Source organism: Bufo gargarizans, chromosome 6 (assembly GCF_014858855.1).
Source record: "Bufo gargarizans isolate SCDJY-AF-19 chromosome 6, ASM1485885v1, whole genome shotgun sequence".
Taxonomy (NCBI): Eukaryota; Metazoa; Chordata; class Amphibia; order Anura; family Bufonidae; genus Bufo; species Bufo gargarizans.
In genome coordinates, this window is record NC_058085.1 from 308,099,442 (window position 1) to 308,202,214 (window position 102,773).

Here is a 102,773-nt window from a genome sequence, read left to right on the forward strand (position 1 = left end):
TACACCAGTTTAATAAATTGCCCGAAATGTCCCTATAGTGTCAACAGCAGTTATAATGTCCCCTAGAGTGCCCCCAGTAACACCCTATATTGTGTGCCAGGTAATAATCCCTATATAGTAATTTCCCCCACACTACCCCCATAGTAATCCCCTGATGGTATTTCCCCCCCCCCCCACACTGCTCCTATATAGTAATTTCCCCTACAGAGTAATTTTCCCCACACTGCCCCATATAATAATTTGCCGCCCCCCACACACAGTAATTTTCCCCACACTGGCCCCATATAGTAATTTGTCCCACATAGTAATTTCCCCCACACTGCCCCCATACAGTAGTTTCCCCCACACTGCCCCACACAGTTTCCCCCACACTGCCCCCATACAGTAGTTTCCCCCCCACTGCCCCACACAGTAATTTCCCCCCCCACAGTAATTTCCCCCACACTGCCCCATATAGTAGTTTCCCCCACACTGCCCCACACAGTAATTTCCCCCACACTGCCCCACACAGTAATTTCCCCCACACTGCCCCATACAGTAGTTTCCCCCACACTGCCCCACACAGTAATTTCCCCCACACTGCCCCACACAGTAATTTCCCCCACACTGCCCCACACAGTAATTTCCCCCACACTGCCCCATACAGTAGTTTCCCCCACACTGCCCCACACAGTAATTTCCCCCACACTGCCCACACACAGTAGTTTCCCTCACACTGCCCCCACACAGTATTTTCCTCCACAGTGCCCATATAGTAATTTGCACCACACTGCCCCATACATTACTTTTCCCCCACACTGCCCCATACATTAGTTTTCCCCCACACTGCCCCCATACAGTAGTTTCCCCTACTGCAATCATACAGTAGTTTCTTCCACACTGCCCCATAAATTAGTTTTCCCCACACTGCCACCATACAGTAGTTTCCCCCACATAGTAATTTGCCCCACACAGTAATTTCCCCACATTGCCACACACAGTAGTTTTCCCCACACACAGTAATTTCCCCCACACTGCCCCATACAGTAGTTTCCCCCACATTACCCCATATAGTAATTTGCACCACACAGTAATTTCCCCCCACACTGCCCCCATACAGTAGTTTACCCCACACTGCCCCTACACAGTAATTTCCCTACACTGCCCCATATAGTAATTTGCCCCACACTGCCCCATACATTAGTTTCCCCCACACTGCCACCATACAGTAATTTCCCCTACTCTCATCATACAGTAGATTCCCCCACACTGCCCCATAAATTAGATTCCCCCACACTGCCCTATACAGTAGTTTCCCCCACATAGTAATTTGCCCCACACTGCCCCACACAGTAGTTTTCCCCACACACAGTAATTTCCCCCACAGTGCCCCCATACAGTAGTTTCCCCCACATTACCCCATATAGTAATTGGCCCCATACAGTAATTTCCCACACACTGCCCCTATACAGTAGTTTACCCCCACACTGCCCACACAGTAATTTCCTCCACACAGTAATTTCCACCACACTGCCCCATACAGTAGCTTCCCCCACACTGCCCCACACAGTAATTTCCCCCACACTGCCCCCACACAGTAGTTTCCCTTACACTGCCCCCACACAGTATTTCCCCCCACACTGCCCCATATAGTAATTTGCCCCACTCTGCCCCCATACAGTAATTTCCTCCACACTGGATAATTTCCCTCACATAGTAATTTGCCCCACATAGTAATTTCCCCCACACCATAGTTTCCCCCCCCCCACTGCCCCCCACAGTAATTTCCCCCACACTGCCCCATACAGTAGTTTCCCCCACACAGTAATTTCCCCACACTGCCCGACACAGTAATTTCCCCCACACTGCCCACACACAGTAGTTTCCCTCACACTGCCCCCACACAGTATTTTCCTCCAAAGTGCCCCATATAGTAATTTGCACCACACTGCCCCATACTGTAGTTTCCCCCACACAGTAATTTCCCCCACACTGCCCACACACAGTAGTTTCCCCTCACATTGCAACATACATTAGTTTCCCCTACTGCCATCATACAGTAGATTGCCCCCACACTGCCCCTTAAATTAGATTCCCCCACACTGCCCCTTAAATTAGATTCCCCCACACTGCCCCATGCAGTAGTTTCCCCCACACAGTAATTTCCACACAGTAATTTCCCCCACACTGCCCACACACAGTAGTTTCCCCTCACACTGCCCCATACATTAGTTTCCCTCACACTGCCCCATACAGTAGTTTCCCCTACTGCCATCATACAGTAGATTCCCCCACACTGCCCCTTAAATTAGATTCCCCCACACTGTCCCATACAGTAATTTCCCCCACACAGTAATTTCCCCCACACTGCCCCATAGAGTAGTTCCCCCACATTACCCCATATAGTAATGTCCCCCACACAGTAATTTCCCCCACACTACCCCCACACAGTAATTTCCCCTACACTGACCCATATAGTAATTTGCCCCACACTTCCCCCATACATTAGTTTCCTCCACACTTCCCCATACAGTAGTTTCCCCCACACAGTAATTTCCCCCACACTGCCCACACACAGTAGTTTCCCCTCACATTGCAACATACATTAGTTTCCCCTACTGCCATCATACAGTAGATTCCCCCACACTGCCCCTTAAATTAGATTCCCCCACACTGCCCCTTAAATTAGATTCCCCCACACTGCCCCATGCAGTAGTTTCCCCCACACAGTAATTTCCACACAGTAATTTCCCCCACACTGCCCACACACAGTAGTTTCCCCTCACACTGCCCCATACATTAGTTTCCCTCACACTGCCCCATACAGTAGTTTCCCCTACTGCCATCATACAGTAGATTCCCCCACACTGCCCCTTAAATTAGATTCCCCCACACTGTCCCATACAGTAATTTCCCCCACACAGTAATTTCCCCCACACTGCCCCATAGAGTAGTTCCCCCACATTACCCCATATAGTAATGTCCCCCACACAGTAATTTCCCCCACACTACCCCCACACAGTAATTTCCCCTACACTGACCCATATAGTAATTTGCCCCACACTTCCCCCATACATTAGTTTCCTCCACACTTCCCCATACAGTAGTTTCCCCTACTGCCATCATACAGTAGATTCCCCCACACTATAATCAGAGTATGGTGGCTCACTCTGTATACGGTTGTGGAAATAGGTGCTACTAAGTCTGATATGACTCACCTAGTCATAAATAAGATAGAATATAAGAGTATGTAGGAAGACTGAGCACTCGCCAGCTGGACCAATTAGAGACCAAGAACAGATAATATGTAGCAATATAATTTATTGTTTATATATAACCCTAAATCTATAATGCAGTAAGATCAATAACAATATAATACCTAAAAAACAATTAATGTTCAGATGTAATAAATACACCTATAGTATAATGCAGTGATATAAATATAGCTTAAGCAATACTGGAAGTCCTAAAAAAGAGGGCAGATATTAGCAAAGTATAAAAACACATATGGGTGATTGAGATATTCAGTGAATATTTGGTAAACTACTGATCAGTTCAGTGAATGCGCCAGATATAGTGTCCGATAGTCAGAGTTGGGATATTCAGTGAGTATTCAGTAAACCACTGATCAGTACAATGAGTACGCCAGATATGATGTCCGATAATCAAAGCGGGTAAATGTCCCTGTATTTGAAGGAATCAGTTCACTTGATGTAAAATACTTTGATCAATGTGACCAGATAAACGTACAGTCAGTGGATATGATACACCTGTTATTTGCCGTCTGATGTGAGTATAGCCATGGCGTCCCACGAGGCTCACTGTATCAGACTCGGCAGTACCTGGGTCTAGTCGCTTGCTTGAGGTGGTTCGGATGATGATCCGAGGACATCAGCTGATGCAACACTTACGAGACCCCAACATTCCGACAACTGGACTTTAACTTTGCCGGAATTGCAACTTCTTGCTAATGTGGAGGAAACACCTTGCTAATCATTAACCAGGTCCAGGCTTGCAGCATCGGTGAACATCACCAGGAGATTCCTCATGTTGAGAGCTACATGATCATCCGAACCACCTCAAGCAAGCGACTAGACCCAGGTACTGCCGAGTCTGATACAGTGAGCCTCGTGGGACGCCACGGCTATACTGACATCAGACGGCAAATAACAGGTGTATCATATCTACTGACTGTACCTTTATCTGGTCACATTGATCAAAGTATTTTACATCAAGTGAACTGATTCCTTCAAATACAGGGACATTTACCCGCTTTGATTATCGGACATCATATCTGGCGTACTCATTGTACTGATCAGTGGTTTACCGAATACTCACTGAATATCCCAACTCTGACTATCGGACACTATATCTGGCGCATTCACTGAACTGATCAGTAGTTTACCAAATATTCACTGAATATCTCAATCACCCATATGTGTTTTTATACTTTGCTAATATCTGCCCTCTTTTTTAGGACTTCCAGTATTGCTTAAGCTATATTTATATCACTGCATTATACTATAGGTGTATTTATTACATCTGAACATTAATTGTTTTTTAGGTATTATATTGTTATTGATCTTACTGCATTATAGATTTAGGGTTATATATAAACAATAAATTATATTGCTACATATTATCTGTTCTTGGTCTCTAATTGGTCCAGCTGGCGAGTGCTCAGTCTTCCTACATACTCTTATATTCCCCCACACTGCCCCATAAATTAGATTCCCTCACACTGCCCCATACAGTAGTTTCCCCCAAATAGTAATTTGCCCCACACTGCCACACACAGTAGTTTTCCCCACACACAGTAATTTCCCCCACACTGCCCCATACAGTAGTTTCTCCCACATTACCCCATATAGTAATTTGCCCCACACAGTAATTTCCCCCACACTGCCCCTATACAGTAGTTTCCCCCACACTGCCCCCACAGTAATTTCCCCCACACAGTAATTTCCACCACACTACCCCATACAGTAGTTTTCCCCCCACACAGTAATTTCCCCCACACTGCCCCCACACAGTCGTTTCCCCCACACAGTATTTCCCCCCACACTGCCCCATATAGTAATTTGCACCACATTGCCCCATACATTAGTTTCCCCCACACTGCCCCCATACAGTAGTTTCCCCTACTGCCATCATACAGTAGTTTCTCCCACACTGCCCCATAAATTAGTTTCCCCCACACTGCCCCATAAATTAGTTTCCCCCACACTGCCCCATACAGTAATTCCCCCCACACTGCCCCCACACAGTAGTTTCCCCCCCACACTGCCCCCACACAGTAATTTCCCCCACACTGCCCCCACACAGTCGTTTCCCCCACACTGCCCCCACACAGTATTTCCCCCCCCACACTGCCCCATATAGTAATTTGCACCACATTGCCCCATACATTAGTTTCCCCCACACTGCCCCCATACAGTAGTTTCCCCTACTGCCATCATACAGTAGTTTCTCCCACACTGCCCCATAAATTAGTTTCCCCCACACTGCCCCATAAATTAGTTTCCCCCACACTGCCCCATACAGTAATTCCCCCCACACTGCCCCCACACAGTAGTTTCCCCCCCACACTGCCCCCACACAGTAGTTTCCCCCACATTGCCCCCACACAGTAGTTTCCCCCACATTGCCCCCACACAGTAGTTTCCCCCACATTGCCCCCACACAGTAGTTTTCCTCACATTGCCCCAAATAGTAATTTCCCCCACACTGCCCCCATACATTAGTTTCCCCACACTGCCCCCCCACACAGTAATTTTGCCCACACTGCCCCATACATTAGTTTCCCCCACACTGCCCCCACACAGTTATTTCCCCCACATAGTAATTTGCCCCACACTGCCCCAACACAGTAGTTTGCCCCCATATTGAAATTCCCCCCGATGTACTGTCCTTCTGTGTGTGTCCCGGATGTTCATGTCCCCTGATGTACATGTCCTCCTGTGTGTGTCCCCATGTACCCCCAAGTTGGCACATATAGTAAGAAATAAAAAAATAAAAGCTAAACACTCACCTATGTCCAGGCGCGTGATGGCACATCATGCACGCCTGCACCAGGATTTCACTACCAGACAGGCCTCAGGCCTACTAGGCCTGAAGCCTATGGCGGTGGTTGGCGGCAGGGCAGGGAACTTTGCGCTCCCGTGTCCCACCGCAGTATGTGGGCATCAGCGCTCCAGCAATGAGCGCTTCCATTTGTATTTATGGAAGCGCTCATTGCTTCTGGCACCCCCCTGAGAGCCGACACCCGGGGCGGACCTCACCCCCCCGCCCCCCACCACCAAGGCACGCCACTGCTTGAGACATGACTCGTATATTAAATAAGCTAGCATCTTATCTGCAAACAGCTGTTTTGGGGTGATTGCCCCTCATCTGAGCAGAGCAGAGAGTACTGTCTGAATTGGGTGAGAGGCCAAGTCAGAAGGAGAGATAGTACCCCCCAAAACCTATGCCTCCTGTCACACCTCTGGTGTACTCACTGAAAAAACTGAAAAATATGCGTACTTGAATGCATTGTGACATTTTGTGTTTGCTGACACCAAGCGTAGTTCCTGGGAGCACTGTACTGCTGGGACTTGGGTGTGAGAAAGATCCCCGAACGCTGGTATGTAAACTTCTCATTGTATTCAGATGTTCCGTCCAAAGTATTTTATGTATCAGATTTTGTGTTCTGCATTACTGTAGTATTAGCTTTCCTATACTCTATTCTGAGTTGTTGTGGAATCTGTCATCCTTTTACTGGAGTAAGATTTGTGACAACCTTTGTGACTTTATAAAAAATGTATAAATCTGTGGGTAAAGTGGAGTAAAAATGCAAAATGTCACAAAATATTTGTGCAAACAAGCCCAAATAAGTGGTCAGTAGATTGCGGCCAGGTAAGGAAGTTTGTCATTCAAATTTGTCTATTTGTGTAAAGGTCTGTGAGCCAAGTTTACGAACGCGGCACACAGCGCTTGTTGAATTTAGCACAGGCAAACTATCACATTCTGACTTATTTTCACCTGCCACAGTTACAGCAGATCAGAAGTGCACAGCAGTTGAGACAATTTTTCGAGACATCCCCATGATAAATAAGGCCAAAAAAAGGGGCTCCACAGGAACTCCCACAAACAGCTGGGTCTCTAAAGTTAACAGACCAAGAGCAAAAATAACTTTGTCCTGTCGCAGACTGTTGGTAAATTTAATCCAAATACAAAACCAGTTTGATAAATCAGGGTCTTTTTAGTATATTTTCCCACTATACAGTAAACTCATGTGTCATTAAAATACCTGTAAAATACATGTTTTTTTTTTTATAGCCCAAAAATGTGGAGATGGCTTGCAGTGACCATTATGATATACGGATGTTCCAGCCAAATGCTGTTTGACAATAGTGAAAATCAATGCGTTACATTTCCTCCTGACCCTGAAGCATATATGAATGTGGTAAGTTTCCATACTACTAATTAACATATGTATTAATATAAAGTTACTGGTTATCGTTCCAGATAACAATGGAAGTTAATTCCCACTGTTAATTTGTTTTTTTATGCGTTTCTTTGTAATCAATTTCTTTAGGGACTTGTGATTTATGATGGTACAAAATTAACCGTTTGAATTTTTGACTAGGAAGAATCTGCAAAAGGGACCTTTGGTATAGTTTTTCACCTTTTGGAACTTATTGTTTTAGGTATTTTACGATTGTTGAGTTTTAAGAAATCTTGATTCTATTGCAGAAAATGTCTTTTCATGGCTTCATGCACCTCTTCCTCTGTCTGTATGGCTTTTATTCCTACAAAAATCAGATGGTTTATTTTACAGGCTTCACTGGAAAACCCTTTTTGTCAGCTGCTTTCTCCAAGATTTTATCTGACCATGGGCCAAAAACATATTGGGGGTCATTTATTATACTGAAATACTCCTGTATTAGGCATATTTTAGGCGCAGATGGTGGGGCAACGGTTAGTTGTGCCGCTATCTGCGACTTCTCCATGCACACGCCAGGTGTGTAGAATTGTGGGTGTAGCGTGGGTGGGGATGGGCCCGTAGAAAATGGTCTAAATGTAAGACAGCTCGGAAGCTGTCTTATATTTAGAACTGGTACTGGATGTGCCGAGATTATGGAGAGGCCGGCACCTCTTCATAACTTCCAGCGGAACCACCGCCAGCTATGGAGCTTTATTAAGACCGGCATCTAAAACGCTAGTCTTAATAAATGTGCCCTAGTCTTCTTTAATTGAAATAGAACATCATTTATTTTAGTTAACATTATATCCTTGCCTTAAATCCGACTGATTCTGTAGAAGTGTTAGCCAAAAATCCCATTACCATTCTGAGAATTCGACGAGACTCAAGGATCTGGTCACAAGATATATTCTATTTAAGGCGAGACTAACTGGTTTATCTATCTGTGGGTAATAAGCAGATGGCTCACTCCGAATTGCCACAGTTGGTGCACAGGTTCGAAAAGACACACCCCTAATTCTGTGCTGTAAATAATGTATAAAGTGGAACCGGCACTCAAACAGTCGGAGTACATGTGGGATTGTTTTGAATTTATAAAACTTTTATTAAATAATAACTATTTGTGCACTTCTTAAATAAATATAAAAGCATAGAAATGGTATAAAAATGGTACACACATTCAGTTCGAAACTTTCAATAATCAAAAAGCAATCGCTATTGTGCTGTCCTGATGGTTCGCTGCACCATATATCACTGCATCCGTATCCCACTTGTTTAGTGTGACTGATGAATCGCAGTTTTCTATGGCCAAGCGACTTGTTTGTAGGGCTATTTGTTTAGCTCCTTGTAGATTGACAATTTGAGACCAATGGTTAAATAAAAAATCACTGCAACAGGTGCACAATATGACTTTCAAGCAATAGTTCGTACTAAACAGTGTATCGGTCCTCTGCCATGGTTCCCTTAAGGCTCCAAGTGTGCCACCCAAGCAAGATCAGTAGTCCGATATGATTTTTAAAGTCCCACCTGTGTTGGTATCGTCACAGGGGTATGGCGTAGCTCCACATATATATCTATCGATTGTAAGATTTACTCACTGTGTCCCGTATGGTCTCACTATGTATATCCCGTAATCGGTTGCTGCCATGGCGTCCCACGCTTCCACCTTTCTCCGGTATGTTTGTCTTACTTCCGGCTCTGTCAGGATCTCGCCTTTGGTCTCGCGAGAATCTTGTTTCGGATAGTTGTTTCGTGAGTCCCAATACGTGTGTGTGAGTTGACTAGAGTTCTTCCCGTCTCTGTTAGGATTATCGGTTCTCGATCCTTTAGTACATGGCCATGCACCGTCTCACAGGTAACATCCAGACGCGTTTCGAGATGCTATCTCTTCATCAGTGGGTCGCCTGTGAGTGGTGATGTCTTGGTTCTTATGCTCTCATCTTGATTGCTTGATTAGTCACACTTGTTTTCGCTGTGAAGTCCAGTTCACAATTGGTTTTATTTTTTCTCTGTGATTCTGTTATTTCCTCAGTTTTTCACCATCATTAGGGATTTTGTTATGCATCAGTTGCTTTTAAAATTGTCGTATAGTATCACATTATACGATATGACATACAATATAAAAAATATAGTATAAAATGTAACATCAATTGGATGGTATACCATGTAGCATAAAACAGGAAATATAAAAAGGCAATATCGAAAGTTTTTTTCATAAGTGTATCTCTGTCAGCCAGAAACTATATATCTGTATATAAGACAAACATACCGGAGAAAGGTGGAAGCGTGGGACGCCACGGCAGCAACCGATTACGGGATATACATAGTGAGACCATACGGGACACAGTGAGTAAATCTTACAATCGATAGATATATATGTGGAGCTACGCCATACCCCTGTGACGATACCAACACAAGTGGGACTTTAAAAATCATATCGGACTACTGATCTTGCTTGGGTGGCACACTTGGAGCCTTAAGGGAACCATGGCAGAGGACCGATACACTGTTTAGTACGAACTATTGCTTGAAAGTCATATTGTGCACCTGTTGCAGTGATTTTTTATTTAACCATTGGTCTCAAATTGTCAATCTACAAGGAGCTAAACAAATAGCCCTACAAACAAGTCGCCTGGCCATAGAAAACTGCGATTCATCAGTCACACTAAACAAGTGGGATACGGATGCAGTGATATATGGTGCAGCGAACCATCAGGACAGCACAATAGCGATTGCTTTTTGATTATTGAAAGTTTCGAACTGAATGTGTGTACCATTTTTATACCATTTCTATGCTTTTATATTTATTTAAGAAGTGCACAAATAGTTATTATTTAATAAAAGTTTTATAAATTCAAAACAATCCCACGTGTACTCCGACTGTTTGAGTGCCGGTTCCACTTTATACATGGTTTATCTATCTATCTATCTATCTATCTATCTATCTATCTATCTATCTATCTATCGAAGAGGGAATGGATGTGGCAGCAACATTAATTTTAAGAATCATGGATGCATTTTCCCAAGATTTTCTTAGACTCTCCACCTTCCTGTCCATAGGTCCCTTATTCACACAAAGAGAGAATACTAACCTCACTGATGGAACATACTGAATGCGGGAAAGCAATCCACAAGCTAAGCCTTAGAAGGGGGGGGGGGGGGGCACTGAAAGTAGAAACCCCACTGGATAACCAAACTGCTGGAGCAGGAAGAGAAAGTACCCTGCACAGGCTCAAAAGGTGGAGGCCTTGTTTCACAATGGGTAGGCTACAGGACAGAAGCAGTTGCTAAACACAAGTCTCCATTTCTCTTTCCACTCTGCTTTGATCTCAAAGGACCACAGGGAGCAAGGGGAACAGCAGAGGAATGAATGGAAGAGAGGGCATGGGGATAGAACCGCGATCTGTTTCAATCAATGGGTGTGGAAACACTGTCAACCAACTGGTTTGATTTTAGGTTAGACCTCAGGATATTATCCTGGCAGTCTCCTGGTATTCACCTTTTAACTCCTATACAGGGATCTGGACTTCACGTCAGGGGAGCCACCAGGCTGTTCCCTTCTGAAGTAGTCTCGGTGTGGTTGACAGCTGACCCAGGGAGGGAATAAGCGAAACTCCTGGACAGTAACAGGTGGAGATCAGGGCAAGCACAGTTCATGAAAATCTGTGAAACAAGTCTAAAGGTCGGGACAGTCAGCTCGGGATGAGTATGGTGATCAGGCACAGGTCAGGTGGCAGAGGGTTCAAATCTGGAGACCAGGAAGAAGTCGGTACACAGGCAAGCAAATTATAGCACCTTTGCAGGATCTAACAAGCTAGTGTATCTATTGCTCTGACAGAGAGTGAGACAAATGGCACAGCTTGTACAATGCATTCGGAAAGTCTTCAGGCCCTTTCATTTTTTTTCACATTGTGTTATATTCTCCAAATTGGTGGAGTGCTGCAGTGATGGTTGACCTTCTAGAAGTTTCTCCCACCTGCACACAAGATTTTGGAGCTTAGCCAGGGTGACCATTGGGTTCTTGGTCACCTCTCTTACTAAGTCCTGGTTGTTTCAGAGTCATTCCATTAGAAAATTATGCTTGTCACTGTGCTCTTGCATATTTTTTATGACATGTCCCAGATCTATGCCTCCCCACATTCCTTGCTTTGTCAGTTCTGCAAGTTTCCTCTTCATTTCTTGTTTTTTGCTCTGATATGCATTTCCAGCTGTGAGACCTTATATAGACAGGGAGTCTATTTTCATATAATGTCCGGTCAAATGAATTATATTCCATATACGATAATTCCATAATTGTTCATAATTACATCATTAGTATCCATCGTGAAAGTGACAGGTGCAGAGTCAAAAACATAATTACATAAATGAATAAGATAGGATCAACCAACCAGCATGGAGGAACAATCACAGCGTCTCAATGTGAAAAATGCGCCTGTTCATGACACACCCCGCAACTGCTGCGACTCACTATCAGCTGATCACAGCATATCTGGTATGTGTTGGGAACGCAGGAACATGAAGCACAAGCCAGAGTCAAGGAAGGGAGGCGGGCCACCGGGGATCACGCGACCACATCATGGTCACCTGACCGGAGCACGCCCGTCCCCAACCCCAAAACCGCCAGTCCACGTTGCATACTCCGCGCTCCAGGAAGAGATACAAATCAAGTGAGAGAAAACCACATGACTACATAGGTCAAAGGGCATGGGCAGAGTGTCAAATCTCTATTACCCCCAATGCTGCAAATAACTAAGTTTAGTATGCATAGTGTATCGCATGTATCCCACCATCAAATCTATCAAGTGAAAAGAATTTCTATAAAGTATACATAAAGAAGAGAAAGGCAGAACCCAACATTATAATGAAGATCTATGAAGTACAATATGATTATCTTCACTAAGAAACTTCATGATCAAAGGGATACACATGCAAAGCAACCTGGTAGGTGGACGCTATGCATATCGGTCATCCCCATTAATAAAGTAATACAAACTGAAAAAGAAAGAATACAAATCAGTGCATTAAACCCAACCAGACTGATACACGTCCCGTGTGAAATATACCAGTCCGATCAGTATTATTACAAGTGCATTCGTCCCCGTTCCCACAGAGATACCAATACACTCGTATAACTCACCATTTGAAATAATAAAATAAATAATAAACAATGATGGTCTCGTGGCTCAATCTCCACTGGGTAAAAAATACCATATTTTATATTTAGGGTATAATCAATGGGAGAAAACATACAACACAATATATGTAGCTTGAAATATATGAAGCTTGAAATCTACAGCCTTGGGGAGCTTGTAAAGCTTGTAAAACACAAAAGAGCTTGCAAGAAGAATAAACACATCCACGCTGGCTAGGTCGATCCCCTCGAATTCACCAATACACTGCAAGTAAAACAAGAGAAATAAAAATTTGTCTCAAAATAGCACCAAAAAACAAGATAAAAGACAGACAATATCCTCATGCTAAAGTGATGTGGACTAGGTTAAACCAAAATCCAAGGTTTATAATCCACATTTAGCACTCCTGGTTTCAATGTGTTAAGTTTAGAAATCCAATAGATCTCAAGTTTTTTAAGGGTCAAGACTCTATTACCTCCTGTACGGGAGGCTGGGAAATGATCAATGATCATACACCTGAGTTCACGCTCTTTATGCCATCAGTGAAATGTTTGGACACCAGCAAATCCATGCATTTTTTTCCGAATGGTGTTGATTAAATCTTATCTTAAAATCTAAAGAAGTCTCCCCCACGTATAACATATTACATGGGCACACAGAATATAAACAATGAAAGTTGAGTCGCAAGTTAAGAAGTGTCTAATAGGAAACCTCTTATCAGTAACAGGGTGGATATTGTACAGTATGGCTATGGAAAGCCTGCACACTCTAATAGAATAGACATTATGTATTAAAGAACAACATACGGGTACATATACCTTATGTTTGAATTTGCTTTCATGACTTTCCAAGGATACAGCACTACTTTCTTCCCATTTCTTTTCACAATTGCCTTTTATTTTGCATCCCAATTTTTTTTCCCATGTTCTAATCTTCAAAAATCCTTTTATATTATTTCTTATTTTTGGTAAGCAATTAGATAATAAGGTTACTAGTAATATGAGATATTTTCCATGTTTTAGACACAACTAATCAGCTACCGAGGATATCCTAGTGAGGAATATGAGGTGGTCACTGAAGATGGGTACATCCTAACTGTCAACAGAATACCACATGGCTCTAGGCATCAGTCTGGAGGTACAGTATATTTTGTTTGATAGCTGTACTGATTTTTAAATTTTAACCATCGTTTTAGTTTATTTTTAATAAGCGTTAGTTTTTTTCTCTGAAACAGGGCAAGTCCTTAAAGGGGTTAATATTTTCTCTGAACAATTTTCTTACTGAGCTATGAGTTACTCTCTTGAGGGCTCTTGATGTCAATGACACTTCTGTGCATACCGAGCACTTGAAATTAAATTGATATTAAAACAGTAAGAAATATGTACCTTCACACACAAATAGGAATAGTGCAGTCCTAAACTGCCCGGACCCACTATCTCTACCTACTTGCACAATCACCCTAAGCAGTGACCCACAACTGGACGAGAGTCCCTAAACTACAATATGTGAAACCAAAACAGGCCAAAGAGTCAGAACCAGGAGATCAAATACGATACCAAAGCGCCAGAAGCCAAAACCGTAATCACAAAGTCAAATCCAGAAATCCAAAGCCAGAGGAGTCTTCAATAACACAAGGGACCAATAGGGGGGAGCAAGAAGACAAGAAATGTACTGGCACCTGCACCTACAGGAGCCAGCCTTATGTAGAGAGCTGGGAATAAAAAATAAAATAAAATAATGTGGTCTCATAAGTGTGCACACCCTCTTATAACTGGGGATGTAGCTGTGTTCAGAATTAAGCAATCACATTCAAAATCATGTTAAATAGGAGTCAGCATACACCTGCCATCATTTAAAGTGCCTCTGATTAACCCCAAATAAAGTTCAGCTGCTCTAGTTGGTCTTTCCTGAAATTTTCTTAGTCGCATCCAACAGCAAAAGCCATGATCCACAGAGAGCTTCCAAAGCATCAGAGGGATCTCATTGTTAAAAGGTATCAGTCAGGAGAAGGGTACAAAAGAATTTCCAAGGCATTAGATATACTATGGAACACAGTGAAGTCATTATCAAGTGGAGAAAATATGGCACAACAGTGACGTTACCAAGAACTGGACGTCCCTCCAAAATTTATGAAAAGACGAGAAGGAAACTGGTCTGGAAGGCTACCATAGAAACATAGAATGTGTCGGCAGATAAGAACCATTTGGCCCATCTAGTCTGCCCAATATACTGAATACTATGAATAGCCCCTGGCCCTATCTTATATGAAGGATGGCCTGATGCCTATCCCATACATGCTTAAACTTCTTCACTGTATTTGCAGCTACCACTTCTGCAGGAAGGCTATTCCATGCATCCACTACTCTCTCAGTAAAATAATACTTCCTGATATTACTTTTAAATCTTTGCCCCTCTAATTTAAAACTATGTCCTCTTGTAGCAGTTTTTCTTATTTTAAATATTCTCTCCTCTTTTACCTTGTTGATTCCCTTTATGCTTTTAAAAGTTTCTATCACATCCCCTCTGTCTCGTCTATCTTCCAAGCTATACATGTTAAGGTCCTTTAATCTTTCCTGGTAAGTTTTATCCTGCAATCCATGTACTAGTTTAGTAGCTCTTCTCTGAACTCTCTTCAAAGTATCAATATCTTTCTGGAGATATGGTCTCCAGTACTGCGCACAATACTCCAAATGAGGTATCACTAGTGCTCTGTAGAGCGGCATGAGCACCTCCCTCTTTCTACTGGTAATGCCTCTCCTTATACACCCAAGCATTCTGCTAGCATTTCCTGCTGCTCTATGACATTGTCTGCCTACCTTTAAGTCTTCTGAAATAATGACCCCTAAATCCCTTTCCTCAGAGGTTAGGACTGTATCACTGATTTTATAGTCTGCTCTTGGGTTTTTACGCCCCAGGTGCATTATCTTGCACTTATCAACATTAAATTTCAGTTGCCAGATTTTTGACCATTCCTCTAGTTTTCCTTAATCCTTTTCCATTTGGTGTATCCCTCCAGGAACATCAACCCTGTTACAAATCTTTGTGTCATCAGCAAAAGACACACCTTACCATCGAGGCCTTGTGCAATTTCGCTGATAAAGATATTAAACAATATGGGTCCCAGAACAGATCCCTGAGGTACCCCACTGGTAACAAGACCATGGTCTGAATATACTCCTTTGACTACAACCCTCTGTTGTCTGTCCCTCAGCCACTGCCTAATCCATTCAACAATATGGGAGTCCAAGCCCAAAGACTCTAATTTATTGATAAGCCTTCTATGTGGGGCAGTATCAAAAGCCTTACTAAAGTCTAGATAAGCGATGTCTACTGCACCTCCGCCATCTATTATTTTAGTCACCCAATCAAAAAAATCAATAAGATTAGTTTGATATGATCTCCCTGAAGTAAACCCATGCTGTTTTTCATCTTTCAATCCATGGGATTTTAGATGTTCCACAATCCTCTCCTTGAGTATGGTTTCCATTAATTTCCCTACTATTGATGTCAGGTTTACTGGCCTATAGTTGCTCGATTCCTCCCTACTACCTTTCTTGTGAATGGGCACAACATTTGCTAATTTCCAATCTTCTGGGACGATTCCTGTTACCAGTGATTGGTTAAATAAATCTGTTAATGGTTTTTCTAGTTCACCGCTGAGCTCTTTTAATAGCTTTGGGTGTATCCCATCAGGCCCCTGTGACTTTTATGTATCAATTTTAGACAGCTTACTTAGAACCTCTTCCTCTGTAAAGACACATGCATCAACAGATTCATTAGTTTTCCTTCCTAACTGAGGTCCTTTTCCTTCATTTTCCTTTGTAAAAACTGAACAGAAGTATTCCTTGAGGCAGTCAGCTAGTTCTTTATGTTCTTCCATATACCTTCCTTCTTTTGTTTTTAATTTGGTAATTCCTTGTTTTAGTTTCCTTTTTTCATTTATGTATCTGAAGAATGTCTTATCGCCTTTTTTCACTGACTGAGCTAATTTCTCTTTTGCCTGTGCTTTAGAAGCTCTTATAACTTGTTTGGCCTCTCTCTGCCTAATCTTATAAATTTGCCTGTCATCCTCGTTTTTATTTTATTTTAAATAATTACTAAATGCTATCTTTTTGTTTTTAATGATTTTGGCCACTTCTGCTGAGTACCACAGTGGTCTTTTCCTTTTTTTGCTTTTACTGACAAGCCTAATGCAATTTTCTGTTGCCTTCAATAGTGCCACTTTTAAGTAGTCCCATTTCTCCTGGACTCCATTGAAACTGTTCCAAACTGATAGGGACTAGTATACCACTAATCTGATTTTAGAAAAGTCAATTTTTATAAAATCTAAAACTTTTGTTTTTGTGTGGTGTGAATCAGTCACTGTACTTATAGTAAACCACACTGACTGGTGATCACTAGATCCCAAGCTTTCCCCTACAGTAATATCAGATACCAAATTCCCATTTGTGAATACTAAATCTAAAATGGCCTCCTTCCGGGTTGGCTCCTCAACTACTTGCTGTAGAGATAATCCCAGTAGGGAATTTAGAATATCTATACTTCTGGCAGAACTAGCTATTTTGGTTTTCCAGTTTACATCAGGAAGATTAAAGTCTCCCATAATGATAACTTCCCCCTTCAGTGTCATTTTAGCTATTTCCTCAACTAGTAGATCATCTAATTCTTTGACTTGGCTAGGTAGTCTATATATCACACCTACACGAGTTACCTTATGATTATCAAGCTGCAAGGTAACCCAAACTGTCTCTAAATTTGTCTCGGTAACTTGTACTAAATAAGTTTTTATGCTATCTTTCACATACAGGGCCACCCCTCCCCCCTTCTTGCCTTCTCTGTCTTTCCTATATAGAGAGAACCATGGTATTGTTATATCCCTGTCATTACTTCTATAGAACCACGTCTCAGTAACAGCCACTAAATCTATATTCTTAGATGCCATTATAGCCTCAAGTTCATTGATCTTATTCCCTAAACTGCGAGCATTGGTAGACAAGACTCTGAGCTTGTCATTTCTTAACCTATGTGCTACTGGCATCTTCTGGCATTGTTATGGGGGGCAGTCGGACTGCTGGATTGTCACTCTTTTGCCCCCCTTTCCTAGTTTAAATGCCCCTTAGCAAATACTTTGAATTGTTCACTGAGGACATTCGTTCCCTTGAGAGAAAGATGCAAACCATCTTTCTTGTACAGTTAATTTCCATTCCAATGAGAGCTAACATGAGACACAAAGCCAAACCCTTGGTTCAGACACCATTCACCAAGCCATACATTGAATTCCTTAATGCGCATCTTCCTGTCATGCTGAAGGTTATGCACAGGCAAAACTGCAGAGAATGAAAGAGTTGATGCAACCTCTCGTATTTCATTTCCAAGTGTGTGAAAAGCTTCCTTCACCTTTGAAACCTCATTGCAAGCCAGATCATTTGTCCCAAGATAGACAATGACATCTACCTCCCTTTCCTGCTTTGCTTGCCTAACAATATTAAGGATCCGTCGTCTATACCTGCTAGCGGTAGCCCAGGGAGACATCTCACAACACCATTTTCCTCAAACTTCACACCTCTTATGATGGAATCGCCCACCAACAGCTGCTTACTATCCTCACCTTCTCCTTTTTGTCTTTGACTGCAGTCTTGCATACTTTAGTCATGGGAGATGATTGTTTCTCATCCACTGTGCTTGAGCCCTCCTCCATGTTGCTCTTGCACTCTGAAAGCTCTGCAAATGAATTATGGAGAGCCACAGACTGTGGGACACGTCTTCTATCAACAACTCTCAGTCTACCAGAACCTGCTGTAACCCATCTTCCATTTCTAGGGGGCCTCTGCCATTTTAAAGAGGGAGAAGATTGTATCCACCTCCAGATTACCTCCTGAGTATCTCCAATGCACTTATAAAAAGCAGCACTTGGAAAATCAGTAAGCTATAATTAGGCAAGCTAATACTATGCGGTTATATATACACACACTCCCACAAAAGCTCCTCCCCCAACAACAAATTTAACACCTTAATCACCTATGCTCATTTGCAATCAGACTATAGTGATAACCTAAGAAATTCCTTACCTGTTTTGAAACACAGTGTCTGAATATCCAGCAGAAACACCGCTGAAGTTCTGCTGTTTTGAAACACAGTATCTGAGTATCCACCAGAAACACTGCTGAAGTTCAGTGGAAGATCTCTAAGTTAGTCTAAGTTAGTCTCCTGAATATCTCCAATGCACTTATAAAAGTCAGCACTTAGAAAATCAGCAAGAGGCCTACAGGAACATTAAGCTGCAGGAATATCTGGAAAGTACTGGCTGTGTGGTACATGTGACAACAATCTCCCATATTTTGCATATGTCTGGGCTATGGGGTAGAGTGGCAAGATGAAAGCCTTTTCTTACGAAGAAATCATCCAAGCCAGGCTACATTTTGCAAAAACACATCTGAAGTCTCCCAAAAGCATGTGGGAAAAGGTGTTATGGTCTGATAAAAAACCAAGGTTGAACTTTTTGGCCATAATTCCAAAAGATATATTTGGCGCAAAAACAACACCGCACATCACCAAAAGGACACCATACCCACAGTAAAGCATGGTGGTGGCAGCATCATGCTTTTAGGCTGTTTTTCTTCAGCTGGAACTGGGGCCTTATTTAAGCTAGAGGGAATTATGAACAGGTCCAAATACCAGTCAATATTGGCACAAAACCTTCAGGCTTCTGCTAGAAAGCTGAACATGAAGAGGAGCTTTATATTTCAGCATGACAATGACCCAAAGCATAAATCCAAATCAACAAAGGAATGGCTTCACCAGAAGAAGATTAAAGTTTTGGAATGGCCCAGCCAGAGCCCAGGCCTGAATCTGAGGGGTGATCTGAAGAGGGCTGTGCACAGGAGACGCCCTCGCAATCTGACAGATTTGGAGTGTTTTTGCAAAGAAGAGTGGGCAAATCTTGCCAAGTCAAAATGTGCCATGCTGATAGACTCATACCCAAAAAGACTGAGTGCTGTAATAAAATCAAAAGGTGCTTCAACAAAGTATCAGTTTAAGGGTGTGCACACTTATGCAACCATATTATTTTATTTTTATATTTTTTCTTCCCTCTACCTAAAAGATTTCAGTTTGTTTTTCAATCGAGTGGTACAGTTTATAGGTCACATTAAAGGTGGAAATAGTTCTGAAATTATTAATCTTTGTCAAATTATTTTACATCACAGAAACCTGACATTTTCTTTTAACGTAGACTTTTTATATCCACTGTATGTATGTGTTTATCATGTAGCAGTGCTAGATTAGTTTGCAGTATAGCTGTATTAAAAATGTGTGTGTGTATAGTGGTACCGCGTATGTGCGTGCCATAGCAGTATGTATGTTACATTTTATATGGGGGGGTACATTTTGTTAACTTCTACAGGTGTGTTCACGAGTGTATCTGCGTATATAAATGGGGGGTTGCAAGAGTGAATCTTTTCCTCGGGGTGAAGAAATGCCGAGCTATAGCTCTGCATGTATACTTGTCCTGAGTGATATAGAGAATAAATAGTAATTATGTGTTATTTAACTTATGCACCTTCTATTCTTTTTAATACTTTAGAAACTAAACCAGTGGTATTCCTACAGCATGGCCTGCTTGCGGATGCCAGCAACTGGGTCACAAACTTTGAATACAATAGTCTGGGCTTCATGCTGGCAGATGCAGGTTATGACGTGTGGATGGGAAACAGTCGGGGTAATACCTGGTCTCGGAGGCACAAGACTCTGTCCCCTGCAGAAAGCGAATTCTGGGCTTTTAGGTACAGTATGGCTGTTCTAAAAGATTTATTTTGATTAATCTCTGGTAAATCAGTCTGTACATTGTATCTACCCCCTCTTTATTATTAATGTAATGGCCCCCTCTTTATTATTAATGTAATGACCCCCTCTTTATTATTAATGTAATGACCCCCTCTTTATTATTAATGTAATGGCCCCCTCTTTATTATTAATGTAATGGCCCCCTCTTTATTATTAATATAATGGCCCCCTCTTTATTATTAATATAATGGCCCCCTCTTTAATAACAAAGAGGGAGTCATTATATTAATAATAAAGAGGAAGCCATTACATTAATAATAAAGAGGGGGCTATTATATTAATAATAAAGAGGGGGCTATTATAATAATAATAAAGAGGGGGCCATTACATTAATAATAAAGAGGGGCCATTATATTAATAATAAAGAGGGGGCCATTATATTAATAATAAAGAGGGGGCTATTATATTAATAACAAAGAGGGGGCCATTATATTAATAATAAAGAGGAGGCCATTACATTAATAATAAAGAGGGGGCTATTATATTAATAATAAAGAGGGGGCTATTATATTAATAATAAAGAGGAGGCCATTACATTAATAATAAAGAGGGGCCATTATATTAATAATAAAGAGGGGGCCATTATATTAATAATAAAGAGGGGGCTATTATATTAATAACAAAGAGGGGGCCATTATATTAATAATAAAGAGGAGGCCATTACATTAATAATAAAGAGGGGGCTATTATATTAATAATAAAGAGGGGGCTATTATATTAATAATAAAGAGGGGGCCATTACATTAATAATAAAGAGGGGCCATTATATTAATAATAAAGAGGGGGCCATTATATTAATAATAAAGAGGGGGCTATTATATTAATAATAAAGAGGGGGCCATTATATTAATAATAAAGAGGGGCCATTATATTAATAATAAAGAGGGGGCCATTATATTAATAATACAGAGGGGGCCATTATATTAATAATAAAGAGGGGGACATTATATTAATAATACAGAGGGGGCCATTATAATATACAGGGGAAATAATATTATGAGGAATGGGGGACTATCTGTCTGGCTCTAGCTCAGTATTGGGGGGGCAGCAGGATGAGTTGTTGAGACACCAGGAAGGAGAGGATGAGAGTAAAGTGAGGAACGTAAAAAAAAATTCTGTGAAACTCTGCAGAGACGAGAAGCCCCGGGTGCTGGCAACCCACGCTATGCCACTGCCAGTTCTAAATGTAAGCAGGCTCGGACTGGCCCACAGGGATACAGGGGAATCCCCCGGTGGGCCCCTAGTCTCCCACCCCCTGCACAGATGGCACATAACACATTAGATTTACTGCACTACATACATATATTCAATGTAGAGCACCTGAACCAGCTTATGTTCGTATAAAAAACTTGTTAGATTATTTATTATAATATATAACCGTATGGTGGGCCTCCAAAATAAATTTTACTGGTGGGCCCAGTCTGACACTGAATGTAAGACAGCTTCCTACTGCAGATCCAGGAGTCAGGGTCTGCAGTAAACCAGTGTGCTTCTTCACTGGAGGAATTCAGGTGCAAAGCAATACAAGTGAGGCATAGGACTGGCTTCTCCAGTCTCCTCCCTGGCAGAAGTAGGGTTTGATGCTGAGGAAAGGCCTGAGCTAGCTGTGTCTTCAGAAGGCTGGTACCCTGGCCAAAGGCTGGAGGCCCAGGGTCTGTTGCAGAGTATCCCTGTCTCAGTGTCTTCTTCTGGACACTCCAACCACTGGTCCCTTACTGCAGAACACTAGGGACTCTGACTGCTCTCCATTAAGTAGAGCTGTAATGAAATAACTTTTAGCTGGGTTTTCACAGCATCTAGTTTGGCACCCTCTACAAACTGGTCTTTCAGAGTGTGGTCTGGGTCAAGTAACGCATGTGGACCTATGTTCTGGATGGCACACAGCGCTTCCTGTAGACTTAGAGCAAAATCTCGCAGAGTTTCACCCATCTTTTGTTTACGGCTAAAGAAATGCATTTGGAACTCCGACAAAGTGCGCCTGTCAAACTAGCTGGCAAGTCTGTCTAAAATTTGGTCAACAGTACGCTTCTCAGAACTAGGCCATGACTTAACCTCCCTAAGGGCAGCAACGTATAGTTGCACAATGAGGCATTAACCCAGTCTCCAGCTAGTAATGCAGGATGCAGTCTCACTAGCACAGTCACTTGCTTGCAACAGATCCCACAAAGAGAACAATTACAGTTGCAGATGCTTTCCTGGGGCTGGTACACCTCAGATGCAGACTGGGTAGTCGCCACTGGCTGTCTTGATCCACTGGGGCTGGATCCACGATGACTTGCTCTGCTGGTGATGGATCGGATCCTTTTCGTGACGCCAGATTGCAATGTCCGGGTTTGGGGTTCTTAATGCTACGCTGGGTTCCCCTGACATCGTTGAGCTGTCACCACGTGTTGCTGTTTAAATGATAACTGTCATATTTTTTATTTTTTTGCTAAAGTGTAGGGCAAGTGATAGGTAACAATTTTGCAATAGACTTTATTTAGCCAAAACGTTTATTTTTGGTAGAAAACTGGGGCTGAAATGGCCCTTAGCAGCACTCTTCAAAGGAGCATTGCTAAGGGCCATCCATCTCCTATTAGAAAAGGAGAGACGGGCTGTGCAGACGCTGTGCTTCTGCCTCCCGTGCTTCCCTGGGAGACAGAAGGCTGGGCACAGGAGTCTTAAGAGTTAAAATTACATTTTTATTCACCCTTTCTATGCAATCTAATGCGCCGTTACATTCACTGACCTGCAATCCCAGTGATAATAATTCATGAAGCAGCAGCTTCTCCTAAGACTCCTGTGCCCAGCCTTCTGTCTCCCAGGGAAGTACGTGAGGCAGAAGCACAGCGTCTGCACAGCTCATCTCCGCTTTTCTAATAGGAGACGGATGGCCCTTAGCAATGCTCATTTGAAGAGTGCTGCTAAGGGCCATTTCAGCCTCAGTTTTCTACCAAAAATAAACGTTTTGGCTAAATAAAGTCTATGCAAAATTGTTATCTATCACTTGCCCTACACTTTAGCAAAAAAATAAAAAATATGACAGTTATCCTTTAAGTAAGTAATAAGTCCAGACAGTCAGGGTCAGCAGTAAACAAGTATGCTTTTATACTGGAGGAATTCAGGTGCAAAACAAAACAGGCAAGGCATAGGACTGGCTTCTCCAGTCAACTTCCTGGCAGAAGAAGGCTTTGATGCTGAAAAAAGGCCAGAGCTAGTCATCCCTCTCTCTCTCTGTCTGGTAATCTGGACAAAGTGTGTAGGCCCAGGGTCTGTGGCAGAGCATACTAGTCTCAACATCTTCTTCTGTTCACTCAGTAGTCTGGCAGAGTCTCCCCCTTTAAGCACTATTCCCTAACTGCAGAACACTAGGAGCTCTGACTGCTCTCCTTATATACAATTTCTGGTTGAACTATAACCTTCTAGTGGGAGTGGTGGAGTGAAGAAACTCAGCACAAACAGTTACAATGTCACAACTACCATCTTTCATTGATTTACATTAGAGCTTCAATGATACTCAATAATAATGACACAGCAGTTTTTCCAAACAAAAACAAGTTTCCAGACATAACAACATTGCTATACCAGACATTCAAAAGATCAGACTCTCTGGTTTTGGAGGTAAACAAGTCTGGCTTTTTCCCTCCAAAACATGTTCTTCTTTAAACCCTATGTTAGCTGTGGAAAATTACCAGCTTCTCGTTCAAAGTCCCAAAAGTCTCTCAGTGTTCATTAACACTTTCCACAGTTCCATTCAAACACAGTGCAAATAAACAAAATATATATCAGAACATACATGTAAATGTAGTTACACAGTATTAAACAGTATACGTCAATGAAAGTTAACCCTTTCAAGTGAAATAAAGTAAGAAGTTCATAACATTGGAGTGGAAGCCATATCGAAGACTATGGGTCACTTAGCCCTAAAAGGTCCCCAGTGCTCACAACCGGGGATGGGAGTGGCCATACAGAGGGTTTCTGAGTGGTAGCCCTCCAGGAGTACAGAGGGCCTTTAGTTAAGACATTGAGGCCCTGTGGAGAAGGAACTTGCATTTGTACTAGGAGAGTGAGGGAAAATTGTGCCACTTCCTCTTCTATGGGTACATATAGTTTGGTGTGGGGGCGTTTATGCCAATCAAGGACACAGGACATCTGAACAGCCTCACACAATGACATTGTCTGTTAAACCAATCCCTGCATCCCGTTTGTGCCTGATCAAGGTAGAATAAGAGATTCTGTGATGGGAGAACCTCCAAAAATATGTCAGGAATTGCTTACAGAGGCTAAGGAAAAAAAAATGGCAAGAGGGACTTCAGGATGTCATATGTGACTTCCATAATAGAGGATGGGGGGGGACTGATTCTGGGACCCGTTTCAGTCTCAGATTATTGCACCTGCCCCTGTTGTCTTGGTCTTTGATATAAGATGCAAGACTATTGAAGTGAGACTGACAATGGTGCATGGCCGAGGCAGTAGATTCTCCAAAAGAAACAAGAGAAGCTTGAGTCTCCTCAAGTTGCTCCACCCGGCCTCCAATCTCACAGATGTCTGTCTTTATGTCAAATAGTTCCTGCAGAAAGGAAGTTGAGATGAAGTTGAGTCCTCTTCCCGCACATCCTCTGGACTTGAACTGTCATGTTCATATACCTCAGGGTCAGGGTTCTCTGCAAGTCCAGAAACAGAATGTTGAGGAGGAGCTTTAGGGCTGGGGAGTTTCTTACGGAGGAATTTCCCCATTTCTGACTGCGTTTTCTTGTTAGCCGCTGAACCAGTTCCTTTAGGTTTCCCAACTTTTACCATAATGAGGATATTTTCGGTATTCTAGGGGAGGTAGAGTGTATACTAGGTAACTATGCAGGGAAGGTGATTATCAAGAGTAGTTACATATAAGCGGGTGATAAAAATGTACACTCCTGAAAAATTGGGCCGAAGACCCACAATGCAGTTTTGTGTATATTCATGTGCAGTAAAGAAAAACAGATCAGAGTCCACTCTGTTGATAAGTGGGTAAATGCCTTAGACTGCCAAGTGAGGTAGTCCAGAGAAAAATCACAGCAGGGCTCTTGCCAAGTGCATATGTCACAATCGGAATAATGTGGCACCAACGTGGGGTAACCGCCATAACCAGGCTGGCTATTGTCTCCAGTTGAAAAATGTCAACTGCCAAAATGTCCTGTGCAGTACAGCCTGTATGGAGTAGGTTCACCCTCGGCGCTCAGCGCAGCAATCACAGGGGCCTTCCAGTGGACCAAATTAATTAGGAAAGGCTGAGGATGTCGGCAGCGCACCAAGCAGAGGAGATCCCCCAGTATGGTAGAGGTTTCCAAGCTCAAACCCAGTAAGTTGGGTGCCCTGTGGATCACTTTGTCGGGGAGGAGGAGATGGAGGCCGGGGACTGCGTTAAGACACCGCTCCAGGCTGATTACTCGGTAGGCAGAAGCTCGCACCACACACATCTTGCTCCTTCCAGCGCCATGCCACGCCCCCATGGCTACAAATTTTTGTTTGTATATTGTAGTCTTAAAGTAGCTGATTCTCAGTTCCAAATTGAAATAAGATTTATAGAAATAATTGTTTGAAGTACCAAAGTGCATATAACGCTGCAATTGCAGAGAGAGCAGAGCCTTTAGATGTAACGGCAACACCCTCGTTGCTCCTAGAGGCTCATTTGTATGTACTAAAACTTAATTTTTCTCAAAAATTCTGCCACATATGAACATGAGACCAACACGGATGCGTTCAGCTGCCAAGCGCACATGTAACAAGTCAGCCAGTGTCATAGGTCCAAATCTGCTGATAGATGCCCTTTAAGAAGAGAGTTTAATTTTTTTTTCCTGGAGAACTATTTTAATAAAAATATCCCAATCCATGTATTAATACCCTAGTTTATTTTTCTCTTGTCCTGTGTGTTTTATTATATTTTACTCAATTAATAATTAACATTCACATTTAACCCCATCATTTTTCTGCTTTCCAGTTATGATGAGATGGCAAAGAAAGATCTTCCTGCAGTGATAGATTTTATTTTGCAAAAAACAGGCCAGAAGCAATTGTATTACATTGGTCATTCACAGGGCACTACTATGGGTAAGAATATTTCATACTTATTTTGAAAGACTGAAGACAGATTATCTTGTAAAATAACAATTACAATGTAGGATAATCTTACTTTCATATAAGAGCCCCAGAGCTGCCACACTTTTTAACAGAAATTGTGAGCAAAATCAGAGGCAGATTATAGTGTGGGCGAATACTTAGGGCCTCCGCTACTATAAAGGGGTTATTCCATGATTGCTGTAATAAATGAAAATCAGACATAATATAGTACAGGCCAACATCCAACAAAGCTAGCCTTCTCTCTAACATGGACCCAGAGATCTTCCATCCATTGTTATAATTGCTTTGCTAAATTTATTTCAAGCTGGCAGCTCAGGGTGTGTACCCCTTCTGTAGGGGGCATGTCCTTTCTGTTGCAGCTCTCTCCCTGTAACTGTCACAGCTTCCAACAGTATAAGTGGCTAGTGGCAGTTGAATTATGGAACTGAGCATGTGTGACCACCTCTGCGATGTAGAGAGAGAAATAATTAAAAGAACGAACAGCTGATGGCATTATAAAGATCTCTTTTTTTTTTTTTTTAAATAAGTGGCTATACAACATTTTTAATTACATGCAATTGCAAAAGTATTCTGATTCAGGTGCCGTGGCACAACCCCTTTAACAGAGTGGGCACAGGTAGAAGGAGCGATATGCTATGCGAGCTCCTTCTCTGCTTGTTTTTTTTGCGTTCCGTATACGGAACCATTCATTTCAATGGATCTGCAAAAAAAACTGAAGGTACTCCGTATGCCTTCCGTTTCCGCTTTTCCATTCCGTTCAAAGATAGAACATGTCCTATTATTGTCCACATAACGGACAAGGATAGTACTGTTCTATTAGGGGCCAGCTGTTCCATTCCGTACAAAACGGAATGCACACGTCATCCGTATTTTTTGCGGATCAGTTTTTTGCAGACCACAAAATACTGAAAAAGCCATACGCATACGGTCGTGTGCAAGAGGCCTTACATGAATAGAGCTAAGCTGCAATGCAAAACATGACACATAGGTAAGAGAGGGGCTGTTCCTGGAAGAAGGCATCCATGTTTTTATAATCTTATGCTCTTTTAGGGAACTAATGTTTTTGTCATCATGACAGTCTTTCAGTGCAGATCCTTTGATTCTGTCATTACAGGATTCATTGCATTTTCTACCATTCCAGAACTGGCAAGTAAAATTAAATTATTTTTCGCTCTTGCTCCTGTGGCTACTGTTAAATATCCTATTGGTCCAGTGGCAGCTGCCAGATGCTTACCAACTTTTTTAGTTAAGGTACAGTATGGTGGTTGTGGGTTTTTTCAATTATTTTTATTTTTTTTATTTTTTATTACTGGATTAACATGTAAGACCAACATTTACTGTCATCCCAGTGCAAAAATTAAATATACGTAGCTGAAACAGAACATCATTCAGACTATTAGGCTAGGTCTACACGACGACATTTGTCGCGCAACATTTTGTTGCACCAATGTCGCGCGACAATTTTTATAATGGCAGTCTATGGTGTCGCACTGCAACATGCGACATGCTGCGACTGCGACGCGACAGTCGCAGAAAATCCATTCAAGATGGATTTTTCTGCGACTGTCGCGTCGCAGTCGCAAAATGTCGCATGTTGCAGTGCGACACCATAGACTGCCATTATAAAAATTGTTGCACGACATTAGTGCAACAAAATGTCGCGCGACAACTGTTGCGCCCTATCTGTCGCGCGACTTTTTGTCGCGCGACAAATGTCGTCGTGTAGACCTAGCCTTAAACAAGACATTTCACCTCCTGACTTATCTGTTGTACTTGCATCCCCCAGAAAATAACAATTCTGGCTCATCCATTCTGATGACTCCATGTCGTGCTGTACTTCGGTTACTTCTAGGGATCAGCGAACCCGACGTTTTCAGGTTCAACGTTCAGGCGGTCCATTGGCACGGAATATAACGGAATTCTATGACGGAAGGCAAAACGGAAGCCTTTAGGAGGCATTCCGTTTTGCATTCTGTCATAATAGAAGTCTATGGTCAGTGCTACCAGTGTTATTTTATGCACGGACCCCCTTCACCCCCCCCAACTGGTAACACCCAGATGGGAGTTTATTGCAGACTGCTGGCAATTCATTCCTAATGTCTAGAGGGAATAATAAAGGAACGGCACAACATAGAGTCATAAGAATATGCTTCAGAATTGATATTACATGGGGAATGCAAGTAATCACTAAAACAGATGTGGCAAGAGAGGGGCCACGTAATTATGCCAGGAAACAGCAGTTTCACCTGCAAAACCGTGTTTGTAAAGGTCATGCAGTTTTGTGGGTCAAACAGCTGTGTGTTGACAAAATCATGTGTTTACTTAATTTAATAACTGCAGCGGTCATTTGCTGTCCCAGTTATAAGCCACATTGTTTCCTCAGTGCTACCCCATATGGCTCATAAACTGCATCAAAATCTGGGGGGGGAGGGGGGGTTCCTAAAAAACTAAATTCGCCAATACGGTGTCGGAGTTTATACCAAGGGAGACAGGGTGTTGATCTGAAATCATGAGATAAGACTTAATGAACAGTGTTCTAAGTTCTATGACAGTGCTACATGTCAAGTCACCGGGCACCACGGTATGGCCCATACTACAGTTTGTAGATAGAGATTATATGGCTGTGTGCTTGATTATATACACCTGTGTACAATGGATGCAACTAAAACGTCCAAATTCAGTAATTAGGTGTACCTTACACAAGATGCGGATTACATATGTTTTTTTTCTCCCATGCAAAAATTGACCTGATGTGAAAATTTAGAAATCTGCAGCATGTCATTTGTTGTGTGAGATTTTTGGTGCGTTTTTACCCTTTTCAAATATTTGATGTTTGCGGTAAAACCGCATCAAATGCGCACCTAAGGCTAGGTCTACACAACAACATTTGTCACGCGACATATTGTCGCACGAATCTCATGCAACCATTTTTAAATTCGGTAAGGATTTTTCTGCGACCGTCGCAGTCGCAACATGTCCCATGTCGCAGTTCAACACCATAGACTATCATTATAAAAATTGTGCGACAAAATGTTGTGCAACAAATGTTGCAGTGTAGTTGTGTCCTATGTGTAGTCGCGCGACACATGTCGTCGTGGAGACCTAGCCTAAAACTGCAAGTAACTCATGCGGTTTTTGGTGCCGATCTGGTGTGCAAACACAAATTCGTACAAAAAAACCACAGATTTTCTTTTTTGAAATCTGCACTCTTGTGCAGGTACCCTAGAAGGGGGTCACATACTTTTTGCTATGCATAATGTGAGAAAATATTTTGAGAACTGGGAAGTTACTGTACATGTACAGCATTCTTGAAAATACAATAATTTTTGTTTAATTTCTCTTTTTTTTGGTTATTTAAAAAAAAAAAATTCTCCATTTGTTTTACTCTTTTGAAAGAGCATTGTGCCGTGGTATTTGGAGTCTCATGTATCTGAATGCTGTAAAGACAATCCTGAGATAATTTGTCTTATTTATGTTCCATTTACATGTATTACCACTTGGAATTCATCTATTAATTCGAGCTTTGACAACATTTCTGCCTAAATATACCAATTCCAAATTTTTGCTCATGTTAGGTTTAAGTGAAATAATATTTGTTTGTTTTTCTTTTCCTTTTAGCCATTGTTCGGTGATAAGCTCTTCATTCCACAATCAAAGCTTACTAGGTTCCTTTCCAGAAAATTTTGCAATCATTTTCTATTGGATGAACTATGTGGCAATGTCTTCTTCCTCTTGTGCGGGTTTAATGAACAGAACTTAAACATGGTAAACTTTTTGGGGATTCTGTACAAATTGGCATGCTCCATTGTATGTTGTATTATGGCAGTGCTGCTCAATTATTTTCGGTCATGCCCCCCCTAGGAAGAAGAAAACATTTCGCGCCCCCCGCGCGACTGTAAATAGTATAATTTGTCTATAAAATTGTTATAAGTACAGCCCCCAGTAATAAGAGCCCCTCTGTGTCAGTAATAACAGCCCCCCCCTTTACCAGTAATAACAGCCCCCCCTTTGCCAGTAATGTTATGGGGGGGGGGGATCTGTGGATGACAGACACTGTTATGGGGGGGATCTGTGGATGACGGACACTGTTATGGGGGGATCTGTGGATGACGGACACTTATGGGGGGATCTGTGGATAACGGACACTTATGGGGGGATCTGTGGATGACGGACACTTATGGGGGGATCTGTGGATGACGGACACTTATGGGGGGGATCTGTGGATGACGGACACTTATGGGGGGATCTGTGGATGACGGACACTTATGGGGGGGATCTGTGGCTGGCACTGTTATATATGTGCCATCCACAGACCCCCCCAGCCCATAACAGTGCCATCCACAGTGCCCCCCCAGCCCATAACAGTGCCATCCACAGACCCCCACCCCTTAACTGTGCCATCCACAGATTCCGTGTGCCCGCCGCCGCCGTTTAAAGTTATTAAACATGCCCCCCTCACTCCTAATAGTACCTTATATCTGAATTTCTTCTGTATAATTCCGGCAGGCGGGCCGGGCGGCCGGTGCGTCCCAGAGTAACGTCACTTGTCTGCGCCGCCTGCTTCATTCATAAAGCAGGAGGCGCAGGCACGTGACATCACTGAGGGACGCGCCGGCCGCCCGGCCTGCCTGCCGGCATTATACAGAAGAAATTCGGATATACGGTACTATTAAGAGGGAGCGGTGGGGCGGGGCTATAGTACAGTGACCGCACCGCCCCACCACTATTGCCGGCCCCCAGCTCCTCCTCCCAGTCCCCCCCCCCGGCCCCGCTCCGTACTGCGCCGGCCTCAGATCAGAGGAAGGGAGATGAGCGCTTCCACAATGGAAGCGCTCATCTCCCTGCCGCATATTACACTGCCACACACCCCAAAGGCCGGCCCTGAACGAGCCCCCCTTTACGGAGCCTGGCGCCCCCCCCTGGGGGGCGCACCCCACTATTTGAGAAGCACTGTATTATGGAGACTTTGCTTCTAGGGGAAAATTTCTCTGACTTGTATAAATCTACAGAGGACATTTACCGCCGTACAGATGGGTCTGCTGTGTGCATGAGGTCTTATAGTTGTCCAGTATTAGAATAACATGGCTGTATTACACATCCCGCCATTTGCATTGCTCGTAGATATCTCCTGCCCACACCAGAGCAAAGCAGATGGCGCCTGAAAATGATGTCATGTGAGGCAGGTTTTAAAGCTCTGTAGACTTTAATTATAGGTTTAGTGCTAGTCTGTCTCTCTTGAGCCCAGAGGTTTCCTGATTCCTCGTTGATGCTGAGTTTTGGATTTGCAATTGGCTTGCTGAAGACTTTGTTACTTTTGTTGCTCTTGGATTGCTGACATTCATGGTTCTACAGCTTGGACCCCAGCTTGCTTTGGACTCTTTCATTCCCCTCCTGTTCCTGGTATTTCTGCTTACCTTGTGTTGCCAACCTCTGCCTGTAACTGGACTATGTTTGCTACTGCTACATGGACGGTCAATCCAAGACTATTCCTGGTGAGTATATCCTGAGAATTCAATGTGGGAAAGTCCATCCCTCCTTGGTGGGGGCATAGAGTGAAGCTCCCATTATTCAGTGGACCCTGCTCCTCGGTCTAACCTGCATTAATCAGATTTTGATTTAGAGGATACAACACTGCTCCCTCATTGTTACACAGCAGCATATTATCAGTACCACACATATACTGTGCACAGATACTGCACTGTTTTTTTGGAAGAAAGTGGCCATGATTTTCTTATCCTGGACAACCACTGTATACTGAATCTCTGAATGAAAGAGAGAGGGGAAGATGGAGAGCCACAATAACTTAAATGGGCATTCCGGTTACCATAAATATAACTTATGTTTTAGACTAATTCATCATAACTAATTACCTAATATAATGTAAATTTCACCTATTTACCATCCAGTAGTTATACAAGTAGTTTTCTTCTTCTGCTACCCACTGTGTTTCCTCATAAATTACCATGGCATCGACCTGTAGTTCTGAGCCTTTGTTAGGTCGAGCATGCTCAGTGTGTTGCTATCAATTCTTTAGCTAAATGTCTTGTGAAACAAAGGGAGTGTTAGAGTGCTGGAGATTACTGAGAAGAGGGGGCGTGACTGGACTGTATATCAGGCAGCCAATCAATAAACATCAACACTCACAGCAGGAAAGCTAGGGATTGTGGGGATTGTAGTCTTAGATCAGGTGCCTTAATACTCTCAGTGTGTTGCAAGCTTACATAGGAGGTAGACAAATGGATTGCAAGGTAAATTGAAACTCTGGTTATATGTATAGGTGTGGGTTCTAGTTGGGTCACAGCTTTACTGGAATACCCCATTAAATATTTTACAAAAACAGAACATGCTAATACAGTTCTGTGATCACAGCAGCATCTACACCAATACAAGCAGGCAGGAGTTTTCTAAGAGTAGAAACAATTGACTAAGGGGAAGAAATTATTAAATAACAAAAACAACAGTACTCATAGTAACATAGTATATAAGGCTGAAAAAAGACATCTGTCCTTTCAGTTCAGCCTGTTATCCTGCAAGTTGATCCAGAGGAAGGCAAAAAAAAAAACTATGAGGTAGAAGCCAATTTTTCTCACTTTAGGGGAAAAAATTCCTTTCTGACTCCAATCAGGCAATCAGAATAACTCCCTGGATCAACAACCCATCTCTAGTAGCTATAGCATGTAATATTATTACACTCCATAAATACATCTAGGCCCCTCTTGAACTCTTTTAGTGAACTCACCATCACCACCACCTCAGGCAGAGAGTTCCATAGTCTCACTGCTCTTACCGTAAAGAATCCTATGTTTGTGTACAAACCTTCTTTCCTCCAGACGCAGAGGATGTCCCCTCGTCACAGTCACAGTCCTGGGGTTAAATAGATGATGGGATAGATCTCTGTACTGACCCCTGATATATGTATACATAGTTATCAGATCTCCCCTCAGTCGTCTTTTTTCTAAAGTGAATAACCCTAATTTTGATAATCTTTCAGGGTACTGTAGTCCACCCATTCCAGTTATTACTTCAGTTGACTTCCTCTGAAGCCTCTGCTATGTCTGCCTTGTTTACAGGAGTCCAGAGCTGTACACAGTACTCCATGTGTAGTCTGACTAGTGATTTGTAAAGTGGCAGGACTATGTTCTCATCACGGGCAGCTATGCCCCTTTTGATGCAACCCATTATCTTATTGGCCTTGGCAGCAGTTGCCTGACACTAGTTTCTACAGCTTAGATTGCTGTTCACCAAAATTCCTAGGTCTTTTTCCATGTCAGTGTTACCCAGTGTTTTACCATTTAGTATGTATGGGTGACTTGCATTATTCCTTCCCATGTGCATAACCTTACATTTGTCAGTGTTAAACCTCATCTGCCACTTCTGTGCCCAAGCTTCCAATCTATCCAGATCCCTCTGTAGTAGTATACTGTCCTCTTCCGTGTTAATTACTTTACACAGTTTGGTGTCATCTGCAAAAAAAATATTTTACTGTGCAAGCCTTCTACAAAATCATTAATAAATATATTGAAGAGAATAGGGTCCAATACTGACCTCTGTGGTACCCCACTGACAGTGGCCCAATATGAGTGTGTACTGTTAATAACGACCCTCTGTTTTCTATTACTGAGCCAGTTACTTACCCACATGCAGACATTGTCCCCTAGTCCAAGCATTCTCATTTTCTATACTAACCTTTTATGTGGTACAGTATTAAATGCTTTGGAGAAGTCCAAATATACGACATCCCTTGATTCACCGCGGTCAAGTCTAGAACTTACCTCCTCATAGAAACTGATTAAATTGGCTTGACATGACCAATCCCTCTCATGAAGCCATGCTGATATGGTGTTATTTGCTTATTTTCATTGAGGTACTCCAAGATAGCATCTCTTAGGAAACCTTCAAACAGTTTACCTCCCTAATCTCCCGCTGCCTTTCTTGTGTGGCTTGTGGTACAGGTAGTATTTTGGAAAACACTACCTTTGAGGTCCTTGCCCTAAGCTTGTGACCTAAATCCCTAAAATCATTTTTAATGACTCTCCACCTACCTCTAACTTTGTCATTGGTTCCGATATGGACCATGACTGCTGGATCTTCTCCAGACCCTCCCACTAATCTATCAACATCCGCAAGGTGTCGAACTCGAGTGCTAGGAAGACAACACATCGTTCGACGATCCCGGTCTTTGTGACAGATTGCCCTATCTGTAGCCTCTAATAATTGAGTCTCCCACTACCAGCACCTGTCTGGCCTGCCCTGCTCTCTGGTCCCCTGCTTACTGGAGCTGACATTGCCTTGACTGACAGAGGAAAGGTCTGGCTGCAGCAGTGCTCTCCCTGAACTGACATCCCCCTCATCTGCCAACCTTGCAAACTTGATGGGGTGTGTCAGATGACAGTCACACACTTAATACAAACACACACTGGAAATCAAACATGCGAACGCTCACAAACTCATGTTGTTTGTCTGTTTTGTATAAGTGCAGCTCTCAACCAGTTTCAAACCAGACTACTTTTTTTCCCTCTGGATACTCACCTGACAAATCTCCTATTTTTGATCTTCTGATCGGTTATGTTGGCGTACAGCACATCACCACTCCAGGAAAAACAACAGAGAATGGCAGCGCTGGAGTGGGAAATTATTCTCAGACCAGTGTATGGTGCTCCTAGCAACTCAACTCGATGACTTCTATTTTACTCTTGATGCATCCCACAGTCTATACAGGGGTACCCAGCATGTTATAAGTTGATGGCCAATTTCATATGGTGAGAGAAACACTCTCTTAAAACATTAATTTGCTCTGTCCAGTGTCAGCAACGCAACTTCCCTGTGTCCCTAAATATATATATATATCATTTTATTTACATATTTTTTCTGGAAAATGTTGCATGGAATAGTGCAGACTTCTGTATAATATGCTGATATATAATGGCCAGACAGACAGCAGCCAAAAGGTTACTCTCTTGGCCTCTGTCTGGCTAATATAGCCCTATAAACACATTTACGGAGCTTATATGCCAGGAGCTTTCTTATCATACTTGCTAAATGGACGTCACAAACATGATGTGAACATAGCCTTAGGCAGGCCATGAGACTAAAGTTGGTAAAAACAGACAATCTTGACCATTTTGGCCAACCGTCATTTGAATAACTATTGCGATGGCCAATTGCAGACTTCTGTCTGAAAAAATCTGATCAGCCACGTTGAAAAATTTTGGCCGTTGTCAGTCAAAACTGCATGTGTATGGTAAGAGCAGCCTGTGCCCAAAACCAAGGAATCAGATTATTCTGGCGGTGGAATATGAACACAGTTGTCTCGTCGGCCAGCTTTACCAGCATGCTTACTGTATGGTTCCCTTTTTCCATCTCCTGCTCATCTTTTCTGGCCCCTAGAGCTCCAACTCCCTCTGTCCTGCAGATCATGTTTAATGAAAACCCCCTTTGCAGTGTGAAAAACTGCACGACCCATAAACTCTGCGCACTCCTGTTAATGTCATGTATCTAGCTTTGTGAAAACTGTGGCTTAAGGATTCTAACTGTGCATGCCCACCCTGTGTATCTGTGGTATAACAAAGCCCCAATGCCTGCCCACCCTGTGTATTCTCACCCCCACAAAATACAAGGCTCCTAACCAGTGGCAACCTGAGCAATTCATTGATAGGTCTGGGGGTACTTTGGGCAAAGATATTTTATGAACTTTGTCATTTGGCTAATTGATTAGTCAGTTACATATGTTATTAATTTTTAATCTGCTATTTATTAAGATCTGATCTTTATTGTAGGAATACCCCCTTAACTTCCTGTGATATCCTATGCCAAAGCATAGACCTCTTTAACTCATGCCCACATTAAGGGGTTCACTTTTCTTTACTTCTCTCCTGTAGACTCGTGTCCATGTGTACACTTCCTTTTGTCCTGCTGGAACCTCTGTACAAAATATGAAACACTGGTTACAGGTACAGTTCTACACAGATTTTTTTTTATATGTTAGGAGAATGTGACAAAATGCTTTAAAAATTAAGATTTCTCCATTTCATTTCCGCATTACAATACGTTATTGCCATACTGGCCAACTTTTGAAAATCACAAAGAGGGAGAATAGCATAGTGCAGTGCGTCGCTGCTAATTTGTTAATACTAAGCCACGTCTTATAATCCTGCCCAGTCCCCAAACAGAATTATATTTACATTGTGCCCCTTTCACGGTAGTCATGCCCACATTATGCCCCTTTCACTGTAGATATGCCCGCATTGTGCCCCATATCAGCTATGCCCACAATGTGCCCCTACTGTAGTTTATGCACACATTGTGCCCCCTCTGTAATTATGCACACATTGTGCCCCCACTGTAGATATGCCCACATTGTGTCCCCACTGTAGTTATGCACACATTGTGCCCCCACTGTAGATATGCCCACATTGTGCCCCCACTGTAGTTATACACACATTGTGCCCCCACTGTAGATATGCTCCGGAGGCACCAGTCAGGCAGAAGTTACTACAAACACATGGAAAGCCATGTGATTGCATCTTATATCCTGAGGTACACAAGAACAGATAACGGAAAATAACTCATTATTTTGTGAAATGGTTTAAAATATGTGTAACTAAGATATTTCTACTGGAATAATGACTTGTGCCCTATTGCTTAGGCTATCCACACTGGGAGACTGCAGGCTTTTGATTGGGGCTGTGAGGGAAATCAGAAGCATTATAACCAGGTAATACTCACGTTTGGGAATTTATTCTTAAAAATAAAAAAGTCACATTAGATACTTTGTGACCGACTTCTAAAAACCCTTAGTGACCACCTTTCATAGCTGTGGAAGTTGTGTTCATGTGTTGTGGGGATTCGCTCTGGTAGACAGGATAAGTGGACGCAGTACAGAGGCACCAACCAGTTCTTACATCAAACAGCTCAGTGTTTATTCACACTCTTGGCAAGTTCATAAACAAAAAGTCACATTCAACACAAAAAGTCACCTTTTGGTTTTGGTGTTAGTTTACACCCAGCTGGCAGTTCTGCCTCAAAGAGTCCATGAACAGACTTTAGGCGGCCTGTTTCCCCTCACACTGGTCTCAGACCTTCAAGCTCGGCACAAGCCTCAGATCTCAATACAGAGATCCTTTCTGCTGAACCCAGCTGTCTTTTAAAGGCAGCTAGCTGTTGTGAAAACCCGGACCGGCACAGGAGTCCAGTCCGGTGTTTGACCCCACCTGGCCGCTAATCAGTGCAGCAGCGCACACCTGCCTCCCCATACAACTCCCTTTACTGTGTCACAGTGTACATTGAACCAAATAGGTGTCCTCCTTATGCAGGGCCAAGTTCACTAGGACCGAACCCCCTACTACTTAGCGACACTCTGATTTGGCTTGTAGAGGTGCATTTTAAAGGGGTTCTCCTGGCTATTAATATTGATGACCTATCCTCAGGATTGGTCATCAATATCAGATCGGCGGGGGTCTGACACCCAGCACCCCCGCCGATCAGCTGTATGCATTCGCAGTGTGCATGTGCTGTCTACCATCTCTCTTCCTGCTCACTGCTTCTTTGCCATAGACATAGCAGCAGCAGGAAGAGAGATAATAGACGGATCCCCGCCGATCTGATATTGATGACCTATCCTGAGGATAGGTCATAAATATTAAAAGCCCGGAGAACCCATTTAAGCAGTAAGGGTCCTTATGTAACATCCATATTGCCTAATAAGACAGATGAACAGGATTGTCTTTCTGTTATTATAATTCCCTTTAAAGGGGTTGTCTGACTTATTTCAAAAGGTCCCCAAAGCCCCTAAATGTGTTAAAATAATAAAAGACTATATACTCATAATTTAATCCCCTGCTGTTTCCAGTCTATGAAGCATTGACATAGCCATATACGGTTTCATGCCGTATACTGCTGGGGCCTGTGATAAGCTGCAGTGGTCACACGTGGTATATGACTATGTCTCTGCTACAGCCTATAAATACAGACCAGAGTGGCGGCCCTAGAAATGTTGGGGGATTAAGTAGTGAAAATATGTTGTTGTATTTAACCCATTTAGCGGTTTGGGGTGCTTTTAAAACAAGTCAAAGAGCCCTTTAACCCGTTTGCTCCAGTGCCATACATGTATGGCACTATACATGTATGGCACTGGAGCGAAGTGCAAACATGGCGCCCACTCGCACATCCAGCGGGCGTCATAGCCATCAGGTCTCCGCTGTTTCAAACAGCAGAGACTGACAGCTAATGACCGCAATAATGCTGATCGCAGTCATTAAAGCCTTTAGATGCCATGATCAAGTGAGATCACGGCATCTAAAGGGTGATATACCCTGAAGTGCTTCATACCGCCATCTTCTGCGGCCAATGAGGATGCTGGTAATTAAATTCAATACGCTAGGTCTTTTTGAAGAGATCCAGGGTATTGAGGCTGCAATTCTTATTTTGGCCAGCAGGTGGCAGGCCAACATAAGAAATGAGCAATTCTGTACAAATCTTGGGTCTAAAAGAGATTCTAAATCATAGAAAAAGTAAAAAAATAAATATATACAGTAAACAAATTTAAAAAATATGTTTAAATCATATTCCATAGAATAAATAAATACATAAATAACAAAAAATATAAACATCATGGGCATCACCGTGTCCAAAAACACCTGTACTATTAAAATATTTTCCAATATAGCGAATGGCGTAATGGGAAAAAGTGTCAAAATGGCCCATTTGCCATTTTTTTGTTGCTTCTCTTACCCAAAAAAGTAATAAAATGTGATCAGAAAGTCACCCACACTACAAAATGATGTCAATGAAAACTACAGATTGTCCTGCAAAAAATAAGCCCTGACACAGCTCAGTAGATATAACTATAAAAAAGTTATGGGGGTCAGAGTATGGTGATGAAAAAGTTTTAATTTATTTTTACACTATTTAGACATAAAAAAAAATACATATGTGATATCTTCGTAATCATACTGACCCAGAGAATGAAGGGCACAGGTCAGTTTTGCTGCAAATGGAACAAAACTCATAAAACGGTGGAGGAAATGTGTTTTGTTTCCAATTACACCCCACTTAGAATTTTTTTCCCGCTTCCCACTACAATTTTTTTTTGCCATACTAAATGGTGGCATTAGAAAGTACAACTTGTCCTGCTAAAAATAGGCCCTCATACAGCTATGTGAACAGAAAAATAAAAAAGTTATGGCTCAAGGAAGATAGGGAAGAAAAATGAAAATAAATTCCGATATCCTAAGGGTTAAATTCCAGTCAGATAGTGGAATTAACCCCTCTTATTGCAGCTTTAAAAACTGCGTAATTTGGTCTAATTTAGCCTTTTACCCTGCAGGGTCCCTATATCTACTAGTCGGGGGACCATGTACAGAGTAATATTTACTGCTAAGGTGGTAATTGTCAGCCTTGTGGTCTTATTGCGTTTGGATCCTGAGCAGGTTCATGTCACCCATGGAAAGTAAGGTGAAATAATGATTTACAATGTCCATGGCAAAGGTAGACACTGCTAATCAGAAATGGGCCTCCCTGCCTTCGCCAGATAGCAGTGTTGATGTGTGGCTATTTGGCTGTGACCAGAGGATCAGGCAGCTCTTTATAATGACTAACGGGCTAGAGGGCGGGCGGGGAAAATGTACACATGGATATGCCTTCACTTTATTTTTGCCATTGAATGTGTTCTCTGTGTTTTATTTTTATTTTTTTCAGAGCACTCCTCCTTTATATGATGTGACAAACATGACTGTCCCCACGGCTCTCTGGAGCGGAGAAAATGACTGGCTTGCTGACCCGCTGGATGTAAATTTATTGATCCCTAAAATCAGGAACTTGGTCTATCAGGAAGAGATACCAAAATGGGAACATCTAGATTTCATATGGGGTCTTGATGCTCCACAAAAGTTATACAAAAAAATCCTTGAGCTCCTGAAAATATATACATGACCTCCATTACATATGACAGATACCTGGAACTAGAATACGGTATTCTGTAAGGAGAGAAAGGAGAAACATCTTCAACCCTTTTGCAAATATTTTCAATGTACCATTTTACTGAAAACAAGCTCAGATCATAGTATGAATTTCAATATAAAAAGTTTTATAAATTAGTTTTTATGTTGTTTATATGATAGTATTTAGTCAATGTGATCTATTTTATGTAGGCTGCATGTCTAGTAAATTAAGGAGCACATTTATTAGGACCGGCGTTTTAGATCTTAATAAAGCCCCTGCGCTGGCGGTGGATCCTCTGAAGTTATGAAGAGACGCAGGCCTCGCCGTAACTTTGGCACATCCAGCACCAGTTCTAAATGTAAGACAGCTTCCTAGCTGTCATACATTTAGACCATTTTCTACGCCTAAGGGCTCTTTCACACGATGGATGCCGTGTGGATAATCTGCTGCGTGAAAGCGTTAACATGATTAATAATGGTCCATGCCTTTCTGTAACCTTTTTACTACAAAATCACGGTGACAACTTTATCTCACTTTGATTTGGTAGGAAAAAGGTCACAGAGAGGCACGGAGCATTATCAATCATGGAACGGGGCTTGGCACTCTTTCACGCAGTGGATTCCACACACGGGAGCCCTAAAACAGGCGTAGAAAATGATGAATGAGACAAGCCTGCTGGCCCATCCCCTTCCCCACTCACACCCCGCCCACAATTTTAGACCTGGCATGAGCAGGGCGAAGTCGCAGAAAGTAACACAGCGGTTACCTAATATAGGCGTATTTCAGCATGATAAATGACCCTCTAAAAGTCCAAATTTTGGAGCATCTTAATGATATTGAAAGTCCTAAGGAACATATTATATCTGCTGCGTCATGACGTTTTGTGTCTTGTCATGCAGAAAGTTTGAGATCCATTAAAGCATATGGTATAGAAAGAGTCAAAAGATCTCCTCAAGGTGGGGAATTGAAATACCCGGCCTTTTTTCATAGGGGGCATTTTGGATTTTCAATCTGAATATCAGGAGTCCAAATGGCTTGAATTTAAAAAAGGAGATTATGTATCATTATTAGCTTTATAATTCTGTGCGTGTTAAAGGGAACCTGTCACCGGGATTCTGTGTATAGAGCTGAGGACATGGGTTGCTAGATGGGTGCTAGCACATCCGCAATACCCAGCCCCTATAGCTCTGTGTGCTTTTATTGTGTCAAAAAAACGATTTGATACATATGCAAATTAACCTGAGATGAGTCCTGTCCCTGACTCATCTCAGGGACAGGACTCCTCTCAGGTTAATTTGCATATGCATCAAGTCGTTATTTTTACACAATAAAAGCACACAGAGCTATGGGGACTGGATATTGTGGATGTGCTAGCAGCCATCTAGCAACCCATGTCCTCAGATCTATAACCCAAATCCTGGTGACAGGTTCCCTTTAAAAAATATTTCCAACTTTATATCAGTAGCAATGTAACCACCAAGTGCACACATTATTATTATTATTTTTTTTACATTGCATATACGGCATTTCCAGGTGCATCTCAAAAAATTTGAATATCTCCAAAAAGTTAATTTATTTCAGTAATTCAATTCAAAAAGTGAAATTCATATTATATAGATTCATTACACACAGAGTGATTCATTTCAAGTGTTTATTTCTTTTAATGTTGATGATTTTGGCTTACAGCTAATGAAAACCAAAAAATTAGAATATTATATAAGACCAATTAAAAATGATTTTTAAGACCGAAATGTTGGCCTACTGAAAAGTATGTACAGTATATGCACTCAATACTTGGTTGGGATTCCATTTTTATTTATTATACTCACTTATATAGCACTGACATATTCTGCAGCGCTTTACAGACATTATCATCACACTGTCCCCAATAGGGGGTTACAATCTTAGTTCCCTCTCAGTATGTCTATGGAGTGTGGGAGGAAACCCACGCAAACACGGCGAGAACATACAAACTCCAGGCAGATGTTGTTCTTGGTCGGAATCGAACCTACGACCCCAGCGCTGCAAGGCACCAATGCGAACCACTGAGCCACCATGCTGCCCATTTGCATGAATTACTGCATCAGTGCAGCGTGGGATGGAGGTGATCAGCCTGTGGCACTGCTGAGGTGTTATGGAAGTCCAGGTTCTTTGATAGTGACCTTCAGCTCATCAGCATTGTTGGGTCTCGTGTCTCTCATCTTCCTCTTGACAATACCCAAAAGAATCTCTATATGAAATGAGCATCTCCATAAAACATATCAGCAGAGGTAATCATGAAATGCTCAAAATTTCCTGCTAGATGGCTATGGAGCTCTAGAAAATTAAAGATGGAATCTGATTGGTTGCTATGGGCAACTAAGCCAGTTTTCCTTTGCACTGGTTTTGATAAATCTCCCCCATTGTCTTCTTCCATCCTACATTCGCTATTTAGGGTCCATTCACACGTCCGTTTTTTCTTTCCTGATCTGTTCCGTTTTTTCAGGAACAGATCAGGACCCATTCATTTTCAATGGGTCCTGGAAAAAATCGGACAGCACAATGTGTGCTGTCCGTTTCCGTTGTTCCGTTCCGCATGTCTGTTTAAATATAAAACATGTCCTATTCTTGTCCTGAAAAATCGGATCCTGGTACAATACAAAGTCAATGGATCCGCAAAAAACGGATGACATTCGGATGTCATTCCGTATGTCATCCGTTTTTTGCGGATTCCGTTCCTGGAAACACATAACAAATTTTTAATTTTTTATTTTTTTCAATTTTTTTTCAAAGAAATCCAAACAACTTTATTTGATTATTGAAATGTATACATGTTTCCGTTTTTTGCGGATCCGCAAAAAACGGATGACATACGGATGACATACGGAAACATTTTCAGGAACAACGGATCCGCAAAAAACGGACCGTTTTTCAGGATGAAAAAAAAACAGGACGTGTGAATGGACCCTTACTCCGCTGCTCAGTTACTGATGGATCACATGTTAAAAGGGTTTTCCAAGATTTTGATACTGATGGCCTATCATCATGATAGGTCATTCGTATCTGATTGGCGGGGGTCCGACACCCAGGACCGACACTCATTTGCATATATTAAAACATAATTTTTTTCAGAAATGCGGACACATATGAAGATGGGACCAACACAGATGCCTTCAGCTGCCAAGTGCACATGTAACAGGTTAGCCAGTGTCATAGGCACAAATCTGCTGACAGATGCCTTTTAGATCTGACCTGCTCACCAAAATAGTCAAAGTAAAATATAAGGTAACAGCCACAAAAATGTGCAGACCAGGGCTGATGGTATTGAAAGGCTGTGTGAACCTCAAGATGCGCTATACACAACACCATTATTATACAGTATATGGCCTAGTTCACACGAACGTTTTTTTTGCGGGTGTACGGGCCGTTTTTTTGTGTTCCGTATACGGTCCGTATACGGAACCATTCATTTCAATGGTTCCGCAAAAAAAACTGAATGTGTTCCGTATGCCTTCCGTTTCCGTTTTTCCGTTCCGTTGAAAGATAGAGCTTGTCCTATATTTGGCCGTAAATCACGGGTCGTGGCTCCATTCAAGTCAATGGATCCGCAAAAAAAACGGAACACATACGGAAATGCATCCGTATGTCTTCCGTTCCGTTTTTTCTGAACCATCTATTGAAAATGTTATGGCCAGCCCAATTTTTCCTATGTAATTACTGTAAACTGTACATGGCATACGGAAAAACGGAATGGAACAACGGAACGGAAACGGAAACACAACGGAACTCAAAAACGGAACAACGGATCCGTGAAAAACGGACCGCAAAAAACAATAAAAGCCATACGGTCGTGTGAACTAGGCCTATGGGTGCATTCACACGACCGTAAGTGTTTTGCGGTCGTGTGAATTGCAAATCCGCAAAGCACGGAAACCTGCCATGTGCGTTCCGCAATTTGTGGACCGCACTATATAGAGAATGCCCAGGGGCGGACTGACAACTCATGGGGCCCCTGGGCAATAGGAGATTATGGGACCCCTGTGGCCATACCCACCCTTAAGCCACACCCACACACAACCCCACCCACATATTGCGCCGCCTACATCACCTACACTCGGTACAGAATCTCTTCACTATGTTCAAAATAAGAGTTAGTTATAGTTAATGGGGCCGGCGGGCATTCAGCAGTGCCGGATGCAGTAAATTCCGGCAGGCTGTTCTCAGCTGGAACAGCCTGCCAGAATCACTAACGCATATGTGAAGGCTGCCTAATACAGCGCACATACCTCTTACATCCAGTGACGTCTCCTTTGATGTAGATGTTCTCTTTCTTCATCTTCTCCATTCAGACCAGACCACCATGATGATTTCTTTCAGCCATCTCTCATCTCTGCAGAGTTTGACAGACAAGACATCTTAGTTTTCTACTTTTCCTCCCACCTTCTCGACATTCTATCATGCACCCCCAATACTGAGACGCTGTGCCCCCAAAACTATACTGTAGAAACAGATAAACCCCCTGAAAATACTAGTTACACACAGATAGAGCCCCCTTCTGTCACGGCTGGGGATGGGGAAACCCTCAGCTGTGCGGTACCCATAGATGTTTGGTTGCTGCTTGGCCAGGACCACAGGATCAGGGAGCAGGTCACCTCCTAAAGCCTCCCTAATCTGACCCCAACTCCTAGCGGCATGAGCCGACCTTAAAAGGTAGGAGGACTCATGCTCTGGAACCTCAGGTCCCTACTAACACTCCGCAGGTCCCTAAGCTAGGAGCTGGGTAGACTACCTGTTCCTCCTGGAAATAGAGGAAAAGGAGCCTAGAATGGCCAAGCTGTAAATAAGGGGAAACCAATACAACTTATGGCAGTGGCAGGTACGTGGAAACTACAACCTCACCTACCTGCCACAGACACACAGCCTGGAACCCATGTGCAAGTGCTGCTATCCACAACCAACACAAATGACAACAGCACACACCATACATAACACAGGAAACCAGGAAACCATAAGGTGCAATAAACAAGCAACCACATACCCATCACATGACAGGGGTATTGGTTATCTGCCGCTCGACCCCCAACATTCTCTTTCACTTACCCATATCCTAAACCTAACTCCACCCATCACTCGACTCCACCTAACCCCACAATGACACACGGACACCGATCTTGGAATAAATCGGCCACAGCAGCCGTCTTTTATTAACAAATAAACATAACAATTTATAAATAACAATTCCCCCCCCGAGGGGAGGTCCTTGAAGCCCCCAAATAACTGCCAGAAAACTCCACTGAATGAGCCATCTTGCTTCCAGCCGTTGCCCTCCAGCTCGGAAGCACCACTGAATGGCCCCTTTAAAATCCGTCACCACTGGGAGTCCAGCCCTCACCATGGAGCCCTCCCAGCATCCTCCTCTGTGAATATGACCAACTTCAAGGACCTCCCCCCGCCGAAGCCACCGTGACACTTACACAACCCTGCCTTCCTACAACCCCTAAAACTCACTCCCTTAACCCTATAACCACATAAAAAAGGGGAGGGTGGGCGGGAGATCTCTCTGCCTCTCCACAAAATGGCCCCTGTCTTCCACAATGCTTCCCTATTTAACCCCTTGACCCCACCCCTACACTCAAACCACCCAATCCCCACACCAGGGGTCTCCCTAAACCAAACCCCTGTCATGATGCCCTCCCCTAAGGCTACGCCCTTCAGTCCGGCCACAGCTTCAGACAAGGTAACAATTTATGACCAGAAGGGTGGCCCCCACTGGCAGTTAGTAAATAACCAGGAGGCTGTCTCCAGCAAGCATGGCTGAAGCACCCTCTCTGACTACTGCCTTCCGCTGAGGCTTTATAGGGCCAAGAAGCCACACCCAACAGTCAGACACACCCAGTGCACACACACACACACACACTAGGAAGGAAGTTAACCCTTCCAACACCAGGGAAGGGAAAATATCAACTTAAAGGGGAAGTGCACACAATAACCCCCGTGCACACCAGACAAGGGAAGGGCACACAAACACACGTTGCCAAGGGCAACCGCACGCATACCTGTTGTCCGCGGCAACCGCACTTGAGGCAAACAACTAAGTGCCCCCAGCTGCGGTTGAAACAACACCAAACCGCGGGCAACTGCATGCGGCTCCCAAGGAGTCACGACCATGACCAAGGGTCGTGACACCTTCAATAATTATTGGAACACAATGCTCTAAAAAATAACTGCACCCTGCAACTAGTGCTCCTGACACTAATAGTGTAACCATAATGTCCCCCCAAAATAACTGTGCTAAGCTGATACTGTGCCAGTTGACACTGTGATTTCGTAGTAAAGAGATCACAGAAAGGCACGGAGCATTATCAGTCATGTTAATGCTCCGTGCCTCTGCAGTCTGCATCGGGTTTTGGCACTATTTCACGGAGCGGATGCCACGCACAGCATCCCGCTCGTGTGAAACAGCCCTTAGAGCATAGATGCCCCTATAATGCTTCTCTCCCCCCTTCCCCATAGTGGCACCAAAATGGGTGCCAGTATTAAATGCCCCTATATAATGCCCCCATAGTGCTCTTCTCCCCCACTTCTCCATAGTGCCCCTCATAATGCATGCCAGTAAGTAAGGCCCCCAGTAGATGCCCCCATAGTGCTCCTTTCCCCCACACTTCTCCATAGTGCCCCCCATAATGTGTGCCAGTATCTAGTATATTAGAAGCCCCCATCGTGCCCCCCATAATATTTGCCAGTACATAGGGCCCCCAGTAAATGCCCCCATTGTGATCCTTCCCCCCTTCTCCATAGTGCCCCCATAATGTGCCAGTATATAGAACAACCAGTAGATGCCCCGATAGTGCTCCCCCATCTCTATAATGCCCCCATAAAGTGCCAGTATATAGGGGCCCCCATAGTGCCCCCCTATAATGTGCCAGTATATAGGGGCCCCCAATAGATGCCCCATAGTGCTCCCCCCTTCTCCATAGTGCCCCCCATAATGTGCCAGTATATAGGAGCCCCAATAGATGCCCCCATAGTGCCCCCCATAATGTGCCAGTATATAGAGGCCCCCATTAGATGCCTCCCTAGTTCTCCCTCCTTCTCAATAGTGCCCCCCTATAATGTGCCAGTATATAGGGGCCCCCATAGTGCCCCCCATAATGTGCCAGTATATAGGGGCCTCCAATAGATCACCCATAGTGCTCCCCCCCTTCTCCATAGTGCCCGCCAATAATGTGTCAGTATATAGGGCCCCCCATAGTGCTCCTTCCCCCCTCTCCATAGTGCCCCCAATAATGTGCCAGTATATAAGGGTCCCCATAGTGCTCCTCCCCCCTTCTCCATAGGGCCTCTACCCCCCTTCTTGCCATACTATAATAAAAATAATTAAAACAATAAACACATATACTTACCTCCATGACACTCTCAGTGATGCAATGCAGGCCTCTTCCGGCCTGTGTCCCGCTCTGTACGGCTCAGGCGGCGCGATGACATCATCGTGCTGCCTGCATCGGCCTCTGACAGGCTGCAGGCGTAGTGCCTGTAGCCTATCAGAGGAACAGGCAAGGGAGACGCCTCTCCCCTGCCCCCCACCGTTCATCTGTATCACCTTCCAGAGGACGGCGATACAGATAAATATAGACATGAGCGCTTCCATAATGGAAGCGATCATCTCTCCCTGCCGTCGGGCCCCCTAGTGGCCGCGGGCCCTCGGTCCATGACCGAGTGCCTGTATGGTCAGTCCACCCCTGAGAATGCCTAAGCTTGTCCGCGGTTGCAAACATGAATAGGACATGCTCTATCTTTTTTGCGGGCCCATGGAACAGAACTACAGATGCGGACAGCACACGGTGTGCTGTCCACATCTTTTGCGGCCCCATTGAAATGAATGGGTCCGCACCCGTTCTGCAAATTTGCGGAACGGATGCAGATCCATTTATACAGTCATGTGAATGCACCTGTGACGAACACCGTACCCCTTGTGCCTCGACTGACGCCGGACGTCAACTACGTCAAACTCACGAGATACGGTATGGTCACTGGTTACCAAGACGTGATGTTACACCCTCCTGGAGGAGCGGGTAAGGTAAGTCTTGGTACAATTTTCACAGACTCCTCCTGTCCACACAGGCACTGAGAGGCAACAAGCTGAGAGAGTCTTTTTCACTGCCCCAGTGAAACAGCGCGTTCTCAGCCCGGGAAGACTGCCACCAGTTTATTGTTTGATATAAGCCGTGTCAGCTAACGGGATTATATAGGGTAAGAAACCAACCCGCGGTAGCATATTGCTAGGCCGAAACACGGACGTGGGGATTTGTGATCGAGATACAAGACAGCACAAGATTAAATTATATATTTAATCACCTTAAGGTAAATACAGGTAACATAGTACATAAAGCTGAAAAAATACATTTGTCCATCCAGTTCGGCCTGTCATCCTGCAAGTTGATCCAGAGGAAGGCAAAAAAAAAAGTGAGGTAGAAGCCAATTTTCCACACTTTAGGGGAATAAAAAATTCCTTCCCGACTCCAATCAGGCAATCAGAATAACTCCCTGGATCAACGACCCCTCTCTAGTAGCTATACCCTGTAATATTATTACGCTCCGGAAATACATCCAAGCCCAGCTTGAATTCCTTTATTGTACTCACCACCTTCTCAGGCAGAGAGTTCCATAGTCTCACTGCTCTTACCGTAAAGAATCCTCTTATATGTTTGTGTACAAACCTTCTTTCCTCCAGACGCAGAAGATGTCCCCTCATCACAGTCCTGGGGATAAATAGATAATGGGATAGATCTCTGTACTGACCACTGATATATTTATACATAGTTATTAGATCTCCCCTCAGTAGTCTTTTTTCTAAAGTGAATAACCCTAATTTTGATAATCTTTCAGGGTACTGTAGTTGCCCCATTCCAGTTATTACTTTAGTTGCCCTCCTCTGGACCTTCTCCAGCTCTGCTATGTCTGCCTTGTTCACAGGAGCCCAAAACTGTACACAGTATTCCATGTGTGGTCTGACTAGCGATTTGTAAAGTGGTAGGACTATGTTCTTATCACGGGCATCTATGCCCCTTTTGATGCAACCCATTATCTTATTGGCCTTGGCAGCAACTGCCTGACACTAGTTTTTGCAGCTTAGTTTGCTGTTTATAAAAATTCCTAGATCCTAGGATTCCTAGATCCAGTATAGAGTCTGCAAATATCAGAAATAAGGGTCTGGCTATGTAGGTAATAGGGTACAACAAGGTTAAGCATAACAATAAGTCAGTTTACCAGATATATAAGTCCTTTGGGTTGTGATGAGTTCTTAGCTGTATTCACATCGGAGGCAGTGATGTCAGCCGGTTGCAGGTCCCTCTAAACACATGACACGATTTGACCCCCTTTCAGAGAAAAGACACACCCGCTTGCTGGCACAAGCCTTTTAAACTGTAGCTGGCCCCTTTTCTTCCGCCTCTGGAAAGGGTCACCCCTCACTGCTGATCCTGGCAGCTCAATGACCCACAAAACCCTTTAGGGTTCATAGCTCCAGACCAGAAGGTCACAGGGAGATGGTTCTGGGACCAACAGACCCGCCTGGGTTCCGGCTACAAGTAGAGTCCAAGCATGGTACCGTTATTTAGTTTCTGTGGGGAGATATGTACAGGTCCTTCTCAAAAAATTAGCATATTGTGATAAAGTTCATTATTTTCTGTAATGTACTGATAAACATTAGACTTTCATATATTTTAGATTCATTACACACCAACTGAAGTAGTTCAAGCCTTTTATTGTTTTAATATTGATGATTTTGGCATACAGCTCATGAAAACCCAAAATTCCTATCTCAAAAAATTAGCATATCATGAAAAGGTTCTCTAAACGAGCTATTAACCTAATCATCTGAATCAACTAATTAACTCTAAACACCTGCAAAAGATTCCTGAGGCTTTTAAAAACTCCCAGCCTGGTTCATTACTCAAAACCGCAATCATGGGTAAGACTGCCGTCCTGACTGCTGTCCAGAAGGCCATCATTGACACCCTCAAGCAAGAGGGTAAGACACAGAAAGAAATTTCTGAATGAATAGGCTGTTCCCAGAGTGCTGTATCAAGGCACCTCAGTGGGAAGTCTGTGGGAAGGAAAAAGTGTGGCAGAAAACGCTGCACAACGAGAAGAGGTGACCGGACCCTGAGGAAGATTGTGGAGAAGGACCGATTCCAGACCTTGGGGGACCTGCGGAAGCAGTGGACGGAGTCTGGAGTAGAAACATCCAGAGCCACCGTGTACAGGCGTGTGCAGGAAATGGGCTACAGGTGCCGCATTCCCTAGGTCAAGCCACTTTTGAACCAGAAACAGTGGCAGAAGCGCCTGACCTGGGCTACAGAGAAGCAGCACTGGACTGTTGCATGTCATTCGGAAATCAAGGTGCCAGAGTCTGTAGGAAGACTGGGGAGAGGGAAATGCCAAAATGCCTGAAGTCCAGTGTCAAGTACCCACAGTCAGTGATGGTCTGGGGTGCCATGTCAGCTGCTGGTGTTGGTCCACTGTGTTTTATCAAGGGCAGGGTCAATGCAGCTAGCTATCAGGAGATTTTGGAGCACTTCATGCTTCCATCTGCTGAAAACCTTTATGGAGATGAAGATTTCATTTTTCAGCACGACCTGGCACCTGCTCACAGTGCCAAAACCACTGGTAAATGGTTTACTGACCATGGTATTACTGTGCTCAATTGGCCTGCCAACTCTCCTGACCTGAACCCCATAGAGAATCTGTGGGATATTGGGAAGAGAAAGTTGAGAGACGCAAGACCCAACACTCTGGATGAGCTTAAGGCCGCTATCGAAGCATCCTGGGCCTCCATAACACCTCAGCAGTGCCACAGGCTGATTGCCTCCATGCCACGCCGCATTGAAGCAGTCATTTCTGAAAAAGGATTCCCGACCAAGTATTGAGTGCATAACTGAACATAATTATTTGAAGGTTGACTTTTTTTGTATTAAAAACACTTTTATTTTATTGGTCGGATGAAATATGCTAATTTTTTGAGATAGGAAATTTGGGTTTTCATGAGCTGTATGCCAAAATCATCAATATTAAAACAATAAAAGGCTTGAACTACTTCAGTTGGTGTGTAATGAATCTAAAATATATGAAAGTCTAATGTTTATCAGTACATTACAGAAAATAATGAACTTTATCACAATATGCTAATTTTTTGAGAATGACCTGTATATCTCCCTTCCCTGTCATCCCACCGCCAGACTATGACCACAGGCCTGTTTATCGTGGCCACAGGGACACAAATATGTATCCGGTGTGTGCCTGTGATGGCCTGGCAATTTATAATTCCTTATGAACTGCCGGCCCCAGAAAGTCAGGTAATTTCCATTGAACTGGGGAATGGACTAGACCTCCTGCAGAGAGGTCTTTCCTGTTCCATTAGCTGGGGTTCCTGGCGGGCTTAGGCTACTTTCACACCTGCGTTTAGGTGCGGATCCGTCTGGTATCTGCACAGACAGATCCGCACCTATAATGAAAACGCTTAGATCTGTTCAGAACGGATCCGTTTGCATTACCATGAACATTTGCATTACCATGATAATGCAAACGGATCCGTTTTGACTTTACATTGAAAGTCAATGGGGGACGGATCCGTTTGAAAATTGAGCCATATTGTGTCAACTTCAAACGGATCCGTCCCCATTGACTTCCATTGTAAGTCTGGACGGATCCGTTTGCCTCCGCACGGCCAGGCGGACACCCAAATGTTGCAAGCAGCATTCGGGTGTCCGCCTGCTGAGCGGAGCGGAGGACAAACGGTGCCAGACTGATGCATTCTGAGCGGATCCGCATCCACTCAGGATGCATTAGGGCTGGACGGATGCGTTTGGGGCCGCTTGTGAGAGCCTTCAAACGGAACTCACAAGCGGAGCCCCGAACGCTAGTGTGAAAGTAGCCTAAATGGAATTGTGAAAATTTGTAAACACTGGTGGACTGCTAGAGGTCCTCGGCCATCTGCTGGCTTTGAAGCAGGGCCCGCCTCTGGAGCTCACTACCTCTGCTATCTTTCAGCTGATGGTTGATGTGGGGACATGGCTGACAGTAAATATTAATCCATATTCCTAACAGCACCCTAAGGCCTCTTGCACACGATCGTATGTATTTTGCGGTCCGAAAAAAACAGATCCGAAAAAAATACGGATGACATCCGTGTGCATTCCGTCTTTTGCGGAAGGGAACAGCTGGCCCTTCATAGAACAGTACTATCCTTGTCCGTAATATGGACAAGAATAGGACAAGTTCCATCCTTTAGTGGAATGGATATACGGAAATGGAATACACACAGAGTACCTTCCGTTTTGTTTGTGGACCCATTGAAATGAATGGCTCCGTATACGTTCCGTAATAAAACCCGGAACGGAAATGGAATAAAAATACATTTGTGTGCAAAAGGCCTAAGAATAAGGGCTCATGCACACGACTGTATGTATTTTGTGGTCCGCAAAAAACGGATCTGCAAAAAACACGGATGACGTCCATGTGCATTCCGTGATTTGCGAAACGGAACAGCTGGCCATTCATAGAACAGTACTCTTCTTATCCATAATGCGGACAATAGTAGGACATGTTCTATTTTTTTGCGGAACGGAAATACGGACATACGGAAACAGAATGCACACAGAGTAACTTCCGTTTTTATTTTGCTGACCCTGTCCTCAAAAAAAAATAAAACGGACATGGAAAGAAAATAAGTTTGTGTGCATGAGTACAAAAAAACTAACCCGCAAAAAATACGGATGACATCCATGTGCAGTCCGTATTTTACGGAACGGAACAGCTGGCCCTTTATAAGACTGTACTATCCTTGTCTGTAGTAATGCGTAAAATAATAGGACATGTTCTATTTTTTGGTGGAATGGAAATACGGACATATGGAAACGATATGCACACGGAGTATCTTCCGTTTTTTTTTTGCAGACCCATTAAAGTGGATGGTTTCGCATACGGTGCGCCCAAAAAAATGGAACGGACAGGGAAAGAAAATACGTTCGTGTGCATGAGCCCTAAGGCTACTTTCACATCTGCGTTTTACTTTCCGGTTCTGAGATCCGTCAGAGGATCTCAAAACTGCAGGAAAACGCATCACTTTGAATAATACAACCGGCTACATCTGTTCAGAATGGATTCGGTTGTATTATATCAAAAATGAACATGCCGGAACCAGCATCAAATACTGTTGTAAGTCGATGGGCGCTGGATCCGGTTTATTTGTTTCTGGAAAAAAACGCATCTGACACCATTGACATGGTTTTTGCAGAGGTTCTGTGTCCGGCATGAGAACGCAACAAAAAGGAACGGAATGCATTCTGGAGCACTCCCCATTGACAATAAACGGGGACAAAACTGGAGCGTTTTCCTCCGGTTTTGAGATACTCTGCCGCAGCTCAAAACCAGAAAGGAAAACGCAGATGTGAAAGTAGCCTAGCTGGTCAAAAATGAAGCCTGCACGTAAGCAGACATGAAAATTATCAGTCAGTGTTTGATCAGCGATTTCCATCAGTGATTGGGAGCCAAAAGCCAGATGTGGGTGAAAAACACAGAACAGGTACATCTTTACAGTATAACTAGTGTTAAGCAAAGTTTACAATAATTAAATTCGGCTTCTTCGTGCATTCCTTTGTAAGTAGCGTTCGTGGTAACGAATCAATTTTCCCTTAAATGGCGTTAAAAAAACAACATACCTTATCCATTTGAGTATGACGCTGTGGGCAACTTCATTGAATATCCTGTGCAAAATCTTCACGTCGTCATACGTCACCGCACACGAGATTTCGCGTGGGATCTTCAATCAAGATGGTCGTGGCGGCCTCTTCACACTCAAATGGATGAGGTGAGTATGTTTTTTTTTCATGCAAAATTGATTAGTTACCACAAAACACGAGGAATTTCAGCTTTGCCGCAAATCAATTTTCCCTGAAATTCGGATTGAAGTCCACTTCGGATATGATTTGCTCAAGCCTAATTATAACGTATTCGTGTGTAGCCTCCACTCCTGCTTTTGGCTCACAATCACTGATCAAACACTGACTGTATGAAAGCAGCCTTAGTGACTATATATATAGGAGTTTACTAAGGGGTTTTGAGTGTCCTGTTTTTAGGCCTGGATTTTTATGGAATGGGGGCAGGCTGGTGGTAGGCTGGTGGTAGGGTCCATCATTCCCTTTCTGCCGGTACAAGTTTTCTTTGTAACCCAGGCCAGCTAATTACCCGGCTATTTAGGTGCAAGGTGTGCACTAGAAAGGAAGACAGCGGCTGGTGAACACAGTACCAATCTGCCCAAACTGGTGTGAGGTAAAACATGTTAATGCGGTTTTATTTGAGTGGTTGATAGTAAGCCATTTTTGTTGTCAGGGAAATGTATATGTTTAGTTGTTGCTCAGATGAGCATTGGTCGGTTTGTGTTTTTGGCCTGAATGCAAAGCACATGGTGGAGATTTATCAAAACTGGTGCAAAGGAAAACCCATAGCAAGCAATCACATTCCACCTTTCATTTTATTTCCCAAAGGATATGTGAAAGGTGAAATCTGAAAATCTGTTCCAAAACCACATAAAAACCCACATAAATCTGCACTGTTAACCTAGAATATGCACAGCAGGTCTATTCCTGTGTATTAATACTATAACTCTGCTGGTACTAAATTACATAGCATTTTTCTTTTTTGCCATGAAAAATCTGTAACATATGTAAGGGGCCTGTTCATGTCCTGGGTGAAGGCTGCTGAAATGGAGGAATCTCTCAAACAGTTGGTGCAGGCTGATGCCCTGCAGTAACCAGCACAGGCCAAGTAAGATGAGATTAATTACCTACTTGTAGAGAAAATGGGGGAGCCATTGCCTGCTCGGGAAGGTGCTGGACGGGTGGGAGATGTCGTAAGTGGGGAGGAGGCACAGAGGTGAAGGTAACTGCACAACCTTCAGATATGGGTCTCAAGATGGAGTCTGGAGTCCCATACCGTGCTGGTGGGCATGTGGCTACCATTTGTGCACTCAAAACCGAGCCATAAGACTGCAACAATTCTAGACCGACTCCCTGTTTCCACCACTGGTTTATTTGGCAGAGTCAGAACCTCAAATTTGTACTGTATCATAGGAGGTTGTGTAGTAATTGCACTGCTGGACTCTGGGAGCTTAGTAACCTTGATACATGGCTCTTTGGTAGACCCGGGAACATAGAGATCAATAGACATACTGGGGTACTTTGAATACTTGGGGACACCTACCGCTGTGAGTAGCATCTCACAAGTGCGCATGGTTGCCACAAATGCACAGTGTGATTTTGGGAAGGGCTGTTTCACACAAGCAGATGCCGTGCGTGGCATCCGCTCCGTGAAAGAGTGCCAAAACCCGATGCAGACTGCAGAGGCACGGAGCATTAACATGACTGATAATGCTCCGTGCCTCTCTGTGATCTCTTTACTACGAAATCACAGTTGACACTGTGGAATTTTGCCACACATACAATCCCCCCCCCCCTCCCCTTGCTTTCCAATGTAGTAAATTAAATTGTGGCGTAAAGTGTTGAAAAATAAGTTACGGTTGTTGGAACATGCGGGGGGGGGGGGGGGGGGAGGTGTGAATTAAAATGGGTGCCAAAGGGTTACAGTCCTGCCTGTTCTAGGTTTTGAAGTCAAGGAGGTGGTCGTCCTATCACTGGTCTTCCCTCTGTGTATACATAGATGGCTGTTAATCACCGATAGGACCATCTCCTGAACTTCAAAGCTCAGAATGAGCAGCAATTTAAAAGGAATAAAATGCAAGTTATATAGTATGGTGGGAGAGGATACAGTACAACAATCTACTCAGCTTCTTCTGTATAATATGCTGCTGGTAGGTTACTGAACACTTTCAGGTTCCTATTAAATTTGGTGCTCCATACTAGCTGTAGAGAATAAATCTTGAGTTTAGGTTTTGTTCGCATCTGTTTGGAGATACCGGCAAGCTCTTCCAGCACAGGGCAGCCTACTGGATCTTCTACTTCATCCTCAGAGCCTCATTGACCGCAATGAGGTAGAACAGTGATCCATCTGATTTCCAAGATAAATGCCGCGTTTCGGCTGGATGAAAACTTTGCATGCAATGGTTTGTCCAACCGAAACCTGGCATTTATCCCGGAAATCGTATGGATCACTGTTCTACCTCATTGATGTCAATGGGATCCGAGGATGAAGTAGAAGGTCCAGTAGGCTGCCCTGTGCTGGAACAGCCTGCTGGATCTACCAATGGAGATGTGAACAAAGCCTTAGGGAGCTGCCAAATATCATGGCTGTTCTGCAAAAAATGCATAAAAACTGCATGTGGCATTTCCAAAAACCATGCCTGCGTTTATGCTGGTTTCTTCCAGCAAAGGAAAACATACAGCAGACTTGGAGGTATTCCGGTTTTAAGGATTACATTTAGACAATAGGATGTTAAACAATTTTCTAATATACATGTTTTAAAACTTTGCTCGCAGACCTTTATTATATACATATAGTCAGGCTCGGACTGGCCCACAGGGGTACAGGAGAATCCCCTGGTGGGCCCCTGGACAAGGTGGGCCCCTAGTCTCCCACTGCACAAGTAGCACCTAAGACTTTAGATTTACTGCACTACATACATATATTCAATGTACAGCACATTAACCAGCCTATGTTCATATAAAAAAACTTGTTAGATTATTTATTATACTTGAATGTATCTGTACAGTGGGCCCCCAAAATACATTTTTACTGGTGGGCCCTAGGTACCCCAGTCCGACTGCATATAGTGGATTTTCTGAAAAAAAAAGGTACGGCCCAGTTTAGTCCTGTAAAATGCATCCATAGAAGAGCTATATAGGACTAAACGTGGTGTCAGTCATGTGACCTGGTTTTCAGTTAACTACCCAGGTATCTAACAATGGCATAGTAGTGTATTGAGGAGTAGAACGTGTACAGTATTACTACTTCCAGCAGCTTCTGATCATGTCAGTGTCTCTTTAGCTTTTCCTCATGGCAGTCCAAACTAGGGTGGCCAGATGTCTGTCTTTTGGCCAGACAGACAGTTTTCCTGTCTCCCTGTCCTCAGTCTGGTGCAAGGCCTGGACGGACATTGGGATGTGTTCCTTTTTCTGTGGCTCCACACCCGGCACAAGTCAGTGAGCTGCAGCCACAAGCTGACTGAGGCTTTCTCTTGCACCCAGTCAGTTCCTAGAGCCGGCCAACATGTCGCTCTATGACTGAGGGTCCATTCAGATGGCTGCAACTTTGCAGAACGGGTGCAGACCCATTCATTTCACAGCACACCACACATCCACGGAAAGGATAGAGCATGTCCTATTCTTGTCCACATAGGCATTTTCTGTTATGGTTGTGGCCATGGGTGGTTTGCAAATTGCAGAACGCACACTGCTGGTGTCTGTGTCCTGCGGAGAGGACAGCGAAGAGACTATGCAAGTGAAAGGCTTTTCTGGATCCACAAGGAAGAGAAGCGGAAGGAATGCTGTGACCTCTGGCTCCAAGGCACGGGGTTGGACTTGTAGGCCACATCCACATCATCCTGCTGTGGCTGAGAGGAGGAGAGCCATCCAGTCCACAATTGGGATTTCAAATAAACATGATTTTAGTTTGAATGTCAAATACTTTAGGAAAATTAGTCCATCTATATTTAACATTCATTCTGGCTCAAAACTGCACGCGTGATTCCAGCGCGAGCAAGTTTCATTTTAGTGTGTGTGTGTGTGTGTGTGTGTGTGTGTGTGTGTTGTTTTCTGACAAAACCAATTGATTGCAAAAATAGCAGGCACATGCAGCCATAGTTTTTGTCCTCATAATGGCCATGTCATTGCCGTCCAGTGTAATGCTACACTTACCTGAACCAAGCCTTTCATTAAAATCCTACTGCTAATGCCTGGATAGAACTTTTGCATTTCAAAGTAATGCACAGAGGTGTAGTCCTGTAAACTGGAGTATATACTGTATATGTGAGATTTTATACAGGAGACTCAAGTGCCTTTAACTTTTTTTAGCACAAAAATGTGGAGATGGATTGCAGTGACCATTATGATATATGGATGTGCTGGGAACTTTCTATTTGACCATGATGAAGATCAATGCCTTCCTTCTGCTACTGGCTTTGGAGCATATTTTACTGTGGTAAGTTTTCCTTCTTAATCATTGATAAAATGCCTTCTTTGCAGAGATATCACATATTACTGCTACTGGTCATCTGCGCCCATAACAGTGGGAGTTAATTACCACTATTCATTTGGTTTCTAGGTGTTTCTTTAGTTACTTGTAATTTATGATGTTGTACAAATGATCTGTTTGACTTCTTGACTAGGAAGTATTGAGGTGACCTTGGTATAGCCTCACTGTCTGGAGTTTTGGCCCTGATTTATCACCGGGGACAATTTAAAGTTTATCTTCAGGTATGTTTTGTGTAACGGCTGGCTTGGTCAGCTGCGCACTCAGTGAGGAGACCATTGTATTTACATGCAGTGATCTCCTTCACAGAATGAGTGATCTCCTTCCCCATACAGAATCATTTTCTGTGGGCAGCAGATCGATCTGCTGCCAGAAATGATTGGTGCTTGAATGAATGGCAGGATCACCCGTTTTGCTTTTTCATCGGGTGATTGGCAGCACATTTAGGCTACTTTCACATCTGAGTTTTCCTTGACGGGGGTATTGGTTATGTGTTGTCCACCCCTTCCTCAATAACCCCCTTCTTGCATCCCCCCACCTGCACCATTACAGCCCTCGTTACCACCCCACCAAACACACATAAGACTCGGACAACTGACTGGAAATGTAATGGCCACAGCAGCCGTTTATTAAATATAAAATAACTTAACCCAATGGGGGAAGGTCCTTAAAGCCCTAAAACTCCAAGCTGCTGAACCAGCCACTTTGCCTCCAGTCGTTGCCCCCTAGCTCAGAGGTGCCACCGAATGGTCCCCCCTCAATCCACCACAACAGATTGCTCCCCATGGGAGTCCAGCCCCAACCATGGGGCCCCCCAATGTCCAAGTTCTACAGTGACCAACTCCAAGGACCCTAACTGCCGTGACATGACCAACCCACCAACATATCTCCTCCCCCTCAGGTCAACCTGACTCCTGAAAGTCTGGCCATTGCTTTGTTTTTTAGATCTGGCAGAGGATCTCAACCATAGGAAAGCGCTTCAGTTTTGTCTCCATTGTCAATGACCGGAGTACACCAGAATGCATTCTGTTCTGGTTTGTGGCATTCCCATGGCAGACACAAAACGACTGTGCGTCATGGGAAATTAAACCTGCTGGATCCTGCACCAAAAAACCAATAGTGCTGGATTTTTTTTTTCTTCACATGCCCTCAGAAATGCTCAGATTTTTTATTTTTTTTTACTCGGTTTTTGTCTCCTGTGAGGCTCTGTGGGCGTTCCTATGTATTTCACATGCACAGCACAACTCGGCTGCCAGGATGTGGGGGCGATCTGCTACATACAGACAGCTTGTATGCTACAGCCTGTAATCAGCACATCTATTTCTCACCCTTCTTTCTGTAGAAAGTCCATTATTTGTAGACACAATGGATATTTCTGCTGGTAACGTTAGTGCAGCAATCTACAGTCAGAACCATGGTGCTATGCGCAGGATATAGATCTAATTACTGACGCCCTCACATGGTCACTACATGCACTCTGTGCCGGCTGCACACAATACTGTGCTCAGACCAGTGATTGGTTACTTTTCCCACATAGATTAGTATAGTGTGACGACACACAATGCAATGTACACATGACTGGGTATTGGTTATTCTCCACTCGCCCTCCTTGATCTATTGCTTACTAGCCTCTGACCCCTCAGCCCGATCCCCCATAAGCCGGCCTTGTCCGAACCCCAATAAGACGTGGACACAGAGTTGGAGTATATCTGCCACAGCAGCTGTTTTATTACAAACGCATACAGTCCAGACCAAAAGTTTGGACACCTTCTCATTCAGAGTTTTCTTTATTTTCAGGACTATGAAAATTGTAGATTCACACTGAAGGCATCAAAATTATGAATTAACACATGTGGAATTATATACATAACAAACGTGTGAAACAACTGAATATGTCATATTCTAGGTTCTTCAAAGTAGCCACCTTTTGCTTTGATTACTGCTTTGCACACTCTTGGCATTCTCTTGATGGGCTTCAAGAGGTAGTCACCTGAAATGGTCTTCCAACAGTCTTGAAGGAGTTCCCAGAGATGCTTAGCACTTGTTGGCCCTTTTTGCCTTCACTCTGCGGTCCAGCTCACCCCAAACCATCTTGATTTGGATTCAGGTCCGGTGACTGTGGAGGCCAGGTCATCTGGCGCAGCACCCCATCACTCTCCTTCATGGTCAAATAGCCCTTGCACAGCCTGGAGGTGTGTTTGAGGTCATTGTCCTGTTGAAAAATAAATAAGGGTCCAACTAAACGCAAACCGGGTGGAATAGCATGCCGCTGCAAGATGCTGTGGTAGCCATGCTGGTTCAGTATGCCTTCAATTTTGAATAAATCCCCCAACAGTGTCACCAGCAAAGCACCATCACACCTCCTCCATGCTTCACGGTGGGAACCAGGCATGTAGAGTCCATCCGTTCACCTTTTCTGCATCACACAAAGACACGGTTGTTGGAACCAAAGATCTTAAATTTGGACTCATCAGACCAAAGCTCAGATTTCCACTGGTCTAATGTCCATTCCTTGTGTTCTTTAGCCCAAACAAGTCTCTTCTGCTTGTTGCCTGTCCTTAGCAGTGGTTTCCTAGCAGATATTCTACCATGAAGGCCTGATTCGCACAATCTCCTCTTAACAGTTCTAGAGATGTCATTGGCCTGGTCTGTAATCTGAGCTGCTGTTAACCTGCGATTTCTGAGGCTGGTGACTCAAATGAACTTATCCTCCGCAGCAGAGGTGACTCTTGGTCTTCCTTTCCTGGGGCTGTCCGCATGTGAGCCAGTTTCTTTGTAGCGCTTGATGGTTTTTGTGACTGCACTTGGGGACACTTTCAAAGTGTTCCCAATTTTTCAGACTGACTGACCTTCATTTCTTAAAGTAATGATGGCCACTCTTTTCTTTACTTAGCTGCTTTTTTCTTGCCATAATACAAATTCTAGCAGTCTATTGAGTAGGACTATCAGCTGTGTATCCACCTGACTTCTCCACAAAACAACTGATGGTCCCAACCCCATTTATTAGGCAAGAAATCCCACTTATTAAACCTGACAGGGCACACCTGTGAAGTGAAAACCATTTCAGGTGACTACCTCTTGACTCTCATCAAGAGAATGCCAAGAGTGTGCAAAGTAGTAATCAAAGCAAAAGGTGGCTACTTTGAATCACTGCCAACCCTTTAACGCACTCACCACCAGAAAAGACTTGGTGACATCGGGCAGAGGTGAAAACCGAAAGCCAAACCCAAAACGCAACTGTTAATTCTAGAGACCACCCCTCCTCTCTACAATGGCCAATGAACAGCATGGGAATTTCAAATTCATCTGTCAACACCCAACCCCCAACCTTTCTTCATTCTTCCCAGCATTGCCATGCCCTATTGTATGTTTCCCACATACCGGGTGCAAGTGAAGCCTGTATGAGCCCCACTACGGTGTCTCCAGGAGTTCCCACAGGCAACTTGGGCAGTCCAGCCGGTGTTCCTCTGCCTCTGGGGCCAGCTGGCGGAAACATTCCCACTGTGAACAAGAGGGCATCAGCAATATAGTTGTCGACTCCTGGAACATGCACTGCTACTACCCAAGCATTGAGTGACAAACACTCCAAGATTAGCCTCTAATAGGCGTACCACTAACGGTGAAGAAGCAGACAACCCGTTGATTGCTTGTACTACTGCCATGTTGTCACAGTGGAAACGGACCTTCTTGTTCCTAAAATCCCTCCCCCATAGCATTACCGCCACTACAATGGGGAAAAGTTCCCGTAACGCTAAGTTCTTAACCCAGCCCCTTTCCAACCGCCCGCACACCATTGACCCCCGCAGTAAACCCCATAACCGCCTCCCCCCCCCCCCCCCCCGCCACGTGGGGGAAAAAAAGGTTGAAATCAAAGGAGTCCACCACATCCCCCCCCCCCATAAACATTTCCTTGCCATTATAACATTCCAGAAACTATGCCCAAACTTGCAGACCCACCCTCAGCTCTTTTCCTAGCCTAATGCAATGGTGTGGTGCCGCCACTCCTGCCATTGCTGCCCCCAAACACCTACTAAATATTCTTCCCATGGGGTCTGCAGCAGCCCCGTGCACTCTGGGATACTGGTCAAGCTGAGGGGTCTCATCCACATACAGGTCCCGGAGATGGCCTGCTGTTCCTGGTCCTGACAGCAAGATGGTGCTGCTGGGCTGTTTAAGTGGGCTCCGCCTACTGGTCAGATTCCTTCCATGCCTGGGCGCACGGGCAGGAGAGGTACCCGGCTCCTGCAGGCGTGAAGGGTCCTGAGAAGCAGGACTCAGTCTTCGGCGCTGAGCATGAGAGGAGGCGAGCTCTGGGCTGAGGCGTGCTGGCGGCCTGGACCGCCGCAGCCAGTATAAAGCTGGCTGAGGCGGAGTGGGTGCCTCAGCAGCCCCTTTGTGCAGCTGCTGGACCTGCTCTTGAAGCCAGCCGGGTCCCCGAACAGCTGCAGCCGTCCTGAGATCGGCGATGAGCGAATCGACGTCCATGGTGAGTAGCGATGTGTACAGCTGATTCACCATAAAATGGCCTCCTTCACCGGGCCCTTGACTATTTAACCCCTTGCTCCATGCCCCCCATAACCTAAACTAGCTGATTTGGCTTCCCGGGGGCCCCCTCAAACCAGCCCCCGTCATGTTTGCCTCCCCCCAGTCCGGCTATTACTGTTTGGGAGATTTATCAAAACTAGCGCAAAGGAAAACTGTCTCAGGCTACTTTCACACTAGTGGTGTGTGGGTGGTTTTTTTTTTTTTTTTTTTTTTTTTTTTCCCTTCTGGATCCGGCAGGGGTTCAGCAAAAAACACTTCTGTTACTGATAATACAACTTATGCATCCATTATGAACGGATCTGGTTGTATTATCTTTATCATGGCCAAGATGAATCTGTCATGAACACCATTGAAAGTCAATGGGGGATGGATCTGTTTTCGATTTGTCAGAGAAAACGGATCCGTCCCCACTGACTTGCATTATGGGTCATGACTGATCCATCTTGTTCCACATCCCAGGATAGAAAGTAAACAGCAGCATGCTGCGGTTTGCTCTCCGTTATGAGAACAGAATGCGTTTTGGAGCGCTCAGTTACGTTTTGTCCCCATTGACAATGAATAGGGGGGGAGAAACTGAAGTGTTTTTGTTCCGATATTGAGACCCTATGACGGATCTCAATATCGGAAACTATCGCTAGTGTGAAAGTAGCCATAGTCGCCGTGGAGCTGTGAAAAATGAAAGGTGGCATCTGGTTGCTATTGGCAACTAAGCTGGTTCTAATTTATACCAGTTTTGAAAAGTATGTATATAATCTATATCTGCACACGCATGCATGCAGAAGGACCTGGCTTTGCATGGGTATATTTCCCCAGATGGCAAGTAATTGTGCTGCAATTTTGAAAATGACTTGCTAAGCTATTGCAGACTTGTCAAGCTTCACAAGTATGTTGCAAACTTGCAGTAAGTCTGCTCTGCAAGTCTCCAGATAAACTTGCTGCAAGTTCTCATTAAGTTATTATGCTCTTGCTAGAGACTTGCCAAGCATATTTGCTGCAAGTTGAAAACGTGTCAACTAGAATTTGTGCTGCAAGTGCTCTGTAAGGCTACTTTCACACTAGCGTTCGTCGGTCCGCTCGTGAGCTCCGTTTGAAGGGGCTCACGAGCGGACCCGAACGCAGCCGTCCAGCCCTGATGCAGTCTGAATGGAGCGGATCCGCTCAGACTGCATCAGTCTGGCGGCGTTCAGCCTCCGCTCCGCTCGCCTCCGCACGGACAGGCGGACAGCTGAACGCTGCTTGCAGCGTTCGGGTGTCCGCCTGGCCGTGCGGAGGCGTGCGGATCCGTCCAGACTTGCAATGTAAGTCAATGGGGACGGATCCGTTTGAAGATGCCACAATATGGCTCAATCTTCAGGCGGATCCGTCCCCCATTGACTTTACATTGAAAGTCTGGACTGATCCGTACGAGGCTATTTTCACACTTAGCTGTTATATGCTAAAATAATGCAGACGGATCCGTTCTGAACGGAGCCTCCGTCTGCATTATTATGATCGGATCCGTTCAGAACGGATCCGATCGAACGCTAGTGTGAAAGTAGCCTAAGTGTACCACTTGCCAGAGAATGTGTGCAGCAAGTTAACAAGACTTACAATTTAACTCTGCCAAAAGTTTGCGGCAAGTTATCCTTGCTATCTGGGTCATCTTTCATTTTGTTTTAGTGTTAAAAAGATATCGACAGTTTCCCCCATAACGGGGACCTCCACAGTGCCTGTTCCTTTAAGCAGTAAAGAAAAATGGCTGGGTTGTTATGGAAACCTGGAGAAAAACGGTTTATAGCAGTTGGGATTTGGAGAGACTTGCAGGCTTGTATTAGTCCCCAAAAAGACCCACATTAACTATCTCGAACGGTTTATCCTTGAGAGCTGAGACCCAGTCTAAAACCTTCCTGGACACCTGATGTACCTGTGGTGAAGATCGGTCCAGTCGTTTGGTCATGCATAAAGAACGTCCAGACAAACTTAGAGATATAGATCTATAGATCTAAGTTTGTCTGTATCTATATATCACGTTATCTCTAAGTTTGTCTATAGATCTATATATCATGACCCCCAACTTTTCTAGTTAAAATATAGGTTTTGGGGTATAGTCGCCGTATGACTATTTGGCATCAAGATCTGCAGGTAATTGTGTAAATTTTCAGCTTTTGCCTCAGTCCCATATTATGCCTTTCCAAGACTCTAGTACACCAGGATGCGGTGGCCTTAAATCTGTTGCTGTGATCTGGGTTAGATTGGCCCACTGAAGTGCAAACAAACATATTTTATTGCGTGTCGCTACATAACCGTTTTGGCGATGCTCATTCACCATGTCTGCTACATGTTCTTCAAATTCTCGCCAATGCGGGGTGCCTCTTAATGCACACTTACCGCTTGGCATACTCTTTAATGCTTTTTCACTTGCTTTCCAGTCCCGAACGATCTTTTCTGTTACTCCATATGGTCTTGCAGCAGCGCAGTTATTATGTTCCTTTTTTTTTTTTTTTGTCTAAGGTTGGCCACCCCTGACATATATGGTAGTCCATGCCCTTGTCTTAAACTATGCCAGCTCCTACTTCACCTCTTTCCTGGCCAAAAAGCTGTGGGCATTGCCAGCCATGACAAATTTACAACAGTTAATAGCCCCTCAGGTGTGCTGTCTGGCTGACTTTCCCTTGAACTTCTGGCTAATAGCTGAAAGCTTGCATTTGTGGATATACAGTAGGCGTCCACTGTGTAATAAAAGCTTTAAGATGGTCTGGATGTTATCTAGGTGATGGGTATCTTAACCATAGTTCCTCACCTGCAGCATGGTCTGTAAAGCTGTGGCTTGCTGGTCACTGTCAAAGCTGTAGTTTCTAGGACAGATACGGTATATCTTGATGATCTTGCAGTCTCTATGAAGTGGTGGTAAGATAATGTTTAAGATAATAAAGTTAAATGTAATATGATTAACTAACTATGTATTATAGAAGAGGCTAATCAGCCAGCAAGGATATCCCAGTAAGAATTATGAAGTGGTCACTGAAGATGGGTACATCCTAACTGTCAACCGAATTCCACATGGCATTAAGAATCAGTCTGGAGGTACAGTATATTTTGCTTGTCCCCCTCGCTGTGGTTTTTTTTTTTTTTCTCCCTATCTTACATTTAGAGCAATATTTGCCTGATATTTAGCATATTATAATTTAATATGAATTATACTGTACTAAAGTGTTACAGTACACAAAAATGTACTTCTGTTGGCCTCCATTGCAACCGATGGAGTGCTCTGGGACCATTCAAAGAGATGACCCTTGTTGGTCCATAACTCTTCTACAATGGTGGTATTGAGAACCTGTGAGACTCCCCTCTCCAGGAGAACTAATGGCAAACAAGCAGCGGGAACTGGCCCACAGGGAAGTGGCGATGGTTGTCTGGAAACGCCACTTGTGACTTGACATGGGCACAATGGCATTTAAAAAGTAGAAAATGCAAGATTCCAGACTTTCATCAGAAATGGAGTGGGGAGTTTGCAAGGCACATCCTAATTTCCTCCTCAGGGGGATGTAAAGCCTAGCTATAGATCTGTGTGCTTATATTCATACATGTGTACTGTCTCCAGTAATCATCATGTGATACAGAATAAATGGCAGTAATTATGTTAATTCATTCACCTTCTGTTTTTTAATACTTTAGAGAATAAACCAGTGGTATTATTACAGCATGGCCTGCTTATGGATGCCAGCAACTGGGTCACAAACTTCAACTACAATAGTCTGGGCTTCATCCTGGCAGATGCAGGTTATGACGTGTGGATGGGAAACAGTCGGGGTAATACCTGGTCTATGAAGCACAAGACTCTGTCCCCTGCAGACAGCGAATTCTGGGCTTTTAGGTACAGTATGCCTGTTCGGATTGCCTCTGCTCAATCTCCGGTAACATGTCATAAAACTGGTGCTTGGGTGTTTTTTATACACGTAAGTGTTGAATATACTGTACTCCTGTTCAGGTTATGCCTAAATACTTACAATTCAGGCCAAAATTCCCATAAATATATTCTTAAAGGGTTTCTACCACTTAGGTGTCACATATTTGGCTGTCAGACACTAGCGATCCGCTAGTGTCTGCTCTGGCCAACCATCCTAATATAATTGCTTTTGGGGCGGTGGTTTGGCTAAAAAAACGACTTTTTAATATGCTAATGAGCCTCTAGGTGCTATGGGGGCATCATTAGCACCTAGAGGCTCCGTCTACCTTGAGAAACTGCCGCCGCCGAGCGCGTCCCTCCAGCCCGCCCATCGCCTCCTGAATGCGATCCTCGTATGTATTCTGCGCATGCGCAGTGAATGTCTGACCGCTTCCTTGCTCAGACATCTCCACTGCGCCTGCGCGATGACGCCATAGTGCTCCGAGGAACAGGCGCAGTGGAGATGTCTGAGCAGGGAAGCTGTCAGACATTTACTGCGCATGCGCAGAATACATACGAGGATCGCATTCAGGAGGAGATGGGCGGGCTGGAGGGACGCGCTGGGGGCGGCAGTTTCTAAAGGTAGACGGAGCCTCTAGGTGCTAATGATGCCCCCATAGCACCTAGAGGCTCATTAGCATATTAATAAAAGTAGTTTTTTTTAGCCAAACCACCGCCCCAAAAGCAATTATATTAGGATGGTTGGCCAGAGCAGACACTAGCGGATCGCTAGTGTCTGACAGCCAAATATGTGACACCTAAGTGGTAGAAACCCTTTAAAGGGGGTTTCAATTAAACACATTCATGGCCTGTTCTCCAAATAGGCAATCATTGTCTAATTAGTAGGGGTCTAATCCCCAGAACTTCCACCAGTCTACAGAACAAAGGGCACTGCGCTGCAGTGAATGCTGTACCCCCTCTAACTTTATCTAGACTCTGTAGTGCATCCATACTTGTGGCCATGCCTGGAACTACACAACAGCCCCATTTTCACCCAGGCAGCTTCCCTGATGTGAGCCTTGGAACAATTAATGCTCTGATGCTCTTAATTTCCCATGCGCTGAATTGTATAGGGCAAATTTTTTTTTTTTTATAATTATTATTTTTTTTTTTTTATATCTCCCTTAAGATTCGGTGACATACCGTGCTCCATGGTTAAGCTAGGTGGAAGCCTCTGCCTAGCGGCATAAAAATATATAAACGAACAGCCCTTGCCCTGCACAATACAGCACAGTGCAAGGGAGGGCATTGGAGCATGAAATCCAATCTTCATATTGGTGGGGGGGCTGCCTGGGTAAAAATGGGGATATGTCTGGGTTCAGCTCAGAATTCTGCTGATTTTTTTTAATAGGTATCTTAATTTTTATTTTTTATACTAATCATGGTCATAGCTGATCGGTTAAAAAATCTGAGAGAACCCCTTTATGGTGGTCCCAACCCTATGATCAGCTGTTGGAGAAGGCACCGGCGTCCACAGTAGCACCATAGCCTTCTCTGCTCACAAAGCACACTGCTGTCCAGGGGCAGATTAAGTGCATGATGGGCCTGGGGCTATCTACCCAACTCGTGCCCCTCCCTCCCTTTTTTAGTTTAATTTTTTTATTTTCTGTATGAAGAGGCTTTGAGAGCACCAGTCTCTTCCTAGGACATATGACATCAATTATTGTTCACATGGCCTTGCTGCAGATCGGTCCCATCTGAGTGATTGGGGCTGAGCTGCAATACCAAGCACAGTGCTATCAAATGGACAGAGCTGTGCTTGTTAAGGAGCAAAGAGGCTGAAGCGCTCACTGGAACATCGTGGTCTCCTCAAACGGCGGATTGGCGGGGGTGCCAGAAGTCTGACCCCCACCATCTTATAACATCTATGACCTCTGTACTCAGTGTTATCTGCGGTCCTATGTAACACCCCACATAATGGTGACCTATTGTGTTATCTGGGCTGTTGCATAGGACTGCAGGTGACAAATTAAAAGTTTTAGTTGCCAAATTTAAAATGCTTATGATAAAAGACTTGTAGGAGAACATGAGATGCAGGTCACAGTAGTGAGCCAGCTCTACATACCTCTTCCAGTGACCTCTCCTGTCATGTGGATCTTCTTTCCTCTTCTGTTTGACCTAGAACGCCATGACAAATTATTTCGGCCGCATCTTGTCTCTACAGATTTTTTTTTTTACAAAGACATTATATTTCTCATAATTGGGGTCACTTATCAAACTGGTGTAAAGTACAACTGGGTTGGTGACCCACAGCAACCAATCAGATTCCACCTTTCATTTTCCAAAGGAGCTGTGAAAAATGAAATTTGTGGAATCTGTTGCTGTTGGCTACTAGGCCAGTTCTACTTTACACCACTTTGATAAATGATCTCATAAGTCCCTATAACTGCTGTAGACACTAATGTCCCCTAGAGTGCCCCCAGTAATAACACCCTATATTTTGCTCCAGGTAATACCTGTAGTGTCCTCAAATATCCCCTAAAAGTAATTTCCCCCATAGTGCGCCCCCTAAAGTAATTTGCCCCAACACTTCCCCCATGTCCTCCTCTCCTCCTCTGCCCACCAGAGTTGGCACAAAAACCCCAAAAACGAGTACTTACCTGTGTCCAGGATGATGAGGCTGGTATGCAATCCTCGTCCTGCATCCCAGCGCAGGTGCGTGATGTAGTCACGCATGCCTGTGCCAGAATTATACTACCACATGGGCCTCGGGTCTACTAGGCCTGAAGCCTATGGCGTTGATCTGTGGCGGGGCAGGGAACTATGCGCTTCTGTGCCCTGTCGCAGTATGTGGGTGTTCAGGTTGGCATTGGGAGCCCCAGGGCTGCCGACCTGAACGCCCCTATGTTAATCCGCCACTGGTGCAATCGCTGTGACCAATGAGCATGATGTCACATGGCCTAGGAAAAGCTGATCTCCTTCTCAAACAGCTGATCAGCATGGATTCTGGGTGTTGGACCTCCACCAATCAGATGCTGATGACCTATTCAAAGGATAGTAGTAGATAGCAAAAAGGTTAACAGCAGCATGTCCAGTGTGACTATTGGGAGCCAAGAGTGCGCACACAGATATGTTTCAGCTATGCAGTAGCCTTTATCAAGTATACAGATACAAAAAAAGTGGGCAATCGGCTGAGGGCTCAATCAAATCAACACATGTAACAATTAAAATGTCCTGAGCTTCAATCAGGCTGTCTATGGTTAATAACAAACAATGTGCACCTGATATCCCATTGAATAGCATCAAATTGCCTCAGCCATGTTAATATCCCAGCAACGGCGTCTCAACAAACCTATTGCGCATGTCAGTGACGACACCACGTCCTGATGGTGTGCCGCCGTCGGATCAAGGATGCAGCAGCACCTAATCCAGTAGCCACACCGCATACAGCCAATCAACGCGCTCATACCAAGTCACTTGCGTAGAGTGTCATCGGCCCACGTGACCGTCACATGACAAGCGAAAGGTCTTGGATCCACCATAACATGTAGAAAGTCCAGCCACCAATATGTAGATGGGGACAAAGTCTCGCACACCTAATCATATTATAGGAAGCTAGGTGAATATCTAACATCAGATAAAGGTTACTTTCATATCTATACATCATGATGGATAAATTATGATCAAATTGTCAATAGACATTTGCTTAAAGGAAAAAAGGCAATGGATGGAACAATGAGTATTGTGTGTAAAATATATATTCACGTAATGAGGGTAGGCCAATAAAGGGGGCAAAAAAAGAGTAGGAATGGTTTATTGATACAACCCTTTTTATTGTTGGTAGCATTACAGTACCAAGTCGGAGAAAGCTCTGGCGATCTCTGCTTTCGGATGCAGGATGTACCGCGAGAAACATGATGATTTCCATTGACCCATTTTGTGTATGATGTGAGCCGGGTCCCCGTGTTTGGATGCGGCGGAGGCGACTCCAATCCGGAACGAATGGCCTGATATGGCCCGGGGGTTAAACCCTAAACCTGATGTGAGGCTGCGCATGTGTTTGAACTACAAGGACGAGGGTGGCCGGGAAGGGAAAGGAAGGAGAGGGCTGGCTGGAGCCTGGTTGCCTAGGGTGGTTAGTAATCTGAGGACAGCCACTGGGCACCATGGGTTGGTAGTTGGGAAATATTTGATGCATACAGGGGTCCCTATTTGCAAGGTTTTGGAAATGGGTAAGGTGGAGATGAAATGCTCATGTCTTTGGGTGAGTTGGCTTAGTACGGGACCTGAATTATGAGGGGAGGTGCTAGTGAATTCCCTGGGCCGGAGAAAGCCGTAGAAACTTAAATAGAGGGCAGCTTTGAGAATGCTGCTTCTGAATGGGCCAAAAGGACTGCTGTCTAGGGAGGTTGAGATCTTCCTGAACAAGTCCCCTGAGACGGATTGCCTGGTGGGTTCGGACTTGTTGGAGCTCTTCTGAATGCCCCGCAATGTGGCTTTGATGGCATGGGAGGAAAATATGGAGTTGCTGTCAGGGTGACTGATCATGAGGTGATGCTGGACCCCCGACAAATACAACCTGATGGTACTGTATGAAAGGTGACTGTCTTTGTGGCAGTATGCCAGGAAAGCCATGATAAATGTGACTGTTTGTGTTGCCCCTAGGATGAAGGTGTATGTGGGCACGAGATGTGGAAGTTATGTTATAGAGTTTGCGCAGGAAGCGCATGACCTTGGGCGAGCCGGACCTGCCTTTGGTGAGGATGTCAACTACTGTGAGGTTCAGTGATGGATACTGGCATGTTCCATTCTTTGCCCCATACTTGCACGGCCGCCATGATGGGATATAATTCTAGGAGGGGGGCTGAATGGCCTGAGGGTCTGAGTAAATTTTGGGAGGCCAGGAGTCCATGAACCATTGGCGACCAAATAAGGCACAGAACCCGACGGATGCGGCCGCATCGGAATACACGGTCGGGCAGGTGTCACTCCAATAGGGAGATGCCATTCCACTCTGACAGGAAGACCCTCGACATAGCTAGGTCGGCCAGGGCTTCCCGGTCCAGCTGAATAAGCGAGCCTTGTGTCGCGGCCGTAGGCAACAATTGGAGTCTTGATGTGAAGGAGCGACCCTGTGGCATGATACGGGTGGCGAAATTGAGTGAGCCCAACAACTACTGTAAGTCGCCCTTCGACATGGTCCTGGATCCCACATGAGTGGAAATGGACGTTTGGAGCCAGACTAATTTGTCCTCTGGGAGTCTGGTCTCCATTCTGATGGTGTCTAAGGAGATGCCTGTGGAAGGGCTATCTACTTTTGACGGTGCCACTGGGACCCGTAATGCGGTGAAAATGCTGAGGACTTTCCAACCTGTCGGGCGTGTGGTTGGGGTTTTCGATCAGTAAGAAGTCATCCAGGTAATGGATTACTCTGCGACAATTGCCGTGGTTTACCAGAATCCAATGGAGGGCCTGGGCGAACTGATCAAAGAGCCAGGGGCTGCTCTTTGACCCAAACGTGAGGTGAGTTTTGAAAAAGTACTGGTCCCTCCATTTGATTCCGTGAAACCTCCAAAGGTGAGGTTGGACTGGCAATGGCTTGAAAGCGTCTGAGATGTCTGCCTTCGATAGCCATGTGCCTGCCCCCACTTGTAATATCAGTTGTATCGCTTCATCCAGGGAAGAATATTGCATCGAATAATCTTCGGACAGGATCAATGAGTTGAGACTTGGAATGCTGGCGGCATAAGGTGCTGACAAATCGTAGAGCAAACACTTTTTATTGGTATTTTTCTTGATGACCGATGGGGCTTACTCTATAGACATGGAAAGGAGGTTGGGAAAAGAGGCCTATGATGAATCCCTTCTGCAGTTTGGCCTGCAGGAGAGAATCCACCGAGGCTGGGTCCTCCGTGGCTGACGCCAGGTTTGGCGTTTTTTCCATGAACCTTGGGGCAAGGTGACGAGACTGATATGGAAGCCTACAGAAAACCCAGACTGCAGGAAATGTACGAAACTGGGGTTGTGGTGAGTTTTCAGGAGGGAGACCAAAAGGGAACATTGTTGGCTAGTCAGCTTTTCACAGCGCGTTGGGAGCAGGAGGATGGGCCCGAAAGCAGGCGGAACAAATATGGCGCGTCTTACACTTATTGTAATTGCAGAAAGTGGAATTATAATTATTGCACAACTGATTTATTTTTTTCCTCCAGAAATACTATGGGCCGACCTAATTTGTCCAGGAGCAGACCTGGCTTTTGGGAAGCTGAAGTGCTGGGCTACTGTTTGGCCTGGGAAGTGACGTGTGAGTCGGGGCCCCAGTCGGAAGCGTGCATCACTGACTGGCAGAGCAATACGGGGATCTAAGTCCGGCAAAATGTTTACAGAAAAGCTATCTAAGGATGCCCAGTTGGTGACATGCTGAAACTGGGCGAGGGCAGCAGCTGCCTTTGCCGAGTGACCAATGGTAGTCATAGTAAGCAAATCCTCCGTATTTATACCCGAGCTCCGTGACCCTGTACAGGTATGTGTCAAGCAATTCCCTTCTGGCCGGCTGCACCAAACAGATGTCCGGATACAGGCTAAACGCAAGCATGAACTCTGGGATAGGTGTGTGGTTTTCTTTTTTTTTTTTTTTAAGGAGAGTGTCTTTGGACTTCAGTACCAGACACATCGCCACATGCGATGGTCCTGTTTTCCACGGTGTCATGGGTAGAAATGAGGACCGCCGCTAAGTTGACATCCTTGCCTGTATATCTTTGCGCAAGTTTTCTGGAACTAAAAAGGAGGGAGCGATCTTGGGACCCCAGAAAACCTACCTGGAGGGTAGAAGGCTGGTAAGTGGAAGGACCTGGAGTGGGATTGATGGGAGCAGGAGGTGATGCGTCCCTGCTTTCAACTGCCTGGAGTCTGGTGTTGATGTCGCAGATGGAACTGGACAGGTTGTTAATGGTGGCATGTAGTTGCGTAAGGGACAACTGGATGGTAGACCGAGACTTGCTCCGTGGATGGGTCTGGAAACAGGCAGTACAGTTCAGCCTTACAGGCTGTGGACGAATGGCGCATCCCTCACTTGTTTAGCTCGGCAATCATCTTAGGGATTGTCCAAGTCCGGTAGGATGAGGCTTGCTCGCTCTGAAATCGCGGACTTTACAGTTGACAAAGCGTCCTCGAGGTCTGAAACGTGAGACGTGGTGAGCTGAAAAATGAAAGGGACATAATGGAAGCTGGTGGGATAATTGTAAGATGGGCGCAGGCGGTGCTGCTGGAGAAAATGCGCGTAGCGAGGTACGGGGTCTTGACCTAGGGACGCATTGGTCCCCTTGCTAGGCGTGCGACTGTCAACTTACCTGAATTTACTGGAGCTGGTTGCGCCGAGACTAAGGGAAATTCACCTGAAAGAAAAGTGATTAAACTTACAGGTACCCACGTGTTAGCTTAGCAGATAAAAGAACAAGTCCGTACATGTTGCCTTCATGAGCTGTGACTGGAAAGCGACCAGATGTTCGTGGGCTATGACAGTACAGATGCCAGGAACGAAACGTATAGATTGCTGCAGAAGCGGGCTCGGTATGGGGGATGCGCAGAACGGGCGAAACCGGCAGAATGAACGAGGTAATGGTGCACAGGCGACCATGAACCATTATGACTGACAGAAAGAATAGCAACAATGGGTCTGCTGAGTTAAACGTGTACCAGGGCGATCCTGGGAATGACCGGGGCAGGAGACATGTAGACAAGTAACTGTCCAGGGCGTACCTGGTGAGGATGACTGCCTTGGGAGATGCGAGGTCTGGGCATACCAGGCCAGGTTGCAGAAGAATGAACATGGAAGAAGAGTGACACCTAGCAGGAAGGAGACCAGGGTGTACCTGGTTAATGTGAGAATGTGTGGTGCTGGGCGCACCAAGCATGGAAAGACATGGGTGGCGTGACCCGAGGAAAAGGTAAGAGACAGAACCTGGAGAATAGAGACCAAGGAAACGGCACATGGAAAGGAGGGAATCCCAGGGCATACCTGGAGCAACAAGACTAGTAAAGACAAAAGGTTCTGTCTACCCAGTTGACTGTCGGGGCATGCTGGGGTTTGTGTTGTGACCACAGGGCCGCAGGTGGGCTGGTGAGGGATAATTGTGGGATTAGTTTTTATTTTTCTCAACACACGAAAATCAGATGGGTGATGAATGGGTGCACCCTGTGGAGCCACCGATAAATGGACTACAGCTGCGGTCTTGAGTACCAGGCACACCGCCATGTGGACTGTGGTGGCTGACAGCCCAAGCTGTGCAGCCGCCCCAACTGGTTGTGGGTGGCGCAGTGGAGCCTGACACCAAGCGGGGTGAGCAGATGATATTTGAACAGTAAGGACGGGTATCTGCGCGTCCCCCACTCTGCCACCCTAGGCAAGCGCGTCGATGGAAGCGCGGCAGGGGACTAGCAGTGGCAGCTCCTGCCGGCTTGCTGCAGTGGGGGAGATCACGTGATGCGCTCCACGGTGGAATGCGAGACTGAAGCGACAGGAGAGGAGGATGATCTCTGTGCGTCAGCAGGTGCAGAGGTACTGGTGGTGGGTCTGGGGGGGGGGGGCCAGAATGAGGGGGACAACTTGCCCTTGAAGGCCGAGTTCTGGCATGCAGGATCGCGGCGCGTGCAGGCTGCTTGAAAGGCCGGAAATGATGCCTTGGAGCAATGAAGGGTGCAACTCCTACCTAATGTCAGGCAAGAGGACACGCACCACATGTGCTGGGTGGCGGGGCTTAAGAAGCCACCTACGCCCCTCCCACAAAAGCAGGATGAATTCGGCCTGCTGGATATATGGAGTTGGTGACCATAAAAAATGGTACCCCAGAGGGGACAGATTTATGTGCGAAAAAGGTGTAAAAATATATTCTAAAATACCATGTAAAAACATAATATACTGAATCAGACAGCAATATATGAAAAAATGGACAATCCGGTGGCTAAACATTTCATTGATTGTGGACACTGTCGGCCAACTGAGATATCGGGTCATCGACTGTTCAGGTTCCCAAGAGAGGTGGGGCTAGGGAGAGTGAGAGTTAAAATGGATCTTTACATTACAATCCTTACAACCCCAGGGACTCAACATTGAATTTTATGTAAACAGTGTAGATGGGTAGAATAGCTTCATGTATTGCTGTCCAATTCAGTATGTTTTTACACTGTATTTTAAGGTGTGGATGTTTCATCCATTGCCTTTTTCTTTTTTCCTTTTGAGCCAATGTCTAGTGTCTATTTGATTTATAATTTATCCATCATAAGGTATGTATGGCTATGAAAGTAACCTTTATCTGACGTTCATTAGATAATTCACCTAGCTTCCTATAATATGATTAGATGTGTGAGACATATTGTCACCATCATATATAAGGTTTATATGCTTTCTTGGTTATGGTGGATCTAGGACCTTTCACTTGTCATGTGGTGATCACGTGGGCCGATGACACGCTACGCACGTGACTTGGTATGCGAGTGTTGATTGGCTGTATATGGTGTGGCTACTGGATTAGGTGTGGCTGCATCCTTGATCTGACGGCGGCACACCATCAGGACGTGGTGTCGTCACTGACATGCGCAATGGGTTTGAGACGTCGACTTGGGATATTAACATGGCTGAGGTAATTGGATGCTATTCAATGGGATATCAGGTACACATTGTCTTTGTTATTAACTATAGACAGCCTGATTGAAGCTCAGGACATTTTTAATTGTTACACGTGTTGCTTTGAGCCCTCAGCTGACTGGCTCTACTATGTCACAGGATTGGCCACTTTGGTGTATATATGATTGCCCACTTTTTTTGTATCTGTATACTTGATAAAGGCTACTGCGTAGCCGAAACACGGTATCTTTGTGTGCGCACTCTTGGCTCCCAATAGTCACACCGGACATGCTGCTGTTAACCTTTTTTGCTATCTACTACTGTTCCTGGGACTGCTGTAGCTCTGTGGTCCTATTGCGGCTGGTGCATTCCAGTTTGGTCAAGAGGTCTATTTGTGCTGCTCTGCAACTTTCTCCTATCACTATTCAAAGGATAGGACATCAGCTCAAAAAGCTCATAGAACACTTAAGAACATGCATTCAATGTGGTTTCCCTGAAAATGTTTTGTAAAAATATCACGTTTCAATAATATCTTTCTCTTGTCCTGTGTCTTATACAGGTGGAACTCGAAAAATTAGAATATCGTGCAAAGTTCACTTATTTCAGTAATGCAACTTAAAAGGTGAAACTAACATATGAGAGACTCATTACATGCAAAGCGAGATATTTCAAGCCTTTATCTGTTATAACTTGGATGATTATGGCTTATAGGTTATGAAACCCCAAAGTCACAATTTTGAGGTCCCCTTCTCTCAGGGGGTATGGATTAATTATCTGACTAGAGCGCGATACTTTGAGCCTGGAATTTTGTGAAAAGGTTCAATATTCTAATTTTAAGTTGTATTAATGCAATTCCTTTTAATTTGCAATACTGCAATAAATGAACTTTTGCACGATATTCAAATTTTTTTTGAGTTTCACCTGTATATGCAACCCCTGTATTAACATTCACATTTAACTCGTGTTTTTTTTTTTTTTTTGCTTTCCAGTTATGATGAGATGGCAAAGAAAGATCTTCCTGCAGTGATAGATTTTATTTTGCAAAAAACAGGCCAGACGCAATTGTACTACATTGGCCATTCACAGGGCACTACTATGGGTAAGAATATTTCCTATTTATTTTTGAAAAGAATGTGACAGTGTATTATACTATAAAATTATATACTCTATGTAGGGTAATCTCTGCTTCATATAAAAGCACCAGAGTCAAATCAGGGGTGGATTATAGGGAAAGCAAATGCCTAGGGCCTCAGCTACTTTCAGAATCTAGACCATCTCTAGCACCCAAGCTGTCAAGAGGTGGCTACACATTCACGTGGCTCTTAGAAAGTCTAGGGCAGGGATCAGCAACCTCCGGCACTCTAGCTGTTGTAAAATTACAACGCCCAATATGCATACTTACTCTGATCTAAGAACTCTCATAGAAGTGAATGGAGCATGCTGGGAATTGCAGTTTCTCAACAGCTGGAGGTTATTGATCCCTGGTCGAGGGCATTGCTGGTTCGTAGGTTTCCATAAATCATATGGGCGGGGCCAGCAATACCATATTGTACCACCCCAGCAGAGCCAAATACCACAGAGCATCACAAAATACTGCCCCAGCAGCACAAAATACCCCCCCCCCCCCAAAAAAAAAAAAACTGCCCTTCTGTGTCATGTTCTCTCCTACTCAAGTTGCCTTAGGATGGCATTCTAGTTAAATTCAGGAGTGAGAAGGGGAGAGTTAGGTCATTTACTTACAATGTCTGGCGGCAATGAGGGCTGGGCGTCAGTCCGCCAGGAAATTTACCTTGGAGGTAAACTACAATAGATGGTAAGGTGCCTGAGGACGACCAGAAGGCCACATTTTTAAGGGTGGAGTCCGAAAGGGAGTCAGTCGGGTTTCAAAAGGCCTTTAAAACATATTGTTAGGTAGGGTACTTTAAAGGGGTATTCAGGTTTTGTGATATTGATAACTGGCCCTTTAAAGATGCACACTTATTGCTTAGTTTTCTTAATTATGCAAATGGACTGGCATGCAAGTAGTTACTAAGACCTATCCGGAGAGGCGACGGGTATGCTAGGCTTCCTTAAAGGGTCTCTGAGATTAGAAAAACAGATTTGCTCCAGTAGTGGATCCATTGTTTGACTGCTTTACATGAATAGCTGCAATGAAAGGCACAACCCATAGGTGAGAGGCTGCTCCTGGAAGAAAGGACACATAATTTCATGCAACTTTTAGGAATGAATGGATGTTTTTTGGGTGATGACAGAATAGTCTTTAAAAAAAAAAAAGCTGAAATAGTAAATTTCTCAGTGCAGATCCTTTTACTGTCATTACAGGATTCATTGCATTTTCTACCATTCCAGAACTGGCAAGTAAAATTAAATTATTTGTCGCTCTTGCTCCTGTGGCTACTGTTAAATATCCTATTGGTCCTGCTGCAGCTGCCAGATCCTTACCAACTTATTTAGTTAAGGTACAGTATGGTGGTGGGTTTTTAGGGAATTGTTTATACTGGATCCACATATGAGACCAATACTTGCTGATATAGATATCGAATGGACAGCACTTCCAATAGAAAACCGCGATTTATTCAGCCCAAGTGGCACAGTGAGGCAACGTTTTGGCTCGGACACAGAAGGGCTCAGAGCCGAAACGTTTCCTCACTGCCACTTGGGCTGAGTAAATCACGGTTTTCTATTGGAAGAGCTGTCAGTTTCAGTCTATTTCTGGCATGTCTAAGGTGTTTGGCACCTGCCCCAGGTGTCCTTCTCTGGCATACCCCCACCCATACCTTTAAAACCTTGTTGCCCCTTCACGGCAGCCATGACATCTGTGGCCAATCGGTGTTCATAAAATTCAAAAAAGTAATTACTCACCTTGTCCCATTCCTGATCAGATCCCCTCAGACAGTTGGCGCTGAATCACTGTGGGAGGAATGCAGAGGCAGATTCCTGGGCTTCCTCCTACAAAGGGTGGCATCGCTGTCTGTGACTGCAGGGCTGAATGGTGAGTGAAGCAGGGAGCTGACCGGTGGAGGAGGTACGGTGCGTGGGCAGATGAGTATTCAGTGACAGGGAACCACTGAAATAACCAAACTTATTTATGTTCCATTTGCAGTATTACCACTTTGACACTGCCTATTAGAGCATTGACAAGATGTCTGCCTAAAACAGAATTTCTTTTTTTTCCTTTTTTTTTTCTTTTTAGCCATTGTTCGGTGATAAGATGTTCATGCCACAGCCAAGAATTACTAAGCTCCTTTCCAATAGATTTTGCAACCATAATCTACTGGACGTACTATGCGGCAACTTCTTCTTCCTCCTGTGTGGGTTTAATGAACAGAACCTAAACATGGTATGTTATGCATGTAAACTCTTGGGAGGGGGGTTTAAATATAATTTATATATAGATATTTAAATGGTTATTAAAATAAAGACTGGCATTTCATATTCATTTGTATGTGCAGGGGGAGGTTGATCTCCTGGCAGTCTGTCCCACTAAATTAAATCTGTGTTGGCTCTCAGATTTGTGCTGTAATTTATACCAGTTTCTGAAGTTAATTATAGCAAGTCTTTTGGGCTATGAGACTAAACGCCTCCCTTAAGGCACAACCATTATTTTTTTGTAATGTAAGAGCTATGGAAATAGTTTGATATTAATAAAATTTAAATAATTGTAGCACAGCCCTGAATAGACCCCCCCCATCCCCCAATTATGTAATAAAAATGTATTCACATTTCTGATATATTCATATATATATATATATATATATATATATATATATATATATATATATATATATATATATATATATATTTTATATTTTTCAATAGCTTTCTGCCAATGATTGGTTACATTGTGTCTTATATTTCAAGGTTGAAAACAACAAATCTTAGTTCTCAGAGCTCAGTTTGCTACAAATGTATACAGTCTAGTCCATGCTCTCACACAACCTGGACTTTAGACAGATGGATTTTAGCTATGTTGCTCTCTCCAATGCAATTTCAGGATCCCAATGAATGTTATGCCAGCTGGAAACTATTAGTGTATTGCATTAGCAATTGGACCACTATGTTCAAGTTCCCAATAAAAAAAGATAAGAGCAATTTTTTCTCTGTCACTGGGAGACACAGGCTTGACCATGGGTATAGCTGCTGCTACTAGGAAGTGGACAATAGGCACAAAAGTGTGAGCTAATTCTACCAGATATACCCTTCCTACAGGGACTAAGCTTACATAGTTTTAGCTTGGGGTCTGTGGGATCTTAATCTTGTCCTAGATGCCCTCCAGTCATGGATGTTTGAGCCTTTGCAGCATTCTTCGTTTTCTCTCCTATAAAGTGGCTGTCGCCTACATTCGGTTTGTGTCAGAACTTGAGTCCCTTTCCTAGTGCTCAATCAGGACAAGGTGCTCCTCTGTCCTGTTCAGTCTATCCTTCTGAAGGTGGTATCCTTGTTCCAATGCAATGAGGAAATTGTGTTGCCTTCCTTTTGCCCACTCCTGGGAGCACTCTCTCCACTCTCTGGATCTGGTTTGGGCTATTCGCATTTGTATCTCAGACCTCATCCTTTTGGAAGGCAGATCCCCTTTTTTTGTGATCCCAGATGACCCAATGCAACCACTGGCAGCATCCAAATCTTCAGTTTCTTGAAGATTTATTTGGCTATTGTGGAGCATACAATAACACCAGGAACCACCCTTCCATGTTACTGCTCATTCAGCATGGGCAGTAGGGGCCTCCTGGGCTGTGTATCATGGGACTTTGGCTCTTCAGGTTTGTAAGGCTTTTACAGGTGCACACTTTTGCACCCTCAGACTCTTCACTTGGGCGCAAAGTGCTGCAGACGGAGGTCTCTGACCCATCCTACAGCTTTGTATTCTGGCCCACCCTTGGTATTGCTCTGGAATGTTCCATGGTCAAGCCAGTGTCCCCACAATGACACAGATGAGAACTAGATTTTTGTACCTTCCGTAAAATCTCTTCTGTTTATTGGGGAACTAAGCTCACACCGTTCTTTTGTTTCATTGGCATTCATTGTGGCCTGGTTCGGTTCTGGGTTTCTACAGTGTGGTGGTTGAGTTTTTTTTTTTCTTGCTTGGTCCCTGTAGGAATGGTATAGCTGGTGGGAGGAGCTCACACTTTTGTGAATGGAAACTTGTGCTGCAGGACCCCATTGTGCTGTGCCTGGTGCGGCTTGCAGTCTGGGGCACTCCTCCTTGGTCCTGGACTTGGGTTGGGTAAGCGTTCTCAGCAGTCTAGGGATAACTGAGGTTATTATGGCACTCCAGATCCCCCTTCGGTTTTGGAGGCCTGGGCCCTTTTTACTTCGCCTGGTGTTTTTTCCATGCTGGGGATGCCTGCAGGTTTGCTCCCTCTGCTGTATCTAGAGCTGCGCTCACTTGAAGTACATGTGGAATGCAACTTCAGGTATATGGAGCGCATGTAGTTTCAATCGAGCGTGCCCGAAAATGACACGTAATGTGCGGTTTCTGGCCACATGTGAATGCTGGCAGGGACCGGCTTTTGTGTTTTAAAAGCCCTAACAAGCAGGACGAGCGCACTCCAAAGAAGCCCAGACAGCCTGTGATCCCCTTTTGGGAGACCTCTCCATGTCTGGAAGTATGGAGGAGGCAGTCCATCAGCATGCTGATGTCCTGGAAGGCCATGATGGCAGACTAGGGAGGGAGTCTAGAGTATGCAAGAAAATACTTACCCCCTTCCTGGTCTAATGGGGTCACTTATCAAACTGGTGTAAAGTAGAACTGGCTTAGTTGCCCATAGCCACCAGTTTCCACCTCTTCATTTTCCAAAGGAGCCGTCAAATAGGTGGAATCTGGTGACTATGGGCAACTAAACCAGTTCAATTTACACTAGTTTGATAAATAACCCCATAGGTTTGTCAGAATTGTCAGCAAGGTGGTTGAAGAATCCAAATTGCTTTTGAGTATTAAAGACCAGAAGTCTCTTGATTCCATTAAAGCCTTAAATGTCTCCCTTCCACCACTGAGTAAGTCGGGCCACTCTTATGTGATTTCTGAATCCTAAGATGAGGATGAGCCAATCCTAGATTCAAAAATCCAAGGGTAGACTACTATTTTTTTTATTTTTTTTCCCCGGAGGATACAGATTCCCTTCTCAAAGCTATAAGAGCTTCTATGATATGGTGTGAGATTAGGGAACAAAAATCCATACAGGATATAATGTTTGGAGATTTAGGGCGTAAGAAGTCAAGAGTTTTCTCCCTTAATGACCAAGTATTTAAAGAATGGAAACCCTGACTTTTTGAAGATGTAGGTGCCTTTTAAAAGGAGCCTACGGATAGGCAGGGAGAGGTCTGAGTATGGGAGGAATCTACCTAATATTTTAAGCAAAATATAGCCACTACCTCCTCTGCTAGATCTTTAAAACTATGGTTGCAGGAACTGGAAACACATATCCAAATTAAGATGTCAAGGGATCGACTATTGGCAGTTTTTTTTCCCCCCCACAATTTTTAAGTCCTAGATTTATAAAAATGTTTGTTTATGAAAACTATGTAATACTGACATGTGGTTCACTTTATTCCCTTCTACCCATAGACTCGTGTCAATGTATATGTTTCCTATTTTCCTTCCTCAACCTCTGTGCAAAATATGGAACATTGGTTACAGGTATGATACTAGACATTATTTTTTATATTAGGATATTGCAAAAAATTGCTTAATAATTTTATTGCAAACTTTACCAACAGACCCACCAAAAATCAATCCTATCTTTTTTTTTTTTTTGTGCTGTGTTCAACTTGGGGCAGGTTCACATTGGCATTATGGAATTCTGGTTATAGGTTCCATTATAATGGCATGCAAAATAAAAGCCTTTAAGAGGCATGCATTCCATTTTGGTCCATCCTAATATCTATGGGGCAAATATTAGGTTCTGTTATACATGACGGGAAAAGTCCTGTTAACTGTTATAACAGAACCTATAATAAGATCAATGCGAACCTGGCCTAAATGTGTGTAATAAAATATATATTTTTAAACAATTATATAAAGTCTACACACCCCTGTTAAAATGTCGGGTTTCTGTGATGTAAAAAGACGAGGATAAATCCTTTCAGAACTTTTTCCACCTTTTTAATGTGACCTATAAACTGTACAACTCAATTGAAAAACAAACTGAAATCTTTTAGGTGGGGGGGGGGGGGAATAAAATATGGTTGCATAAGTGTGCATACCCTTAAACTAATACTTTGTTGAAGCACCTTTTGATTTTATTACCGCACTCAGTCTTTTTGGGTATGAGTATCAGCATGGCACATTTTGACTTGGCAAGATTTGCCCACTGTTTGCAAAAATCACTCCACTCCAAATCTGTCAGATTTGTCAGGGCATCTCCTGTGCACAGCCCTCTTCAGATCACCCCACAGATTTTCAATTGGATTCAGGTCTGGGCTATTTCAAAACTTTAATCTTCTGGTGAAGCCATTCTTTTGTTTATTTGGATGCATGCTTTGGGTCGTTGTCATGCTGAAAGATGACGTTCCTCTTAATATTCAGCTTTCTAGCAGAAGCCTCAAGGTTGTGCCAATATTGACTGGTATTTGGAACTGTTCATAATTCCCTCTAGCTTAACTAAGGCCCCAGTTCCAGCTGAAGAAAAACAGCCCCTCGGCATGATGCTGCCACCACCATGCTTCACTGTCGGTATGTTTCTTTTGATGATGTGCAGTGTTTGTGCCAAACAAATATTTTGGCATTATGGCCAAAAAGTTCAACCTTGGTTTCATCAGACCATAACACCTTTTCCCACATGCTTTTGGGAGACTTCAGATGTGTTTTAGCAAAAGTAGCCTGGCTTGGATCTTTTTCTTTGTGAGAAAAGGCTTTCGTCTTGCCACTCTACCCCATAGCCCAGACATATGAAGAGTACAGGAGATTGTTGTCACATGTACCACACAGCCAGTACTTGCCAGATATTCCTGCAGCTCCTTTAATGTTGCTGTAGGCCTCTTGGTATCCTCCCAGACCAGTTTTCTTATCTTTTTATTAATTTTGGAGGGACGTCGAGTTCTTGGTAATGTCACTGCAGCGTCCCACTACATGTGTACACTGCTTAAAAGCACTTTTTTTTTTTTCCCTAAGAATTGTTATATATTCAGTTTAATTAAACCAGCATATATGTCATTACTACAAAACACATGGTAGGGCAGCAATCTTCCTGTGAGTTATAGAAAAATTGAGCATTGGGTCTCAATAGTCCACTTATGTGAACAAAGGTTTCTACATGGTTGCAGTAATTTTAAGTTTAATTTAATTTTTTTTTTTTTTTATTGGACTGATTTTATATTTAAATTGGTGTAACAGCAGCTGCTGGGCACTGCTGTTCCCCTGCCTGCCACTGGTCTCGGGCGCCATGTTTGGTGATCTGCTGCCTTTGCTTCCCATTCACCGCTGCAGTCCTGGGCTCTGTGTAGGTACTGTTTTGTGATGCACTCCACTGTTTCCTCTCAGCCCTGGCCACAGCATGCTTGTTCCCTGCATCACTTCCTGTGCTTTATCGGTTAGGTCATCTGACCTCACGGACCTATCCTAGCCCTCCTCCACATAATAGAAGTGGCTCAGCCCCCTTCCTAGATGCTTGTGTCCTGCTAAGGTTCCTGATAATCTACCTGTGTTCCTGACTCTTACTTGTATTCCTGGACTCTGCTACTTGCATGCTTGCCTTAACGCCTGTTGCTGCCCAGGATTGCATGACCTATTGCCTGTTTACCTTTGCCTCTGCCTCATCCTTCAGTCCTGCCCTGTTGCTCCTGGTTATGACTTGCCTGCTGACAACGTCTGTACCTTGGGTACCTCCTGGACCAGCTGCCCTGTGTGCCAATTCTCCTCAAGAGGTAGCGACCTGGTGTTCCCCCTCGAAAGTCTATCCCCACCAGGGGTACTGTGAAGATCGAGGGGTTCACTTAGACAACTCCCTTAGAGGAGGTAGGACACTTGGCACAGTGGGTTCACATACATCACTAATACACCAACAAAGTAGCGCACAAGTTTATTATATTCGTCTATTATCGTCTATTATATTCAAACTAGGAGCATATATACGTGATTACTACACCACTCAGGGTAGCTCACAACATTATCAAAGGACAAAAAAATTCCAGGCTAAGGAAGGGTTCCAAATGAGACCAAATGTGGGTAATAGCAGCACTATCTATCCAGCCAGCAGTAATAGGCCGCAGTTGTCCCTGCTGGCTTCAAAAAGGTGCAACAAGGAAAGAGTGAGACTGGATTGGATGGCTCACTCTTCTCATTCACAATAGAATGGCGGCAGCAATAAAGCTCAGAGGCCAACATACCTCCCAAAGAACAGCCAGGGATGCATCTGGTGATGCTGCTGATGCAGTGGATGGGTCGGGCCAAAAAACATGCCACTGCTAAGCTCTGCTTCCTCTTACCCCTGTGCATGTATCTCTCATCTGGCAGTTTTTCTTCACACTGCTGGAAGACAAAAGCATTGCCTTGTGCAAGCTATGAAAGGGCAAAATAAAACATGGGCAGGCAAACTTGGGCACCACAGCTCTATTAAACCACATGAAGTGGCATCACCCTATCCCATGGGCAAATAGGTGGCAGCCAGTCACCACAGCAGGAGTTCCCTTGTTCTCCTAGTCCAGCTTGCAGCAGTATGGTCTTTTACATTTATCCCTTTCCGCTACTCCCACTCGGACTCTTACTCCTCCATTGTTGGCAGTCACAAGCTTAATTCCTACCTGGCCAAGTTGCTGGCAGTGCGGTTGCTGCTGTACCATTTAGTCTAGTCTGCTGCTTTTAGGGAGTTAATGGTGTGTGCTTACTGAGAGATTCCTAGCCAGCATTATTTCTCCCAAAAAGCCATCCCTGCCTTGTACTCTTGCGTGTGTGAACCTTGCTGCACAGCAAGAATTGCCACGATGAACACTTGGAGCAGCTCTTATGGACAGTACATGTCTTTCATGGCCCATTTGAGATATCTATCTATTTTGAGGAGACTCTCCATGCTCAACCCTCCCACCCCACCAGGTGTGGTTGGCCTGGCTCCTACACCAGGCACTTATCCACTAACAGCAGCTGGGCACAGGGTTGCTTGCACTACCCCCTCCTTCCTATCTCATGTCAGGTCAAGTGGTGCCACGCCGTGTTGGAGCTCATTGGCCTGGGAAAGAGTATCCACACAGGCAAGCAGTTGCTAAAGTACATCAATCAGCAAACCTCCTGCTGGCTGTCACCCCTCCAACTCCAACTGGGCACCATGGTAAGCAACAATCGGCACAACATCCTGGGTGAAATAACACAGGCTCCCTGTATGCTGCCAATCATCCACCTAGTGGTGCAGCACTTTCTAAATAAGTACACTGAGCACCTTGTGCAAGCCAAAGTCCAAGAGACTGTCCAAGCACTTCAGCCACTCTTACATGGCAAGGACTGCTCTCTTGCAGCGACAGAACAGCCTGCCGCTACACCTCTTAATCCACAATGTGCTAGCTCACTGGAATTCAACATTGCACATGCTCGAGCATCTGTATGAGCAGTGGAAAGCTGTGAACATGGTTACATAGGGAATCGCCAAGGAGGATGATGAGGATGTCGCTATAAAAGGAGAAGGAGTTGGAGGTGCTATAGGACTGAGGATGGTACCAGCCAAGACATCCAACTCAGTGGGGTGACAAAATTGTCCTCGAGTCCAAAACTTTTCTCAAAATGAACCAAGCCTGGATTCAGGAGGATTTTCACACACCTTTGGCTGGTTCTGATGAAACGCGACTTTTCTTTTTTTTTTTTTTTTTTTTTTTTTTTTTTTAAGGGGGAGGATAAACTTCATTAATCAGCATATGTGTGATTCGTGCCTTCATGCCACCTGAGGCAATACAATTCAAACAGAACACCAGTGTATTTTAAGGGTCTTTGGGCCCCCCTCAGGCTCCTCGGCCTGGTAGCGACTGCTCTCTGCACCCCCTATAGCTACGCCCCTGCAGACATGTTCTCACCTTTCTGGTGGTGCCCCATCCTGCTACTGTTGCTGTCTGCCTAACTTCCATTACATTCTGCACAGCTGCATCATGCCACTTTCCATCACATTCTTTACGGCTGATGCTGCCACCCCCACCACAATTATGGCACTACTGTGCTGCCTTTCTGCCAACATGTACTACATGGCTGCTACTGTCTCAGTTGCTACTCATTGCTGTTAATCCCATACTGCCACCACTATTAATGCAAAGCGTTCACTGCCACTCATCACTACCACGCCCCATATGGTAGGAGGGTTTAAGTGTGACAACAGGTAGGGGGTCAGCAATACCATAGAGCAAAATATCACATACCATAGTGCAACACAATATCTTGCCCCAAAAGCTATCCCTCAGAGTTGGCTATCAATAGCGGCCGTTTTCTATCCTCTTCCAGTTATCTCTGAGCTGTGGAGCAGGGGGCTTAGGAGGTGAGATGCGGGACATAGTTGACTTCAGGAGGGCCTTTTGAAGTCACTGGCCAAGTACAGGAGTACTGAATTATCACAGTTGATTTACCACTGATGGCTTATTCTGTACCCAGCCAGCGGCAGAGATGGGGGCTTAAGTGGCCCCCTGGGAAATTCCCCTGTAAGGTCTATAGCAAATCCACTCCTGACTACTGCCTCTACTACCCATGGACAGCCTGGTATGTTCCATGCTGTACTGCTCGTTCATGGCTATTTTTTATTTTTTTTTTCCTCCTAGACAACTAACACTTGTGCGTGTTGTACAGGCAAGCATTCTGACCCTATAAAGGCATAACTTTTGGACGGCACTTTTTAAAAATCCCATAGCGTTTAAACATCTGCTCCTCAGAAGGGACAATTTTTGGACGCTTTGGAATATGAAAAAGCATGATGTATGTGCCAGCGTGGAATGTTTTTGAACAAACTTAAGTCACTTGGACGTCATTTACTATTGCTGTTGGTGCATTCCAGAGCTGGGGGAGGGGAAAAGTAAATGGAGAGAACACGTTTTATTACAAATGAATGTGTTATTGGAGCAACTCTGTTTGCTGTGAATCAACTTGGGTCACAACTAGGGATGAGCGAATCTACTTCAGATGAAATATCCGAAGTAGATTTGCATAAAATTTTTTTTTGAATACTGTACAGAGCGAGCGCTCTGTATGGTATGAGAATGTATTGGCTCAGATGAGCTGAAGTTTTACTCACAAGACCTTTGGGGTCATAACTTCAAAAATTAATTTCTACTGTTAAACCTTTTCCCTAACTTGGGTTCTGTTCCAAGTGCTCGCTCCGTACAGTATGCAAATTATGTTTCATCCAAAGTCAAACCTTTTGCCCCAAAAATATTTTATTCAGCAAACCGGACCCGAAACGAATCTTGACTGGTTTGCTCATCTCTAGCACTTTTTACAAGGTATGTTCAAACATGTATGCCAAATGTGCCCATAGACTTCCCTTCATGAAACTTTTTTGTTTTGTGAAATGGTTTAAAATGTGTAACATTTGTATTGGAAGAATGACTTGTGCCTTATTACTTAGGCTTCCCACACTGGGAGACTGCAGGCTTTTGACTGGGGCTTTCTAGGCAATTTGAAGCGTTATAAACAGGTAATACTCTTTTGGGAATTCTTAAAAATGCTAAACTTTTATTGAAGTTAGTTTGTTTGCCACAGATCTAATTTGAAACCCTCAGATCACCTGTCATGGCTGTGGGTCAGGATATAAAACTATATAGTTGTCCTGCATATGATTTATGAACTGGCCAGGCTCACTAGCGCCAAATCCCCTAATACGTAAGAACTCTGAGGATATGGAGGTACATTAATTTTATTAAGCCGGGAGGGCCTTTTTATATAGCATTAATGTTTCCTAAAAAAGGCACATAAACAGGGTTGTCATTATTGCTCCCTTTTTTTTTTTTAAAGGGGTTATGTAACATTAGAAAAGCTCCCCAAAGCCCCTAAATATGTTTGAAATATTAAGATTATATACTTACCATTTAATAGACTGCCATTTCTGGTACTGCCATACATAGGCATATATGGTCTTGTGCGGTTTACCACTGAGCCCAGTGATTGACTGCTGCAGTCATGTGCTATATACGACCATGTCGCGCTGCAGCCTGGAAACGCAGATTGGAGTGGCAGCACTAGAATTGGCGGGAGTTAAGCAGGAAAACATTACCACAAACATTTGACACAAGGGGGATCCAAATTTGAATTTTAGTTTCTATTTGGACAAATTTTGGAGAAAAAAAAATATTTTTTTGAGACTGATCATGTATTTTTTATTTTAATTTTTTCCCTCCTCCAGAACACTCCCCCTTTGTATGATGTAACAAAGATGACTGTCCCCACGGCTCTTTGGAGCGGAGGAAATGACTTTCTTGCTGACCCGCTGGATGTAAAGTTATTGATCCGTAAAATCAAGAACTTGGTCTATCAGGAAGAGATACCAAAATGGGAGCATCTAGATTTCATATGGGGTATTGATGCTCCACAAAAGTTATACACGCACATCCTTAACTTTCTGAAAAGGCATGCATGATCTCTCAATTCAGTAATTTTGTCCAATTACACAAGCACTTGTTACATTGACTGTCAAGCGTGTGTGTGTGTGTGTGTTGGTTTTTTAGGTTATGACTAAAGCAACTAGCTGAAATCTGTAAAAAATTTACTTGTATCTGGAAGTTTTTTAATTTTTGTATCCAATAAAAGTGATGTTTTAATTGGACTCTGAGTTGCCATGCTGGAATCGTTATTCATATTGATTTTTGCCTTCACCTTTCAGAAGTTCTGTGCACGCTAACACTGGTCTTAGAATGGTGACCTGACTTTTCCTTTAATACTTGAGTATATGCATGATCTCCATTGCATAAGATTGATACCTAAAACCAGATTATTCAGAAATGAGAGGAGCATCTTTAATTTTTTGTATTTGTACAATTGGGGTACTCTCACACTTGCGGGAGAGGAACTGCCTGCTGGATCCTTCAAAACGTATGCAAACTGATGGCATTTGTCAGATGGATCAGGATCCTTATCCATATGAGAAATGCGTTGACATGCCAGATCCGTCTCTCCGGTGTCATCTGGAAAAAAGAATAACTAACTATAGTGTGAAAGTACCCTTACTTTCTCTATTGCGCCAATCTTGGATTCCAGTTTTAGCAGGTAACAATGGTACGAGTTCACTCATGGCAATTGGTGAAAATGCCTGGTGGGGCAGTGATGCCCTGTAACAGTAATGGCCATAAATGTTATAGGCGTGATTGGCAAATGGCAGTAACACATGCTCAGATCTAAAGTAACATTAAGGGTGCCTTCACACGCTGTGGACTTTGTTGCAGAAATTTTAGTGACAAAAAAATCGATTGCCTTCATTTGAATGGGGTGGCAAGCAAATGGATTTTGTAAAATTAGTTCCACTCAACTGAACATGAGTCGCAGAAATGTTTGCAATAAAATCCAGTGTGTGAAGGCTGCCTGCACCTGAACTTGCATGTGGATTTCTGCACCATAGCCACACCAATATCCACAATTTCTAATTGTGGATAGTGATGAGCAGCAGGGGTAATATTCTAATTCGCAATATTTCACAAATTTGTAGAATATTCGTCATATATTAGAAAATTTGACGATTCACTATATTCTTGATTGTGAAAATCTGCAATGTAGTATTCGCATAGTGCGTGGGTCACTTTTTTTGCTACATTTTCCAAGCTGCTAGAAGTTTACTGAGACTGGAGAAAATGGTTGGCACGGCAGAACATTAAAAATGGCTTTATATGCAGATAGAGTGCTCTAATATATTCGCAATTGCGCGAATTGTGTGACTATTTTGGCTCAATACGTGAAACTTCACATTTTAGCAAGTCTGACTACATATTACTGATTGGTGCACTATGTATTGTTGTGACATCACAGCACTATGTAGCAGGTACGGACAGCAGAACCTAACGCACTGCAACAACTGCACGATCAGGATATAACCTACACTAACTATCTGTAAGAGTGGAGAGTCTCTAATGTTGTGTTCAGATGAGAAAATCCTAGAATATTCAAAAATACAAATATATATCACTATATATTCGCGCCCAACACGAATTGTGGATTTTGGTGCAGATTTAAATTCTGTTTTTATGCAGATCTCACTCTTCATTAATGGTGAAATCCACTGCTAAAACAGAAAACTTAATTGACATGCTGCAGATTTGGAAATCCACACAGCAGGTCAATTGCCACAGAGAGAAATGAGAAACTATTTGGGGTACACAGGACCCCTTTATCAAGTCTAAAAAAAAGTTGATACAAAAATGAGTAACATAAAGTTCTTGATGGTTGGAGGGGGGATATCTAAAATATCTATATACATTTGAGATTACTTCATAAATGAATAAATAAAATGGATCCATAAATAGAAAATGATTAAAAAAACCTTTTGGGGTTTTGTTTGCTTCGAATAAGTTCATAAATACATGCAAGTATAAATATACGTGACAGCAGGTAACAGTACATAGTTTATAATACAAAGGGTCCTCACAATGGGATAGACCATACTTCTGCAGATCGATATATGAATTCAGACTGGATAAATAAGAAATATAAATACATGTGCAGTACGCCGCCCTGCAGAGTATTGCGATTGTGAGGTCACGGTACTTAGGCAAACGAGGGTTGCTCTTGGTTACTCAGTTTGTGGGGAGACCCTGGGCAGGCGTAGAGAAGTGATGGAGGGACTGGCACAGGAGACCTCTGGGGCACTCTCGGTGTATAAGGACCGGGCCTGATGGTAGATGAGGTGCCCTGGATGTTGCAGGTGTTTAATGTTCTTGGGGCAAGGTCCCTTTTAAGGTGACGCCAGTGCCTGTAACGGTGGCACACCGATTTGGTGGTGGTAATTGAGGAACACGTTGTTGTGGTGAACCAAAACTTCTTGTTTTACTGGAAACAGTTAACTTTATACAGTCTTTTGTAAAGTTCCAGGTACAGCAGTAGTAATGAGCAGGTTTTAAATATATGGCAAGTACAATGTTCTTTGCAAGATACTCAGAGCGTAAAACACTTACAGACCAGGCTGCACTCTTCCTCAGAAATCCTGTGCACTATTCCTCAGAACTCCTGGCTGTCTCAATCCCAAGGCCCGTATTCCCTAATGCTGGCTTTATCCTTGGTAAAAAACTTCCTCAGGTATTTAATCTTGCTTTGGGTAAATCCTTCTGCTTACTTATACAATGAAAATGTCAGTCCTGTGTCCCAAAACACGGACACTTATCGGCTGGTTCCGGTGTAGTGTGTATTCACACTGAAAGTCAAGTAGTTAAAGGGATTCTGTCACCTCCCCTAAGCCAAAAAACGATTTTAAAGCAGCCATGAAGCACAGCTTACCTGGATTAGGCTGTGCTCTTTTATCTTGAAATCCGTCCAGCAGTTACTGCAAAAAACGACTTTGATATGTAAATGTGTCCTGAAGGTGCCCAGAGGGGCGTTTTTTTTCTTCTTGGAGAGCCCAGTACCGCCCCTCTTACAGTGCCCAGCCCGCCTTCCTTGCACTGTCTAACCGCCCCCAGCCTGCCACAGCCTCTCCTCCCTCTCCCCTCACGCCGAACGAACTCTCGCACAGGCGCAGTACCCACTGAGGGCTGCGCCTGTGCGATCAGCAGGAGACTGAGGGCAGCAGCTTCATCTTCATCACTGGGCATGCGCCGAGCCCAGTGACGTCCGATGCTCGCTCTTCCCTGCTGACTGAGGGAGAGGGAGGAGAGGCTGTGGCAGGCTGGGGGCGGCGGTTAGACAGTACAAGGAAGGCGGGCTGGGCACTGTAAGAGGGGCGGTACTGGGCTCACTAGGAAGAAAAAAACGCCCCTCTGGGCACCTTCAGGACACATTTACATATCAATCAAAGTCGTTTTTTTGCAGTAACTGCTGGACGGATTTCAAGATAAAAGAGCACAGCCTAATCCAGGTAAGCTGTGCTTCATGGCTGCTTTAAAATTGTTTTTTGGCTTAGGGGAGGTGACAGAATCCCTTTAAAGGTTTGAAACCGTGCTGCTAATGGTTCAGTCAGATGCTGCACAAGTAACAGAAATAGGGTATTAGCCTTCGTCCTCCTCTCTCAAGGATTCGATCCTCCTCAGACCGCCTCCTCTGTAGGATTAAATGACCAGCGCATATAGTGAAGTACCCTCTTAGTAGTTAATAAAAAGGTTTTATTCTACTCGCAAACAATGGTAGATCATAGGCATATCACAATTAGTGAAAACAACTTGAAGTCCTGCCCGACCCGGGTTTTGCTCTCTGGCTTCCTCAGGGGCGACAACTGCGCGTGTCCACAGCTGGGCCCTTTAAATAGCCCAGTCTCCCATTATCAGACTGTGGGAATCACTCCCAATCAAATTTTTCTTTTTTTAAATACATGATAAAAGCAGTATTCATAACATATCCTTAATAGGAACATTCATATCCTTATAAACTATCAGCCATACACCAAATTGTATCAAAAATCGATTAGAAAATAGCTCAAATATACAATATACTTTTCCATATATCACATAGCTGTGCCGCAGCTTTATCTTTATATACAACCTTGTCACCATATTTCAACTTATCCCCTTTCTTACTCAACCGCGTTTTTGTATTACCATGCTTCCTTTTTCACAGTTTTATGACCGCATCTTATTAAAAGCTTTTAATTCACAGTATTCTTACTTTTCTTGTGTGCTTCACCACATGCTCACCTGATTGCATCTCCACCCACTATTGGTCACGTTACTCTAAACATTATGATGAATAGAGATAAATATGAGGCGGAGATGTTGAGACTGGTGTCGGATGAGATCACATACAAAAGGTTAAAAAATAACCCCACTTTGGAATATAAAAAAAATACTGGATGGTTTATTAATGGATGGCCACAAAAAAGGGGTATTGAACAAAAAGGAGTTTGATTATTTAACCGTGTCACACCCAATTGTACCCGTGATATACCATCTGCCGAAGGTGCACAAAAGCCTCACCGACACCCCCCCCCCCCCAGTCTCGGGGTTGAACGCCTTGACATGTAGAATAACTGAGTACATCGATTTTTATTTACAGGGTTATGTAATAAAAAACATCTCAAAGACACTGAATCTGTAATAGTTAATGAAAGACCTGAGTCCTCCTACAGCAAATACATGGATGGCCACAGTTGACGTGGCATCCCTGTATACAGTAATCCCGAAAGATCTTGGGATAAAAGCTGTAGAGAATAGAATCAAACAAGATCTGAAAATTGGTGATCTACAGGGGGATTTTATTTTGAAGTGTCTGGACTATTGTCTCGAACACAATTATTTTTGGTTCCGAGATTCGCATTATGTACAGTGTGTCGGTACGGCGATAGGGGCGAAATTCGCCCCCAGTTTCGCCAATATTTTTATGGGGGCATGGGAAGAGGCCACCATCCTACTAGGAGCGGTCACCTCCAGAGGCAGGTTAACCCTCTGGAGGAGATACATCGATGACTGTCTCCTAGTGTGGGAAGGAGAGAGGGAGGGACTTGAGACCTTCATCCATCAGCTCAACAATAATACATGGAACTTGCGGTTTGTGGGGGAGATTAGGAATGTCGCTATTAACTTTCTGGACTTGTGCATAAAAATTGAGGAAGGCAGATATAAAGCCAGTTCCTTTTTTAAAGAGACAGATGTCAATTCATCTATTGACATGAAAAGCTGCCACTATCAACCATGGCTTAGAGGTATACCAAAAGGGCAATTTAAAAGAATGGCCCGGAACTGCACTACAGTGGAGGACTATAGATTGCAATGCAAGGTGTTGAAAGATTGATTCCTGGAACGAGGATATGAAGAAGGGAGCCTGGAAGAATATATCCAGACTGTAGAAGAAGAGAAAAAAGGGGAAAGTAAAAATAAAAAAAATGAGACTATAGATTTTCCTTTGTTACAAGATATAGCTCAATGTCCGATATTGTTAAAAAGGCTGTTAGAAAAAATTGGGGAACACTTAAAAATGACCCCATATTAGGAAAGGCTAATATGGGGAAAGGCTCCGAGTATCAGAACTAAGCTGGTACATAGTGCCATTCCCCCAGTAGATAAAAAACGGGGGAGGGAGGGAAGTTCACATGGTGTGGATTTTGTATCGGGTGCAAGAATCGGAATACAAAAGGGAGAATGAGAACACTTGACTGTATTGTATCTAAAAAGAATGGAGAGGAATTTAAAATAAAGGGAAAATGTTCCTGTGAAAATGAGGGTATTATCTACGTATTGGAGTGCCCTTGTGGACTCCAATACGTAGGTAGAACAGTGAGGAAATTAAAAGTGAGGATCCAGGAGCATATAGGAAATATCAAGAGAGGACTGATGAGTCATAGTGTATCAGCCCACTTCAAGCTGATGCATGGCAAGAACCCACGGGGCCTGAAGTTTGCTGGGGTGGAAGTGGCTAAACCACATTGGCGTGGAGGCGATTTTTTTTTTGGGGCACAAATTAACCGAAAAGAAGTACAATGGATTTATCAATTGGGCACCTTGCAGCCGAGCGGTTTAAACAGAGTTTGATCTAAAGCCATGTTTAATATAAAGTGCAAAAAGGAGAAGTGCCCATAGGAAATTAAATAGTAATGACTTCCACCTTGTGTTGAGGACCTTTCAGGAGATGTCATGAGTAGTAACTAGGGATTGGGTAGATGAAACATGTCATCTGAGTTTTATGAATGGGAAAGGGGTGGGGTAATAACGTTTAGAGTAACGTGACCAATAGTGGGTGGAGATGTAATCAGGTGAGCATGTGGTGATACACACAAGAAAAGTAAGAATACTGTGAATTAAAAGCTTTTAATAAGATGCGGTCATATAACTGTGAAAAAGGAAGCATGGTAATACAAAAATGCGGTTGAGTAAGAAAGGGGATAAGTTGAAATATGGTGACAAGGTTGTATATAAGATAAAGCTGCAGCACAGCTATGTGCGATATTTGGAAAAGTATATTGTATATTTAAGATATTTTCTAATTGATTTTTGATACAATTTGGTGTATGGCTGATATTGTTTTATAAGGATATGAATGTTCCTATTAAGGATATGTTATGAATGCTGCTTTTATCATGTATTTAAAAAAATAAAATAAAATTTGATTGGGAGTGATTCCCACGGTCTGATAATGGGAGACTGGGCTATTTAAAGGGCCCAGCTGTGAACACGCGCAGTTGTCGCCCCTGAGGAAGCCAGAGAGCGAAACCCGGGTCGGGCAGGACTTCAAGTTGTTTTCACCAATTGTGATATGCCTATGATCTACCATTGTTTGTGAGTAGAATAAAACCTTTTTTTTTTATTAACAACTAAGAGGGTACTTCACTATATGCTGGTCATTTAATCCTACAGAGGAGGCGGTCTGAGGAGGATCGAATCCTTGAGAGAGGAGGACAAAGGCTAATACCCTATTTCTGTCACTTGTGCAGCATCTGATTGAACCTTCAGCTTACTTGTCTAGCTGGCATAATGACTCTGCTCGGTGGGAACTTTGTTTCTCTCAGGAGGCAAACCCTTCTCCGGGCAAATCTTCTGAGCTAACTGGCTCAAGAACTTCAGGCAGGCTAGACTGCACTTACTAGCCTCCTGAACTACACTACGCTTTCCTGTCTGGACCTAACTATATACAGTACAGATCAAAAGTTTGGACACACCTTCTCATTCAAAGAGTTTTCTTTATTTTTATGACTATGAAAATTGTAGATTCACACTGAAGGCATCAAAACTATGAATTAACACATGTGGAATTATATACATAACAAAAGTTTGAAACAACTGAATGTCATATTATAGGTTCTGCAAAGTAGCCACCTTTTGCTTTGATTACTGCTTTGCACACTCTTGGCATTCTCTTGATGAGCTTCAAGAGGTAGTCACCTGAAATGGTTTTCACTTCACAGGTGTGCCCTGTCAGGTTTAATAAGTGGGATTTCTTGCCTTATAAATGGGGTTGGGACCATCAGTTGCGTTGTGGAGAAGTCAGGTGGATACACAGCTGATAGTCCTACTGAATAGACTGTTAGCTGCTTTTTTCTTGCCATAATACAAATTCTAAGTAAAAAAAAAAACGAGTGGCCATCATTACTTTAAGAAATGAAGTTCAGTCTGAAAAATTGGGAAAACTTTGAAAGTGTCCCACATGCGGACCGCCCCCGGAAAGGAAGACCAAGAGTCACCACTGCTGCGGAGGATAAGTTCATTCGAGTCACCAGCCTCAGAAATCGCAGGTTAACAGCAGCTCAGATTAGAGACCAGGTCCATGCCACACAGAGTTCTAGCAGCAGACACATCTCTAGAACAACTGTTAAGAGGAGACTGTGTGAATCAGGCCTTCATGGTAGAATATCTGCTAGGAAACCACTGCTAAGGACAGGCAACAAGCAGAAGAGACTTGTTTGGGCTAAAGAACACAAGGAATGGACATTAGACCAGTGAAAATCTGTGCTTTTGGGCTGAGTCCAAATTTAAGATCTTTGGTTCCAACCACCGTGTCTTTGTGTGACGCAGAAAAGGTGAACGGTTGGACTCTACATACCTGGTTCCTACCGTGAAGCATGGAGGAGATGGTGTGGGGGTGCTTTGCTGGTGACACTGTTGGAAATTTATTCAAAATTGAAGGCATACTGAACCAGCATGGCTACCACAGCATCTTGCAGCGGCATGCTATTCCATCCGGTTTGCGGTTAGTTGGACCCTCATTTATTTTTCAACAGGACAATGACCCCAAACATACCTCCAGGCTGTGTAAGGGCTATTTGACCATGAAGGAGAGTGATGAGGTGCTGCGCCAGATGACCTGGCCTCCACAGTCACCGGACCTGAACCCAATCGAGATGTTTTGGGGTGAGCTGGACCGCAGAGTGAAGGCAAAAGGGCCAACAAGTGCTAAGCATCTCTGGGAACTCCTTCAAGACTGTTGGAAGACCATTTCAGGTGACTACCTCTTGAAGCTCATCAAGAGAATGCGAAGAGTGTGCAAAGCAGTAATCAAAGCAAAAGGTGGCTACTTTGAAGAACCTAGAATATGACATATTTTCAGTTTTCAATCTTTTTTGTTATGTATATAATTCCATATGTGTTAATTCATAGTTTTGATGCCTTCAGTGTGAATCTACAATTTTCATAGTCATGAAAATAAAGAAAACTCTTTGCATGAGAAGGTGTGTCCAAACTTTTGGTCTGTAATGTGTATAATATAAAATGTATACATTTATTTATTAGGGGTTCCCTAGCTCCCTCTACTGTCTAGGAGGAGGGACTACACCCTAACAGGCCTAATACACAGACAATAGGAAAAATACACAAAAAACATCATATCCCCTACAATGGTCATATTAACCCTTGTGTAGTGCCCACATTTACCTAGTGGGACACTGCATACCCAGTTGCTGTGACGTTGCCCTTCCTCGGCGCAACATAAGGGGCCCACCCAGCTGGAAACTGCCACCTGAAAGACAAAAACGAAAAGCAGGCATATACAATAGTCACCACTTCTGCAGTACAACTAGATCAAGCAGTTTCACTGGAAAGTGCAGTGAAAAGGGCGTTGTTCTCTTCACTCAGGATAGTATAAGGGAACAGGGGGCGCTGACCTGGTGCAGCGTATCAAGGATACCAGGCTAGTCCATAATGATAGAAAATTCAAATATAACATAAGTTCCTGGAGGCTCAAAGAACAAAATTAGTCTGTACCCGGGTCTTGTAAATAGTTAAACAGGGGTTTCCCGGGAGGGGCTACCTGGGCTCATAATGTAGTCTCCAAATCTCACAGGTGGGTGCCCCTTAGTAGACCGCGTGGACCTTCTTACTGGCAGAGGTTCTTCCTGCCTTGGTTCAGGAGGGTCAGAGGAGTCCACAGGCTCTGGAGTTCTTTCAGGTACACTCTGGGACAGGTCATCCTGGGGTTGAGGACTAGCAGGAACTGGAGCTGGTACCACCAAGTTCAACCAGGGTGTGAGAAACCAATGAAGGGGCTCTTTGTCATGTATCAAGTTCTCAACAGCCTGCATAGGATCAGCAGGTTGGGCTGGCAACTCTGATTCAGGAGACTCCGGCTCAATGTCCTCTGCTGCAATTTCTCCTTCTATGCAGGGTTTTAACCGATTCCTGTGTACAATTTGAGAGCCTTTACCTTCTCTGGAAATTTGATAAATGTGGGCCTCAGCATTAGGGATAGAAGAAATGACATAGGGCGTCCTTTCCCACTTACTGTCCAATTTACTGGTTCGGTGGTTATTTTTCAACCACACCATGTCTCCTAAAGCTAGAGGTTCCGCATGAGCAGCCAGGTCATAGTCTCTCTGCTGTCGCTCTCGGGCATTTTCAATGCGCTCCTGAACAATCTCCTTAGCATTAAGGAGACGTCTTTGATTCTCCACCACCCAATCAGTCTTTGGTAGTGGATTGATGACATCAGGCACTTGTACAGCCAGGGAGTGGTCAGCAGGTAGCCTCCCTTGACGGATGAACATTAGATAGAAGGGCGTGTACCCGGTGGAGCAGTAAATTGTTATAGGTGTACATGAGTTATGGCAGCAGAGTAGGCCAATTACACCTTGTCTCAGGGGGTACTGCTCTCAGCATTTCAATGAGAGTTTGATTTCATCTTTACAGAGTCCGTTACCTTGCGGATGATAGGCGGTGGTCCGTACTTTCTGGCAATTATGTAGCAGGCACATCTCTTGGCACAACTGTGATTCAAACGCAGACCCTTGGTCGGTGAGGATTCTCTCTGGGCAGGCGTAGGGCAGGAGGAAATGCTTCCAGAACACCTCTGTTGCAGTCTTGGCTGTCAGGTCTTTCACAGGCACTGCTACGACAAACTTAGTGAAGTGATCAATATACAAACTTAGTGAAGTGATCAATAATGGTCATGGCATAAGTATACCCTGAGCGACTTGGCTCCAACTTCACATGAGAAATGGCAACAAGTTCTAAAGGAGCTTTACTCACGATAGGATGGAGAGGTACTCTCTGGTCATGGAGTTCACTTCTCCCAACGGCACAGGCAGTACATTCCCGGCACCATTTTTCAATGTCTTGTCTCATCCCGATCCAATAGAACCTCCTGTGAATGGTGGCCTCAGTTTTCTGCACGCCGAAGTGTCCGGATTGGTCATGATACATCTCTAACACCAGACACCAGACTGGCATCTCGACGTGGTATGAGGATCTGGTATAACCTATCGCAGGACACTGGATCCAGGCTCCTCCTCAACAACAGGCCTTTTTGGAGGAAGAGTTGGTGGCGATGTCTCCACAGTCTCATTAGTTCTGGGTCTGCACTCTTCCTCTCTCTACTCTACTTTCGGACTGGAGCTTAATCCACCTTTCTTGTTCGCCCCTGGACTCAGGAATATTTGATGAAGAAGCAGCAGCAGCTGAGTGATTTTCAGTGCGAATATTATCTTGCTGAGCAAATTTGTTGTAAAACGCCAGCATCTCCACTTCTTCCCAGGCATCCTTTGGTTCATCTGGTGCTTCTGTAGTGGGGAGCCGAGACAGGGCATCAGCATTGTCATTGGAGCGGCCTGCTCGGTATTTCACAGTGAAGTCATAGTTGGCAAGGCGGGAGGCCCATCTTTGCTCCAGCGCCCCTAACTTGGCTGTATTCAGATGCACCAGAGGGTTGTTGTCCGTGAAGGCGACAAACGGGGTGGCAGCAAGATAGTCTTTGAACTTTTTAGTTACAGCCCACACTAAACCAAGGAACTCCAGCTTGAAAGAACTATAATTCTGATTGCTTTTTTCAGCTCCCCTCAGGGATCTACTGGCGTAGGCAATCACCCTCTCTTTGTTGTCTTGCACTTGAGCCAGCTTGGCTCCCAGGCCTCTTTTACTGGCATCCGTGTAGAGGTGAAACGGCTTCTGATAATCCGGGTAACCCAGGACAGGGGGTTCAGTCAGCTTCTTCTTATTCAACAGGGATATTCAACAGGGATAGGAGTCTTCGGACTCTTCTTGGGATGCCCCCTTAGGAGTTCCTGGATCAGATCCGCAATTTGTGCAAAATGCAGGATGAAGCGTCTATAATATCCTTCAAAGCTGAGGAAACTTCTCACCTCTTTCACTGTGGTGGGCATAGGCCAATTACGGACAGCAGCAAGTTTATCAGGATCAGGCTGGACTCCTTCGGCACTAACAACGTGCCCTAGATACTTTACTGCTGGTTTCAGCAGATGGCACTTGGACGGCTTGATTTTGAGGCCATATTTAACAAGGACTTGAAACACTTCAGACAGATGTTTTAAATGGTCCTCATACGTCTTGGAGTAGATAATGATGTCATCTAGGTATAATAGTACAGTCTCAAAGTTCCTATGGCCTAAACAACGCTCCATCAACCGCTGGAACGTCCCTGGAGCGTTACACATTCCGAAAGGCATATAATTAAATTCAAACAGACCCATGGGCGTCGTGAAAGCAGTCTTCTCTCTATCTTCTGGGGCCATAGGTACCTGCCAGTACCCGCTAGTGAAGTCCAGAGTGGAGAAGTAGGCCGATGACCCTCGGGCAGTTAAGGACTCCTCAATGCGTGGTAACTGATAAGCATCTTTGTGGGTGATCTGATTTATTTTTCTATAATCCATGCAGAACCTTATGCTGCCATCTTTTTTCCGGATCAGTACTAGGGGCGCAGCCCAGGGACTATGACTGTCCGGGATTATATTAGAGTCCTTTATCTCCTGTATCATCTCTTTTACGGACTGATAGTAGGTGGTATGGGTCTGTATCTCTCCTTAATAGGAGGATATGAGCCAGTGGGTATGGTGTGTTTGATTACACTGACCTCTCTGTAGTCCGTAGAGTGCTTGCTAAAGGCCTTGTGATGTTCTTTCACCAGCTTCAGGACTCCCTCTATTTATTTGCTCCTTCGGGGTGGATTTGTTCCCCACATGAAGTTCCTCCCACCAGGATACTGAAGAGGCGCTGGCAGGGGCGCTGCTGCTCTGTACGGTCTGGAACGTCTTTGTGGCAGGTAGATGGATCACATCCTGGAAGGATACCTGGAAAAGCTGAGGAGCAAAGGGGCAGTGCTTAAAGAGTAATGGGGTGATCACCAAAATTAATGAAAAACGGACAGGCACTTTACCT

General features: G+C 44.0%; 2 protein-coding genes across 3 annotated transcripts; both read left to right on the forward strand.

The window, feature by feature from the left end:
• Positions 1 to 3,813: 3,813 nt before the first annotated feature.
• On the forward strand, positions 3,814 to 40,604 carry LOC122940948 (lysosomal acid lipase/cholesteryl ester hydrolase-like). 2 transcript variants are annotated; one of them, XM_044297885.1, is made up of 10 exons: positions 3,814 to 4,080; positions 7,297 to 7,423; positions 13,596 to 13,710; positions 20,156 to 20,354; positions 26,372 to 26,481; positions 27,626 to 27,762; positions 30,130 to 30,276; positions 36,390 to 36,461; positions 37,157 to 37,225; positions 40,207 to 40,604. In XM_044297885.1, the coding sequence occupies exons 2-10, from the start codon at positions 7,304 to 7,306 to the stop codon at positions 40,438 to 40,440; spliced, it is 1,203 nt and encodes a 400-aa protein (XP_044153820.1). In that variant the 5' UTR covers positions 3,814 to 4,080; positions 7,297 to 7,303; the 3' UTR covers positions 40,441 to 40,604. The 2 variants fall into 2 exon arrangements, with proteins under 2 accessions (XP_044153820.1, XP_044153819.1); XM_044297884.1 differs by lacking the exon at positions 3,814 to 4,080 and adding an exon at positions 6,420 to 6,601.
• A 24,664-nt stretch (positions 40,605 to 65,268) lies between these two features.
• On the forward strand, positions 65,269 to 90,285 carry LOC122942165 (lysosomal acid lipase/cholesteryl ester hydrolase-like). Its single transcript, XM_044299668.1, has 9 exons — positions 65,269 to 65,295; positions 66,123 to 66,237; positions 66,829 to 67,027; positions 77,648 to 77,757; positions 78,981 to 79,117; positions 79,852 to 79,998; positions 83,224 to 83,295; positions 89,183 to 89,251; positions 89,957 to 90,285. Exons 1-9 carry the CDS (start codon positions 65,269 to 65,271, stop codon positions 90,188 to 90,190), a joined length of 1,110 nt encoding a protein of 369 aa, XP_044155603.1. The 3' UTR covers positions 90,191 to 90,285.
• Positions 90,286 to 102,773: the final 12,488 nt, after the last annotated feature.

What these genes read in the sequence shown, in the direction of transcription:
- LOC122940948 (XM_044297885.1), top strand. Translation starts at nt 7,304, where the DNA reads ATGTGGAGATGGCTTGCAGTGACCATTATGATATACGGATGTTCCAGC. An exon ending in ATGAACAGAACTTAAACATG is followed by an intron (nt 30,277 to 36,389) that starts GTAAACTTTTTG and finishes TCTCTCCTGTAG; the next exon opens with ACTCGTGTCCATGTGTACAC. An exon ending in ATATGAAACACTGGTTACAG is followed by an intron (nt 36,462 to 37,156) that starts GTACAGTTCTAC and finishes CCTATTGCTTAG; the next exon opens with GCTATCCACACTGGGAGACT.
- LOC122942165 (XM_044299668.1), top strand. Translation starts at nt 65,269, where the DNA reads ATGACTATTTGGCATCAAGATCTGCAG. An exon ending in TTCACAGGGCACTACTATGG is followed by an intron (nt 77,758 to 78,980) that starts GTAAGAATATTT and finishes CTGTCATTACAG; the next exon opens with GATTCATTGCATTTTCTACC. An exon ending in ATTTGAAGCGTTATAAACAG is followed by an intron (nt 89,252 to 89,956) that starts GTAATACTCTTT and finishes TCCCTCCTCCAG; the next exon opens with AACACTCCCCCTTTGTATGA.